At 47.4% G+C, this 144,179-nt stretch overlaps 1 protein-coding gene across 2 annotated transcripts; it reads left to right on the plus strand.

Moving 5' to 3' along the window:
* The first annotated feature begins 1,520 nt into the window (after nt 1-1,520).
* LOC126548054 (uncharacterized protein CG3556) lies at nt 1,521-111,422 on the plus strand. Of its 2 annotated transcripts, none has more exons than XM_050196134.3 (8): nt 1,521-1,783; nt 33,739-33,976; nt 42,481-42,725; nt 44,284-44,453; nt 64,411-64,627; nt 102,713-102,860; nt 103,721-103,860; nt 111,316-111,422. In XM_050196134.3, the coding sequence occupies exons 1-8, from the start codon at nt 1,675-1,677 to the stop codon at nt 111,381-111,383; spliced, it is 1,335 nt and encodes a 444-aa protein (XP_050052091.1). In that variant the 5' UTR covers nt 1,521-1,674; the 3' UTR covers nt 111,384-111,422. The 2 variants fall into 2 exon arrangements, with proteins under 2 accessions (XP_050052091.1, XP_050052093.1); XM_050196136.3 differs by having other exon boundaries at nt 1,682-1,783; nt 33,759-33,976.
* Nucleotides 111,423-144,179: the final 32,757 nt, after the last annotated feature.

The raw sequence follows: 144,179 nt of genomic DNA on the forward strand, positions 1-144,179 counted from the left end.
GGTACATGTCTACATTTCTTCTGGAGAATCAGTTAAAGTAGCTGTGAAATCTTTGTAGATATTTTCCAACATCTTTACGTAAGCCTCCTGTACGCCTTGATTACTTAATGCCTCTATAACTGGTATCTCTACTGAACCAAATGCTTTCGTAATCTATGAAAGCCATATAGAGAGGCTGATTGTACTCTGCAGATTTCTCGATTACCTGATTGATGACATGGACGTGGTCCATTGTAGAGTATTCCTTCCTAAAGCCTTGACTGAAGTCAAGTGTTGCTCTTATTCTATTGGAAATTATCTTGGTGAATACTTTATACAGTACTGGAAGTAAGCTAATGGGTATATAATTTTTCTATGCTTTAACGTCTCCCTTTTTGTGGATTGGTATAATGTTGGCATCCTTCATGAGGGAGGTAGTGGCCGAATACTGCACCAAGGAGGCCAATTCTGGTTCTGGTGAGAGAGTGTCTTTTGTTGAAGCTTAGTGGGCCTTCATAATCTTCATAATTTGGTTGTACCTGCATTACTATAGCCCCACTGACCCTCAGCATGTTTTGCCGGTGGCAGGCGCCGCTCCAAGCCTGAAGTTGTAGCGTATTGGAGGAGAAATCGAGCTTACCAATGTCAGATTACAAAAAAAAAAAAAACGAGTATTTGAACTACTGACAATGGCAACCGAGCAACCCAGATAGTCCGGTCAGATAATTCTGTAGGCGGCGTCCAGCCCAGAGGATCTCACATGCCTAAAGACTCCCTTGATTTATACGCGATAGACCATAGCAAAATGAACTCGCCTGCCTTTGCTTCCCTCTCTGTCTTTCCGTAGACATGAAGCGTTTTATTTAGTATTTGGCGTGCCATACAAAACAGCCATGTTACACGCATTTTTTTTTGTATTTTCATCGCATAATGTAATCCACCAGACAAGAGAACCAACTTGTTCCCTTGCATAAGAGGTTGGGACATGTGATAATCGCGCACGTGTGTGGTCTCTGCATGTGTGTGTATGCACGCGTGTATGTAGCCAGTGTGTGTATGGGGAGTGTGTGTGTGTGTATGCGTACGTTAGTCTGCGTGTGCGTACGTGTGCATGTGTGCGCGTGTGAATGTGTGTGTGCGTGTGTGTGTCTGTGTGTGTGTGTGTGTGTGTGTCTGCGCATGTGTGCGTGTGCGTGTGTGTGTCTGTGTGTGTGTGTGTGTGTGTGTGTGTGTGTGTGTGTGTGTGTGTGTGTGTGTGTGTGTGTGTGTGTGTGTGTGTGTGTGTGTGTGTGTGTGTGTGTGCGCGCTTGTGTGTGTGTGTTCGCGTGCGCGTGTGTGTGTGTGCGTGTGTGTGTGGTGCTTGGGGCCAACGACATCTCGCGTTTAAACGAGTTTCCTGACGCCGGGCGACGACACCCTGCCGTTGGCACATCTACGCAGAATCGCGCCTCCGAAGGGGATGGCAAAACAAGGCGTAATAACAACAGCAAAAAAAAAGAAGAGGGGGACCGATGCAGGGAGACACTCCAAGCAGTGGGAGCATCTCCTATCGCGCGGGCGACGGGTTCCGCTTCTCAGTTCGCAGCAGCGATCTGATAAGAGGACGACTCTCGCTGGCCCTCGAAGCGCCGTTCACTTGACAGCAGAGGAACTGGCTCAATCCGCGGGGCTCCACTGCGCGCACAGAGAGACATCATGAAAGGAAGCCGCCACGATCCCGCTGGTGCCCCGGCGCCCCAGCGATCCCTACTGTTGGCCCTCCTCTGCATTGTTCCGCCGCTGGCCGTGAATGGCTTTCAGCTCGGTGAGTGGCGTCGTCGTGACATTCGTGATTTCTTCTCTCGTGCGCGCTGCTTGCCGGAACCCCGATTTCCGTACGAAGCGCGCTTTTCGCTTTCCCCTGGCTCAAACAGGATTAGGTTTTGGCTCGATGGGCTCCCAACCTAACGCAGTATTTTCTTTTTCTTTTTTTGCCTCCGGCCGCACGAGAGCGAGAACGGCGCTTAAACGAGGGCGCCTCGCGGTCTGACGCGCCACTCGAGCGCCAATTACCGCCGCGGACGGCGGCGACAGCGCTTGGGGCGCTGTTGCTCGGCGCGGCGCCAAATGCGTCGGACGCACGAGGAGGCGCTTGCCGGCGCATTACGGCCCCGAAAGACGGCTGGAATTGGTTGGGAGGCGATGTCGAGTTCGTAGCTCTTCCGCGGGGTGGTAACACCTCTTGCTTTTTTATTTCAATATTCGCGCCTGATATTGTTCCTCGACAATCCCTAGTTTCAACTATGCCGCAAGAAAATCCGAGCGGGAAAAAGAACGGACCGCAAAATAACCGAGGTTCACCCAACGTGAACAGTTTATACAGTTTCAGCCTGTTTAAGACTACGACCAATAGCTCTAGACAAGGAACGCTGCAGTCTTGAACTGTATTGGTTCTCAATTTTCTGGGGTATACACATATAAAGTTTCTTCATTCGGAGGAAATTATATACAACGCTGCATTTTGCTTCGTCAACGACAACAGAAAGAGGATGTTTCCCGGGGCGTATGTATAATGTAATGATCCCTTCCGCTCGATTATCTACCTTTCTTGTCATCTGCCACTCACGGCCGGCTGATCATGGTGATAACGAAGGCGTAAGATGAGCGCTGGCTGGTCCCCTGACGAAGCTAGCACAGAAAAGAATTACAATATAATCGCTCGGTTCTCCGCGCGTCCTGCTGCCGTAGTCATAAAAATGCTCTTACGTTAGAAGCGTTCATAGGAGAAGCTGCCAGCCAATCGCAATGTTGAACGTAATATTAGTCAAGACAGCCTGTCAATGGCAAACAGCTTATGCCTATACTTCCGAAGGGCTTTGGGAATTTTACCACTAATGACTATAGGGGCTAAATCCACAAATGTTTTCGTTCGTAAGTGCTCTTTGCCATTGGCCGGTCGCCTCTCCTATAATAGCATGTCCAGCGTCAGTATTGGCGGGAATGATCTCTAGCGAAGAACTCGCGTGTAAGAGCTTTTTGCGAATATAGGCCCACCTTAGCTAATGTATCAAACGTGCCGAAGCACTCTTGGAGTCCGCGACCACACGCACAGTGCCACTATTGTTTATGTTCTGCTTAAAAATAATGTTCTGCTTGGACGACGACGAGGTGTCTTCTTGGTGGAACGTTTCTTTCTGTGTTCTCTGGTTTCTGGCGAAATCTTCGGAATTTCCGGGTGCCTCGGCTCCCGGTTTTGTGGCCATGGATGCGGAGCCTTCCTGAGGCCCTCCTGGCCAGAGGTCATCAAGGCCGTCCTTCACGAGGAAGAGGAAGCGTGCTCAGTGACACCGATGACACTGAGCTGTACTCCATGTCGAATGAAGACTCATCGGATGATAGCTTCATCACTGTCCGCAGAAAGAGGGCCAAAAGGAGGACTATCAACGCGAATACGCCAACGCAAGCGAGCACGGCGACTCTGAAGTCAAGGTCTGAACGCTGGCCTCACGTCATCGTGTTCGTACCCGAGGAACCATCAAGCAACCTCCACTGCTGACCAGGCAAGAACTATCTGTGTTCTTGGAAGGGGTCGCGCCGAATGAAATTAAGGACGTTCCGATAAATACATGAAAAAATGTCCTCGCAATCAATGTTTCCAACGGGAGTGCGCTCGGAAAACTCAAGCAAACCTCGGAGTTAAAGCGCATCAAAGTGCTTTCCTATATCCCGATGGATGATGCATCCACAGCAGGGGTCATTTGTGACATCGATGTCGCCATTCCCAACGCGGACTTCATCATCATCATAAAAACTTTATTGTAAGACTGAGGAGTTTGGGGCACGCAGGCTCCCGGGCCCCCGCACGACCCCACTGCACTCAAGCGTTTATGTTGCTTCGCTCCATAACGCCGGCAGCCCGATCAGTAGCCATGGTCTGCACGACCGGGTCTCCAGAGCGCAGCAGGGTCTCCCAGTCCTCCCAGGTCTTCAGGTGCTCGAGGCCCCGCGGGGGAGGATCCGCCGGGCAATGTGAAAGGAGGTGGAGAGCAGAAGCGCGAGGTTCGGGACAGAGATTACAGGCTGATGTGAGGAAAAGTGGGTGATAGTGAGAAAGAGTCAGAGGAGATGGGAGAGTGTGAGTTTGTAATCGGCGCCAAAGGGTTGCTCGTCGATTGCTAAGGGATTTGTGCGGTGCGGGGTACAGCTGACGCGCCGCCTTGGAGGCATTCGTCAGCTCGTTGAAAGTGTGCGCGCGCTCCTTCGTGAATCCCGGATCGGAGGCCGCAAGAGCCCGGTTTAAAGAACCTCGGGCTAAGAGGTTGGCGGCCTCGTTTCCAGGATTCCCGCAGTGCGCGGGCACCCAAATCAGCTCCACATGACGGGGCGGGGGTGCAACGGGCGAGTCCAGTATGCAAAAAGCAGGGACGTGGACTCGGCCTCGTGCGAAATTTAGGATTGCAGTTTTGGAGTCTGATAAAACATACCGTGCTTCTGTGTTGATGATAGCTAGGGCAATGGCGGCTTCCTCTGCAGCTTCGGGAGAGGTGTCTGGGGGGAGTGTGTGCGTTCCAATCGGAGAGAGAGTGTGATCCACCACGACAGCGACCGCTTCATCACCCTTGCAGGCTGCGTCTACCCATACGGCGTCCGGTTCCGAGCCGTAGTAACGGTGCAGCGCTGTAGCTCGAGCTCTGCGGCGCTTATCGTGGTGGTCGGGGTGCATGTTACGGGGGAGTGGCTTAATGAGCAGTTCGCGGTGTAAGGGTTTTGATATGGGGCGTAATGTCGGATCGTTGGCTGGTATCCGGATTCCAAGGGAGTGCAGTATGTACCGGCCAGTGTTGGTTTGTGTGAGACGAAGGTATTGTGCTTGGCGGTGCGCGTCTACAAGTTCCCCGATTGTGTTGTGGAGGCCTAATTGTAAGAGTCGGTCGGTAGGTGTATTTATGGGAAGGTGGAGGGCGACTTTGTATGCTCGGCGAATAAGGGCGTCTATGGCGTCAGTTTCACGGCGAGAGAGCTTGAGATAGGGGGTGGAGTAGAGTACACGGCTGATTACAAAGGCGTGAACAAGTCGGCATAGATCACGCTCCCTCATGCCTCTGTGGTGGCCCGAGTTGCCTATCCTCGTCAAACCAGCAAGTGAGGGTGTTGTCATCATGTGTGTGAGCCGCCTTGCAACTTCGCGCTGTGTTAAACGGATTTTCAAGGGAGACTGCCTACCATTTCACTTCAAAGTCGGTCACTTCTGACACCCTGTTCGGCCCTTCGTACAAAACCCTCTTCAATGCCATCAGTGCTTTAGGCTTGGACATGTCAAGGGGGTCTGTCCAAACTCTTTACTGTATCCCCGGTGTGCTGAGCCTCACGCGGAGGACACGTGCCGGGCTAATGTCCTAAAGTGCGACAACTGTAATGGTTGCCATGCTGGCTCGTCTAGGGACTGCCCTCGCATCAAGAAAGAGGTCGCTGTTCTCAAGCAAATGGTTCGGGACAATTCGACACACAGGGAGGCAGCTGAAACGATCCGGCGTCGGCGTCGGCGTCACGAAACCTCCTCAAGAAAGGCAGCGACACGAAAGGAGAGGGGCCCTTCCATTGTAGCACCCACATTCTCCAATCAGGCCAAAAATGGGCTGAACAGCACAAGAAAGTCAGCCGAAAGGAATCTTTCTCAGGAAGAATGGCCTGCGCTTCCGAGCCAGCAACTTCCCACAGAACCACAGATCGTCAAGCCCGCTCGGGAGCCTACTCCTGCCGCTGATGACACGCCCAAAGCAGATCGTCAAGTCATTTCAGTGCTGCGTCCCCTCATAGATGCCATTCGAGTGATTCTGTCGAACCTTGGAACCACGTCTGCTCGAAGTGCACTGAAAGTACTGGACGCCTTAAGCCCAATGCTTGAGTCTTTCGAATAGAGACATGGCCAACCATCGCCCATCCTTTCGAGAGGAAGTCAAGGCAGCGACAATCGTCCAGTGGAACGCAAGAGGACTAAAGTCACATCTTTCAGACTTTCGTCAGTATGTATATACTAATTTGTTCCCAATAATTGTCATATGTGAGCCTAACATGTCAAAACCAGTCAGATAATCGGGATACGAAGCGGTTATAGCCGCAACAACTGAGGCATGCAGCGAAGTCATCGTTTTTATTCGTCGAGAACTGACTTTGTTCGCCAGCCGATTCCGCCTCATGATAACAATCAACATGTCTGCCTAACAATTAAAAAGGACAAACTCATGTTTACACTTGTAGGCGTTTATATATCGCCTTCAAGTAATTTTGATCCCAAACGATTAACGAACATCTTGTCGGTGTGCCCTGATCCATATGTAATCATCTGAGATTTTAATGCGCACCATATGGTATGGGGAAGCACAAGGACAAATACACGAGGGCAAAGAATTGCAAACTTCGCCTGCAACCATGGCCTTTCACTCCTGAATGACGGCAGCCCAACGCTTATACGGGGCGTGAATTATGTCAGCTCTCTTGACCTAGCTTTCATCTCCAGCTCTTTCACAAGATGCGTTAAATGGTTTTCGGATATCGAGACACACGGGGATGATCATATTCTCACATACCTTGTCATCAAAGGGATATCCAGGTCCTTCTCACGGAACACCATTCAATTAATTGACTGGACTAATTTTACTTCCACCATGGAAGATACTTGTCAAGAGGGCTTGTCCTTTGGATTAGAGCGAACAATCAAGTCTGCAATGCGAGACGCCACGCGGACGGTCACGGTTTCGTTGAGGCACACGGAATTCGATATAGAGTTGGAGCGACTTCGTGCACTCAGTCGTCGTGCGGAGCGGCGTTACCGGCGTACAAAATCCATCGAAGACCTTAGGAAAGCCAGATGACTACAAAAGAAAATTCAACGTCGCAAAGATAGATTGACATCTCGACGTTGGACAACGTTTTGCCAGTCACTAGACCCCCGAAAGCCACTTTCCCACATCTGGAGAACCATGCGTGGTCTACGTGCCCTCCCTCAACAACGTTTCCCCTTCAAAGCGCTGGCGCTCTTCCAGGGGCGACCAGAGGCTGATGTTTCAGAAGACATTTCTGCAAGGATCGCTGGCCAAGCAACCGGTCCAGGCTTTCCAAACCCCAGTCACATCCCTGTTTCACGTGACTGCCGCATGGTTATTCTTTCACAATGGAGGAACTAGAAGTGGCTCTTGCTCTATGCAGGCGTTCTTCATCCGCGAGACCAGATGGAATATCCTACCGTGCCTTGAACAACCTGAGTGATGGCGCAGGGAGAGAACTGTTAAATCTACACAACGTATCTTGGCAAGATGGCATGGTACCCGAAGAATGAAAGGCAAGCCGCTTGGTCCCTCTCCTGAAGCAAGGCAAGTCCCCATTTGAACTCACCTCATACCGCCCAATAGCGTTGCCCAGCTGTGTGGTAAAGATAATGGAAAACATGATCCTTGCCCGGTTGGAGTGGTACCTGGAACACTACAACATGTTACCAAAGTGCATGGCTGGTTTTCGTCCAGATCGCTCATCAGTAGACATTGTTGTTGATCTCGCTACGTATGTCCAGCATCAAAAGTCACGCAAAAGATTATTTGCAGCTTTGTTCTTGGATGTCAAGGGAGCATACGATAACGTATCTCACGAGGCTATCCTCGATGCTCTTGAGATGGTTGACCTAGGTGGTCGAGTTTTCCAATGGATTTCTCATTACCTTTTTTTGAGATCTTTGTTTGTGTGTACCGGCGATGGAAAACTGCACGACACTACATTTACCGAGGTGTTCCTCAAGGCGGTACACTAAGCCCTGCCTTATTTAACCTCACACTCATTGGTCTCGTTAATCGTCTGTCAGAAGCGATCAAGAAATGAATGTACGCAGACGACATATGTATATTGACTTCAGGTGTGACACGTCCTCAGATACGTGCAAGACTTCAAAAAGCTGCTACTCTGACAGCTATATACCGCTACAACCAAGGTCTTGAAATCTGGTCACACAAATATGCACTGATGGCATTCACTCGCAAACCAATGACACCCTACGCCATGTCAATAAATGGCCAGATAATTTCTTATGAGAAGAGTCACAGATTTCTCGGCATAATGATTGATAGAGATCTCTCATGGAGCCCGTACGTGACCTACTTGAAACAGCGTCTGACAGCAATCTCCGAGCTCTTCAAGTTTCTGGTCGGAAACACTTGGGGAATATCAGCGCATGCAATGCTGGAATTGTACAGGGCTCTTTTTCTGGGGTTCTTGAGATACGGTTTGCCCGTACTGACCAACACTTGCCAGACAAATCTTCGTGCTCTACAGGCTATACAAGCTCGGGCTCTCAGGATTTGTCTTGGTTTGCCAAAATGCACATCGACAGTAGCGACTTTTGCTATCGCCCGGGACCAACCCATACAAACAAACATTGCGGTGGAAGTGTTGAGAGTGCACATTAGGCACGTTGCCCGGGCCCGTTCTCACCATCTGACAACACTACCGTCAGAAAGGCCGCAGGCATCATTTTGTACTACGATATCAGATTATTACACCTGCCTTCCATCAGGCTTCACCCCCGCACTAAGCCTTCGATTCCTCCATGGTGTTTCGCTCGACCTGTAGTGCACCTCACCGTACCAGGAATCAGGAAAAAATCTTAGCTGTCATCACATCCTCTTAAAAAACTAACTCTGCTCCTTTTGCACGAGAGGTACGCCGACCACGTACGTATTTATACCGATGAATCGGCAACTCTCCAGTGTTCCTCTGGAGCCATGGTTTTCCCAGCGAAGGCCACCACCATCAGTTTCAAAACATGTCACCCAACGACACCGATGGCTGCGGAACTTGCAGCTCTTCGCGCTGCACTTCGTCTAGTCAGCCAGGAGCAATCTCGAAGATGGTCAGTATTCAGTGAATCGAAGTCAGCACTGTAGTCTTTGCTATCAGCCCAGCGGCGTGGACCACACGAACAACTGGTATTCGAGATTAGAGAATTAATCCATACCTTGACTGAAAAAGGACACCAGGTGACGTTTCAGTGGCTTCCAAGTCACCGCGGCTTCATAGGGAACGAACACGCCGATAACGCTGCTTGGTCTGCTCTTCAAGGCGACGAAGAGAAGCCGATACCATTATCAAGGACCGATGCCGCTAGAAAACTTCGAATGCTCAACCGTCATATCACGTTCTCCTTGTGGAACGCAGGAAGTTTTCACAACAACCGGCTGCACAACCTAGACTCCTCTCTACGTCTTTGCATTCCAGCTAGAACCTGCCGCAGCGAAGCTACCCTGCTTTGTCGAATATGGCTTGGTGTGGCGTTCACCAAGTCTTTCGCTTTCCGAATCGGATGGGCCGACGACGCCTCGTGTGATGACTGTGGTAACGAGGAGACTCTTCAGCACCTTCTCTGTGACTGTCCTTGCTTTAATTTACAGAGACGATCGCTCGCAACCGCGATAGCGCGTTTTGACCAAAGACCTCTAACAGAGGAAGTTATCTTAAAATGCCGTCATCACAAGCCATCGCAGCAGAGGGCGACGAGGGCACTGTTGCAGTTTTTAAGGGCAACAGAATTGGACAAGCGGCTGTAGCCTGAACAGATATTTATAGTGCTGCAAGTGTTACTGTGCTGTGCGGTGACAGTGACCGATTGCGATTGTGTGTCTTTGCTCATTTCTTTCTTTATCTCTACTTTGTTATCACTTTACCTCCCCCTCCCCTCTTTCCCCAGCGTTGGGTAGCAAACCGGATCATCCCCTCTGGTTAACCTCCCTGAATGAAATTGATGTAATTACTGTGTTTATTGAACGAATTACTTTGGCTTTTCTTCCAGGGGATGTATGTCTGGGAACGTAATTGAACGGCAGTGGTATAATACAAGTGAATTTTGTAGGCTTCGATGAAATGCAGTGAAAAAATATCAGTGTTTATATATATATATATATATATATATATATATATATATATATATATATATATATATATATATATATATATATATATATATATATATATATATATATGCATGCGCGGTAATCTGGTGGTGATGTATTTGACTACGCAGTAAAGAGGTGAACTCATGAGCACTGTTACTGGGTCAAAACGACGTGTTATTATATTATAAGCCTATTTGCTGGGGCCTGGATTGCCTGCAGCGTCAGCAGTGCAGCCATATTTTCTTTCTCTATGGTGCAGCGGCAGTTTTCTTTCTCTTCGCCCAATGGCCAGCGGGAAGCCGAACACATAGGCGGCGGCCTGGCGATGGCATGATAACGACGACGACTTGACGTTGATGACGACAGCTCTCGCCATCGCCACCGTTAAAATTTCTCCTTCCTCTTCTTGTCATGTACATTTCCAGTTATATTAATTTACTTTCAAGCGCAACAAGGACGAGGCTGATGGGCAAAGGAAGCTGCGTAATCTGTCCATGCGCAAGAATGGTCTCGGCTTCCGGGTGCACGACCCGTCATGCAGCTTCATACGTAGCACGCTCCTCCTTTTGGTGAATGCAAATTGCAAATTCGCAAATTGTGTCAAATTTAAGGGTTTTAATATATGCTATGTGTGTATTTCTAATGTGCTTACATACAACGTTATCAATGAGGACATGTTTGCAAGCACTGGACTCATTTATTCTGTTGCTAGCAACCTTTGAATAGAAGAATGTCTCACTAGCAACCATGTTTTCACGAGGAAGGTCGAGAAGCAGCAATTTATCAGCGGAAATCCCGAGGACTCAGATCACGCAGTGCCTACTTACGCCTTTTCTACCCCGCCAATAGGCGTCCGATCGCCATCTGCGAGCGGATAACTTGGACCTAAATCGGGCTAAGAGGCTACGAGACATTTTGTCTCATCAACCAATGCTACGAACCTAAAAATTCTCGTGTTTCTTCACGGTAAACTCATTTGCGTTCTTTAGCCGATGCTACCTCGTGACGAGAATTACTGCATCTGCCTTACGGTTAAAAAAAAAAAACTAGCAGAATACTGAATCTCTGATTGGCTTAACTCAATTACAGCGAACAGTAGGTATTAGGTTCCAAGTTCTCAGTGCGTTTAGACTTCCACTTGATCTTGAGAACACACTATTGCAGGCGGCCCGGTGCTGTCTTCTAATCACACGCGATGACACACATCCCACACGGTTTGACCGGCTCACCCGCCGCTGCCCACCTTGAGTACTGCTCTACCATCACTGTACCCCCCTACCACCTACCGCGCCTCCAACACCACCACGATATTTGTATAGGCTATCCCTTCATTTTCGGAATCAATATTGATATACGTTGTAATTCTTCCCTTGAGCCGAGCAAGATCAATCGCTTCATTCCGACCACACTATTCGCTTCACATTGCGCAAATCGGACCCGCCGTGGTTGCTTAGTAGTTATGGCGTTGGGCTGCTAAACACGAGGTGGCAGGATCGAATTCCGGCCATGGCGCCCGCATTTCGATGGGGGCGCAAAGACCCGTGTACTTAAGTTTAGGTGCACGTTAACGAACCCCCCCCCCCCCCCCCCCCCGTGGTCCAACATTTCCGAGTCCCACACTACAGCGTGCCTCATAGTCAAATCGTGGTTTTGGCTAGTAAAACATCTTGTTCTTTATTTTTTTTTATTTTTGCACAGATGTGCACAAAAGAATTTAAACGCTATTATTTTGCTAATTCTGGGCGTTTTCTGACGTGGAGGATGATATCAAAACGTGAATATAGATCTTTTTATTTATACTCATCTCTGGTCTTACACTTACCGTGCCGAACTCTTTTTTTTTTTTTTTTTTTTCAGCGGCGTAGCAAGGGCGTATCCGCACAGTCGGAACACGGACCCGTTCAGGTGCATTCCTATAGCTTATAACGACTGATCGTAGTAGAAGGCGGACGTGAACGAAACGCTAAGCTTGAAGCAGAATAAATGCTGCACTGATTCCTTACACTAACGGCGATTTCTTTTCTTTTCTTAGAACGCTTCCAAAATCTTACAAGCGGCCGGACGGACGGACACGTCCAGCTCATTCTCTAGCTCATAACTAGCGTTCGTAGTAAATGAAGAGGCTTATCATGACTGTTGTTGCTTCCTAGATATCTCCATCAAGTCTATGGTACCTCAATAAATTATGAGCCACACTTTTATCATCATCTTTCCCGTGTGTTGTAATCTTGGATTTCAACACATGCCATGCATTCTGTGAAAATTCGAAGATAAACGTAAAGGCAGACGCTTGTTACGATTTGTCTCCAATAATTGACTGCTTTTTGTTGTTGTTGTTAGTGTTGTTTAAAAGACGGCAGTCTTACGTATTTGCAAGATTCAAGCTGCATCAACTGCATTGTCTTTCGTCCGACGCAATCTCGCCACGCGTGTTTAAATGGTTCAATGATAGTGAAACACACGGGAGGGACCCACACATATCGAGGTCAGATGACTGGCTACCAATCACGCGGTACAAGTCGGTGCTTGTTAGCGGCCTGGTGGAAACTCCTGGAATGTTGTGTTCCATCGTTCGGAGTCACCACTATGGCGGAGCAGGAAAACGATGCTGCGATGTTGAAATGCAAGAACCAACTACATTATTTTTCCAACACCCCAGCGCTCGCGCCTTCGCGGGCTTCATCGTCGTCGGTGCATCGGCACATCGGCGCTGCGACAAAACAATATAAAGAACAGTGCACGAACCTCACATACGCTCAAACATGTTCTTTGAAATTCATAGAATTCTCGCTTTGAGAAATTTCTTGACGTTCTGAATGAAGGTACCCCCGCGCGGAACTCGATGGTCGACAAAACAAATGTCAGACGAATACAAAAGGTAATCCAGGGCGTTCAGATAAGCTCAAGTAAAAGTGCTGAATTGTCTTGTGTGAGTGAGCCACCAGACTCACAGAAAGTAATCACAGACTCGCAGAAATGCCACAAAGGCTCGAAGCCTTTGTTGCAGTGATCTCCTTTGCACCTATTTTTTTCCGTCCAATAACTCAAGGCGGCATGGGCTTTGTGTAGGCGTATGCCCTACTTTACTCAGAAGATAACATGAACTACCCTACGCCTCCACCATATATGTTTTTTTTTTCAGCTGTGTTAGAGGTGGCTCTCCTGACACGGCAGACCACACGATGATGACTACGAAGGTTCTTTTTTCTCTAGGGCGTTGGAACTTACTGCGTACCATAGGTATTCCTTTAAATATGCCTTAGACAGCCTTGCCTTCGTAGGTAACGTAGCCCGTACACTTTTTGCGAAAACTGTACAGCATCCGCAATTTCTTTCTGTCGCCATCGCCACCCACTATACTTCTCTTTCTTTCCCTCTTTCCCTTTCCTCAGCGCAGAGTAGCTGACTAGAGGAGTACACCTCAGGCCTACCTTTCGGCATTTGGCATCATTACCACTTTGTTTTTATTGGTGTGATGTAATACGAGAGGTTAGCGCTTCTAGATAGCACTGGCTACTCCTCATCGCTTCACAAAGAAAAATATTGACTCAAGATTTGCAACGAAGTGCAGCACATAAAGATCGTGCGTAATAGATCCTACAAAATTTTCTGTTCATGTACATCATCTACAGGACTTGCATACAAAGCCTTGCGTGATCTTGGTGAACGGGAGAAACGCCTCGTACTTCATATCTGCAATACTTCGTGGCGAGTTGGCCTAGCTAGAAGTCTGGTCGCCTAATTCTACTTCTCAAGCCCGGCAATTCCACTCGTAGCATTCATTATACCGGCCAATCCAAATGTCTAGCTGTGTGAGGAAAGTGATGGAGAGGATGATCCTTGCACGCCTGGCTTGTTGGCTTCTCATGATATGATTGCACATCTGTAGTGGCACATGGAGTACCACAATATCTACCAAGGCGCCGTCACAGGCTTCGAGCGTGGTCGCTCACCGATGAGAATGTCGTAAATCTGGCAACGTATACATCCAGTACCAGAAGAGCTGTAACTGTCTCTTGTTACGACTCGCCCCCAGGTCGACAGCCTTGGGGTGCGTGATAAATATTCTGTGTGCACTGGCAGTACAACGTGATGAGATTTATCAACGCAATTGAAGCAAGCCTACGTACAATCAGGCTCTTCGATTTCGGCTGGGCTTTCGTCGAAGTGCGTCAACAGCGCCTGTTATTGAAATCACTCGAGACCACCTCAACATGACCTGTTGACGCACCAAGGCTACACAGAAGACACCTTGCCCGCACTGTTTGCCACCATTTAGCCTCTTTATCTGCAGAGAGGCCACGCACCTCATTTTGCAGAACGGTATCAGCTCACTGTGAATAGTTACCATTCTGTTTCACATCCACAGGGAGACCTCTGACTCCCTTTTGATTCCTCATGTAGCGGCTCGAGCATCACAGTATACGAGATTTCCAGAAAATTGTAACACGTTTGTGATCGCCGGCGCTCAAGTTCTTTATTTTACTCCTCTTACATGGTATGTACAGCGCCTACACGCACACATGTACCGTGTGTCCCAGCTAACGCTAGTCAAGACGTTCAACACCAACAACAAAAAAACACACACTATCCAAGGTACAATCATAAGATCGTTGATGATGGTTTATAATAGGTCTGGCAAATGAACACCATAAAGCATAAAATTGTATCTTGCATGATGCTTTTTAACAGTTTTTTTTTCTTTTAACACCTTGGCTAACGTTAGCTGGGAAACCCTATAGTATATACCGACGGCTCACTCACACCGAACAATTCTATCAGGAAAAGCCACCACCGTCCAATTCGAAACAGCTCACATGACAACATACAAAGCGGCAGAACTTGAAAACTTTGGTTTCGAATTTTGTTTTAATAACGATTAACAGCCACTCCAACGGCCAATTTTCTACGACTCGAAGGCGGCACCACAGTGTTTACTGTTAACTTTGCGGCGTGGGTCCCCATAGACAGTCCATGTTTGACATTACAGAGGCTACACATTGCCTGGCTTAGGAGGGACTCTGGAATGGCTACCAAATCATCAGGGTAGTATCGGTGATGAAAGTGCCGATGAAGAGAAAGAGAGAGAGAGAGAGACAAAAGGGGAGGAAAGGCAGGGACAAATAACTTACGCAATTTTAACGTCTTTCCGTAATCGCTGGAAATATCTCCATGCTTGGACCTGTGTCCGTACTTCTTTATTTCGTTATGCTAGGCTTTTGAATAACTTTGCAATGCTTACAAACATTTCGTGAAAACAACTTTTTTTATGTATAATGGCAAAGCCTTTAGCGCCATTCAAAAAGACAGGGACGTGAGAGAGACACAGGACTGAGCTAAGCACATTGAAAAGCGCCCGCTGTACTAGAAATGAAGTTCAACAAGGCTGATTCTTGGGCTAGTTGGTACGGTTTACTCATAATGGCAAATACAGGGACGTGACAGAAACAGAGCGCTGTCCTGTGTCTTTGTCACGTCCCTGTTTCTTTATTTGCGCTAAAGGCTTTGCCATTATGAGTAAACCGTACCAACTAGCCCAAGAATCAGCCTTGTTGAACTTTTTTTGTTTTTGTTTTCTTTCGGGCCTTCAACAACTTGGGAAATTTTATATAACTACCGATATATGAGGATATTATATGACACAACCGTTCACTAAGTCGTTACACTAAAACATGCGCCATTGTTCCCGAAAAATGTTTTATGCGACTTACTGTCAATTGCGATTGATTTCACGTCACCACAACAATTACTGACACTTGCAACTTAAGAGCTCCTATTAACTATCTTCAAGCTTATCTCTCGTCGAAATTCTTCATCGTAGATATTTAACATGCTTATAAAATTTTTAGCGTGTCCTAATGAATTCAAAATTTTATCTTAGTGGAATACTTACGCGAAAAGTGTCAGCCTTGCACACTTAGGGATTCATTATGAGAGTTGCGCCTACCAACGATTACTTAGTAAAAGATTAGGCAGTGGCAGCGAAAAGCATGCAGTGAAGTCATGACAGCTTTTCGCTTAACGAAGGACAGGACTATCTGTGAGAGAGCCCAAAGAACGAAGAACGCAGCGAGTTTAACCGGAACAAGAAATCCGGTTTGCTACCCTTCACTGGATGACGGGGGAGAAAAAAGTAGAAAGGTAAGAAGAAACTAGATACAGAGAGACAGGGAGCACAGACCTACGACTACAACCGGTCACCATCTGCGCAGACTTTACACAGCACAGCAGCGCTTCTAGCAAGCCACTGCAGAAGAGGGTGACAGAGGCACTGCGAGTTATTAAGGACAACCGACCTGTACAAACGACTGCAACCTGAACTAGTGTTCAGGAATATGTGAAAAAACCAACTGCTATGCTTTTGGGTGGCAAAGGTATTGCAGTTCGTAAATGCGTGGCAAGGAGATTAAAGCAAGCTTTTACCACGCCAACGCTCGCTGCAGGAACGGGCGCCTAGGAGCTACGCTCTAAAAAACGCTAATCCACCACATGGCGTCGGAAGGCACGGGGCCTGTGACACGCTGCCTTGCATATGAGCTCTGACGCATTCGCCATGAGTGCTGCCCCAAGCTATAAAATGGAGCTGAAACTTGGGGTAAGCGTTTTACTTTAACGTGGCCCTACCACCCGAACTCCAGCACAAAAGAAAGAACAATTTTAACGGGACAGAGAGAGAGAGAGAGAGAGATAAAAGCAAATGAAAGCCAGGGAGGTTAACTACAGGATAACTGCGGTTGCGTAACCTGTAATGAGAAACCGGGAAAGAGAAAAAGGCAAAAGGTAACATACCAAATGAGCTCGCCAAAACGACAGAGATAAATATACTGGGGCAGAAATGCAAAATTGCGCTGCAAGACACGCGGAAAAACTTGTTGAATGAGAAACAGAAGAACATACCGATTTTCTATCGAGTATCCAATTTCGACCACTGGGCCAACTGGACTGCATGCGAGGGCACAACAACTTATGTCGACAGACAAACGTGCAGTTTCTTTCCACTGCTCCTGCTGTCCTTGCAGCGCGGATATTTACCTAAATGGCTGCTCTCGCGCGAAACTCGCCGCACAACAGGAACAGGGAATTTTTGAAGAACTTTATTATAGCTCCGGGCCAAACAGCCGCTGCGTCAGCAGTCTTTCAGATGGACTATGGCTACGCAACAAAAAAATTAATTTAATTAAGCTTTCATTTCGCTCAGAGTGACCCGGTGCCAAATAGATGGCAAAGCGGTATATAGGCCGGAGGGGTTCTCCATGCGTTCGGCGGTTTAGTGTCTTTCACGTGTACCTAATTCTGCGCGGCTGTTCCTTTCCATTTAGTTTCGTGCGTTTTCCTCGGATCCTTATATTTGATTTCTTCGAATAAAAACAATTGATATAGAAGCGCTTTAGTATGCCCATGTCCTTTTTTGCCTCTGCGACGCTGCAAACCCGCAATGTATATTTCAACTATAGCACACGTTCCATTCGTGTTCAAGTAAATCCGTCTCCTAGTCCCTCTTTGCACGACCCATTTGCTCTGTGAGCAGTTTCCCCAAACCTGGCGACCAAGCGTGTCATGCGTGACGCGTCGGCGCGCTCATGGCTGCAGAGCGACTGGGGCACCGCCTCTTCCAGTCGCATCTGTATAGGGGAACTGTTTCCCTGAAAAGGGGAGGGAAGGCGCACCGTGCTTTTCTTTTCTTTGGCTGTCTTATTTCCCTTCTTTTTTGTGGAATGCGAAATCTTTCCTATGATTTTTTTTTTTACTGTCACTATAGGATGTCCGAATATTCTTGAAGAACAGCCTTCGAATATCGAATCGAATACCGAATATTTTCTCATTTCTAAGGAGAGTGATGTATAAAGTTTACGCGGTGTCCATGGGACAAAAAAGGGCTCATTTACATTATTTATTTGCGTGGGATGCAGTTCACATCCGGATGTCCAATCAAGTGCGGAGATCGTAAAGGATCAACAACGCAATTAGGTTATCTGATGCACCCTGAAGATTAATGAAACAAGATTGTCAAGCATTGTACAGTGATTGACGGGAACTAATCGTACTAACGTCGGCTGCTGCATGCGTTTGCTTATATGAACTGGCAGCTTTCTGCAACGTCCGCGGCTGTCCTGCCAGAACAATAATTCGAAACAATCCCTGCTTGCCTATGTATTTCTCTTACGACTCAACACTAAGTGTTGTTAACCCAAGTATGCTAACATTTTTAAGAATCCTACTAATAGACTAAAGTAAACTTCATTCAAACTGTAACAGGTACACTTTACGATGAAAGCAAAGTGCCTGACGGGGCCCGTCCCCTTGCAAGCAGTCATGACTATGACCGCCAGCAGCAACGCCACTTCCCAAGAAAGCGGACATAATGTAACAAGATTTTGAACACGTTAGGAAGACGCAGATTCAATGACAACATCTTATAGCACTCACGCTCGATACATATACTATTTTCTGTTAAGCAGCAACCCATCCGTAACACTGTCTTTGTAAAATTTAAAACAAGTGCTCTCATAAATAAGATTTTCTATGTGTCTGTTAATGTTAATAAAATGGATCACCTGAAATTAAATCGTTCGGGCACCATATTTTGTTCTTCACTGTGGTGCTCTAGGAGATTCATGCCTCACTTAATAGTTTATTTGTGGATGTGATTTCACGTTTGAAATAATTTTGCTTTTGTTATTAGCTGCTTCATACGATTCTATTGCATACCGGTAGGGTATGAATTCCTTCATATTCATTATACTGAAACCTCTAGCCGAACTTTTGAAATTCAGTATGCAGACGGCAGCTCTTACACTCTTAAAAAGTTTTCACTCTTTGGGGCCTATCCTGCCCCACAACAATAATCGTCTTCTAGCTTGCATTTCCTTGGTTGACAAATCTGCGCTAGCTAATTTCCTGTCGAGAATGCTATGTTACGTTGTCAACGCACATGCCGTTCGGGACCTGAAAATAACGGTCGCATGGTAAAAAATAAAAGGAAACGCAAGCAAGGCAATTATTGTTGTGGGACAAGATACACCCCAAAGGGTGCAAGCTTTTTGAAGAGTGTAGAGCTGTCATCAACCGCTCAAAGAGCTGTGCGTAAGAAGCAGCTCTTAGAGGATACGACATATTTCATTGATTGCCTGGACTTTGTGCAATCGTTGGTAAGCATCTTCCGGGTGACGTGGCCGGTTTCGATGAGAAAGCCTTAAGTGGCTCATACTTCCGAACTGCCGAAAATCCGAAATAGGTGACCTCAGGCCTCTCGCATTCCATTAGAATATGGAGATGCTTCTGACATCATCCCGGAACGATTGCTCTTGTTGTCGATGAGCCATGGCTATGCTGTAGAAGTTCGCAAAGACTGGACTTCTGAAGGCTTGCTAGAACCGGGTTGATGGCATCCAGCACTTGCAACGCACTTCGAGCTCTTGGTGTCTGTAGCTTGTCCAGAAGAACACGAATAGCACTCACCAGAGAGCCGATCACGACAATTTGGCGATCTTGGTCCGTCAATTTATCAGGAGCAGACGAAGTGTCCCTTGCTATAGAAGTATGATTTCGCTCAGTAAGGGCATGTAGCCTCAAAAGTGCAGACCAAGCGTCAGCTGCCGTGCTGTTCGATGTACCCTTGTCCTTTGAGCTGACTGTGTTTTGCCTGGGCGGAAGGGTGGGCGGTAATGTACGTGGCTCGCGTTGTGCAGAGGCTTTGGAGGTTCTTGATCGACGTCAGCGACGTGATCATCGTCGCTTAATAGATGTTGCTGCTTCTCGGTGAGGCGAGTGGTCTCTAACCATTTTCTTCAATATTGCCATTACCATTCGAATCAAAGGGCATTCCTTCGAGGATGCATCGTGAGGGCCGCTGCAATTTGTGCACTTCAGCACACTGGCCTCGCACGTGTTGGTGGTGTAGGGCCCCGTGCATCGAGAACAGACGGTCGTGTTATTGCACACACTACTCACATGGTCAAACTTTATGCACTTCCAGCACTGCAGCAGTTTTGGTATAAAGAGGCGAACTGCGTGTCGGAAGTGGTCCACTTTTACATGTGATAGGAGGGATTCGCCCTTAAATATGAGCTTAGAACACCGTGACGTGCCGAGGCGAAACATTTTTGTGACGACGGTGTTTTCAGTAGCTGGCTTGATTAATACCGACAGATCGGAATCGACAGTTGTCTCGTCAACATTGTAAATTACGCCAGTGCTGACTTGTTTACCCAGCGGAATATGAGGGCGGACTTTCATCTCGTCAAGTTCCGTGACTTTACGCAAAGAATCCAACGCAGCCGCGTGTTCTACGTCAATCGCTAGGATGTTCTTACGGGTTTTCACTCTGAGGTCTTTGATTTCATTCAGAACCAGCGCCTCTAGATGGGAATACACGGCTTGCCTGTTGAGGCGTCTCAGGTTGCCAGTGGTGAACTCCGCACCATCTCGAAGGTGTCGTCACAAGATTCTTCACTGCTGACATAGTATTGGATGGTATCGTCGCTGTCAGTGTCTCTCTCCGTGCCGTTAGGCTTCCTGGAGGCAGCCGCCGCTGGCACTGCCGAGGCTGGTGGACGTGCCTGAGACTCCATGTCCATCGCAGTTAAGGAGGAAACAGCAGTTCACTTGCAAAGTCTAAGAAATTCGCAAATTGAGTAGAGCTGGAAGACTCGGCGTTCTGTTGTTGTTGTTGTTGTTGTCCTCACATATCCACACTGGGGGATTGGCCAAGAATCGGGTGGTTTAATAAGGTGCATAAAAATAATAATGATAACAAGAGAGTTAACAATTTGAGCGTGTGAGTTTAAAAGTAACTGTTTTGTGTTTGGAGAAAAAAAGGAAATAATCAGATGAAAACCGGGTATAAAATAATAATAATAATAATTAATAATAGATAAGAAATAACAGAAAGCTATGGTTGGGAGGGAGAACGATCAATCTAACATGGAAATCGATTGGTTTGGAAATTTTGGATCGCCAAGCAAACATTTCTGTGGCTGAACCCAACAATGGAGGCTCCAAAAGGTAGGATCACAGGCACTGATAAAGTTAGACCAATAGAGCGAAGCGGGATTTTGAGTAGTCGTTTTCTTATAATAGAAAAACGTCTGCAAGACAACAAGAAATGGTCGATTGTCTCCGCTTCGCCACAGAATGAGCATAATGGTGAGGGGACCAGACCAGACCTATGGAGGTAGAAGTTCAATGCAGGTATACGGCAGCGCAGCTTCGTGATGGACACTTCAATGTTCCGTGTTCAGCAAAAATCTCTGTTCCAAGGGTGTAGGAGATGTCCGTAATCCACAGAGTTAGTAATTGTGGAGCCTGATACTGACTGTATAATGATACTCCTGCGAAATCTAGCAGCAGTAACATAAGCAGTCAAAGGGCAGCAAGGGAGAATCGGGCCACTTATCGATGCCTTGGCTAGAGAGTCTGCAATTTCACTATTGATTAGTCCTTTATGGCCAGGCACCCAAATCAAACGCACGCTTCTCAAGTAACCATGTACCAATGATTGAAATGTCCTCATCACGCGAGAATCACTAGACGCAGTAAGGGATGAGCACAATGATAACGAATCAGCGACTATCACGGCTGACGTAATTGATGGTCCTAATTTGCGTAATGCCAGCACCACGGCCATGAATTCGGCTAAAAAGATCGGTATGAAATCTGGCAGCCGAAGAGAAAATGTCCAATCGAGAGTCGGGGAAAATATTCCTACACCTGACTTTTTTTCACATTGTGAAGCATCTGTAGCAATTACAACGTTTGTTTGAAGGTTTTTCAGGTGATCTTGTAATATACCGTCTAGAATATGGTGTGGAAGTAATTTTGCATTATTATGAAAGATGTCATCGAATTGAATATGCGTGGCAACAGCTCTGTCGGGAATAGGAAGTACATCGCATATGCGCACGCCCAAAGAGTCAAGTAATTTTTGAACGAATATAATTTCCGGATTATGTAGTCGCGGCCAGATGACACCGAAAAAAACAATGCAGGTTGTGAAATAAAGATTATTTGGGGATGACGCAGTGGTGATTCATAAATCCTTAAGAACGTCTGCACCGTCAAAAGTCGGAACCTGCACGAAAGTGGCGGAACACGGGATTTTAGATAAAGAGTAGAATTTGCAACAAATTTAGGAAGACCTAAACACAGATGTAATGCTTCTCTTTCTAAGAGGATTAGAGGAGGGGACATGTAGGCTGGAGCTCCAGAGAAGAGCACGCAACCAAATTCTAATACAGGGCGAACGTACATACGATATATCATTAGGAGTGTATCTCTTCTCAATCCTATTCGACGACTGCTCAGACTACGCAATATGCCAATTGCACGGGTACCTTTCCCAGTCACATGATCTATGTGTGAGCGCCAGTTGAGAGAGGCGTTATAAATAATTCCGAGGTATTTAACAGATTCGACCTGTGGTATGTCTTGAAAGTGGTAAGACAATGAAATGTGCACTATGTCACGTATCGGAAAAACGAGAACAGCACATTTGCTAGCATTGAGTGTGAAGTAACTAGCATCTAACCACCTCTCCACATCATAAAGGTAAGTTTGCAGTCGTTGGTATAGCGTGTGGATATCGTTTGCAGATGCAAAAAACGCAATGTCGTCTGCATAAACATAAGTAGTTATTTCTTGATGACAAGGTAGTGTGCTCATGAGAATATTAAGAAGCACCGGGGAAAGAACTGAGCCTTGCGGTACGCCTCTCGTTTGTTTGTGTTTAGAAGAAGAAACGCCGCTTTCGTAGCAATAGAATTCTCTTTCACCTAAGAATGATTGAATCCACGCTACTATATACCCAGGAACGCCACAGGAAGTTAACCGATTGATCAATACAGTGTGCTCCACAGTGTCGTATGCTTTAGCGATATCGAACGTCACTAAGGCAGCGTATTGCTTATGACGTCGAGCGAGTTGTATTCGGCTTTCTAAGTCGACGTGGGCATGCCAGATGGAGCAGCCGGCCCTGAAACCAATCTGACAGGGACTAAGAATGGAATTATCATTAATAAATTTCATGATGCGACGCTGAAGAAGCCTCTCAATGAATTTTACTACGTTTGATGTAAGCGCAATGGGCCTAATGTTCTCCAATACATACCTTCCTTCTTGTTTCTTAAGCATCAATATTAGTTTGGCGAGCTTCCAGTGCAACGGAATCCAAGCATATTTAATTGAATAATTCACCAGGTCTAAAAGAACGTTAGGCGATTCCTGTAACAATATTTTTAACATTGCATTTGTGACGCCATCAGGGCCAGGGGCTGAATTCGGTACACATAGTGCAGTCTCATTTAGTTCAGCTAAGGAAATTGGAGTAAAGCCATCCCAAGGATCTAATGTAGAATGAATAGCCGGAAGCCTGGCCGTAAATCGTTTTTCTAAGCCTTCGGCAATCTCCTCTAGGGAGGCGCTCAGTTCCTGCGGGGTCAAAACAATTGAATCTAATGTTAAGGGTGTTGGTAGCACCTTCCTAGCACGAAGGAATGAAAATAAAGCACGCTTATTTTTTGAATGAGATAGATAATCGTAATTTCTAATATAGTATTCCTCTTTGGCTCGATTAACAGTACGCTTAGATACACCAGCATGAAACTGATAATTTTTCCAATTTGTCGGGCACTGATTATGCAGAAGCATTTTCCAAGCGGCCTTTCTTTTTCGATAGTCCCGCGTACATTCATTATTCCACCAACGACAAGCGATGCCTTTAGCCGAAGGGATGACAAATTCAGCTTGCTTCCGGGAATCCTCTAGAATTGAGCAAATGGTTGAAGCGATTTCCTTATCATTGGCATCGGCAAGTTTCGAAACGGCAGAACGCAAGAAAGTCTTAAATTTCGTATGGTCCATAAATGTGCATGCCTGGTATTCTAAAGATGTTATTTGACAACTGATATCAAATGACACAGGAAGATGATCACTGTTGGTTGTTGAGTCAACCGCTACCCACGACAAAACCTTGATGCCAGTGCTACAAAATGTCAAATCTAACACTGAACGGAAGGGTCCTCTAGCAAACGTTACTTGTCCTGTGTTCTGACATAAAAGGTCACTATTAATAGTCCACTCTCAAAGTCGCTTACCACACAAATCTGTTTTTAGCCCCCACGACACGTGATACGAATTAAAATCCCCTACAAACAAAATTTCTTTTCTACAAGCAGCCACAGCCCTATCAAGTTGACGTGTACTTTGCACACCGCTGGGGGAATAAGCATTTATAATTGAAAATAGATGGTATCCTGGGAGACATAAATCTATAGCCTAAATTTCACAGTCGCAGTCCATGATTTGAAAAATTTTTTCCTCGTGACCAATTTTACTGGAAACAAGTATCATTAATCCTCCACCTCGCGAGTCTCTATCTAATCGGAAGGACCGAAAACCTTTTAAATGAAAATTTTTCTCTGGTGAAAGCCACGTTTCTTGAAGAAGTAAGATATCTGGATTGAATTGAATAGATAGGCAAGATAAATCTGTTGAAGCTGAAAATATAGAACGACAGTTCCACTGCTGCACTTTCAACTGTCCCATGGTGTTGAACACACAGCAGCGGCAACTGCCGCCTTTAGAATACTTTCTGTAAGCACAGGAGTTGGTTGATTCTTTTTTGATTTTGGTTTCATAGTGTTTGAAATTGGGGACCCCATACGTTTGGGAGCTCGAGTGTCAAGTTCCATGTCTGTGACACTAACAGTGTCTGAAAAAGAGGGCTCATCCTCGCGTGTTTGGACTAGCGAAGTAGTGTCTGTGGAATGTTCTGCAACTGTGGAAGGCGTCTCTACCTCGTTGCTAGGCATTCGAGGTGTGGCGTTAGATACTGGGCACTGCATTGGTGTGTAAGTGGGCTGCATTATTTGCATCATGTGACTGGAAATGATTTGCGCTAAGCAATCAGAGAGACTGGATATCAGTTTATCCATAGCTTTAGCCATTGCTTTTTCCACAGCAGAGTCAATTGCTTCTGAGAGGTTAAGATCCATGCTTGGAGTGTTGCGCGCTGTAACACCAGAGTATCTGAAGCCACTGTCTTTGATAACTGAAATTGCATCTCTTCGGGAGCAGCGACGGCGGTCGATTATTGCAAGAATTTGTATTTCTTGAGCGCGAGCTGAGCAGTTCGAATAGTCTGCTGGGTGTTCTCCCCCACAGAGGCAGCACTTTTGAGATTGAGTAGAGCATTCACTTGAAGAATGACCATCCCCACAGGTGCGGCAACGCAAGCTAGACTTACATCCTCCTGCGCTGTGCCCGAATCTCCAACAATTCTTACACTGGATTGGACGTGACGCAAGCGGCACTACACGGAACACAAGAGGCCACACCTTTATTTCAGATGGACATGATGTGCCCACAAACGTTGCAATAACAGATTCTGTCGGAACCCTCTCGTTATTTGTCAGTCGATTGCAACGGTAGATAGCAATGACGCCTGCTGCGGATAGCTTGTCCAGGGTTTCAGTAGGACTTAATCGGGAGTCTACGCCCCGTACAAGACCCTTGGTGCACGCAAGGTGAGGCGGAATGAAAGCACTCACCGGGGTGGAAGCGAATGAAGTGCTTTTCAAGAGGTCTTCTACACAGGTCTGGTCGGGTGAACGACACACTATACCTCCCCGTCCGAACGCTCGCACATCAGTGATGGTCTGGAAGTGGTTGGACGTGGCCTTAAGTGCCTTCTGGACAGCCTGTGGATTCGTGATCCTGATGGAACCTCCATCGGTAGGCACAAGCGCCACAGGAATGGTGCTGACGCCACTGCGAAAAAATAAATCTCTGGGAAATTCATTAGGTGGCAGGGATGCTGACTAGGCGGATCGCGCCTGGCCAGGAGAACTGGTCGACATCAGCTCAAGACGGCTGACGCAAAGAATGCCAATCAACCAGGAACTAAAATACGGTTATTGAGACACCTTAAACCACCCGATACTTAGCGAAAACACCACTACAGGTCAACGAAACGGTCGCTCTGTCGAGGCCAGCAGGAACCAGGGACAACAACAGGACGTTAGGGTCTACGTCCTTTTCGTCGTCGTCGCCAAATCAGGCGTTCTGCCCGAAAGACACTTCGTCTTCTCCTGATAGATGGAATAGAACACTGTGGTATAAAACCTGTTTATAACCTTTATACCACAGTATAATATTTGAGGAGTTGGTTAATTAATTCAGACTTATTATGTACTTAGGCGGAATGCAAGAAATAATCTTAGTATCTCCAAGAAACGGCAAAATACATTACCTTCGTTAGGTCCAGCTACGTGACGCTTGCGCGTTTTCAAATCTTGGTGCATGATAGTTGAGACAGCCTCTACATATTTTTTTTCTTATCTGCTGTCGACCCTCATATAGTTAAATCGGACGCCTCGATTCTGTGTCTTCTTCTTCACATATATACATATTATATATACTTCATATATACATATTATAGGTGTGTGTGTGTGTGTGTGTGTGTGTGTGTGTGTGTGTGTGTGTGACATATATATCTGGCAGGACGAGGTATCCGGGTCCTGTATAATATTGTCGCGAAGAGAGTATACCACGGGCACCTCTTATTTCTTTCCACGAATATTGTGGGCTCCTCGATGAGGGGCAGCCTTTGTGCAGAAATAACAGCGACGGCACCTCGGGAATGTGCTCTCGCCCGGCCGACGCCGCCGCACCTGAGACGTGACTACGTGCACGTGTCACGCCCTCTTCCCACGCTCGGTTGTATCAGGCGTCAAAAATTGATTAGTTATGGCCGAATTGATTTTGTATGCGGAGTGTTTACGCGACCATTTTTTGCCTCTTAAACTCTGGCTCTTATTGGATGCTGTTGGCCTGCCTGATTGGTCGAAATAACCCATTGGTGGAGAAGCCTGCGCCTTCCGCCTGTCCGCGGTTCTTTCCCAACAAGAATCTCCATCTCTCCCTTGAATGCTGCAGAAACTAATTTACGGAATGGTTTGAATAGTTTTGAAGAGAGCAAAGAGACAGCAGCTCACGGCGCCACTTCACCAAGGGAGACCAGGCCATTCAGGCAGGCCATCGACGACGGTTATGTCATCGTTTTTTATATAAATATGTGTACAGTGTAAACTTAAAGTAAATGCCAAATTAATAAACCTAGTTGTTGGAATGCTACTTCTCGTCGTCGTATCTGCGGATCCGGACTTGCCCCTGCCGGAGCTCATCCCCCTTCATCTTCGTCTCCCTGGTGAGCTGATGCGTTTGATCCCTAACAGCTGCGTCCCTTCGCTACAAAGTAGTGGAGGTGCGTGGTAGTGAAGACCCCGCTCTGCAATCATAAGCCGTGATAACAAATGTCCAGGAAACTCCCTATAATAACTCTACTATAGTACCGAACCCCCTTCAGTTTTCGCCACCATGTCTACCCCTTTTATCGCACCGCCAATCTTCAGAGGCGCGCCAGAAAAATATATCTCCGAATGGCTTCTTTGCTACGAACATGTAGCGTCACTCAGGAAGTGAAGTCAAGCCACAAACGTTAAATTTTTGTATTTGGCATTGGATGGGAACGCAAAAAAGTGGCACATCACTCAAATTTTAACGGGGACCCCTAATTCATGGGAAGAGTGGGCAACGTTACTAAAAACGTCTTTCACCAGTCGCCACTCAATCGAAATCGCATATTTGCGGCTGCAAAACCGGACCCAGCTACAATCAGAGTCCCTCGAACAATATTACTATGATGTTGTGCAGCTCTGCACCAAAATTAATCCGTCTATGACTGTAGAGGAGTGGTTGCGGCACCTCATGCGCGGCTTGAGCCCGGACGTGCTGGAGCAAATCCTTATTGCAAACCCGGACAGCTGCTCTGCCTTCCTCCAAATTTTACAGCGCATTGATGTGACAGCTTTTTTGATGGTGAACGCGTCCCAGCCACTACATATCGGCACCCATTTCTCTGCCAGCCAGCAGTCGTGGTACCCATAAGCGTCGGCACCTCCCGCCGGAGTGACACCGGCTGTAGCAACAATGCAGCCGCCTCCGACATGTGTCGCTACCTGCGCTGCGGCAGAGCATCATTGCCCGCGAGGTTCCACTGACCGCGATAGGGACTTCAGGGCGATCGCAGACTCTATAGCCGCATTATCTGACCGCCTGGAGGCTATTGAAGAAGATGCACGTCGTCCTCCAGTGCCTTGGCCAGCGAGAAATACCCGTGATGATGTCGGGCGACCACGCTGCCAGCTATGCGACCGCATCGGCCACATCGCGCCCCAGTGCCGGCAACAGTTGCAAGAAAACGGACCCCAATAGAAGGAGCAGCGCGACGCTCTGGATGAGCAGCTTGGATGACCAGGCGTAGGAGACCCGTCCGGCCGATTATTTCGCAGTTTGCCGAAAAGTCAGCCCCTCGCATCGCCTGTCCGAGCTAAGTGGACTGACGCAGTGCTATGGCAGCGCTCCCACTTTGAGCAGAGAATCTCCGGCAGACTTTCCCGACTTCCGCATGATTCCGCACCAGCAAGCGAAGAAAATCCATTACCGTTGCTCGTGCTGAATCACGTGGACATTGGGGAAAAGCAGAGGGAGGATCCGTGGATGAAAGAAGTAGATAGATAGATCATGGGGTCTTACTTGCCAAAACCACTTTCTGATTATGAGGCACGCCGTAGTGGAGGACTCCGGAAATTTCGACCACCTGGGGTTCTTTAACCTGCACCTAAATCTAAGTACACGGATGTTTTCGCATTTCGCCCCCATCGAAATGCGGCCGCTGTTGCCGGGATTCAATCCCGCGACCTCGTGCTCAGCAGCCCAACACCATAGCCACTGAGCAACCACGGCGGGTAATGAAAGAAGTGATATAGCACCTAGAGCAGCCGAGCGCGCCCATTGTCAGGAAAACGAAAAGAACGGCGCGGAGCTTTCGGTTGATCGGCGGTGTGCTGTACAGAAGAGCGAACAGCTTTCATTGAGGTCGAATGACACTCGTTTTCCCAGGGTGTTTGAGGTCGGAGGTGTTACAGCACTTTCATGTTGATAGTTCGGCGGGACACCTCGACATCAGGCGCACCTGGGGGAAAGTTCGCCGCCGTTATTTCTAGCCGAAGATGTTCTCTCATGTCAGCAAATACGTCCTCTCCAGCTCTGACTGCCAGAAACAACCGCTCACCCCCAGAAAGCCAGCCAGTGCCGCCGCCGAGAGCACCTCGTCCTTCAGAATGGAATTCTTTGCTATAATATATCGCAAATTCAAAACACATAAACAGCTGCGCTCAAGATTCGAACAAGGGAGCATCGTAATGGTCGGTTAAATTTTTTCCTGGTTAACCTCCGTGGTTTTCCTGTGTGTCTACCTTTCTCTTTCTCATCGGCTGTCAACCCATTGCTTATCCTAATCTACCGTCAACTACTGGAGATTACAGCGTCCTAGGCGATCACCGAGGTCCACTGGCGTCTTGTGAAACTGAACGGAATCGCTTTCCCTTCAGCACCCTTATCTTGCGAAAGAAGCACTTTGCAGAAATACAGCCTGAAGGTGAAGGGTGAGCGCTATCGCTGGATGGCCTCGAGTGCCGCCAAAGCGGTTGCGTCTTGACAACTACCACAAGATATATAGCGAAGACCCACTGGTCGTTCTCACGGATTAAGTGTAGATAAGGCCTCCTTGTTGCGTTCCTCTTCAATAAATTGTTTTCGTCGTGGAATTCATTTGCCCTTTTGCATACCAGATCGAGATACACAATAAAATTTAAATGAATACTGCATTAAATATTATTACTCAATAATTGTAATCAGAAAACGTTATCATTACAGAAAACCATCACCAAGCGATCCCTACGAGCGTGGTTCAGTGTGATTCATGCGAATGTTCTATTTAGCGACCCACATTCAATGATTTTGTTGACTATAACTTTCTCTATAACTTCAGATCCTGCTTTTCCTCATCTGGCGTTGAGGAGCGACGCGACGCCTTTGTGCAGGTGTTCGCCTATTCTGCACTGCCTGTTTCTCTCCCTTTACATCCGCGATGTGGCGATTGACGGGCTGTCACTCGCTTCTCGCCCCATTCCGGAAGGGCCAGTGAGCGACGGGACACAATTTTTCAATGGCGTCCGGGACACTGCAATATCAGAGGGAATGACCACTCCGATGAACCCGCCGATCTGCACATGAGAGTGGTCAATGTGGTTTGATTCCGCTTTCGCGAACTGTTGCTGCGGCTGGGCTGTGATCAACGTCCCGTGAATGTAACTTGCCCTTGTAGGAGTCGAACGTTTTTATTTATTCATGTATTTCTTCACAGGTCTCTTGTTGAGACATTACATGAGGGAGTGGGGAGTTAGTGACAAAGAAAGATGCTATAAATTACAAAGGGATATTTTCGATGAGTCGCTTGAATGCAAGTGGGTCGATGATAGTGGCGAATTCGGTGGGCAGGCCATTCCAGTCTCGTGTTGTGTGCAGAAAAAATGATTGCTGAAAAGTCACGGTATGGCCTTGTGTTAGAGTGAGTGGTGCGGGCAATGCGATGTGCTTTTTTTATGTACGGGTTGTCAAAATGGAAAGAATGGAAAAATTTATGAAAAAGGTTAATACGTGCTATTCTACGGCGTGAGGGTAGAGAGAGTAAGTTTATTTGGGCTTTTAGTGCTGAGATGCTTGAATTGTACGAGTAAGTTGACAGAATAAATCGTGTCGCGCGGTTCTGAACCGACTCGAGGGCATTAATAAGGTTATTGTGGTGGGGGTCAAAAATAGCATCGGCATACTCCAGCTTGGGCCGCACCAAGGTTTGAAACGCAAGTTGTTTAATAGGGGCAGGAGTGAGGAAAAGGTTACGGCGTAGATAACCTAAAGTGCGATTAGCAGAATTTATTACGCGGTTAACATGACAGGTCCAAGTTAAGTCACGCGAGATATACACACCACGATATTTGAATGAATCAGTTGCTGCAATCTACATGTTATTGATGCTATAATTAGGCATATCGTAATTACGACGGCGATGAATAGACATTAACACGGTTTTAGCTACATTTAAAGACGTGAGCCAAATGTTACACCAGTTTTGTATGCGCGATAGGTCATTTTGTAACGCCAAATGGTCGGTGGGGTTAGTAGCTGCTCGGTAAACCACACAATCATCTGCGATGAGTTGGATATGAGAAGAAATATTACAAGGCAGGTCATTGACGTATATTAAGAAAAGTAGGGGACCAAGTACGCTACCTTGAGGTACGCCTGAAAGCACGGGTGTCAAGGATAAAGAGTGAGTTAGCGTATACGAACTGCTGACGGTTAATTAAAAAACCCTCGAATCCAGCTTCGAACACAAGGATGAATGTTAAGACGGGATAACTTTATTAACAGACGACCATGAGGGACCTTATCGAACGCTTTTTCAAAATCTAAAGATGTTGCGTCAGTCGGGATGTTACGAGCTAGGTTTAAATGTAAGTCGTGCAAGAAAAGAGCAAGCTGGGTGTCATCATTTGTCGATTATGTTTGTCGTCCCTGTAACCACAGCCATATCCACCGACTGGGTTAGCACGACTCGAACAGACCATGTTGTACCAATTGCGGCTCGGCATCGCATTTACTAACTCCTATGCATTCGTCTTTAGAATGGCCGACAGTCAAACGCGCAACACATGCAGCTGTGACGAGACACTCACACACACTGCTAGCGCTATAGTGCCGAGAGGCAAGCGAAGTGCACAGTGTCGGGCCGACTTTGCAATCATTCACTATAAGAACAAAAGGTTCTAAGCCAGTGTCCCCAAAAAGGCCCGCGCAGTAAACTTTATTCATGCTGTTGAAGGTTGGAGCGCCTCCGAGTGTTCTGAGCTGGAGCGCGGCGCTTTAAATGAAGCAGGTGCATGTGTTCCGAGCGCTCGATTTCGACCAGCCCAATGTGAACAGCACCGCGAGAGCGCTCTAGAGCGACTAGTGCGATGCACCATTACTGGCATGTAGCGCGGGGAACCATAATCTATCTATCTATCTATCTATCTATCTATCTATCTATCTATCTATCTATCTATCTATCTATCTATCTATCTATCTATCTATCTATCTATCTATCTATCTATCTATCTATCTATCTGTCTATCTGTCTGTCTGTCTGTCTGTCTGTCTGTCTGTCTGTCTATCTATCTATCTATCTATCTATCTATCTATCTATCTATCTATCTATCTATCTATAGAGAGAGGCTGATTGCAAAATTGGAATAGAAAAGTTTGGAATAGCTTTACGTTATAGCGCCCTTGTTTAGAGCCTAAACTTAAGATATGCGCCTTTCAAATCAGCTTATTTGAGTTGTCAAAATTTTAGTAACGACAAAACTAGGCGTCATAAATAAATTTTGGGTTTAATTCACGGGCCATACCCACAATCTAGTTAAGAGGCACGCCGTAATACGGGACTCCAGATTAATCTACGCACACCTGGGAGTCTTTAACGTTCAACGAATGCATGGCACACGGGCGTTTTTCCATTCCGCCCTCAGCCGAACGCGGCCGCTGTGGCATCGAACCTGCGACCTCGGGTTCAGCAGGTTAACGCCGTAACCACTCAGCTACATCATCATCATTATCATCATCATCATCATCATCAGCCTGGTTACGCCCACTGGAGGGCAAAGTCCTCTCAGCTACGCTGGGGGGTAAAAGCGCCGCGGATATGTAAGGTGAATCGCATGCAGAGAGAACTATTGAATTCCGGCTTAAGACATAACCATGCGCCGCGCGCAGCCTCACCTCGGACGTCGCGCTGTTTGCCGTCATACTTCGCCTTCCCAAGGGCCAGCCAGCTCATCTAAGTCCCGCAGTGGTCAAGCGGGAAGTTGCGAACGGAAGGTACATGAAGTATACAATTAGGTGCACGTGCTCACAAGCCGGACATTCCTTGTGGAAGGCTGTCAGTATAGAATTCATTCAGCAGCCTGTACAACATGCGAGACTAATACTCGGCTATTTTGGCACTATCGCTTTGGGAACACAATGACCATTACATGTGCATGCTGTATGAACGGAAGCCTTGTAGAGAAAGAGCACAGCATGCTGTGTGGACATTCTCACTGACGATGTAGGCTTATACAAACCCTTTACTTTTGTTTAATTCTTGTTTAAGCATTATTCTATAGAGGTGCAAAGACACTGAAACAAGTCCATCCTATTGGTGTGCCACTGCAACAAACGCCTGACAAGAAAAAATCATTTTGCATTCCCTCCATCTTTAATAGACACGAGAATCAAAGGAACACTGTAAAAAATATTACAGTAAATGACGAGAAGCATCTTGGCAGCTCTATTTCCAAGCATTTGACGGTAAAAATGACGGCAGGCCGTCATTTTGCTAGGCTTATCCCCAGGACGTACTGCACACGGAAGCCAATCAAACTGCGTTATTATCGCAAGCAATTTTCTTTTTTTTTTATGTGGTAATTGCGCTTCTCTCCTTCCCTCCTTGTTCACGGAGGAGATGCAAACGTCTTGCCGAAATGACGCCGGTGGCTTGGCAAAAATTATAAAAGCATGACGGTTAAAATAACGGCTGGGTTTTACAGTGTAGGGGGAAACGAGCACGCTCTTTGTGCGCAGGAAAATACGTGGAACGTCCGTCATACAAAGTTTCTTATTAGTTATTCAAACGAACACTCACGAATGGCTAGCCATTTCGTGCACAGCAATTTAATTCCAGCAGGAGCTCTTTGCATCGGCGACCGTGGCGCGCAGATATGTTCCGGACATTATAGTTTCGCGTTCACCTTTCACGCTCCTGTCACCGCGCGGCACTACGTGCTTGGAATTCGCTGTCTTCGCCGCGCTGTCGCATTGCTCTCCGGAGAAGTGACGCGGGTGCGTCCCTTTCGCGGCTCTTTAGACGGGCCGCCGGACTCGCAGGGGCTGCTGGCCACCGAGGAGGAGGCCCTAGGACGTGCGCGATCCTGGCTCAAGACGCACCCGTGCCACCAGTACAAGGTCCCGGCGGGCCCCGGCGAGGCGCATCAGCGGACGCTGGCGTTGGCGCTGGTCGATCCGGCTTTCTTCGACCGCTGCTCGGTGGAGGCCCTGCTGCACGTGCGCGAGCTGCAGCACCAGCTGCTCGTCCAGCTGCCCACGTACGCTATGGGCTGCACAGTCGGCCGACTCCGAACGCCTGCCTGCGCCGGCCGCCAAAAGGCGCACTGGGCAGAGTGAATAATAGCCGGAATTTGTCAGGAGGCAGCCAATAAGCAACGACGCCTCGATAACTCTGGCTCTCTCTTCGCCTAGCTATTTGCGATGTCGGTTTGCTCGTGCAACTAGGCATCTCGGCGCTCATTCTGTTTTTCTTCGACAGTGTAGGAGAGCAGCTGTTGCCATGTTGCTGTTGTCGTTATTGTTGTGCTAGTAGCCACGTGCAACAGCCCGTCTTTCTTTTCTTTTTTGTGCGACGCACTAGTCCCGCAGTGATGGAAAATAATACCACGTGTTTTCATATAACAATGATGCGGGGAAAAATGGAGTGTTTCCTTCGTGGCAAGGACGTCTAGGCAAATTGAATCTGGTGCAGTAACAGTTCGTCCTCAGCCAAACGACATCCTTGGACATTTATTTCTGTACGTGAAAGGGGGATGTGCCTCGAGTAAAGATCTCCACGCAATTATCCGCCGATATATATATATATGCATATACAGTTGTGGCTGAGGAAATCACGTTGGCCCTGGTAGGAAAATGAAGGAAAATAGTGTGCGACGTCCGTTGGATTTGCCCAGAATATTTTACTGACGTTTCGGCTGGTGAATCAGCCGTTGTCAAAGTATATCACGTTTGACCTGCAGCTTCCTTCTCTGTTTCTTACGGGCACTCACTCAGAAACGCATACATTTGCCACACCGCAAAAACTTGATCTGCAGTAACCTTGAGACCGGCTTGTCCACTACTTGGGATTGATGCACTGTATTCACAAAACGAAGTGCCTAAAGCTACGTCGGACGTACGTGCGAACAATCCAGTTTGTTGCCTTAAAGGTACATTGTACTGGCCGATCCATACAGGGGTAAGGAGGACGCTCTTGCACAACCTTATTCCGCAAAGATTCGCACCACTTTCAGAATGCAGTGGTTCGAGTACGCTCAAAGCTGCTTATGATACACGCATACCTTCCCGTCATCGTAAGTGCCAGCTTGGAACCTGCACGAACAAGATGGAGGAGTACGTGCCGTAGCGCATTTCGTTGACAATCAGGGCTGGTTATTCTAACGAAGGAGGCGTTTACAAGCGACTCCATGCGTTAAATACGTCATACGACCAGAGGTTAGAGTAGCATGCACGTATAGCTAGCGCACAAGTATCGACCTTCGAAACGCCGAAATCAACAAAAATAATGCGGCAAAGACCTCAGCAGCTTTTAGGCAGTGGTTAATGACAACCAGAAAAATGTGTTCGCCAGCTTTATCGGTGGCCTTAGCGGTAACGTCTGTGCCTGCCATGCTGCGGTCCAGGGTTTGATTTCTCTTCGGATCTTAAGTATTTCCTCAGTTGTCTTGTTTTTTTCTTTTCTTTATCTCAGTCTCAAAACACACTCGCCCTTAGATCTGACAACGCCAACTGATAGCAAGCAACGCGTCCTCACGGCCGCTCGACAGCCAGGCGTAATGCACCGTCGGGTCATACGTATGTGCAAATACGTTTATTCCGGTAAGAACGGGGCAAGAAACTTGCTCAAATACGTGGCCCGATGGTCCAATGCGTGTGTCAGTGCGGCAGCACGGATGACAGCCTGCTTCCTGTCGTCTTGCCTTGCCAGAATTAAGTGGCGAAAACGCTTTCGCCACATCAAGCTTACTCTCGTAGCCAAAAATAGAAACAAAAGAACAAGACAACTAGTAGTAATCTGGTATCCAATCCAGGTACCCAGCATTGCAGCCAGAGACTTTGCCGTAATTCTAACAAAGCGGCCAACTTGCGACAGTTTCTGCACTTGTAATAATAACTACTGACTGCAAACTGTTCACCTTTCTGACGCGTGATCTTTGTTGATTTAGGAGTTTCTAAAGACCAATTTTTGTGCGCTTTACTCAAGTTCTAGTCTAACCTTCAACATAACGCACTGAACATATAAACAGCCACTGCATGTTTCGTTAGAAACGCGAACCCTCAGCCGTGTTGGCACTGATTACCAGGGAAGTGAGCAGCTACTGCACGTGTATTGTCGATCACATTTGCGCAGAGCCCCATCCATGCAGCGTTCGCTACTCTATGTAGACGAAGCTAGCAGCATCAAAGTGGCAGTGTGTGCATTCTACTGACAATGCCGAACACGCTTTTAAACGAAAGCAGAACCACACTATAAAGTATATTTCCTTAGAAGAAGCAGAAATTTTCTGGCAGCTGCCTCGCCAGAAAACTTTTGTAAAGCTTCGTTTTCTATATTTCATTTGTTTCTCTTATTTAAAAAGTTTTTTTTTAATTTTACTTCAACATAATTTTTCGTTTGTTTGTTCGAAAGCAGTTGGCTCGTTTGTATTACAGGAAAAGTTGTTCTTTCTGTTTCAAATTTTTCTGGTATTTTACTTTTCTTTCTGTTCCACGGTACTTGATGTGTAACGACAATGTTCTGTCGCCATGAATAGTGCGCAAACAAGGAATGTCGCTGAAGCCAACGTTTTGGCAAGGGCATTTCTTTTCGTGAGGACGAAGAGAACTTCCCTTGTCGAAACATCTGCGCCCAACATTCCATGCTCGACTACTGTTTATTACTTCTAGCCTCCATCTTCCTGTAAACTTCTGTCCTGTTTGAATTTTCTATCGCGCATCACAGAAACATTGCAAAATAACAAACATCATGCAAATATGCAGTTTGTTTCAAAACTAAAATTAGGTCTTTATGGTAAAAGCTGATTATATTTAACTGTAGCGCAAAAAGACAATTCGCATGTAGCGAAGATTAGTTTTGAACAGCCGAACTTAACAAACCACTAAACTTAAAAAACGTAGCACTCGTGTGCATCTTCGTTCTTTTTGCTTTACTCAGTTTTATTGCGCTGCTGGCCAATGTGTTCAGCGCTTTTTCTCTGATTGGCTGTGAGAAAGAATTTGTAATTTAGGGTATTGTAGAAGAAAACGAATTTTTGTTTCATTTTACATCAGAAGATCCTTCGAAAGATAAATATGAAAACAGGAATACCAATAGAACCGCTTATGTGCAGTAGGTTCAAAATACAAGCAACACCAGTTTTCCTCCAGTTGTTATAACAGCGTAAAGGTCAATTTCCAATAAGTTTCCGCTTGCCATGGATTGCAAGTATAGGTAAAAAAAGGAAGGAGAAGAAAAAGTACATGCACTTTCAAAGCAAGGAAAGCGAAGTAAATAAATGCGTACGCTTTTCTATTTAATAAGCCCTGATAGCCAGTTTACTAAACTCTCCCGACCTTGTCAATCAATCATTTTTGAATCAGGGACCACGTGCATTCGTGCACAATTTTGAGACACGATAGCGTCAAGCTGGGTGTGCAGCGTGTAGTAGGCTTCATGCTAGGCGTGAAGAGCGTGTCATGTCACAGTGCCCAGATGTTGTAGAGGGCAGGTTGAAAAGTTGTTTCTATTTTCAAAATGCAAATACAATCGAATGCTTTTTTGATCCATAAGTAATCTGCTTTTAAAAGTCAGATATCGGTCACGTCTGTCATCGCTGACTGGTGAAATACCAAAACTCTTCTCACCTAAAAATGTTTTTTTTTCTAATTTCTTTTTAAGGCTTGTTTCTTCTTTTTATAAACCAAGGCATCGGATATTTCATGCAGCCACGCGTGACAGAGAGTAGGTGGCAACTATAACACTGAGGTAAATGGTGCAACAAAGAAGGGCCAGGGTACAGTTGGTTTCACAGAGAAAATAGAATAGTTCTGTTGGAAGGCTGGGCTCGGTCGTCCGGGTCACCAATTTGTAGGAGGCGGCGCGAAGAGGTCGCCGCCGTGGCCACGGTTTATTTAGGCCGGCCAGCCACGGTGCAGCGGGATCACGGCAGTGGCCGACAGCGCGGCCGCTCAGGTCGAGCGCGCTATAGCGTGTTCTGTTCTCGCGCTACCTGCGCGTGAGCCCTCGTCATCTACGCCGGCTTTGGAGGCGATAGTCGCGCCACTACAGTTCTTTATTGTAAAGCGAGAAAAACTGATGAATGTATAAGCCACATGAAAACAATAGAGAAACAGCGATCTGCTTACTGCTCTACAGAGAACCAGCTTACATATCAAGTCATAATTATGCCGAAAAATTACTCAAAGTTGCTTCGGCATTACGTTGCGCGCGTAAAGGACGCTCGCGTTAAAGCTCAATCTTGCATACACCTGATTATGGATACAACTCTTGGTGCAAGGTCATGTTGCTTGCTTGAGGGCAGGACCTTGGTACCTCGTCAGTGTGTCACGCTGAAACTGACCCGGAAAACAACAGTGCGTGGTGCTTTATTATACATATGGCAGCAGCAAGATTGTACAGAGCTCAGTGCGACGCTCTTTTAAATTTTTTGTTGTTGTTAAAATTTATTAAAAAAGCCATGCAGTGCGCGTGTATCTGAGTACGGTGTGTGAAGTCACTTACAAATAATTTTTATTGTACCAGCCAGACGACTACTGATTTTGAGGTAATTGCAGAATATTAGAAGGTGGTTAGTTAGTCAGTGCACCGTATACACTTTAAAACAAACAGCACTCGCCATGGGACAAAAAGTACACAGACCCACACACACAACACAGAGACTACTCCGTGTTGGTGGTCGCTGTTGGCTTCAAAAAATGTATAAATACAGAACATTGCACTGACAAGCAAGCTTCAGTTTATTTTTGTCAGTATGCATTAAGCTAGATGAGGTGTGAACCTGAGGTTAATGGAGGCGTCTGTCGTTTTCTTTTTTAAGCATACATAATGTTAAGCATACATAAAAGACACATTAAGAATAGTTCTTGCTTCATTTTAAAGGAGCCAACAATCAATCAAGACAAAGAAAGCTAAAAATCCCATGTGTGGGGCTTCACCCATACAGCTGCAGGATTATAACTACCACTCTCCCATTATTTTTGTTCTTTTGTTGCTTTGGTTTTTGCGCATATCACCTATTCATGACAAATTAACAAACCGTTTGTGCAACTCTGGTTCAAAACCTTTTGAAGCACGCAGTCAGCTAGAATGTGATACTAAGAACGAATATCCACATCCTCTCAGGACATACTTTGTTATAACTCTTCTAAAAATCTTACTATTCACTCTAGGACACATTTTGATATATTGGAATCGAAGTCGATTAGCGGACAAGGAATGCGTGTTTAGTGAAAATAGTTATTCAATGACTGGATTCATGTACTTTCATTTGAATCAAATTGTGCTTTTTCACGTGCCCTGATTTTAGTGTAGTTATGTGGCCCCAATTTGTGTTGCTGTGTTTCTGAGTTGACTTCCAGTTTTAGTGTGGCATTAGTGTACTTATGCGACTGGACTTTGCCTTATTGCGATTAGCAGTCTGCTTTTCATTATTATGCATTGTGTTTAATTCTTTTTTCTTTTCATAGCTCTATGGGAAAAAGAGAAGCCGGTGATAATTAAAAGCGACATCTCTTAAGTGCCATATAACAATAATAAATAATCGTAAATCTAACACTACTTTCGAGGTAAAGATGATCATCGACCATTAAAATCATCATCATTATTAACATATTTATGTCTACAGCATAACGAAGGACGTAATCGCACATTACCCTTGTTTTGCGCAACTTGACACCCATTCTATCCCTTTCGAGACCTTTGAGATATCCGGCCTTAAAGGATGCACTTCATAGGCGTTCCACCTTACAGCTTACCGAATACCTACGCGAACAGTTTCAGGATGAGTTTACCACCGCAAAAATGGGTCTCCAATTTCTGATTACACGTCTATATGTTTCTGATGATGCATAAAAGTTTCATCATAAACTTAACAGCTAATTACTTTTAACATCATGGTGGCAGCAGTCACTCAGTATAGAATGCACATCACGATTTTTGCAGACAAACCTGTGCATATATTCAGCTTACATGCGTGATGTATTAACACTAAAGACTGTTACACCAATTTTACAGCAGCCACTCAGTAGACACTACGCACAGGAATTTCTGTCAATAAATATACAAGAGTTTTCTATTGCGTTCACTGATTAATAGACACATCATAGATATATGATCTCACCCATACACACACTTTCCTAATTTATATATATATATATATATATATATATATATATATATATATATATATATATATATATATATATATATATATATATATATATATATATATATATATAAAGCTCTCGTGTGTCGTATTTTCTACGTCTCGTATATTGTAACGTTGAACATCAGAAACAAAAAAATAGGAATTTATACTTAACTAGCAGTTATTTGCAGCCTTTACTATACACAACACTTACACGACCCTTTGAATGCACTATATGCATCTCATAGAAATCGCACTTCGGCTATTACAGCGAAGCTGTTAAGGGCTACTTCCCCCCCTATCGTGTCCGCGAGCAGAAAAAAAATCCTGAAGATAGTGCAATGCCGGACCGACCCGCGGCGGAGGTGACGCAGGCGTTAAGCCCTCCCCGTACCTGGGCCGATCCCAAAGATAGTGCAATGCCCGGCCGACCCGCGACGGAAGTAAAGCAGGTATTAAACACTCTCCATACGTGAACAGATCCGAAAGAAAGTGCAATGCCGGGCCGACCCGCGACGGAGGCGCAGCTCTGCCATTGAGGGGCCCACATACACAACTTCGCTGGTCATACTTCTTCACACAGTGGAAGGGAAATGAGTTTTCTTCTTTTCCAACAATACTGACACGTGTATTTGTTTATCTTTTTCAGGTGGCCGCTTTTAACTGTCTAACAAACGTTATCGCTAAGCGCGGGACGCGCCCGCAAGTATCGGAAGTTTCTCGAATGTTTTCGATGGTTCTGTTGTCCCCGAAGCTTGCGTAATATGACTGCATGTGCGATGCGAATTGTGTAGAACTTTCTGGAAGACATGCGGGTACCAGCAATTACTATGGAACCTTCGATGACTCGTGTATAAAAGCTCGACCGGCAGATCAGATTTCGACGATCGCCGACCGTGTTCGCCGCTATCGCTGTGCTTTGAGTGTAACTTGCTTTTGTGGGCATAAGCTCACCCAATAAAAAGTTAGTTTTGACATTCACAGTTTTGCCGCTGTATTACTCACCATCGCTACTACGTGACAATATCAAGCAAAATGTCTCAAGGTAGAAGATAGTCCCGATACTGTAAAGTGGTGGACACATTACGGTAACTGCAGGGTATTAGTTGCGTGAAACAATGACACATGCTGACTTTTCTACTTTCTTCTACTAAATATGTTACTGTGGTCTATTTTAGGCAAGTTTTTTCTATATATTTCTCATTTTTGTGGTCTGTCATTTATACATTTAGTTATTCTTCGTTATAGTCAGGAAGTGAGACTAGCAGACGACAGGCAAACGATTCTTTGTGGCCACGGGCATGATGGCAGCATATCATTGCGGCATGGGTATTAGCATCCTTCACTGTGCTGTTAAAAATCGCAGAAAGTACACCAAGGCACGCAGTCTAGTGTTCCCACTATTTTCAAAATGAAACGACGTAGTCATCTGCCAGGAAAATTATTTTCCCACCGTTAACGCACTAAAACACTCGAACCTTGGCAAACGAAGCAACGAAATCAATGGTGGGTGCCATGTGCCTTTATATCCGGCGGGTTCACATGTCAGCATATCACTCGAAACAAATAAAATCTCACGCGCGTTTACGGTCCGCTCTATTCAGACGTATTGCACACATCCGCTGAGCGGTAACGTTAGTGAGCCTGTGCACAACGCTAAACCGTGCCTGTACTAGAATTGTTTGTAAGAAAGCATTATAGCCAATCCTGGTGCTGGTCCTATTCTTACCGCAGGCGACAGGTCAATTGCAAAGAACGCTTACGAACGAAATGCTTTATCAATTCAGCCCCCGATTGAACGGAGCGTGAGGGTGCGTCCAGTCGGCTTTTTTGTTGAAATGTGGACAAGCTGACAGCGCGTCGCTCTCTTCTCAGAGAGACGCGCTTATCAAGAAATCGAAATCTATGTATTTCTAGGAAGTGCCTCAGCGCGTGAAATCTAAGCAGCGTGGATAGTAACTGACGCTCAGCAAAAACTGACCAATAACACGTCCAACAACAGGATAGGCTAAAATTTGCTTTTACAAGCGATTCTAGCGTAAGAGCTTTTCGTGAATCCCAAAACGCTTATGCGCACTGCGAAGTGCCGTCTGCGACTGGCAGCCTTCCCGCAGTGCTCACGGACTAATTCTTCTCACCACCTTTTTATCACTTAGTGCCCTTGAAAAATAGATGTCCTCACGCTTCCTTGTGGGGCGTTCGAGTGATAGCCCGCGCCATTAGCGAGAACCTTCATTCTATCGAACACTCATGGTGACAGACAGAAAAGTTTCAGTGATAAACTCGAAGGTTATTCATTGCTTGGCAGCCCCGTTTCAATACTCAGCGCCTCAACGTCACTATAAGGGCCGATGGTGATGCCTCGCTGAACAAATATTCTTGCGTCCCGCCGACAGGACTGCCGAGAAGGGACAGCTGGCGCTGCACGTTCTGGCGCTATCCGCATCCTGCCAGCCTATACGAGACCCGAGAGGCCGCAATCTTGCTGCGCTACTGCGGAAGAAATCGTCCGACCCTGTTCCGCGCAACCGCTTCTCAGAGGCCCTGCAGCTGCTGGCTCTCTGCTCGCTCGGGGACCGCGGCCGCAAGCTCACCGACATGGTCATGGCGAACGTCCAAGAGCTGGCAGCCGAAAGCCCAGGTGACGATACGCTCGTGGCTCACGCGCATCCATCAGAGTGGCTGGCCATTTGAGCAGCGTACTTTTAGGGCCCAGCTGCTGTCTCCTGCGTGGTTCGTGACGGCAGGTCGGAAGGATGAGATAAGAGAGCGTCAGTTTTAGGTTTGCAAAGGCGCCGACACTGCGCCGCGGTCACCGTCACCGTTTCCCAGATTTGGTTCTCAGCCCTTTGGAAAACCGCGGAACAAGAAATATATGAAAGGGATGTTTGTTTTTAATACATCGTGATGTTAATTTTTTCGAGACGACACACGCGCTACTAGATCCGTAATGGTGATTCCATTATAGCGTAAGCTAAGCTAATGAGGAACCAGAAAGACACACAACTGAGGAAATCACTCGTTCTCTACAGCATGGAAACTTGTACGCTTTATAACCCACATTATATATATATGGATGATCCACAATGTGGCTCAGCCTCTAGGGCGTTCTTCGGGGCGCGTCTTCTGAAGCAGTTCGCATGCTACATCGATTTGCAAGAACACGCGCGGGCCAATTGTCGTAGCGAACGTATAATTAGAAAAATGTATGACCCAATGGCGAATAATTTTCAAGAATGAAATCTTGTTCTAAATTCGGGCCCTGGTTGTATGGTCAGGGCATTGATTTCCGAACGTAGTGACCGAAATACCCACGGGTCCGAAACGTGAGGAAAAGTGTATGCTGACACTTCGGTTGCTGCTGCCGTTTAAGAGCCAGAACTGAGATGTATTCATCGGGATTATTTCTGTTATTGCATCTTTATTAACTAACATGCAGTTATTGAAGCGAAGCTGCCCAATTTTTCGAATAATCTTGTGCAACCAAGCGTGAATGATCACTAAGACGTCGCTGAGAAAATGCGTGCCCTTAATTCAGTCATAACCCTACTGCTGAAACTCGCGTGTTGTTGCAAAGAATCATGCCGTGTGCTCTTGCAAAGCAAACAAAAATGGCAATGAATCACCCGCTAAAACCTGGAAATGTCATCAAGTAGCGCCGACCAACCTTTCTGGTAATACGTGCTTAACATCAAATTCCGAGTTCTGAGTTATTTATTACTCATCAGTCATACGGACACACTATGCACAACCTGTGCGGCCCCGTAGCCAAAGGATAGCGCAGGGGCCATTTGAAAAAGGTACAGAGGACAAACTGTCCTATAAATATTTTGTTTCAAAATACAGCAAAGACAGAAACGGCAATCAAATGCGAGGAGGTACAAAAACATGCCGCGGGGCGTCAAGAGCAAAGAAAACAAATTACGACATAGACTCAGACGTGTGAATGAGGTTCTTCAAACATAAAAGTGAATAGAATAATAGCAAGATGCAGCACTTCTTAATAAGGTGTCTGTGAGGTCAAAAATATTTACGCGGTGTTAATACAGGAAAAATTTCAGTCGTCTCAAACCAACCGCGATATATACGGTACAGAATGCACAAGCGCACTTTTGAGCGCACCGATCCAGTGCTCTATATACGTGTGCTAGACAAGTGTGCGGACGACGCATATACATTGAGTAAAATGTGGATTGCAGCTGCTGTCATGGACTCCCTTGCTATCAACGTGTTGGCCATGGCCTGTTTGACCGATAACGAACTTGGAGGTGGGTCGGCAGCTGTCCACGATGCACTCAGACCTCTAGCCCAGCTGCAGCAACCAGACGGCAGCTTCGGGAACGTCCACACCACGGGCCTTGTGACGCAGGTGACAGATCTGAAATTCTCCGATAAAGTGTGTGAATGTCAAATAGCAAGCAAGCGCTTCTAACGCAGGTTCATAATGAATGCACGTGTGAAGCCGATCGGCTCCTGTTCTTATTGGCTGATAATGCCTCACGCATTATTCGTTGTACTGGTAGTGCGCGTGCATGTATGGGTGCGTGGTTTTGATTCCAACTTAATAGTTTTTGTATTTAGCAGCGTTGCCAAATGACATAAATGTGACTGAAGAGTTGAAGCTACTATCACAGCACCAATTGTGTCCTGCCTGTGATGCGCAGCCTGCAGAATTCATCAGCAAGATTCGTGATTTTTCTTTCTTCCAATCTTTCTTTCTTTCTTATTTTACTTACAAGTGTGCAAGTCTTATGTACACACTCATAAAGAAAACATGGCCAAACAAGTGCCGCCAAGTCGTCAGCGCTCACTTACGTATTTATTTTCGTAAACAAATAGGAACGCAGGCTACATGTAATTCAGCGCCTTTACTGAGAAGCTTTCGGTTGCTCAACACCGTGCCGAAGCATGAGAAAAGCGTGGTGCGGCCATCGGGCGATGAAAGACCACGGCCACACTGCTGTGGACATACTGAAGCCGCTATACCACTTGCAGCCGATCGGAAATACAAGTAAATAGTTTATATTCGCAGGCAGGCCTCCTGCGAATACATTCGGGGCCACCAGTGCGCCGCGTGTGCCCGATTGTGTGGTCGTTGTGCAAGCGAACATCGTACACATCAAGCACAGTACAGTACATGGGTGTTGCGGAATCGCATATTGTTTGTTGCGACACGCGCAGCTGCACACGATGCTTACGCCGGCAATGCGAGAACGTGGGCGTCGTATGCGCGCGACACCCTCTCCGTATATTGCTTCGTCAGACAATAAAGGCAACCACGCTGCCGCACGCACAGCATCCCCGTCCTGAGACTCGCAGCCCGTTTTATTTTCTTCATTCTCTCCACGATACAGAAGCAATTTGTGTTATGCCTTTCCCGGAACAAATCATTTGGCGAGACACGGTATTCTCTGACTCTTCGACGAACACGTTATTTCAAGCGCTTTGAAAGAAGGAAATGTAGAGCGCGTAAATAAAGTTTTGAGATAAAAGAAAGCGCCCTTCCGTAAAGAATGTGTAAAGGAGAGAGAGAGAGCAATATATCTTTATTTTCTGAATCGCTAATCCGAGTCAGGACCCGGTTCACCCTAGGTGGGAGGATTCCTTATTCCAGGAGCCCTATGGCTTGGGCTGTCACATTTTGCACGTGCCGCTACCACCACCTTGCAACACTACCTTCAGACAGGCACCAAGCATCATTCTCTAAAACTATCGTCAAGCACAACGACAAACTTCCCTCGGGCTTCACCGCTCCATCTAAACCAGCGATACCCCCTTGGTGTCTTGTCAGCCCCACAGTCCATCTCAGCATACCAGGAATCGGAAAAAAGTCTGAGCTGTCGTCGCCTGTGCTGAAACAACTGTCTCTGCTTCTTCTGCACGAGAGGTACGCGGACAGTGCACATATTTATACTGATTGTTCCACAAACATTCAGTGTTCGTCCGGTGCTGTGGTCGTCCCAGCAAGAGCTATTACCATCAGCTTTAGGACTGACCACCCAACGACATCGACATCTGCGGAACTAGCTGCTCTTCGCGCTGCACTTTGTTTCCTCAATCGAGAACCACCTCGACAATGGTCAATCTTCAGTGACTCAAAGGCAGCCCTACAATCTGTGCTATCAGCTCTGCGTCGCGGGCCATTCGAACAGCTCGTGTTCGATATTAGATGCCTACTCCATACATCTCATGAGAAAGGACATCACGTGACATTTCAGTGGCTGCCAAGTCCCTGCGGCGTCATAGGAAATGAAGACGCCGATAAAGCCGCTCGGGCAGCTCTTGAAGACACACAGGAAGAGGCGATACCACTTTCACGGTCCGACGCAGCCAGCAGACTTCGAGTGCTTGCACGGGAGATCACGCTCTCTCTATGGTGCACACCAAGCGTTCAGACCAACCGGAGCAATCGTCAATACGACCTGCCCTCTCTGATGCATCTTTGTATGCCATCTGGACTCCGCCGAAGTGAGGCCACCCTGCTTTATCGCTTATGGCTAGGGGTGGCCTTCATGAAATCTTACTCATTTCGCACTGGAATGGCCGACAACGCTCTCTGCAATGCCTGTCTTTGCGAGGAGACGCTGGAACACATTCTGTGCTACTATCCTGAATATAATGTTCCAAGACAGTCCCTGGCGTCCGTTCTAGCGCACCTTGACAATAGACCATTCTCAGTTGCAACTATTTTCGCATATCACCGACAGAAGACATCGCAGCTGAAGGCGACGAAGGGACTTCTTCGGTTTATGAAGGAGACGAACTTGGACAAGCGGCTGTGACAGTGATGTCACTTACCGCGAAAGAGTGACAGACTGTAACTAACGATGTGTGTGCCGTGTTATGTGCTCCCTCTATCTCTTCTCCCAATCTTTCATCCGCCCATCCCGCTCCCATGTGTAGGGTAGCAAACCGGTTAAGCTAAACTGGTTAGCCTCCCTGCCTTTCCTTCTCCACTTTTTCCTTCCTTCCTTGGCCCGGGCGACGAGACTGTGTTGGTCTTCCAGGTCGCCTGAGGAAAACTGGTGGTGGTGCTATAGATCTGCGGTGAGTCGGGGTGCTCTTCTTGTGCTTCTATAAGGCGTCCTTGTTTGGAGTCGCCTTGTGGATCTTGTGAGGTGGGGTATGTGGATATGTCATGCAATGGGCAATCTCGGAAACCATGTATTGCAGGGTGTCTGGGATGTCGCAGTGAGTGCATGTGTACGCGTAGTACGTAGGATAGAGTCTGTGCATGCTTATTCTAGGTACATGGCCGTTTGTAAGCGGCGGAGGACGACTTTTTCCTCTTTACTCAGATTCTTGTGTGGTGAAGAGTTCGTTGTTCTGCTGAGTCGGTGGGGTCGCAGAAGCTCGGAGTACTTTAGGGCGATGTCATCAACTTGGGTGGCCAGCCTGTTGTGTGATGGCAGGAATGCCCGGCTGGTATGTTTGCGGGCAGCGGCGTGTGCCGCCTCATTTCCTATCATGGCCTTATGGCCTGGAATCCAGTTGACGTCGGTGTCGTGGAGCGGGGCGCGTGCGATGTAATTTCGAAGCATCTTTAGTGCGGCTTCTGATATGCGTCCTTTTTGATAGTTGTGAGCTGCTGATTGGGAATCTGTTAGGATTACTGCTACTTCAGGGCAAGTTGTTACTGCCAGAGGGATTGCCGTTTCCTCTGCAGTCTTGGCGGCTTTTGCTCGATGACAGCTGCGAGTTCTTTGCCTTAGTGATCCATGATGCTTGGGCAAAGGCGTTTCGTTTCATATACCGGCTAGTATCGGTGTGCCTCGTATCAGGGTTTCTCCCGCATTTCTTGTTGAGTGTGCGGATTCTGTTTGTCGACGCTCCTTAAGATAAGCTAGATGCATATTGCGCGGTATACTTGCAACACTGATACAGTCCCGGAGTGCGGGTGGGATTCTTGCTTTCTGGTCTGTGTCGGCAATGAATCTTTCACTGTAATTGAGATAGTGCAAAAGTGGACGTCCGGTGGGTGTGAACTTGAGCCGCCTTAGTCGGCTGATTTTATGAGCCTCGGCAAATTCTTCCCATGTATTGTGGACGCCGAGCTTGAGGAATTTCTCCATTGATGCCATGGGTGGGAGGGTCAAGCCGACTTTGACTGCCTTTCGAATGATAACATTGGGTTTCTTGATTTCAGCCGGCTTGAGTGTGAAGCCGGGAGTTCCGTATGTGATACGGTTAGTTAGGAGGGCTTGAATTATTCTTAGTGTATCTTGCTCCTTAAGTCCACTTCTTTGGTTTGTGATCCTTTTGACGAGGTGCGTTACTAGTGAAAGTGTGCTCTGGAGACGCGGAAGAGTGGCCGCCTCAAATCCGTCCTTGTGGATGTGAAGTCCGAGTACGCGAAGAGAGTCGACTGTTGGGATCTTGGTTCCGTTGAGCGAGACGCTAGGATCGGGTTCGATATACTTGTGTTGTTTTCCGCATGTCCGTGCTCTCAAGACGAGAACCTCATACTTTTCAGGTGCGCATTGGAAACCGAAGACTGGGAGGCATCTTTCGATTGTACCGATGGCTTCTTGTAGATTGCGTTCTTCTTGTCCAGTAGTAGGTGTTTTGGTCCAGAGCCTAATGTCATCGGAGTAAAGAGTAGGACATAGGTTTGGGAAAGCGTTGAGTTGTTTTGATAGCTTGATTATTGCGATAGTGAAACGGAAGTGTGAAATAACTGTGAGATAATCGCTGTGGAGGTTGCCGACGCCTACTGTAGCTGTTCGGCGCGTCTGCTGATGTAGTCATACATCCGGGCTCAGAAGCCTGTAACTTCGGGGTTGCGGAGGATGGCTTCGTGACTCACGTTGTTGAATGCGCCCTTTACATCGAATGCCAGGATTGATTATTTGCACCTGTGATCAAGGTAGTCCAGCAGGAGCAGGAGGACGTCCTGCGTGAACAGATGCTGTCGCAGTCCGAACATGTGCGGAATGTGTGCGTTGTCCTCGAGGTATGGTGTGAACCAGTCGTGCATCATGTGCTCGAGAAGTTTGCCCACGCAGGATGTGAGGGCGATGGGAAGGAGGTTGTCGATGCGAAGAAGTTTGTTGGGTTTGGGGATCATGGGGACCTCCGAACGCTTCCAGGCTGCTTGAAGGTCCCCTTTTCCCCAGCAGTCGTTGTAGTACTGGAGCAGTTCAGTGATGGCCGATTGCGGGAGGTTGCGTAGGACCTTATTAGTGATTATGTTCTTGTCGGGGCTGGTGTTTCTAGTGAGTTTGGCTAAGGCTGCTTGGAGCTCTGTTGGCGTGAAGGGTGGTCAAGGTCTGGATTTGGTGTGCCTTCGTATGCCTTTCCGCTCGCCGACTAGTGGGCTTGTCAGTGCTAATTTTCTGCCAAGTTCACGAAGGAAATCATGCTCCGATCCACCATTGTTGTGGATTAGTCTGCGCAGATCTTGCTTCTGTCGCGTTTTGGTTCGATTGGTAGCTAAGAGAGTGCGTAGGAGCTGCCAGGTTTTTTTGGCGCTGAGTGTTTCTTGTATGCTATTACAAAAGGTGTGCTAATCTTGTCTGCGAAGTTGCTCCGCGTAATCTTAGGCCTGCATGGTGAGAAAGGCGATTCGTTGCTTAAGTTTCCTATTGAGTTTTTGTCTCTTCCACCTCTTCAGGAGGCTTCTTTTGGCCTCCCAAACATGAAGCACATGCGGGTTGACTGCGGAGGTGTATGTGCTTAGTTGCATGCTCTTGGTGTGGTGTTCTGCGGTAATGAGAAGGCCCTTGAGCCAATGCTCGATGTCGTCGATTTGTTGTGTTCCCGCGGAGATTGTCTCTGAAGGACTTGCAGTCTGTTAGTCGCGTAACTCCAGTCTTGGTCGGTTTTCGGCTGTGGGCGATGTCAAGTTGCAGAATGTGGTGGTCGCTTCCGAGCGGCCCAGGGGATGTTCGCTGTGAAGGTTAGGTCCGGGTTTATATCCCTGGAGACACTGTTTCCGACTCTCGTGGCCTGTAGCGGGTCGTTCCAGAGGGTAAGCCTGTGTTGTTGATCAGTGTCGTGTACTCGGGCTCCCTTCTTGGTGGTGTTTGGATAAGCCCATGCTGTATGTGGGGCGTGTAAATCTCCCATGATGACAACTTGATGGCCTTTCATGCGTTTCCTGAGTTCACGGATAAAGTGGTCGAGTTCCGGAAGTTGGTCCCGAGGAGGGCTGTATATGCTGGCGAGAAAAAGGCTTTGCTGCGTTTTGCTGTCTGAAGTAGTCTGTCTATGAGGATTTGTTGATTTTGGAGTTTGCTCTCGAGTACTCTTGCAGCTACCGCTTCTGCCGATTGGACGCTGCAGGCATTGCCGGAGCTGCCGGCCACTTCGGCATAATTCACGCGTTTTCGGGAACGCGACCGCGATTTGGATCGTGATCTTGACGTGGGTCTGCTACTTCTTGTGGTGCTACTGGTGATGTTACTTGAGTTGATAGCGTGTCCATTGGCAGCGCCTAGTTCAGGGAACTCGTCGCGGTTGGAGTTCCATCGACTGCCTCATTCTTGGATCCTATTTTGCAATTGCTGTCTTACTTGGTAGGGTAGTGGGTTACTTGAGCTTTTTTTACATTCTTTCTGAGCCGTTTCGTTTCTTTCTTCGCAAATTTGCACGTGGATTGGCAGTCATGGTTTGGGGATTGGTTTCTTTTGATACGTTTGCAACAGAAATTTGGGGTTGGTTTAGAGCAAACGTTTTCACGTTGTCCGAGGTTGCCACAGGTTCGGCAATACTGAACTGACTTACGGTAAGGTTTCCATCGGTAGTCGCCGCTCTGATAAATGATGCTGTAGGGGACGTGTGGGCCTTCAAAATAGATGACCGCCGCCGTGGACTGTCCGAGAAGGCGGGCGTTGGGGACTGTATAGCGCGCTGGCGCTAGGATTCCATCCATTAGCTCCGCACTGCAGGTCCCAGGCATGATGCAGAGGATAACACCTTTGCTAACATCTTCAGGTAGACGCAAGTTGGCGTTTACGTTGTAAATGTGCCTCCAAGCTGTATGTTGGTGATCTTGGCTAAGTATTCAGCGTAGTTCTTGTTGGCTGTACTTGCATTACTGAGGTTTTCTTCTTTTTTGCATTTGTACTCGCACGTTATTGAGGGATTCTTTTTGTAGTATACCACTGGATCTTCCGACTGCGTGAGTGACTGCGACGAGTGACCATTTTGCGCTGACTTCTGCTGACTCAGTATGCATTGCGCTTGTTTCTTGTCGTTCCCTTGACGTCGCGCACGTCGCAGTGTTTCTTACTCATCTTAAGGTGTACCTGTCAGCTGCAGCGCCAGCGAGCGCCGAGCCTCCTCTCCGGCTCACAGTGCACGGGCGATGCCTGTTGCACATGCGGGCCTGTTGCGCATGCGTGCCTGTTGCACGAGCGGCAGTGAGCGCTGTCGGCCTCCTCTCCCTCCTCACCGTGTGCCTGTTGCACGTGCGACGGCGGTTCTCCCTGGCGGGCCGGTGTGGTCTTGCGCAGTGTTACACTCAGCAGGCGCGGGGTGGTGGATGAAAATGAAGCTCGAAATCTTGACGAAAAACGCACTCACCTTTAAAGGGAAGCTGAAACACTTTTCGAAAAAAATGAGTTCTCTGCGGCATTCTACAGTTGTGAGTCCCCTGAACACGAATATCTGGTTCAAAAAGGCGGAAACAAACGCAGGCGGCTGTTTTTTCAAGAAAACGCGCACCAGCGCCTCAGGGCAACGCGCTAACGCCGCTGTTGCCCGTGATTGGCCGGGGCCGCTGTGACGTCATTCGCGGCAGTCGCCGGTCGGCGCCGCCATTTCAGAGCATAGCACGCTGTTCTGTTCTGGCTTCATAGCTGAGTTGTAAGCATTATGGAACGTTCTCGCTGTCTCGGACAGCTTGTATTTTCGCTGTACATGTTCGAACCGACAGCCGATACAGAAAACTATGGCGGCAACGGCGGCAACGACGACGTTGAGTGTGCCAACAGCGAGAGCGATGTGTGCACCTTCTCGCGCGTTGGAAATCTTAGCTGGTACGTATGTTTTTTGTTTTTTTTCATGTAGCTGCACGTTCCAATGACGGGAGGAAAAATGCGCTAAAGTGTCACTGGGAACCTGCTGCTGGAAGAATGCCGAAGCACTAACTTCTCATTAGATTGTAAACACGGGTGCAACTCCGCGATGTCAAGCACCTTGCCGCTGCTTGTCTAAAGTACCGTGGTTTTTTTTTAGTGTTGATACACGATCGCGAACATAAGTGCCGCTTTTCAAAGCGCGCACATCCAGTGCTGCGAGGTACAGTCATGGAAGTTGCTTATCATACACATCCAGAGATGGCCAGAGGTATTATATGTGCAATATTCATACTATGGTTCGACGACTTTGCGATTGTGGCTCGATCAAGAATCGGTATGCGTGCTCCATGCTACTGTTGACATAAACATATTAGGCAGTTTTAGCACCGTCGTGTGGTAAACACGATAAGTGCAACCGTACGTCGAATGTCACTAGGCAAGCCTATACTCCATTTCATACCTCAGGTGCAACGCTGTGGAAGCTACGCATGAAGTCCGGTCACCAAAATTTATTACTGCGCGCGTTTCCGTCTATGCTTCGCAGCGTGCCAGCGGCGTTTGCTCGCGCGAGTATGCACGTGAAGCTGCCGCGACGGGCTGCAATTAAAAAATGCCGAAAAGAAAATTGATTTAAAAGAACGTGTTAGCAGCCGTATAAGTGCACGGATTGTTTCTATGGGTAAATTCTTTTTTTTTCATTCAGAACTGAGCTTATATATGGAAAATTTTCTCAAAAATCGGGTCATGAAACACCGAACTTTTTCGATGTGCGAACGCAGCCACTGCAAGAAGTATCTTAAGCCTCCACAGCGTTGCACCACCTGATGTATAAAACGGAGTATAGCAACGCTAGCAACAACGCGTTTACGCATTTGTCGTAAGGCTATCCGGCTATCGCGGAAATGGTCCGAGCACAGCACAATTCGTCGGCACGAACTTATCTCTCCTCACCGCACGGACCCACTGCGCTGCAAGCATCTTGTCCTCCGGGAACCTGTGAAACACCCCATCGTCTCGCCCGCCTGTGTTCGCGCAGCCGAATGCTGCACAGAACGAGGGCATGTTGGACGCCCTTGGCTGTAGGCACTCACGCAGCACAGAAGGAAAGAACAGTTTATGAAAATCGCAAAAAAAAAACGTGAGCGGTGGCGGCGGCAGATCTCTCGTAGCGTCGTTCAGTAAAGCGCAGGACGGAAAGAGGCATGCCAGCACATGCCAGCACGCCGGTCCGGCAGCTCGGTCCCCGCGAATGACGTCACTCTCGCCGGTTCTCTCATCTGGCAACCACCTCACCCGGCGCTCCGGGAAGCGATGGGGGCGTGTCGGCGTTGGTGATTTAGAAAGCGATTTCCGCCCCTTATATTAACAGAACGAAGAAAAAAATTTCGGAACCGTAAATTATTAGGTCTGTTCTTCCCAATCCCAGCAATTCATGGAAATTGAAAACCGTTTCAGCTTCCCTTTAAAGTAGGTGGTACCCGCTGGTTCCTTGTAGCTTGCTGATTCTGCCGGTGCAAAATGAAATGGGTTAGTGGCTTTTTCCGTCGAAATGAGTGCAAGACGCAGGAGCCCATGTGAGGCACGTCAGTTCTCCATGGCCTCTTAGCGGAGAATCATGTAGACGAGATAAAAACAAAACAAAAAACACGTAACTTTGGGCAACTCTTGTTCTACAGAAAATGGCCGGTATTCTACTAAACACGCCTTTTTTTCGGAGCCAGATTTGGAGCTTTTATGGCCCGTCACGCGACAGTGCTTTACCGCCGCCTCTCGCGTTACTCAATTTGTACGAGAGCGCGCTGGGAGACTTGGCTGGAGTTCCAAGTTACAAGGCTTGTTCGCTAACGTAGTTTAGAAGCGAACGTCACTCTAGTGTCTAGCGTCTAGTGTCTTCTTAGCAGCAATGTAAATGTTTATACCAACCTTGCGGTCTGAAAATCCCCTATAGTACATGAATCACGCTGCAAGGCAAAAACAGAAAAATAAATTGTTTCTATGACTCGTGCAGCAGCACCTAAACAACACGAAAATGTGATAATAACTCCTGGAGGCAAATATAATTCCACAAAACAAAATGTACGCAAGCGAAACTCGAATTTTAATGCTTTCGATGGTGAGGTAGTTAGATAAGAAGCATTCCTTGGCTTGGGAGAAAAGGAAAAAAAAATGTAAATATAGGTCAGCGAATAATAATAAGTGAATTATTAGATTATGTTATTAGACTATGTTAGATAGAATTATTAGACTATGTTAGATAGAAAGAGAAGCGAATATCACATGTGTTGGAATTACAGCTAAATCTTACATATATAATGACATACATGTCCTTGTAGTATAAAGTTCGTGCTGTGTTGTCGTAACGTTTAAACGAATATGGCAATTGTGGCAATATGCCACAGGATATTGCAACTGCCATATACAATTTCCCTCGTCTTCGGGTTGTCGATGAATTGTCCCAGACGGCGTGATCTGCTAGCGTCCTGCTTAGCGCACATCGTAGAACGACCGGCCCGGAAAGGCGTTGGTCCCGGATTCGATCCCCGGACCAGGACGAATCTTTCTTCAACTACGACACTTTCTTTCTGAGATACCAGTATCCGTTTCCTTTGCAGCTTCGGATGCTCGTCTGTTTGACCTCCCTGCCTTTCCTCTCTTTGCTTTCTCTCTCTCTCTCTCTCTCTGATGCTACAGTCGGATGTATAGACAATTTTCGCTTTCACACCAACCCCCCTCCCCCCTTTATCCAATGCGTAAGCGAGTGCAGTTCTTTATGACGCTAATGTTTAGGTCTCGTTATTTCCAAAACATCGAAATGAAAATTGTGTTTAAGAATTATCTGTGCTTCATGTTAAATGGACGCTAAAGCCAAATACTAAGCTGATGCAGACCGTTAAAATACCGTTCCAGCAAGATCGCAGCGCTTGTTTACTTAGGTTTGGAGAAAATTGCTTCTGCAGCGTCCGAATACCTTTATGGCAATTCAAATCTGCCGCGATCCAACCGGGGAGTCATGGCGTTGCATACGCCATCACCACCCTTTTCTGCTGTCGGTGAGTAAAACTGCGCCCGACAGATGGCGGTGCTATTTTTTGCGCAAAATGCATACTCGTGGCCATCGAAAAACCAAGCCAGGACAGAGCGGTGGATTCACCGCTCCACTTACTTTTGGTCAAGTGGCGTGGACTGTTCGGGCATCCCGCGACATCACATGGACATGGAACTCTCTGCTACTTGCAGTTTGTGCGAGTTTCGCGAGCCAGCAAAACCAGCGCAGCACTACGCGATAGCGAAACCACTGAGACGCGAAAGCGCGGGCGGCGCAGAGTCGAGCGAGAACGAAACCTTTCGACCGCCCACGTCGTTGTAAAGGGAGTTTTTTTCTTTTTCGTCTAAACATCAAACAGAATTGAAAAAGTAGCGTTTTTTTTTTTTCATTTTATAATTCAATATAGTGATGTTTTTACAACGAGTGGTTGAGAACTAGTGACATAATTTAAATGAGGAGTGCTTTCGTCATCGGACAAGTACTTGAATGTGCCCAGGGAGTATCTAATCGTGCCTTGCATTTACCTCAATTTCTCGATTACTAAGGCTGCGTTCGCGATAATATTGACTCTTTAGAGATTCTCGAGCACTGACACTTTAGGTTGACTTAATATTTGCCTTTAGCGTCTGTTTAGGCGAAGTTATCACGTTAATAATTTCGTGAAATAAAATGGCGGCTCTATTCCGAATGAACTTCATCCTGTGTTTCAAGAGAAACAATAAGAAGATGGGAGGGTAGGGAGGTTAAACAAAAAAAATCCGTTTCTCTATCTGATACAAAGGAATCAGAAAGAGGAAATAAGACAAAAAACTAGGTGATTCCTTGAACAAATATGCATTGTTAAGAATGGCCATACGGGGTGGCAACGTGCCAGCTTTCAGCCCGCTGCACGTGTTCCAAGCCCACCAGTCGGTGCGCCCTTCCGAGAGCTGCGAACGGCCGGCAGCCACGAGGCGCATGATCAACTCCGGAAATTGGTACTTGGCCGCACCACCCGGGACAAAGCAGTTCTACGAGGCCCTCTGACGTCGGCACTGAAAGCTGGGCAGTACCGAGAACTGCGGATGACCGGCAGCCACGTGGCGCGCGGTCAGCTCAGGCATGTGGCACTCCGCCGCGCCACACCAGACGGAGCAGTTCTACGAAGCCCTCGGTCGTCGACTCCGGAGCCTTTGTGTGTATGGTTTCGCACCTGTGTGTTTGCGTGTGTTTGGGCGATAAACGATAGTGCGGGGCGGCGACGAGTTTACAATGCTTGGACGAACCTTCCCGACCATTCCTGCTCCGACCCACCTCATCCTCCAAGCCAGCACACCTCACCCTCCATTCCTGCTCCGTCCTCGTCCGAACGATGACGTCGAACTATGACGTCAAGCGGAGAGCTTATAAGCAGCGTTTGCCGGCTGCTAGGGAGTGCTCGTGTCGTGATCGTTGTCGGGAGCTGAGTGCTCCTTGTCATACTAGAAATGTACTAGTGAGCTGTGTGCTCGTAAACTGTTTTCTGTATGTTAGTTTTGCGGGCTCCATATGGGAGTCGCGCTAGTCTGCCAATGTATTTTGCTTAAACTGTTAATATGTAAATAAATCCTGTTCACCGAGTTCCTGTCTACGACCTTCATCTCCTTCAAATGGTGGCAGCGGCGAGATAGTCCGACGACTCCTACATCTGGTCGACAGCGGTAGGACCGTCCGACGAATCTTATAGCATACAAGAAAAATGTGACGTAGTTCAACGAGACAATACAGGCCAATCAATCACAAAAAAATTAATAGCATCTTGTGCGGGGTCAGTGTTACGGTTCTTGCAAGCAAAAGCCAATCGTGTGAACGTGCTGAAGTAATTAGATCGCTTATTAAAAAAAAAAATACAGCAGAACTCATCTCATGGTGACTGTCGACGGTGAGGCTATTAGCATTGGAGCCCGTAGCGACACAGCGTATTTTTGAAGACGTGTTTATTTACCATGTGTAGTGGTAAGTCTGAGATTTTCCTTGCTTCGGTTATGTGCGACGTACTCCAATATCGTCCCACTATGCTATGACACTCGCTTGCCAATATTTCCCGCAAGCATGGCATCATGACGACGACTGTAGACGCCGACGCACCGACGACGACGGAACACCGAAGAAGTAATGACGCCGATTGAACTACAAAAGGCGGTATAACAAAGATATCATGACGACAGTAAGGTGTCGATTCTTGAGTGATGGCGATGGCGTGAGGACGATATGACAACGGATGCATAACAGCGACTGTCTCAAGACGGCGCAATGACGACGTTGGCATGACAATGGCGCAGTATACCCACGATTGAATGACGATTGAATGGCGTCGATGGATCGACGAAGGCGGTAGGACGATGACTGCCTGACGATAACGCGATGACGTCGCTGAAATGATGACGTGGTAAAACTACAGCGTGATGACGTCGGCAAGACGACAATCGTATGACGAGACTGCATGACGACGGTGACTAACAACGACGGCAAGACGAGAGCCGGATGTCGAAGTTAGAATGACGAAAGTGGAACGACGGCATCGCGATGATTGCATGACAACGGATGCATGACGATGGCTACATGACGACGACGCACTGAGGACGATGACATGACAGTGGTATGAGAACAATGAGATGGCGACGAGTGTACGACGGAAATGGCGCCACGACAGCTGTATCATGATGACTAAGCTGCAATGACGACGATACAACGACCACGATGCGTAGGCCCCCGGAACACAGCGAGCACCGCTTCTGTTCTCCTTCCTTCCTCGCGTTGCTTGTTCATGACACACACAGCAGTCCCATCGGATGAGAACAAGTGCGCTTACACACAATCACTATGACCACTGCAATTCATTACTTCTGAACTTCTGTGCGGCTCTCCACAGCGATAACAACTTATGGTCCGTTTATTTTTCAACTTTCTTTGCGATGTGAATGTCTTCTGCGCCCATCATGCTCTGTGGCTGCATTAGCATGCAGGAATCATTTTTGGCAGTCTCCAGTATTTGCTTGGCCGCTGAATTACATGCCAGTGCGGTCACTTCGAACAGGCAGCGCTGCATCGCCCAGTCGTTAATGCCGCACACGAGTCTGTCGCGAACCATGTTAGGTAAAAAGTTTCCGCACTCACCGTCTGAAAAAAAGCTTTTTCAAGGCAGCCACGTAGTCACTGGCGGCTTTTCTCACTTGGTGCGAGTAGCTGTTGAAGTTGTAGCGAGAGACGACCACTGGTGACTTGGGAACGAAGTGGCTGGACAGCACGCTGGAGATGTCGTCGATGGACACCTGGTCAGGTGTCTTGGGTGTCAGCAGGCTGTGATGGAGGGGGTAGGTGTTGACTCCGCAGCAGGGTAGAAAGATGGACCTTTCCCTAAGGAACGCTGTTGGTATTGAAGAAGAGCTTCACTTGCGTTAAATACTCAGTCCAAGCTGCTCCTTCGCCGTGAAACGGTTCCAACGCTCTGTATAGGTCGGCATAATAGCGCAAACGTTACTTATGCCGAATGTTTTGGCCTCGTCGCCAAAATCTGTTACGAGTCACCGTGAGATGTGCTCGAGGGAAACGCGCACTTACGTGCCTCTACGGGAAAGTCGGCAGGAGTCCGGAAATGAATAGACCGGACTCTTTGCGTTCACGTTTCAGACTGCTCGCTTCAAGTGGGGAGCGTTTATTGTTCGTATTTTCGTTCCCCTTCCCGGCATGACCCCCTGAACACAGCGAGCGCCGCTTCTGTTCCCCTTCCTCCCTCGCACTGCTTGTCCATGACGCACTCGGCAGTCATGGGATACGAACAGTTGCGCTCACAGGCACACCCAATCATTAGCACCATTGTAATACTGTACGTTCCTTCGGTGATTCTCGATCAGTTATGTGAGGCAGAGGCTCATTCGTTCAGACTGCAGAGGTTTGCCTCCTGGCACGCCTAAAATGATACTCCTAATCGATAATAAACGAAACGATCCGCCTTGGCAACACCACAGACACGGAGCATGACCCAACGCGTCAGAATGCACGACATGCAACGCTATAAGTAAAGTATTTCGTTGAGACCATTGCCTAGCACGACGGTTAAACGCGGCCTCGTAGCGCCAGTCACAAAGACGGCACCAGTCTGCGTCCCATATACGTCCGGTAGCACAGCATGAAATCGCACGCGCTTCAATGACGATCAACCAACAAGCCCACATCGTCACCCTGCATGGTTGCGCAAGCCGTGAGCACGTATCACTCGGTGAGGCACTCCGGCGTCAAGGTGTTCAACCATTTAGTGTCGAACAGGTGACGTTACCTGGACATGGAGAAGGGAAGTGGCACGGCTCTTAATTTATTAAGTGATGTAGACTTCGCTTTTGAGTGGCAGCGCTTCGACGGCTCTTTTTAGGACGTTATGCAGAGTGCGGGCGGGCCAACGCGGCATCGTGCATAGAATGGCTGACAAGCTGGCGGCTTGCGACCTGTTCTGCTCTGTGCGCTTGTCTTGTTTGCTGCGCTTTGAAATGCTGACGCATTGAACGGCGTTCCCTTATATATCAATTTTATTAAACAATCCTGCAAGGAGGCGCTCAGGCGGAACAATTGCCGGCAAGAGTTGCAAGGCCAAGGACGAGGGGCCAAATTCGCAAAGCTTTTCGTTCCTAAGACCTCTGTAAGCATTAGCGTCCGCCTTCGCTATTTGTATGTACAATCTCACAATATGCTGGTACTTGCTCTTACAAACAGCTTTAGCGTGTGAACGTTTTTCTGAATAGGGACCCATAGGCTTCATAGGTATTATGGACGCTGCCTATAGCCTACTTTATTCCGAGAACGACACGAGTGTGCAAGACTTTATGCGCTACTGAATTGTTGTTTCACGCAGTAATTCATCCGCTATTGAACTACACTCCTGTGATTTTGTCGTGCAAAGGTTTCACATCATCCTATATCCTTCAGACTCGAAAGCATGCTTCCTGTTGGACAAGATGAAGGTAGCGTCTCGAGCTACAATACAGGCTCACAGGTTGATTAAGATAACCGAGTGTAACTTACGACGCTCTGCAGGAATGCGCCTGTTTGTCCAGGGATGGCTGCCACTGAGCCCTGGTCACGCCGCCGAGGCAGCTTTAACGAATAAAATCGAAGGACAAGTGGGAAATTCACAAGTGTTCAACTCTTGCTTACTTATCAAACCTATAAGCTGAAGTGTGCTTTTGCTTTCCTTCTTTCGCAACCCTGCAATGCACAACGCACCATTTTTGCTGTTGGCAGTTTGATCCCCTGAAATTTTTATTTAGACCTTAGAAACAACTTCTAGTATATAGCAGCGTTTATGATACGTCGGAGCCAGTTTTCAATTGTGTATAGTTCAGGAAACCATTTACTAATTAAATAATTACTCGTGTAATTAAATTTTCACTCAAATAACATTGCTTTTTTTTTCTACAAATGTACTGACTATGGCCACAACTGAATGTGAACAAGTTATTCAAATTTTCGATCAGTGGAACTATGTTAGGCATTACGGGTTAACTGCAACATCTCAATCCACGGTGCCATCGTCCAATCGTTGATAAAGTGCCGATGTCACCACTGTCATACATTTCAATCGTCATGCCTTCTATTCTGAAGCACTCTAATGAAGTCGCAGTTTCGCGCGAAAAGCGAAGCATAGTTTGCGATAGCGAGTTATTGCACACCTATACGAAGTAAGGCTAGTAGTTTTATCGGCCGTGTAAGCTTTTAAGCATACACATACAAACTAAATTAACAAGGATGGTGTCACATGCGCTCAAGCAAACATGAATACACTTCACCCGCTGCGGTGGCCTAGCGGCTATGGTGTTGCACTGCTAAGTACGAGGTCGCGGGATCAAACCACGGCCGCGGCGGCCGCATTTCGATGGGGGCAAAATACAAAAACGCCTGTTTCCTGCGAATTGGGGCACGTTAGAGATGTGCTGGAGGTCAACATTAACCCGGAGTCCGCCACTATGGCGTGCCTCATAATCAAATCGTGGTTTTTTGGCACGTAAAACCTTAGAATTCATACAACACGTCTCACTCGATGACCGCGGAATCTGGCTGTCAAAACGCAGGAGTGAGGAAGCGTGGCAGCACTACCGAGCGAATTTACTTTCGCGCTGCCTTTCGCATCAACACGAACTAAGCAGCGAAAACCCAGCGCACGGCGGACTCCGTCCCCCTCGCACATGGCCTTCAATATACAGCCGCCCAGAATAAAGCCCCCTTTCTCCGTCTCTACCCTTCCCCCGGAGCCTTGCGCGCGACGGAAGACGGCGCGCTTCCTCACCGCTTTCCTCCCTTGCCTGCGCAAAGATCGAGCCGCGATCGCCGGCTCACCCTCTCACGCTTTCACTCGCACATTCAGCATACGGCGCGCTGCGACGATATTATGGCCCTTGGATTTTATAGAGAACCTCATGGCGACGCCGACGGCAGAAATGCGCCTGGAGTGTCCATTTATAATGATGGATAAACACCCGCAGCGCGCGCGGATAGCTTGATTTCCAGAATTGTTTTATTTGTAGTCATATTTATTAGAGTTCCACTGTTCAGAATAACATATCGCTTCTGAATTTTGTATTTCACAAAAATGTTGCGGGATGAATATAATTTGACCCTTGGATATTAAAGAAGTTATGATAGTGCCTGTTCAGTCAGTCAGTCAGTCAGTCAGTCAGTCAGTCAGTCAGTCAGTCAGTCAGTCAGTCAGTCAGTCAGTCAGTCAGTCAGTCAGTCAGTCACGAAATCAATAAATTAATCACTTTTATCTCCTTTCTGAGTAAAAGCAGGGCCAGGATAGTGAGCGAAAGAACAGTTTCATGGAAGTCCTGCATCTTTCTTCTTTTTTTTTTTTTTTTTTTTTACAACGAACAGCTTGCGCTTGCAAACGGGACACTGCCCGTATTCACAAAACGATTTCATGATAGAACTGTTTCTAAGAGCTGGTGTCACCCAGTTAGGATGTTGGTCATTTATTAGCAAAAGCTGCGAACCAGAGACACGAAGGTCTTAGGAAGGAAAACTTTTGTGAATTTGGCCCCAGAATTTTACCGGAATAAGAGCATGGTGGCTCAGCTCTACTTAAAGTAAATGATACGCATATCCAGCCAGTTAGAAAACTTGTCAATGTAAGTACATCAGAACACAGTTTGCCTATGGGACACGATGCATTTGTTGACGGATAAGGCATTGAAAAGATAATAAGCAGCAAATACAACAGCTTTAACGAATGAAGCTGTTGAAAAGCGTAACCTAAGGCTTCGCAGAATCTAGCTGGACAGAGCGATGAAAACTATGGGGCATGTGGCAGCAGCTTGATTTTGCGGGCATATCACGCCGCATACTTTTTCGCCAGGAAACGTAACATCACGCGATGGATATGAACATACGAACATAATGAAAAGCTATTTTTACTTCAACACCTTTCATTTACTTTCATTGGTTTGACGACGGTTATTCAGTTTAACGAGCTCTGTTTACGAGCACGAAGAGTAAACACTGTGTACCATTCCAAAGGCACAGCAACTGCTTTGTATGGTTTTCTATAGACCGTTTTTTCGTAGGCGCCGCCATATTGTGAACGCAGTGGCGCCGCCTATGAGCAGCGCCATACTGGCTTGGGTGAAAGCGGTCTTTTGCCTGGCAGGTATACGCTCGGCGGTAGGTTCTGGCGTTTGTTTTCGCGGTCGTGCGGTCTGTTTAGTATGACGTGCGTCTTCTACGTGGTAAACGGTTCTGTGAGGCGTGCTGGAGTGGTTTAAGGCGTCATGGCCGGAATTTCTGCTGGCGTTGAGGTGGACGGAACTCGCAGCGCGATGGGGGTGTGCTCGCATATTTGAGCCTACAATCAGCCTCGGAGATCAATTGTGTATTTCTAAATGTTCCAATCACTAATGTGACCTTATTGCAGTATTATCCTCTATTTCTAAGCTGCGGTTTAGGAGCCGTAAAACATACGCGACGATCGTAACAGCATGGGTACTGTTCTGCTACGATAGGAGCTGTGCTGTTTGACAAGCGTTCAAACTGTTCACTGCAGGTTACATTGCGTGACTACTTGGTTGGATGGATGAGGTTTCCACCCATTAATAAAATAGTTTTGGCTAGTAATAGCAGCATACCTTACAGTCTGAATTAAGCTTGTCCAGCAAAGCGACCGTTTACGAACTGCGCGAGCGTCCTAAGCAGTAGTAGGTGCTGGATTACAGATATCTTTGTTCTGTATAGCGCATGGTCCAAGCATACGGCATCAGTGGTTATATATTTACAAACGTTGTGCGGCGTTAGCCCGTTTTCTCTGGCTTTTTAGAGAAAGAGGATGATAACCGAATCTTTTTTTTTCGGTTGTGTTCGTTCAGTTCTCTACGACGCACTCACACGTATTACGGAAATTTTGCGCTCAAAAATAGCAATCGCATTCTTTTTATGCGAACCCTCTCATATATTATGGCTGTATACAGGCCAAAAAGGCAATGCCGAAGCACAGAGCTTATATGTGTGTCATGCTGGCTCAGCAACCGCAGTGGTCGCTGTGTTGAGCAGCGCCATGGCCCTCATGCAGCAAGGCTAGCGTAGACATATGGTAATTTCAAGCATACTAGACTTGAAATGCGTGAGAACGATGCCAGTGTATCAAAAATATTTGATAGCGCCTGCCGCTCAGATGTTTCGTGGTTGCCTTAGGTTGGCCGTGCACGAGCATGCGCTCTTATGTTTTATGTTTTACTGCCTACGCCAATCCATCAGACAGTGAGCTGATTTACCATTTAATGTTGGTAATACAGAGACGCCGGTTTTCTTTCTTGAATTAAAATCGATATAAGCAAAATAGTAAACAACACATACACGCACCGCGACTGATAATGCTCGTACACCGCGGCTGATTATGCGTGTCACATTTTTGCGTCCCCAAGAAATATTTCTGCCTACAGTAGTTACCAAAGCACCGAAAGGCTTCCCTGACGACCTTGTATCAACGAACATGGCGTAAATTTCACAAAGTAGGATCTAAAACATCTCGAAATCGTTCCGCAGCACGCGACAGCAATACTTTCAAGCAGCGCCGCGCCGGATCGCCCAAGCCAGAGAGGAGGAAAGGCTCTCCGCGTGCCCTTTCCTCCTCGCCCGATGAAACGGTCTATAGGGAAGCGCCATTGTAGCATGCCCGCGATTGCGATTGAATTGACAAACGCATAGGCGGCTAGCCACTGCAGCGACATCGATTTCTAGCTACGGTTACGTCCTCGCAGGCACTGGTTGCCGTCGACCCAGAAACCACGCATCTGTCCTGGCGCCGACAGGATGCACTGAACTTCCTCCGGCGTGCGCAGCACAGGGACGGTCACTTCGGCGGCCTTCTGGCCACCACCCAGGTGGCGCCACTGCTGGCCGGAAGGACGCTCGCCGACCTCGCCTCGCACGCCCGGCGCTTCTGTTCCCCGGCGGACAATGGCTCGGCATCGGCGCGTAAGAAACCAATACCGAAAAGGAAGCGGCAGAACCGCTCTTCACAGACGCTACTGACCACTGTGAAAGCGCGATCCGGTTTCAGCCGGTCAGGAGCCGCGTTCTAAACGTTATCTGAGTTTTATAGAGAAGCTATCAACTTGAAAGTTCCTGGGTAATTGTAATCCACTTCGAATACACCAAATAGGCTGGACAGTACCACAGGCAGTATTTCGTAGAAGTTCTTGTTTTCGCTTGTATTCCTTCCTTTTCATACATCCGGTTGGTTGGACGATCCTAACGAAATGGTGGCACCGGCAAAGAAAGACGAAAAGAGTAGATTCGGAAAATAAGCACTACGATATCTAGCCCCATTGCGAGATTTAGAGCGGGAGAAGAAAGCGGAGAGGAGGATGGAGTGAGGTGTCTTCAGCGCCCGCGTAGCCTGGGCCAGTATTGACAAAACAGTCCGTACCCAAGAGCATTTCAACTGCCGACAGCCAATCGAGATAGCGGTTATGATTAGTGAACGTGGCCGGGCAATGACAGGGATTTGGTAGCAACAAAAAAAACTGTAAATTGCTTTCTTTTTATGCGATTAGCATTCTTAGCCTAACTCAGCCTGTGCCGGGAGGATTTCAATCCACGTCCCACGGGTTCCTCAAGCACAGCAGCGCGATGCTCTAGCGCTATGCCACGAATACCCGAGAGCAGCAAGGGGCTAATTGTCAGTGTTAGCACACACACATCGGTGCAATGTTTAAGGAGCGGCAATCTGAGAATCTTAGATCTTACAGCGGATCTTACAACGCGAATGTTTTAACAGGGGCGGAACACTCCACAATTCACTTGCTATATTTTGCACAATAAAGTATTTCTCTCTCTTACTCGATGCGAAGTGGGCGTCCCCGAGTGGTCATGACCATGTGGCGAGAAAGTTGCGTTAGCGCAGGCGGCACAGTGCCGGTATAATCGTTACACAGAGACAACAGCGAATGTTTAGGTTGCGCGAAAACTCAAGTAGTATACTTAAAATGTTCATCGGCTGTTCACCGTTGTTATGACAATTGCTAGCTCTAAGCAAGTGGACAGATCACAACTATCCGTGAGCACGTTAATACAATAAGCCTTCATCATTTCCATTACTTTAGGGAAAAGAAAAATTTGGAGGACACTTAAGCTTCGCCTTTAAGAGTGGAACGTGATGGCATTCAGAGATCCCTGAATGCTTCTCACGCTTCCCGGCGACTGCAGCGTATGTATCCCTGATGTTTACCGGGAAAAGCTCGCGGCGAAGGCTATTCACGAAGACGGGCTTTCTGGTAGAAACGCGGCCTCTTGCTTGGGCCGCGATGCGACGGAGGTGAGCGTAATCTGGAAGCATTTCAAGGAAACGGGAGCGCCGCTCCGTAGCCTCCGAGATATTCACGCGCCGGCGAGCGCAAATGGCAGACGCCGTGGCTGATCTATGAATGGTAGAAACGCTGAAAGAAGGGTTTGTTTGAGTTTTCGCGTAAGAGAATTATGTTTTCTCGTACATTCAAATTACCATCCGACGCTATCATATCTGCAGTTTGTATGTAAGTCGTACTTTACGATCTTTCTACCTATTTTAGCTTGAGAAATTCAATTAGTTCAGTAACTTCATTGCGCCACATGGAGGGCTTGGGCATGGATGGATCGAAAATCTTTTTGTCGGCACGACGTCCGACGCTGGTCGCCGGACCCCGACGTCAGCACCGGATTTTCTGCTACACGGGACCCTTAACGCTGTCGCGTTAAACCTTGTAGAACGTCGTTCTGTAAACCTCTTGCTTGCATCGCGCACAGAAGCCTAGCCAGAGGCAACGTACGTGCCCGAACTGCACTGAACTGAAGCTGCATACTACAATATGGCAATGGTTTCTGGTGTTCACCAGTACCACCGTTACTGTGTCAACAATAAACGCGACTCACGCCTCACTGAGTGCGATAAAATGGGGCCTCTTTGCAGAGTATATCGCCTTGAGAAATGCCCTGGATGTTGTTTTCCACCAACGTTCGGCTGCAGCACCCATATCGAATAAGGCAGTCAGCTTTTTTCTTGAGATTTAGTGAAGGAGCTGTTGTGAATCTATCACAGCGGTGTTCAACGCGGAGGTACCTTTCTTTTGAGCTCCCGGAGTCGAATGAAATGCGATCATATCCGCAATAATGGACGCTAAGTATCTTGCAGGTCTTTCGTCGTTCGCCTGTACGAAATACTCTTGCCGTTAGCCCGTAGGTCGGTGCTTGAAGTACTCTTGAAGCACTCGCGCCGTTGGCCTGTACGTCAGCCAGACTGTCAATAGCTCGGCCTTTTCCAGGCACGCAGGCTAAAACATTTTTTAGCCTGCGTAATGTTCGCTGCAGGCAAATGTGCGGTGGGAATTCTCACTGCAGTAGCTGGAGCGTTGATATGCAGTCCGATAATATCACGACCCTGGCAAGATTTCTGTGTCCAGGAGAAATGCTCAATGTGGGTCTAGTATTGTAGCCATGACAGTTATTCACGCTTACCTCTCTTCCTTTCTTTTATTGTTTCTCTCTCTTTACTACTACTACTGTTCCAACTTCTGAGTGACGAGCACTGTCATCCGTGCCTCGCATAGTGTGTTTCACAGGCACTTGGGACACTTGAAACAGTCATGCGGAGCGGGTTTTTTTCCTAACCCGCTGAACCACCTTGACGATCTACATATGCAACTTCCGCCTTTTTTAAATCAGAGTACAGGTTAAAGAATGTGTCTAAGATTGTATAAACAGAAAGTGTGTGCAGTTATTCTCTGTTTTTATTAAGCTTTCTCGTAGCGAAAAATTCGAGATGATGTGCCTTGAAACTTTGATCGGGATACGCTCTCCCGTAAAAGTATAAAAGCCACGGTCCTCAACGCTGGAGTGTACCACTTTCATTACGTTGACTGTGTGCTCGCCGGCGCTGGAAGTGTCGTGAAGTTGGTCTCTAATAATGCTGCAAACAGAAACTGGCGGCGGTAGCCTCGCGTACATGCGATGGTACGCCACTGCGACTAGAACGGTGGTCTTTGCATTTGGGCCGTAAAAAAATTTAATTCTGGGAGTTTACGTGCGAGTACCATTATATGATAAGGAGGCACGCCGCAGTGGCGGGCTCCGGAATAATTTCGAACACCTGAGGCTCTTTAACGTGCATCCAGTGCACAAGAAAGGGGCGTTTTCGCATTTTGTCCCCATCGAAATGCGGCACCGGCGCCCGGAATCTGATCAGGTGCCTTGGATAGCAGCGCAACGCCAAAGCCACAACGCTCCTACGGCTCGTCATTTTGGTGATAGAGTGTACTCCGAGATATTAAAAAACATTCGGCTATAGTATCTGTTAAAGCGTTTCTTCTGAAATGCATGTGAGTTTGGAAAAACGGCAGTTAAATATGTCGTTTACCCATTTACATAATTAGAAAGCAATTACATGGATAGCTCTGATATCTCGCATAATACCAGCAAGCATAAGCAGCACAGATGTTCAATTAATGAACTTGATCACTTGAGCGTTCGCTCCATACCAGTGTCCTGTCATACATTCTAAAAAAAAGTTTACACCGGTGGAATTGTATTTTGTTCCCAAACAATAATCGTCATCTGTCTTGCCCGCATTTCCCTTCTTTAACACTTCGGGCCCGACACTTCCTAGTCACGAACGACTTGCGCGTTATCAGCTTGACACAGCCTTCTCGACAGGAAAGGAGCGAGCGCCGAGTTTTCAAGAGAGGAAACGCAAGCAAGGCAGATGAAGATTATTTTTGGGGACAATATAAGCCACAAAGGGTGTAAACATTTTTAGAGTGTATCAGACAGCTAGACAAGAAAAATACAAAAGTGAGCTCACGGCCATGATTCATATGCAGGCTCTACTACTGGTGGCACCAAATTGTAGATATCCGTAATGGGACCTCAGAAGCTGTAAAATTCTGCTGTCGAGTACAAAGTCGCCAGCGGGACTGCTGGTAGCGACGACCTCATTCCTACAGGGTCGAAATGAAAGGGAGTAAAGCGGCTGCGTACATGAAGTTCAGGGTCCTGTAGGTGTATAAAAAACTGTAAGTGACAAAATTAATTCGAAGGCCTTCATTTCAGCGTCTCCTTTAACCATTTGTAGCTTTCAGGCTTCAATACCAATACTAGTTTTGATCAATCATTCACCTTGCTTGAAACTCCATCGACGTGACAAGAGAATTAACCTTAGAACTCCGAAGTCGCTTTTCGAATAGACAACTCATGCTGGACATTAGGCGGTCGCTACCACTTTGTTTTCTTGTTGTACGCTAAATTTAGGTCAATGGGAAACTAGGCTACATTAGGGCCGGCTCGTACAAGGCAGACTTAAGATATTTAGGCTATTCCTTTCGCCATATGACACGCGCACGCACACTACAGACACGAAAATATGCTCCATATACGAGAATGCGGAAATGTAAACAAAACAAAAACTAAAGCTAACCGCTTTCCAGCCTGTTAGCAACTTGACCCCCTCTCACAGTCCAGTGCGACCCATTTCCAGGCCCATCTGAAACAACAGGCCAATATAGTTTGGCTCTGCCCGTATCGCGTAGAGCAGCGCCTGCCATGCATATGTTGAAGAAAATGCTCATGCGCTTCGAAGTTAGCTGCCAGGACCCACATCTGCTGAGACATCGAAAATAACCTATCCTTCTCGTATTCATCAGCTTGGTTTTATTGTTGCATTTCTGTGCCACCATTTTGAACACCGGATCCGCAGCCAGCTTGGGGCAGAGAAGACATTCGTCAAAATTTACGGTTGTTTGGCAGGGTGTAAACACTGGCCGCAACCGGCGGCATACAAAAAGTTCCATGATGAAAAACAAAAAACAAAAATAAAACTGAAAATCACCCTCGGAGGCTATGCAGCCAAGAGTAAGCAAAAAACAGGGGCCTTCCAGTTCTCCGGATTGTGAGTAGAATATACGGTTTTTCTTTTATCGCTTTAACTTGAGGAGTGGCTATTTTGAGACTGGCAACGTCGCTAGCCCCGAGCGCCGTTATGGGCAAGCTTTTACGGCTGCAAGACACCGAAGTCTCGGAGGCCATCGGACGTGGTCGCCGCCACCGCTCGAAGCTGTTTGGGATGCAGCGAGCGGTTTGGATCAACCCGCGTAGCTCAATGACGGTGGCACCTTCGAGAGGTCGCCTGCGAAAAGGTCGTTGCACGAGTGGCGAGGAGAGATTGGAGGACCTTCTTGAAAGGTCGGGATCGCTAAGATCCTATATAATGTAAACGACATCAAAATGCAGCGTTTCTTGTGCACTTTCTTTGCACGAAGTGAGAAATCCTGCTGCGCTCATGAATGACGCCTTTGTTCAAGGGAGTTGAAGCTTACAGACCCTAACAAAAAATTTCTGGTAGTCGCATCGCCCGACGCCGAGTCGAATGGTCCATTCGAAGCTAGAAAGGGGGTGGGAAATTGTGAGCAGGCAAACCGTTTCTACTCTAGTCTTGCGTTGTTCACGTTGAACTTTTGTCCTTCCGGATCAATCGAAGGAGCAGAACCGTCCTTGTGGGTGGGTGACCTGTGAAACCGCACATGTGTGCTAGCAATAAAAAGGGTGCCGATCTGCTCTGTAAAACACATTCACCGGACATCTTCAAGGGCTTTTTGATGCTAAGCACGCGTGTCTGCTACCTATTTACGACAATGTTCATTACTGCGAACGAGGAAACGGGCCTATCTTGTTCATTCGTTCATTCATTCGTTCGTCAGCCTTTTGTTCGCACGGCGCGTAAAAGAAAGAATTTAACCAAGCAGAGACTGAACCAGATGACGGTATAAGCGCACTGACGATGGTGGCGAGACAACGATGGTGATGCCCAGATGACACTTCGTTGACTAATAACTAAGGCAGCGATTCGGTAGTATTGACAGCTTGTCAGGGCCACGTAGGAGGAGCCTGAAAACGTATCAACGAGTAGAGAGCTCATAACTATGGTTCACAATCATTGAGTAAAGCAATAAAGGAGTCACTGAGCTCCGGGCATTTTTCTTTATGCTCCATTGTGCTTTTTTCTAATTAGCGCCAGCCACCTTTGTGAAACACCGCTTTACGTCTCGAGCATGTTGCGTCATTTCACATAGGCCGCCCCTATTTTAATATATTTGATTGTAAAGGCTGCGCTGATCTTTACAGGTGCCTGGCGATAACGTCGGATGTGGTCCGTAAATGATTGTTTGCTGGATAACCTTAACTCCTAACGACTGCAGTGCACCAACATGACCTGCCCCGCTTGCGATATATTTGGCACCTCACAATATTTTCCGTAGTGTCAAAGCGGGTGCCAGTGCTGGTGGATTACATGGTCTGACGACAATAAAAACTGTCGTCAGTAGGATATTCGGGGCCGTATTTTGTAAGAATTCTTTTCCTGCCATCCTTTCTTTATCTCGTTTTCTTTTTTTCTTCTTTTTACAGCGATAGCTGATATGGGCTCAGCCCCCTGATTATTTTGATGGCCACTGCTGTCAGTCGCTAAACATTTCTGGGGTCTTACGTGCCAAAACCGTTGGCCGGGGGGATAAGGGTGGAGGAGAGGGGTAAGGCCAGCGTGGTCCCACGTTGTTTTATGCCGGGTATCAGGGGTACACAGACATTTCGGGGAGATGGAGGGGGCACGTGCTCGGTGTCCAACTCCTCCTTCCCCCCCTTTTCTTTTTCCTACGCTCCGGACCAGTTCCAAATGTAGGTCCCAACTACAGTGCCACCCCAGCCTGCAGCCTGTTTAGCCCACCTTCCTTCGCCCTAGTAAAGTGACGAGAGAGGAAGCAGGCACGCGCTGGGATAAGAGTACGTGTGTCCGGCCAGAGGGAATTTCGGCGGTCGTAAAGACGGGTGAGGGGCTGAGGCTTTAGAGGTGTGGAGGGAGAACCTGGATCTAGGGGGTTGTGTGCGTGCTCGTCCGCAGCAATGTTGCTGCGCATAATGGCCTTGAACTGAATGTACGTTGACACAGATGGTCTTGCGATTACGTGCGTACATCACCTCGTAGACTTACATTGTGAAATTTCTTTAACTCTTAAGTGAACATTAGGCAATCTAGATTTTTTCCAACGTAATCCGGCGGAATTGCGGCCACGGCTTCGTTAGCGGGACACGGCTTTGGTGGGAACCAGAATTACAAGGGACAGAAAGAATGAAAAAAAAAGAACAATCATTAAAGACATGTAGCTTCGATTGCGTTTTCCTGGCAGTTGACCGAAGGCTTCACCTCCAAGAAAACACACCTAATGGAACTTTTAACATGCAAAAATTATTTCTCATTGACTGGCCTCCTTTGCTAATGATGTGTTCACCGTCGCAATTGGTTGACGATTCTTCTTACTACTATACCGTACACGAAATTTATAATGTATACAGTCACTGATACCGAAATGAAAGCCAAATCCTGGACGACGTAGTACCAGGGTCTTTCAATACTTTTCTTCTGGTCAGGAAACTTTTTCGAAAGAATTTTCGTATAGGGAGAGAAGGCGCCACGAGAGGCGCTGACGTAACTGGGCTGGATTTAGGCACCTCTGGCGTCCTTGAAGCCCTTAGGTTCAACGAGAGTAGGGGGAAAGTAAACATCTCCGCAGTAGATATTACTAAGAGGCGAGATTGGAATATTGGTGGAAGAAAAGTAGGGAGACGGCAATCAACGAAGGCGTGCAAAAACAAAATTCCCAATAGGGGTTCAGAAAGTTTGGTCATGGGAATTCTTCGTGGTGTTTTTTTCCCCTTCTTCTTTTTCTTTAATAAAGGTAGGACATTAGGCAATATAATGACAAGAGCTTGGTGGTGCAACCACCAAGATCTCCAAAGGGGGCGCTCATAGCATTCATCCATCCATTGTGCCAGTAAATGGTTATCGAAAGGGGATGCCAATAAATCCTCATCATCTTTTTCATCGTCATGGTATAGGCTGTCGGTTTTAGCTGTCGGATTAAGGTCCGCTGGCCTCCTTGGAGCACGTGGGTGCAGGGATAACAGGGGGAAAGTAAACATGTCTGCAGTAGAGCTTAGTAAAAGGAGAGTGAAGGTTTGGGGGCAGAAAAGTGGGAAGACCACCAAATACGGAGGCGTACAAAAACAAAGTTCCCAACAGTTGTCCAGAAAGTTTGATGCTAGGAATTATTTGTCTGTTAAAAATTATAGTTGAGAGATTAGCCAAAATAAGTAAAAGAGATTTGTGGCGCAACCCGCCGCCCTGTTTAAGGGGACGTTCATAGCATTCATCCATCCACGGTGCGATTAATACGACCAAATCCATTACGGGCATAGGTAGCGGTACAGGGTAGGTAGAGAAGTTTTGAGGAAACGAAAAAAGATTAAGAAGATGTATACAAAAATACTAGAATGAAAAGCATAGCGAGATATTGTAGTGCCAAGGCACAATTTCAAAGAAGAGGCTCAGACACACGTTGCAGCAACTTTGTAATTGCGCCTTCATGCCAGAATATGTCCTTAAGCAAACACCAACTAGCCCAAACATTGCGTCTGCTGAATGAAAAGAATGTATAACATTCTTGATTAACTTAAGCAAGCTAGGTGACTATTTGTCATCTCCCCCTTTCAAAGCAGATGCCAATAAATCATCGTCATCATCATGATCGGGGAGGCGCGATTAAGAAAATTTGCTCAGTGGGAAAAGTTTCTCATACATTCCTTTCAGCATGTTTGCCAAATGAACATGCAACAGGAACTTTAGGCTAAATAATTTGTATAACGCAATAGCGATAAAGGCCCCCGTTTTGCAGACAATCTGGCGGCGGTGTCCGGCGTACCGCGTCCAGTGTCGACCATCGTTTCAAAAATAATAATTCCGAACCACGCATGCCCAACCACGCAAGCCCTCCGTGTAGCGCGAAGAAGTTGCTGAACTGATTGAATTTCTGAAAGTAAAATGCGTCAGAAAAACCATAAAGTATGTATGACTTACACACAACGTGCAGACATGATAGCGTCTGATAGTAACTCGAATATACGAGAAAACGTAATTCTGTTACGCGGAAACTCAAACACAAACCCCTTTTAACGCAATACCGTTTTCCTGCTACCGTTTGAGGTATGTCTTAGTAGGAGCGGCGCGGCCCCTTCGGTTCCTTGCACACCATCAAAAAAAGAAACACAAAGCTTTCATGCATAGCGTTCGCTGCCAGTGTTTCCCGGTAAATATTACGGCTACATAAGCTGCAGTTGACGGGAAGCGAGAGAAGCACTCAGAGATCTTTGAATGCTATCGCGTTCCACTCTTAAAGGCGAAGCTTTAGCATCCTCCAAATTTTTCTGCATAAATTATACACCACTGAAATGTAACGGACGTGACCCGCCAAGTCGCGTTAATCGCACAAAATGTTCCGATCAGCCCTGTCGCGGGTTAGCGGTCCACTGCGTCATTCCACCTAATTGTCCGTTTCTTACGGAATGTCACCGACCTCCCGTATATGCGAAAGCCAAGTACTTCTGCACAAGCCGGAGCGGCACATAAAGAGCGCGTGCCCGTTCTATGAAGTATATGCACGGCTTGCATATGAAAATTCTTTCTTTCAGTCGGAAGAATTAGTTGTGCACATTCATTCATAGATAACGTTGAACGTCCTGAAAGAGGACTACGAGAGACCACCTTCAGTTAGGCTGTCGGAGCCCGTTAATCAGCAGAACGGCGTAGCCACTGAACCACTACGGCTGAGAAAGAACGGCGTAGCAGTAAACCAGATGAAGCTGGTGATTCGAAGGAAATAAACCCGCTTATCAGCAGAACGGAGTAGCAACTGGGCCAATGTGGCGGATAACGAAAGTTGTAGCATTAAACCAGCCGAAACTGACGGTTAAAAGGAATTAACCCCGCTTATCAGCAGAATGGTGTAGCCACTGAGCCACTGCGGCGGATAAAGAACGGTGTAACAGTAAACCAGACGAAGCTGATGGCTAGAAGGAAATAAACCTGCCTATCAGCAGAACGGCATAGCCACTGAGCCAATATGGCGGATAACGAAAGTTGTAGCAGTAAACCAAACGAAACTGACGGTTAAAAGGAAATAAACGCGGTTATCAGCAGAACAGTGTAGCCACTAAGCCATTAACGCGGATAAAAATGGCGTAGCAGTAAACCAGATGAAGGTGGTGGTTCCAAGGAAATAAACCCGCTTATCAGTATAATTACGTAGCCACTGAGCCACTGCGGCGGATAAAGAACGGTGTAACAGTAAACCAGACGAAGCTGATGGCTAGAAGGAAATAAACCTGCCTATCAGCAGAACGGCATAGCCACTGAGCCAATATGGCGGATAACGAAAGTTGTAGCAGTAAACCAAACGAAACTGACGGTTAGAAGGAAATAAACGCGGTTATCAGCAGAGCAGTGTAGCCACTAAGCCATTAACGCGGATAAAAATGGCGTAGCAGTAAACCAGATGAAGGTGGTGGTTCCAAGGAAATAAACCCGCTTATCAGTATAATGACGTAGCCACTGAGCCACTGCGGCGGATAAAGAACGGTGTAACAGTAAACCAGACGAAGCTGATGGCTAGAAGGAAATAAACCTGCCTATCAGCAGAACGGCATAGCCACTGAGCCAATATGGCGGATAACGAAAGTTGTAGCAGTAAACCAAACGAAACTGACGGTTAGAAGGAAATAAACGCGGTTATCAGCAGAACAGTGTAGCCACTAAGCCATTAACGCGGATAAAAATGGCGTAGCAGTAAACCAGATGAAGGTGGTGGTTCCAAGGAAATAAACCCGCTTATCAGTATAATGACGTAGCCACTGAGCCACTGCGGCGGATAAAGCACGGTGTAACAGTAAACCAGATGATGCTAATGGCTAGAAGGAAATAAACCCGCCTATCAGCAGAACGGCATAACCACTGAGCCAATATGACGGATAACGAAAGTTGTAGCAGTAAACCAGACGAAACTGACGGTTAGAAGGAAATAAACGCGGTTATCAACAGAACAGTGTAGCCACTAAGCCATTAACGCGGATAAAAATGGCGTAGCAGTAAACCAGATGAAGGTGGTGGTTCCAAGGAAATAAACCCGCTTATCAGTATAATGACGTAGCCACTGAGCCACTGCGGCGGATAAAGCACGGTGTAACAGTAAACCAGATGATGCTAATGGCTAGAAGGAAATAAACCCGCCTATCAGCAGAACGGCATAACCACTGAGCCAATATGACGGATAACGAAAGTTGTAGCAGTAAACCAGACGAAACTGACGGTTAGAAGGAAATAAACCCGGTTATCAGCAGAACGGTGTAGCCACTGAGCCATTACCGCGGATAAAAAATGGCGTAGCAGTAAACCAGATGAAGGTGGTGGTTCCAAGGAAATAAACCCGCTTATCAGTATAATGACGTAGCCACTGAGCCACTGCGGCGAATAAAGAACGGTGTAACAGTAAACCACACGAAGCTGATGGCTATAGAAGGAAATAAACCCGCCTATCAGCAGAACGGCATAGCCACTGAGCCAATATGGCGGATAACGAAATTTGTAGCAGAAACCAGACGAAACTGACGGTTAGAAGCAAATAAATCCACTTATCAGCAGAATGGCGTAGCCTCTGAGCCACTATGGCGAATAAAGAACGTTGGAGCTGTAAACCAGACGAAGCTGACTGTTACAACCTTAGCTGAACCTTAGCTGAAAAATGAACCTTAGCTGATTCATTTTCTTTAGTTGGAAACTCAGGCGTGGTATGAAAAAAATATTTTAAAACCTCTTGGGCTAAGAATTAGGATCTGTGCTCTTGTAGAACAGTCTGTTTGCTTAACGGAAGCGCAGCGGTTGCCATCACCAAGCTCTTATTAGACGACAAATGCGAACAGTTATCCTGTCAATGGACGATGCCATATCACCAAACGAGGATGTTCTTTCTGCTAAGACTTTAGCTCAAACCCTATGGGCATTCAGTAATCCTCAGAATGGCGTCTGCTTTAAGTTTTGATAACTCACATTGCAACGACACATTTCCGTTTACTGTGCACACATCCGGGGCGCTATAACGTAAAGCTGTTCCAAGCTTCTCTATTCTAATTCTGCAATCAGCCCTCCAAAATTGGCCAAAAACTTTTCGGGCCACCCCCACTTCGCCTGTCTCTCACGCAACGTCACGAAAACCGCGATATGATGTGGTGTATGCACACTGATTACGCATCATTAGATCAAACGAAATAAGAATAACTATTTCTCATACGACGTCTTTTTCGCTATATTACTCTGCCATTGATCAAACGTTTTCGGGCTGCACCCACTTTGTCTCTCTATCACGCGACGTCGCAAAACCACAAAAACTTATAGCGTCGAAGTGACGTGTACGCGTTAAAGACGCATTAATATGCCCAACAAATCTGACTTTTTTTTATGAATAGCTGGAGGCTGCCCCATTCCGAAAGGAATAGAAGATGGCTGCCCACCGACTGCTCTGGCACTAGCTACTGGGAATGGCCGCAGAGCACGGATTTATTTTCGTATAATAAGCATTTCTCCGTGGCACTATAACGCTATCGAGCCGTTTCAGCACATATGCGACATCACTCTGCCAACTATTCTTTGCTAAGGATCCGTTCTGGCGTTGTTGAACGCCGTCGCTATTTTCGACCAGTCACCGCAAGATAAGTAAATAAAAGTGGACCCATCGCAGACGCCGGCATCACCCTCTTCATCCGGTTATCTACTTTCACTGTGCTGGCTCGGCCTCATCGAATCCCTCTCCGCCTGAGCGTGCTCCTCGCCTCTTGCCAGCCAGTTCGATAAGGAAATTTGCTCAATGTAGGCAATGTTATTCGCTCTGAAAACAAAAAGATGAACGATCTCCTGTAAACGAGGAGCGCGTTTGATTGGGCTTTTCAAAAAACGCTGCGGGTTACGGCCCGGTGCTTGCGTAGGTGGCTACGTGAATTTGACGTCAGGAGATTGTAATAAAAACAGATTCGAATAGTTTTACGTTATAGGGCCCCTGCACGAATGACTTGTTCAGCATCAAAATATTTTTCACTTATACTAACGCGTTTCTAGTCTCTCGCCGTGGAACGGCTCCCTTACACATTTGTCTCGTAAGTTTGCGACGGTAAGCAGTCAAAACATCGGTACTTTTTCGTAGCCAACGGGGCGAATCGGCGCCATCGCTTTTGGCGCCGCCGTCAGCTTCGTCCTGCTGTCACGATGTCGACGTGCATGTGCGACCCAAGCGTGGAGAGTTAAAATGTCCCCAGAGACGCGTGAGCCGCGCCGTGCGTTTGGCTACGAAAACGAGGAAGCCAATTGGACTCATGCACCAGGCTTCACTCAATCGACTCTGCAGCGGAGCCAGGGCAGCATTCCGCCTCCCAATGCCGGCACGGGCATGGGGAGCACAAACACTAGCGTTCCTGCTGAGCAGCTGCGTGCATATACCACACCGTACGTGGTGCATGAGGTGGTGCGAGCGGAATGGACAGTAACACCTTAATCTACAAACTCTAGCCGTTTTCCTCCGGTATAACTTTGTGCACCATTGCAGTGAGACAGGCAAGTGTACTCATCACGCCCGCGTTGTGAGATGCCGAATAGCAGCTTGGTATTTTCTGCACAGGCCCCTTCGCCTCACATGCTGCGTCTCTCGAACATGTCGCTCCCGCGTATTCTTCCAACACTGTGTGGGCAGCTTCTGCCTATCGCGAAATGTTGCTGTCGTTTTCACTGCTTCGCCGTTCGGGCGAAACAGCACATTTTTGTTTTATCACGATATCAGTTATATGGACACTCCGAGATAATTTTTCTCTCTGCGTTGTCTTGAGCTTCCGTATAGGTTTAGGTATATGTATGCTGTATCCCAGGCCATGCTATATGACGTGTGCTTTATGCGGGTTATATTGCCACACCATTGTATCCCTGAAATTGCTCATACCAGGTGTTCAATTCTTGACAAAATTATTCCTAGGAGTTTGAGAATGGCAGCCCACAAACAAATGCCATTAAACAAAACACCGACAGCGCATGCCGTTTATCTTAAATGTCCTCAGGTTTTTGTAAAAGTGCGAAACAGTAACAGAGATGAAACCAGCAAATGATGTACATTTATTGACGCAGCTGTGCACAACCTCGGGGATCGGCCCACGAAAGAGGTTTGAGTCATACCCGATACCGAAAAATGGCGGTGAAGTCGCTGAAAAGCACCTTGGCTTTAATAAATAAACATAAATGAAATTGTTTGATGGCAGGTGGACCCCTAGCACAACAGCTCATTTTTACTTAGTCAGCTTGCATTTACTTCAGTTCATTCTGCCACAACAGCTACGAGTCTTACACTTCGTGTAATACTCTAGGATGTTACTGTCGCATTTATTGCTTCACCCTTATGGCGAAACTGCGATTCTTTTTAGCCACCGAAGATTTTTTTTCAACTCCTGCAGCTATGAAAGAAATGCCCATGGAGCTATTGCGTTCTCTAGGTTCGGCAAGTAGGTCGTTGCCAAGGCTGACATAAGCGAATCGTATCATTCTCTGTGGAGCACGTCCACAAGATGTAGACGTGCTCGGCAAGGCGCGCTGCAGTGACCATAAGATGGTAAGAACTCGAATTAGCCTGGACTTGAGGAGGGAACGGAAGAAACTGGTACATAAGAAGCCGATCAATTAGTTAGTGGTAAGAGGAAAAAAAGAAGAATTCCGGATGAAGTTGCAGAACAGGTATTTGGCTTTAACTCGGGAAGAGGACCTTAGTGTTGAAACAATGAACGGCAATGTTATGGGCATCATTAAGGAGTGTGCAATAGAAGTCGGTGGTAACTCCGTTAGACAGGATACCAGTAAACTATCGCAGGAGACGAAAGATCTGATTAAGAAACGCCAATGTATGAAAACCTCTAACCCTGCAGCTAGAATAGAACTGGCAGAACTTTCGAAGTTAATCAACAAGCGTAAGACACCTGACATAAGGAACTATAATATGGGTAGAATTGAACATGCCCTCAGGAACGGAGTAAGCCTAAAAGCAGCGAAGAAGAAACTAGTAATTGGCAAGAATCAGACGTATGCGTTAAGAGACAAAGCCGGCCGGCAATATCATTACTAACATGGATGGGATAGTTCAAGCGGCTGAGGAGTTCTATAGAGATTTATACAGTACCAGTGGGACCCACGACGCTAATGGAAGAGAGAATGACCTAGAGGAATTCGAAATCCCACGGGTAACACCGGAAGAAGTAAAGAAAGCCTTGGGAGCTATGCAAAGGGGGAAGGCAGCTGGGGAGGATCTGGTAACAGCAGATTTGTTGAAGGATGGTGGGCAGATTGTTGTAGAAAGACTGGCCACCCTGTATACGCAATGCCTCATGACCTCTAGCGTACCGGAATCTTGGAAGAACGCTAACATAATCCTAATCCATAAGAAAGGGGACGCCAAAGACATCAAAAATTATAGACAGATCCGCTTACTGTCCGTTGCCGACAAAGTATTTACTAAGGTAATCGCAAATACAATCAGGAACACCTTAGACTTCTGTCAACCAAAGGACCAGGCAGGATTCCGTAAAGGCAACTCAACAATAGACCATATTCACACTATCAATCAGGTTATAGAGAAAAGTGCGGAATATAACCAAGCCTTATATATAGCTTTCATTGATTACGAGAAAGCGTTTGATTCAGTCGAAACCTCAGCAGTCATGGAGGCATTACGGAATCAGGGTGTAGACGAGCCGTATGTAAAAATACTGAAAGATATCTATAGCGGCTCCACAGCCACCGTAGTCCTCCATAAAGAAAGCAACAAAATCCCAATAAAGAAAGGCGTCAGGCAGAGAGATACGATCTCTCCGATGCTATTCACAGCGTGTTTACAGGAGGTAGTCAGAGACCTGGATTGGAAAGAATTGGGGATAAGAGTTAATGAAGAATGCCTTAGTAACTTTAGATTCGCTGATGATATTGCCTTGCTTAGTAACTCAGGGGACCAATTGCAAGGCATGCTCACTGACCTGGAGAGGCAAACCAGAAGGGTTGGTCTAAAAATTAATCTGCAGAAAACTAAAGTAATGTTTAACAGTCTCCGAAGAGAACAGCAGTTTACGATAGGTAGCGAGGCACTGGAAGTGGTAAGGGAATACATCTACTTAGGGCAGGTAGTGACCGCGTATCCGGATCATGAGACTGAAATAATCAGAAGAATAAGAATGGGCTGGGGTGCGTTTGGCAAGCATTCTCAGATCATGAACAGCAGGTTGCCATTATCCCTCAAGAGAAAAGTGTATAACAGCTGTGTCTCACCAGTACTCACGTACGGGGCAGAAACCTGGAGGCTTACGAAAAGGGCTCTACTTAAATTGAGGACGACGCAACGAGCTATGGAAAGAAGAATATTGGGTGTAACGTCAAGGGATAAGAAAAGAGCAGATTGGGTGAGGGAACAAAGGCGAGGTAATGGCATCTTAGTTGAAATCATGAAAAAGTAATGGGCATGGGCAGGACATGTAATGAGGAGGGAAGATAACCGATGGTCATTAAGGGATACGGACTGGATTCCATGGGAAGGGAAGCGTAGCAGGGGGCGGCAGAAAGTTAGGTGGGCGGATGAGATTAAGAAGTTTGCAGGGGCAACATGGCCACAATTAGTACATGACAGGAATAGTTGGAGAAGTATGGGAGAGGCCTTTGCCCTGCAGTGGGCTTAACCAGGCTGATGATGATGATGATCATTCTCTACCAGGCGCATCCTTCTCTCATGAGCAGTCATCTACACGAGCTTTAGATTTTAATTCCCTTTCACTCTGGAAAGCGGAATGCGAGATCATCCGACGACTGCGCTTTTGAATCCATTATACTCAGTTCCATACATAGCAGTCAGCGCTGTGGAGGCTAGAGAGACTTCTGGAGTGGCTTCGTTCGCACTTGAATGTAGTTCGATGTATACTTTTTTTACCGCAGTTGGGCGCAACTGTTGTATATATAGGCTCAGTACTGAATGAGACAAGTTTTAATGCTCAGAAACAAACACTGTGGTATACGGCTTCTAATGCATTGTTTTAGATCATTTTTATTTTTGTTCTTTTAGGCTTTTGTAAATGCAACCCGTCGCGAGCACACTCACGTGCATGCTCGCGCGAGCGATCGCTGTTGGCGCACAGCGAAGCATGAACGGAACTCGTAGAGTGATAACTTCTCTTGGTCGAACTATTTGCGTAGCTTCCACAGTATTGACTGCTATGTACGGAACGGGGTATAGGTGCTCCTCATCCGAACTAGTTTTTCACGGACAACGAACCTAAAGAAGGAGAGTGCAAGCATCAGCTCTATATTTAGAATAGCACGACATATTCAACACAGGCTACAGATGGCTTAAAGCTTATGCGGCTTAAAGCGGTTTACAGCTTGCGGAGGCTTGAACGGCTTTCCGTCATTCCTTCACTTTTGCGTTAGGTATCTGCTTTTTCCCTGCTTTTTTTAAATCGTGTTATAGGCGGTATTCTACCTAAAGGACAATCGCTTTCGGCAGACCTCCTGCCACGATTTTTTTCTGCTCAGTCGCGGCCGCCTTGCACTCTACATCAGGCACTGTAGATAACCCTTTCCTCTATTTGCTTCTGTTCTGTGTCGGTTCTTCGTTAATATGCTTGGCTACTTGTTCGCCTAACGAAAAAAAATGCTGCTGCATCAGTTAGTTCCTCCACACCGAACTTTGCCCGGGCTAGCCTCGGCAACAGACGCGCGAAGCAGGGTTCATGTCGATTGTTCAAACTGCGAGGGCCGTCTTCTGTGGAGGGTCATTAAGCAGCCACGTAATCCACTGCCCGAGGGCAACCCCGTGCTTCTCGCGAGGCCCACGCGTATATACGAAATCTCAGCTACCCATGCACCACTCATGTGGGTGCCATAATCATATACACCCCTTTGCGTTTCCCAGTCCACACGAAGCTCACCGTAAATCGCCTGAATTCAAGAGCTTTTGTTTTCTTGACATGATTAATCGACATCGCTGCCTCCTTTGTATCACTCGCTTCTTGCAAAGGCGCACAAATTACATTCCTCAAAGTACAATGCTGCCCTGCTGAATAAAAGCAAGGGATAGGGAGGGCTGGAGGAGGGGGTGCATTTCAGAGGCTCAAAATTGGGGCAAATCAGTACTGTCACAACAAGAAGGGCTCGGTAGGATAAAACTTATTAACAGTATTCTGCCACCATACAATGTATATTCGTGAGCCTTCCACAAGGATGAAAGCAGGAAAGTAAAGCATGAAAGAAAGAAAGAAAGAAAGAAAGAAAGAAAGAAAGAAAGAAAGTATACAACAAGCGCAGCGTACATCAGGCGCCGAGAACGTCTCAAGGGCCAAACTGTATAATCAAAGGATGGGAAGCCACAATGGGGGCGCCGAAAATCTCTACGCTGAATAATCCACAGCTTTGGCCGAAGGCGTGTTTAAGGCACCCGTTAAATAGTGGGATCGGGCTGTCGAATAGTAGAAGGTAACGGGGAATAATTCTTCATTTTTGGAAATTAGGAACAGAAAGCGGTCTCGTAATTGATCACTATAGTAAACCTAACCTAAAGACTACGTTCCTATTAGCGTGCACACACTATAGTCGCTTTGTTGGTAAACATCAAATGTCAAACACGTGTTATGGACTCTATAGAAGGTCCATTAGGGTTTGCAAATATAACACATTTAGGGCAGTTCGCAAAAACTACTGGTAAGAGAAAAATGTTGCGTTTAATGTCTCAACGCAAACTAGTAAGAAAGTTAATGGGATGTTTACCTGGCCGAGTGTGAATTGGGAATTCATAGAACTTTCAGCGCAGTATTTACACACGCGGATGGGACACGGCTAGAACGTAGATGGACAAGACAGACGAAGTGAGGAACAATTTAAATGCGAATTTCTGTTGTGTGATCTGTTGGTCAGATCCGACTTGACGCTTTTTCTGTTTTGTTTCGAAGCATGGCTATACGTGGCATCCAGGAACTGTCAAGTAGGGTTTCGTAATAATATCGAACAAACTTTGTGTTTAAAAAATTCCACTTTTAGCAATTACAAGCAGAATGTCACAGCAATGCAGCGACTAGTTGGGTGATAGCGAGCGTTTATACGCGTGGTCAGTGACGTCATTTTGATGAAGTGGTGAAGTTCGGCAGCGGATATCCGGGCGTATCTGAGCTGACAGAAAAGTGTGTCCCAAGTACTCAGTAAGCGGCGTTGCGCTTGTGTTAGCGAAAACTATTGCCGGGTGAATTCTATCAGGTTATTCGGCGGTCAGATAATAGGTGGCCTATTTGCCAGAGTTTTCGAACAGCAGGTCTCGAGAACTTCACATACTATTGCAGAAGAAGAACTCCTTAGCATTTGGTTTGCCATTACGTATGCATGCCATGCAAATGTGTAGGCTTTTAGGTCTACGGTGGAAGTTGCTAGCATGGTCAAGCAATAAACGCTATTAATTTCGTTAAACCAGTTTCTGAAGTGGGCGGCGTACGAGAGAACTTCTAGATTTGAAGCGATAAGGTGCCGTAAACTGTGCTTATCCGTTAAGTCATAAACTTATGCTTCGAAAATATTCCGCAATTTGGTCTGAAAAAGTGTGAAAATCTTTGGAGTGCAATGAAAAGCGATATATCAGTGTTAGCGGCATCAAATTGAGCTTTCTCATAATTACGCTGCACTTCTTGGTTGCTTCTCTAAAGAGGTAGAGCAATAGTAAAAAATGAAATAGAAAAGATCAACAAATCGTGGTCGTCGATGCCACGCAAATGTATACGGTGGCAGCTATAGAGGGTCGCGGGGGTCAAGACTAAGTCAACTTCATTACCAACAATAAACAATACTACGACAGGTTGTTGTACTAATTCCACCAGTGGCACTATTGGCCCGGGATGGACTCCCTTGATTAAGGGAGATAAGTCAGAGCAGAAGTTCTACAGAAAGGGTTTCCTGTGAAAAAAAAAAAAAAAACGCTACGGTGAGGCCTTGCACGATACGTTCGGAGATGCAAGCTGTTTCATAGCAGCACATCCTGCGAATAAAACTACAAAGATGCCGTATAATTAAATCATCGCAAAGTTTTTTTAGGCAATGTGGATGGCAAAGAAGGGAACTATACCACGTGTCTATAATTGCTTCCGTAAGACAGAGTGGCAGTAGTGCCATTCGGACGACTAAAAATTGAACAAGTTAGTGGGGATTCGTGTTAGAGAAAGGTAGGCGCGCAAACACGGAAACAAGAACGAACAGGACAAGCCAGACACCGACTATCAGTCTGAAAGGTCGCACAGTGGCGGAAAAGAAGACGCAAAACTGAACTGCGCATGCCCGAGGGAAGGCGGCTCCAGCCCGTCTTTCATGGACACGTGCGGGCACTCGCGAAAGATAAGTGCTTATGGATGACAGCTTTCTTTGTGCAAGATAATCCGGAGCTGGCTTACGCACGTGCTGTCGCTATTAATGATATGCCACGCTTCAACCATTAGGTGCACTTCATTCCCATGTCTGAACAGAACTACACTGTCTGCAAACTGACGCAATCGCGACGATCTAATGAAAAGTCAGACAGTGCTCTAGTGGTCAGCGAACGTTTACGCTCAATTAATGTCTGGCTGATGGAACGCCTTGTCTGCCCCACTTGAATGCGACCGAAGCTCAAAGCAACTTTATAAACAACGCCCGTACGGCATTCTGCGAACTTGTTGGTATTAGCAGCCACAGCATTTAGAGATTGTTTCTAACAATTCTTTTATTAAACTGGGGTTTTACGAGCCACAACCACGATATGATTATAAGGCACGCCGAGATTCTTATTAAGCCCAGCGCGCCAGCAATATAATGTCTTTTGAAATTAGAAGCATGTGAACTATCTGTGATGCTCACTTCGGTAGCATCTGTACGCAGCTAAGTGATAAGCGTTTTAAAATACCTCATGATCATGCCCATGCAGGAAATTTATTTCTATAAGGGAAATTATTTGGCCTATGCATATATTAGACATGTACAGTTTCTTCTCATGGAGCCTCTTAGTATTATTAAAGAAAGCGCACATTTAAGATGGAGAAGATTGTGAGCTCGGGCGAGAACGCCTCTATATTTCCTACGTTCAACCATGCGGAAGCAGTATGATTACCTTGTGTGGCCTCCACGTCCACACAACCACCGCCTACGCTGGTGGCGGGATAAGCTACGCTTCTTTCTAGTTTTCATCTGAGACAGCTGCGACATTTTTGCTCTCAGCCTGTTCCAATTGCCTCTGGCTTTACCTGAAGGGCCAGCCGCATAGCAGTTAAATTATGGGGTTTTACGTGCCAAAACCACTTTCTGATTATGAGGCACGCCGTAGTGGAGGACTCCGGAAATTTCGACCACCTGGGGTTCTTTAACGTGCACCTAAATCTAAGTACGCGGGTGTTTTCGCATTTCGCCCCCATCGAAATGCGGCCGCCGTGGCCGGGATTCGACCCCGCGACCTCGTGCTCAGCAGCCTAACACCATAGCCACTGAGCAACCACGGCGGGTCCGAATAGCAGTTAAACATTCAGATACTAATACAGCTTTGAAAGTGGGATAGCCAGAGGTTTGCTCAGCCGCTGTGTTCATGTTGTGTACTCATTGTCGCCAGTGCTCGACGCGCAGTGCCGAAGTAAGCAACACACGGTTACGCAACGCAGTGCTATACGAGCAGTGTGAAAGACATTTCTGTTTCGATGGGGTTTTTTTTTTTCGTTTTCTTTTTTGAGATGGGTTCGCGAAATGCGCCTGTGCCGACTTAGCTTACGTAATTTTACGCGCGTGCCACAAATATAGCGCTGTACTTACTTGTACAGCACTTGTACTACTGATACCGGCACTCGTATTAACACCATAGCAAGAATTTGCTGCCTGCTCAGATAGTATCAGTATACTCCAAGCACTAATAATCAATCAATAAATAAAGAAAATGGGCAAAGGGGACACGCTGTAACACTGCTTTTTGTTTTAAATTCCCGTTCATTTTGAGGTCTCCGAAATCATCTGACAGGCGCTAGACCCGGTTGATACCACTCAAATTATGTTCTTCGAAGCTGTTTACAAGCATTAAGGAAACATATTTTTAACATATAGTGAACAAGCTAACTTTACTGTTCAGCCGTAATTTTCTGCGTCTTTTTGAGGTCCGTGCCGCAATGTGTATGGCCTTGCCCATCATGGTGCCACACAGCGGTATTCATCCGACGAGACAAATGTTTGTAGGACACGACCCATCAGCTACGAACACCGGAAACCATGAACAGCGATAAAGTGGAAGCATGAAACGGGCAATAAAAGAAAGAAATACTGACCACGCGTCTGTGGCTTTGGAGAATCGCTAATGAAAAAACCAGCGAAGCCGCCCTAGTTTCTCGCCTAATATGATCGAGACGAGGTGACGCACTGAGCCCACTGGGCGATTCCCGCGACACGCGCTGCTCACATAATCACTCCTCCGCAACCACCACTGATTAACGTGGTTAAGTAAATATTCTTTTGTTGTTTTTAAAAAAAACCAACTTGCAGTGATTATATCAGCTCGCAGAGGGATTCAACTACAACTGTGCGAATTTTCAGCTGGCAATCTGCCTATATCCTTGATTACCGTGAATGTGCAAAAAAACATGGCACCCCTTCGCAAGCATTCTTGCATGTTCGGAAGTGTTTAATTCTTTGTTGTACCTTCGCGAGTGGCCTGCATACTGTGTAATTGGCTTTCATTATTCAGTCCCTCACGCAGCTTCCTGCAGAGTTTATCTTAATATGACGGTAAGTTTTTATTGTCCATTATTTCAGTATTTCCATTATCTGTGAGGTGCGCTCCAATTAGTGCGAGGGGGATAATTTGCTGTGTCGCACAGCTTTGCACCTTCTCCAACATGTTTTGCAAAAACGTGTTTGAGGAACGAAGTTATCAATTGCATTTTTTGATGACAGAGCATCGACAGGGCACAAAGAAACGTTCTATCGTATCGGTATCGTATCACACCTGTGTCAATAGAGAGAGAGAGAGAGAGAGAGAGTTAAAGGATGCAAAGAAAGGCAGGGGGGTTAACCAGAGGTAGTTCCGGTTGGCTAACAAGAGGAGGATAACAGGAGGATAACAAGAGAAAGAAAGCGGAAGGGACAGAGAGAGACGATCATAAACAAACGCGTACACTACTCTTAAACAAAATTACACCCTTTGGGTCGTATCTTGCCACACAACAATAATCTTCATCTGCCTTGTCCGCATTTCTTGTCTTTAACTCTGCGAGCCCGATACTTCCAAGCCACTAACGGCACGTTATCAGCATGACAGAACATTTTCGACAGGAAAGTAGCGAGCGCAGCGTTTTCCTGAAAAGAAACGCAAGCAAGACAGACGACGAATATTGTTGTGTGGCAGAGATACACTCCAAAGGGTGTACATTGGTTTATGAGTATACAGAGCGGTAGGTGGCTGCCTTGTAAACGTCTATCGTGAAAGCCCGCAGACCGCAGAAATCTTAGTCGCACGAATAAGCTGTCGATAGAAATTCAGTGTTGAAATACAAGAGCAGCCTCGTCATGGAGATAATCCATCGTTCGTGTTTAGCAAAATTCTCCATGCGACGGATGCACAACGCGTCCGTAATCCACAGAATTAGTTAAGTCAAGAGTGAGACAACGGTTGCGAGATGACACGCGTGCGAAACCGAGCAGTGGTGACGCAGGCGGACAAGGGAAAATATGGAAGACTCTGGCTGCCTGTAGAAGCCTTAGCAAAAATATTCGCCTGCATTGAGACATGTGTCTTGTCGTTTTACGTGCCAGAACTACGATCTGATTATGAGGCATGTCTTTATGGCCAGGTACGGGCGCTCCTCAAGTATAGCCAGCGATCAATGAATAAAATGTCTCATAAAATAGGAGTCGCAACAAGCAGTCAGTGATAGTGATGAGCGCAGAGACAGCTGTTTAACCTGCATGCATTTCTTATAATATTCTTTATTATATTATCATCCCCTTTACTGTTATTATGCGGCCAGCTGTAGCTTCCATAACTTCGTATTTATTTATTTATTCATTGCGAGGCTGCTGTGGTGAAAGACACCAACAAAGCAACACAAACACTCCGAGCTGTGGGCGACGCGGAACACAAAAGCGAAGGAATAGGGCTGCACAGCAGAGTGACATTGATACGACGCGTCGCCCTCGCGCCAGCGCATTGTCGCGGAGTCCACACTGCCGGGAAAGGCGCAGAGGGAATGAACCCTTCGAAGCTAACATTTCTCTCTAAGTTAACACTGTGAGCTGATGCATAGCATTTTGAGCAAATTCCTAAAGTAAGAGGCTTACGAAGCAGTGCCTCATCCCGCCGACAACAAAAAACGAGCAAGAGAGAAAACATTTCTTTTCAATATCGCTTTTCACAGGGCACACTTTGAGGGCCTTATCTAGTCCGCCCCTTTTTAGCATGTCAGTTGCAACTCTCTTGGGCTCAACTCACGGCTACAGCGGCTTCTGGCAACTTTGATGCGTACCACCGCCACGTCCATTGTCCCTGCTCCGAGCATGGTGCTACGCTACCGTAGCTTCGAACAGCACTTGCATAGCCGCTTTCTCAACGCATGGAGCTTATAACCCGCACGTGTTGTTATCGCACGCAGTTGCGCTGGGAAGCTTCCACTGCACAATAAATAAATCTTGCTAGGGAAGCACTGGTTATGAGTAGTGCCTAGTGCACACGGTTTCACTCGCGCGATAACAGCAGCGATAGTGCGGGACCAAAAAACTTCCGGTCACGGGCCTTATCACTCTACTATGCCGGAACACAAAGCGCCTTTTTAAGTTGTATTACTGTGCGGAAAATCTATTTTGAAGCTTCCAGATAAAAGACATGCGCATTACGCTTCGAGTCGAATACATAAAATTTTCGTGTAACCTACGGCAACATTCACTTGTAAAATTGTCGTTATGTACAGAGGCAAGGTGTTGAAAATCTGCGGGCTTAGATTTTAACGCACTCCTGCTACTCCATATCGCAGCCAATGCCTTTCTTGCTCGCTAAATTCAGCGGACTACATCAATGAGCAAAACCGGAAGCCGTCCAGGGCCCGTGTTTGTACACAGTGAAAGCCTCTTTGCGAAAGTAAACCGCCGAGAAGGCTCCCGCTTTGCACGCGGCGGCACCGGCGCACCTCAAGTGGTGGAACACTTAGTTCTGGCATTTCAGAGTTGCAGTGGGTTCGCGTTTCCCAAGTTCTCAGTAAACAAGTCCTAATACCATCGTTTGTTCCGCAATTCCAGCGTGCTCCTTTGCGTGCGCGAGAGTGATATAGCTGTACAGTAACTTCTAATTGTAATTTCGTTCAACTTTAACGCCGCCATCGGGTCGCTTCCTTGATTATAGGAAGTTGGACGTATTCAGTGTTTCGAACCGACAGTGAGGCCCAGAGAAACACGCTGTGCAGTGCTTATCAGTTATGAAGAACCACTTTGCCGACGCCCTCTTCATTTCTACTCTGTACTTTCTGTGGCTGCGGCAAATGGGTTTTGTTGCCACAAGGAACCACATAAGGTTAACTGGCACAATCGTGACGCAGATTCTCACCAGTTATTTACAAAATATACCTTGTTCTCAAGTGTTTCTGTCCCCGAATTAGACGCGACATTTTTTTTTTCCGGGAACTGTGATATAAGAGTACCTGCGCTTAGAATAACTGCGCAAATAATTGACAAAGGTAGTGAAATCGACAGTGCTAGGGTCAGAAATTAAACTTCCTGTGGTTTAGCATGGCTGGCCGGAGTTTTGTAGGATAGGCTCAGTAATGGTGTAACAGAAACTGTCGCTCAACAAGAACAACAAAAAAAAAAAAAAAAAAAAACAGAAAAAGAAATTAAGCGACCGATGGTGGGACTCGAACCAGGGCTTCTCAGCAGAACATCATGGTCTCCCTATATGCGACAGGCTCAAGCATGGCGCTACAGAATAGCTGCCTTACCACCCATTCCTTCGTGAAAGCTAGCGCTTTGAAGAGGCTTCGCACATGTCTCGCGTCACATAGCAACAACTTCGTTTATGACATTGTGCAGGCAACGCCCGTTTCCCCCGTCCCTCCTTCTATATGGCAGCGGAATCGACCTAGGTCGGCGGTACGACAAATGCAAACAGCAAATCTAGCTCACTGCCACGTCTTCACTGAGCTGTGATGTTCAGCCGTGGGACAGCCAAACGAAGGGATGCCGCTTTTATATGTACAAGAGGTAAACACAGAGACAAGCACAATATGTTACAAAACGGTGTAAGCTTCACTCAGTCTGACAATCATCTTCGATGGTTTTTGAACATTTTTCTTCGTTTTGATATTAATCTTCAAACCTACCAGTTACGTTTGGTGGTTCAGGCCCTTGACCATTTGTTAGAAGTCACTCAGAGCTTTGCTCAAACGGACATCGCCATATGCAGACCACAAGTTCCTCATCACATGCGGTGGTTGTGGTGCTTATGGCGGTGGTGATGGTAAGTTTTAACAATAGGCAGGTTTAGCCTGGCGATCGAGGCCGGCAATCGCTCCACTCGAGCGTCTCTTATAGAATCACTGCGGTATTTCACCACATGTCCAACCGAACAGTATCTCATAAGAATGCGATAAGGAGACGTGGAGTTCCTTTGTGGGCTATAACTGGACTTTCGGGCAACGCAAGGTGCTCCAGGCAGGTATGTGAAAGCTCCTTTTGTTGCAGATTTTCCAGGAGACCATACCTTTCATCTTGAAATTTCGGGCACAACTACTGAAAGTGTTCAATGTCTCCTGTCTCGTCGCATAGTGTACAGTTCGGGGAATCGATACGCTACGTCTTAAATAACCTTGTTGGTGTACTAACAGATCCTGTCCTTATTCGACATATAAGTAAGGCTTCCTCTCGACGAAATATGCTGGTTACGCATGACATATGTGGTGGAACCCAAAGTGACCGAAAGTGATTTCGAATGTCAGATTTTTTAACTTGATTACTCTTTGGGCCCTTGACTTTGGGAGGATGATGGAGTGCTGCGCATGGAAAAGCATCAGCTATTTCATTTCCAGCAATGTCAATGTGAGAGGGAATCCTCTGAAACATTACTGTGAAGCATTTGTATTAAATGATCTCCGAATGAAATCAATAAATTCACTATATCAGCTTCGTGTTTCGATAACCACTCCACTCCCTTGTAAATCACATATGAAACATATAACATTTAAAGCTAAGCGTACCCTAGGGTACCTGAGAGAGGCATTTTATCTAGCACCGCCATCACTTCAAAAGCAACTATGCATGCTCGACCTCGAGAACATGCCTCATCAAAATAAGCCTCTCCTCAGACTTTCGTAACCGAAGCACATGAAGCACTGCGCAGTCGTTCCCTGCGACTCATCTTAGTTGACTACAACCGCAAAGCAAGCGTCACACATACAGGGTGTTTCAGTGAACAGCTTAAAAAAATTGTTTTATTGCCTGTGGCAGACAGCACAATTCTTGTCAATAAGCTGGTCTACTCGAAGAGGCGGACATGCACAAACATTTGAAATGCATAATCGACTCATTATCGAAAATTCACCAGTTAAGTTTTAAACTAATTACCTTATGACATATATTGCGAGTTACAAATTCTAGTGAGTGAGGCTGCAAGGTATATCAACTTGAAAAGAATTGTGTGGATGACACCATTAACTAGATATGCAACGTCAAACTTGCGGTAAAAATGCACTGTCATTCCACTAACTTTCTTACCAAAACGTCGTTTTGTGCGTTGGAACACAAAAGTAACTGGAACGCCAATGAATTTCTCCGCAAAGTTCGGGAATGACTATCTCGAAACTTCTGTCATCCTGAGAATTCGTTCCAAGTGGATCCGCCTTGCAAACTCCCTGGCTAGAATTTGTTAATTGCAATATGTGCCATAAGGCTTTCAGAATAACGAAAACTCTGTCAAAGCCACTTACACAATGCTAGCACTTGACAAAGAAGCTTTCATTTATTCTGTGAGCCAAGCTGATTCGTCTTCTCTAGCAGATATGAAAGACCAACAAATAGCCTTCTCTTTATATCTGTACTAAAATCGTATTTTGACTGCCCCACCCGCAAAATCTAATGCAAAAAGAAGTTTGCGTCCCTACACAATCCTTGGCTGTCAGATAAGCTTCTAGCCCTGATGCGCAAAAGCGGCACCCTGTATAAGAAAACGAAACTACGGCCATTTAACGACAATTTGACTAGAAGATACAAAAAATTTGCCAACTTTCTTGCTATCGAACTAAAAAAAAAACCTAAAAAGCTTCACTACGAGAAAAAATTATTAGAATGCGGAAAATACATTAGCAAGAAATGGAAGATAGTAAATAATTTCTAAATAGGCGAAAGAATCGCGATATTTTAAAGGAAACTATTTATAGCGACAGAGCGTACGCCACCTCTCAAAATATTGCTGACACTTTTGCAGAATGTTCTTTAGTAGCGATTCGCATATACCCACGCAATATAGCCATTTATAGCAATGCCTACCTCACTCATTCTTTTTCTTTCCAACACACCACAGGAAATCGAAAACATAAATTAAAAAGCAACCAGTCCAGGTCTTGACAATATGCATTTGAATCACATCAAGCTAATTTCACACCTTATCTCAGATGTTCTCGCAATTGTTATTAACCTCCCAAATGACTCACTCAATTACCCTATGGCCCTCAGTCCCCAGCAGCTGCGGAACATCTGACCAAGGCGGCGGTCAGACCTGTAACGCAGCAGAGGGTGCTAAGGATCTCTGGGTCCGGACAGGCCGCCAATGGAAATTAACCCTTGCAACGTTTAACACCCAAACCCACTCGAGTGAGGCTAGCTTAGCATGACTCTTCGAGGAACTGTCAGACATTGTTTCGGCTATCATCGGCGTAAGTGATATTAGAAGAACTGGTGAGGCTTATACAGTGCTGACTAACCGCCATGTCCTCTGCTATAGAGTTCTCCCAGATAAGAAACAATATGGGGTAGGATTCCTAATCCATAAGGGTATAGCGGGCAACATTTACGAATACTACAGCATTAATGAGACGGTAGTTTAATAAGAAGCAAACTTAATAAGCAAACTTAATAAGAGGTGTAGATTAAAGGCAGTACAAGCCTACGGTCCAACATCCAGTCACGATGATGAGAAAGTAGATTAATTTTGTGAAGATGTTGAATTAGTGATGAAAAAAAGTGCAAACACAGTATACTGTAGTAATGGGCGACTTCAATGCAAAAGCGGGGGAAAAGCAGGCTGGTGAACAAGCAATTGGCAACTACGGCGTCAATTATAGGAACGCTAGAGGAGATATACTGGTAGAATTCGCAGAACGCAATGAGCTTCGAATAATGAACACATTTTTCAGGAAGCGTAGCAACAGAAAGGGGACCTGGAAAAGTCCTAATAGTGAAACAAGACATGAAATTGACTTCATACTTTCTGCTGATCCCAGCATAGTGCAGGGTGTAGAAGTCATAGGTAGGGTGAAGTGCCGTGATCATAGGTTAGACAGGGCTAGGATTCACCTCAATTTGAAGAGAGAAATAGCAAAATTGGTCAAGAAGAAACAGGTCAACCTAGGGGCAGTAAGGCTAAAAGAAGACAAATTCAGGCTGGTATTTGCAAACAAATATGCAGCCTTAGAACATAGAGAAGATGATGACTTAGAGCTAATGAATGAAACCGTAACAAGGCTGGCTTAAGAGGCAACAATTGAAGTGGGAGGCACGGCACCAAGGCAACCAGTAGGCAAGCTTTCCCAAGTAACAAAGGACCTAATAAAGAAACGACAAAGGATGAAAGTGTCCAACTCAAGCGATAAGACAGAATTCGCAGAACTGTTAAAACTGATCAACAAGGCGAAAATAAGTGTTATTCGAAACTATAACGTGAGAAAGACTGAAGAAGCCGTAAAAAATGGACGCAGCCTGAAATCAGTCAGAGAGAAACTTGGCATAGGACAAACGAAGATGTATTCACTGAAAGATAAGCGGGGTAATATCATCAGCAATCTCGAAGATATGGTAAACGCAGCGTAAGAATTGTATACTGACCTGTGCAGTACCCAGAGAAGTCAGGATACCTCAATTATAAACAGTAAAGAACAGGATACAGAAACTTCTCCTATAAAAAGCAATGAGGTCAGAAGGGCCTTGCAAGACATGAAATGAGGAAGAGCGGCAGGAGAAGATGGAATAACAGTCGATTTAATCAAAGATGGAGGAGACACAATGCTTGAAAAACTGGCGGCGCTTTATACGAAGTGTCTATCGACTGTAAGGGTCCCAGAAAGCTACAAGAATGTAAGCGTTATACTAATCCACAAAAAAGTAGACGTTAAAGAATGGGAAAATTATACGCCCATTAGCTTACTCCTAGAATTATATAAAATATTATTACGGTGAAGGAAAGGAAGAAGTTGGATTGGACTAGAAGAAGACGAAGTCTGGCAGTTGTCTGAACGCCATTAACCTCAGTTGTAAATATACATTATTTTACACTCGTGGGCCTGCTTTCTTCCTGCAACATTTTGGTGGAAGGTGCGGGCTACAATCACGGAACTTCGCAGCGGACGTCATCTACCTGCCGCCACAATGGCAAATCAACCGACACAAGCGACAACGCCTCAGCATCCCGTGCCAACGGTCATCCTCACTCATCCGTGGGACCCAGGAACATTTTGTGGCACGGAGAACGCCGACGTCGAGGACTGGCTTACGCTGTACGAACGAGTGTGCGACAACAACAGGTGGGATCCAACAATGATGCTAGCAAACGTAATATTTTATCTAAGAGGAACTGCGAGGCAATGGTACGACACACACGAAGCTGAGCTAACGAGCTGGGATGTCTGCAAAGAAAAAATGCGAGACCTGTTTGGCAGACCTGTCGGTCGTGAGCTGGCAGCAAAAAAGAACTTCCATGTCGCGCTCAAACGTCCACAGAATCCTATGTCGTCTACATACAGAATGTGCTGGACCTCTGTCGCAAGGCTGATAACAACATGACGGAGGCAGACAAGATTGGTCACATACTGAAAGGTATTGCAGACGATGCCTTCAATCTCCTGATGTGTAATGATTGTGCCACTGTGGATGCAATTATAAAGGAGTGCCGGCGCTTCGAACAAGCGAAGGGCCGCCGCGTCGCTCAAACTTTCCACCGATTGCCCAATACCGCCGTGACTTTTTGCGAAGACCCGCCGCGCTTAGTTCAGCCCACAGGACCGGGAGATATCACGCCCATCGTTCGCCGTGAGCTTGAGGCCATGGCTCCGGCTCCAGTTCGTTCTGACTGTCGGGAAAGCGTGCCCGCTATCTCCCTTATACAAGCGGTCGTTCGGGAGGAAAGAGCAAGTTTGGGCATTCCATTTCTCTGCTCGGTCTGCCATACAAACACCTACCAGATTTCTCCGGTCACTCGCTCCCAGACGCAAAGCTTTCCGCCACTCCGTCGCAACCCAGCTGACTGGCGCACAGCGTATGATAAACCCATCTGCTTTAATTCTTCCCGTATTGGACACATCGCCCGTCATTGCCGCAACCACTGGTCGTCGCCTCCTCGGTGGTCGTCTCCGAGTCACTACCGCCAAGTACCGGACAATCGTACTTTCTCGCCCTATACGCTGACTAGGAACATCAACGCCGACAGTGCTCCACCAAGATCCAGCCACTCCCCGTCTCCGCAAGGTCGTAGGTCCCGTTAGCCCCTCGTTCACCGCTCTTCGTCCCCTTCTGCAACCGGTCGCTTCGCTTCGGGAAACTAGGCGGTGCAGCTCCCAGAGGTGAAGCTGCCACTCTGACCCGGCCCTCAAATCCTCGGTTGACCCTGCCTACATGTGGAAACCTACTGGACATTGAAGTTGATGGCGTTCCTGTTAGATCTCTCGTTGATACAGGAGCGCAGGTTTCAGTTATGAGCACTGCTCTCCGCCGAAGGCTCAAAAAGGTTCTGACACCCGCCATACCGGGCACTGTGCGAGTCGCCGATGGGAGTACTTCACCTGTCCTTGGAATGTGCACAGCACGTGAGACCATTAGGGGCCACTATACCGTTGCTCTATTTATCGTCCTTGAACACTGTCCGCACGACCTAATTCTTGGCCTCGACTTCCTTTCGAAACACTCTGCCCAAATTGACTGCTCCGCAGGTGTTGTACAGTTGGTTCTGCCGCTTCCTGCCGACGCAACAACTTGTGCTTCCCACCGCTTATGTTCTGCTTCGGACGCTTATGTTCACTTACTGACGTGGTTTTGTCGCGCAATATTGCCCTGCCGAGCACCTTAATCCGGATCCGCTAAAACTGCACTCGCGTATCCATCCTCAATTTTGGATTTTCGTCGCATGTGCTGCCACACAGTATCGCCATAGCACATGTCACTCCTTTGGAAGAATTTGAGATTTTTTCTTTGACCTCTCAGTCCTTCCTCAGTACCAACGGAACTTTGTCACCCACTCCTCCGTACTTGACGCCTGCGGACGATGTTTCTAAGATGATCACCCCTGACCTTCCTTCCGAGCAAACAGCAGCTCTTCGTCACCTCCTGTCATTTTATTGGGACATCTTTGATTTGGACGACCGCCCACTTGGCCAGACATCTGTTGTCACGCATCGCATCAACACCGGTGACGCCAGCCCCATTCACAGGCGGCCATATCCTGTCTCCGCGACTGAAAGGGCCATCATACACAAAGAGGTAGACAGGATCATGGACAAGGACATCATTGAACCTTCCAGTAGCCCGTGGGCATCACCGGTTGTCTTAGTAAAGAAAAAAGACAACTCGTGGCGCTTCTGCGTGTACTACCGTCACCTCAACAGGATAACAAACAAGGATGTTTATCCCCTGCCTCACATTGATGACGTTCTTGACTGCCTTCACCGATCCCAATACTTTTCATCAATTGACCTCCGCTCCGGCTATTGGCAGACTAGCGTCGATGAGATGGACCGCGAGAAAACCGCCTTCGTCACACCAGACGGTCTGTACCAATTTAAAGTCATGCCCTTTGGATTATGCAATGCGCCAGTTACATTCGAGCGCATGATGGACTCTCTCTTCCGCGGCTTGAAGTGGTCTACATGCCTCTGTTACCTCGACGATGTGATTGGGTTTTCGCCGAATTTTGAGAGCCAGCTGCGGCGCCTCACAACCATACTCTCCGTGTTTCGCAGGGCTGGCCTTCAGCTAAACTCCTCCAAGTGCCACTTCGGTCGCCGTGAAATTAACATGCTCGGCCATCTCGTAAACGCCGCCGGAATCCAACCTGATCCACAGAAAGTTCACGCCGTGCGAAATTTTCCTGTACCTTGTTCAACAAGCGATGTCCGTAGTTTTCTTGGCTTATGCTCCTATTTCTGGCGATTTGTGAAAAATTTTGCTTACATCGCTCACCCTCTCACTGACCTTAAGAAAGACATCTCTTTCTCTTGGGGACCACTGCACGAGAAAGCCTTCTCTGCCCTGATTGAGCGGCTTATACAACTTCCCCAATTCTGTCACTCTTTGACCCTTCTGCGCCCACTGAAGTACGAACTGACGCGAGTGGTAATGGCATCGGCGCTGTCCTCGCTCAGCGTCAACAGGGCCAAGACCGTGTCATCGCTTACGCTAGCCGCCTTCTTTCCACGCCCGAGCGAAATTACTCCATTACTGAGAGAGAATGTCTCGCGCTCGTGTGGGCGGTCGCGAAATTTCGGGCGTACCTTTTCGGTCGAAGCTTCTGCGTCGTAACCGATCATCACGCCCTCTGCTGGCTCTCCTCTTTGAAGGACCCAACTGGACGATTTGCACGTTGGGCATTGCGTCTACAAGAATACACATATTCTATTATGTAAAAGTCAGGGTGCCTGCATAAAGACGCTGACTGCCTGTCCCGCAATCTCGTGGATCAACCGGACGATACCGATGCAGACTCAGACATCGGTGTTCTATCCCTCTCCGGCTTCCTCGATATTGGCGACGAGCAGCGCAAAGATCCTGTTCTTCGAACGCTTATGGAACGCCTAAGCTCCTGGCCCAATGACCCGTCCCTCCGGATGTTCGCCTTGCGCGATGGAACTTTATACCGTTGTAGCGTTCGTCCTGACGGCCCGGAGCTCCTCCTGGTCGTTCCCAAGCACCTTCGACTCGCCGTGCTCCAGCAACTTCACGACGCTCCTACTGCTGGACATCTGGGCATTACTCGTACATACGACCGCCTGCGGCGCCGCTTCTTCTGGCCCGGAATTTATCGCTCTGTGCGCCGTTATGTCGCTTCTTGCGACCTGTGTCAGCGCCGGAAGACGCCTGCTACGCCTCCCGCTGGTTTGCTGCAACCAATTGATATCCCTACAGACCCCTTCTTCCGTGTGGGCCTAGACCTCTTTGGCCCTTTTCCAATTTCCATCAAAGGAAACAAATCGATTGCTGTAGCAACCGATTATGCCACGAGATACGCCATCGCACGAGCGCTACCAACCAGCTGCGCTACAGATGTCGCCGACTTCTTACTATACGACGTCATCCTGCACCACGGCACTCCTCGCCAGTTGCTGACGGATCGCGGCCGCTACTTTCTATCGAAGGTCGTCGATGATCTGCTCCGCTACTGTTCTACAGAACACCAGACTGCTACCGCGTACCACCCTCAAACGAACGGCCTCACCGAGCGACTCAACCGCAGGCTAACTGAAATGCTGGCCATGTACGTTTCCGACGATCACCGCGACTGGGACGTCGCTTTACCACACATCACTTTCGCATACAACTCGTCCCGTCACGACACTTCCGGATTTTCACCATTTTACCTGTTGTATGGCCGCGACCCCACCTTGCCCTTCGACACGTTGCTTCCTTCCGCAGTACAATCACCTAGCACTAGTTACGCTCGCGATGCTATTGACTTAGCCGCCCAGGCCCGAGAAGTCGCCCGTCATCGCCTCAGTCTCGCATGCTTCTTAAAAGCGACGCTACGACCTTCGGCAGCGAGACTCCCATTTTTCACCTGGTTCGCTTGTCCTTCTCTGAACGCCTTCACGTCGCGTCGGCTTGTCGGAAAAACTACTTTCCCGTTATTCTGGTCCGTACCAGATCTTACGCCAACAGTCCGACGTGACATACGAGATCGCCCCAGTCGGTCAGCCTTCAGTGCCTCTCAACGTCACCAACGATGCTGTTCACGTCGCCAGGCTGAAGCCCTATGTCCCCCCATTAAGTGAGGCTCTATAACTTGCACCGGGACGGAGCTACTCCGCCGGGAGGGTGATGTTACGGTGCAGGAAAGGAAGAAGTTGGATTGGACTAGAAAAAGACGAAGTCTGGCAGTTGTCTGAACGCCATTAACCTCAGTTGTAGATACACAACCTTTTACACTCGTGGGCCTGCTTTTTTCCGGCAACAATATTTACCAAAATAATCTCCAGTAGAATAAGGCCAACACTGTTCTTTAGTCGACCAAGGGAACAGGCTGGCTTCAGGAAGGGATACTCTACAAGGGATCACATCCATCTCATTAATCAGGTTATCGAGAAATCCGCAGAGTACAATAATCCCCTCTATATGGCTTTTATATAGATTACGAAAAGGCATTTGATTCAGTAGAGATATCAGCAGTCGTAGAGGCATTACGTAATGAAGGAGTACAGAACGCTTACGTAAATGCCTTGGAAAATATCTTAAGAGGTTCTACAGCTACCTTAATTCTATAAAGAAAGGTGTCATACAGGGAGACAAAATCTTTCCAATGCTATTCACTGCATGCTTAGAAGAAGTATTCAAGCTATTAAACTGGGAAGGCTTAGGGGTAAGGATCGACGGCGAATGTCTCAGCAACCTTCGGTTTGCCGATCACATTGTTCTATTCAGTAACAATGCAGACGTGTTACAACAAATGATTGAGGACCTTAACAGACAGAGTGTAAGAGTGGGGTTTAAGATTAATATGCAGAAGACAGATAACGAATAGCCGGGCAAAGGAACAAGAGTTCTGGATCGCCAGTCAGCTTCTAGAGTTTGTGAAGAAGTATGTTTACCTAGATCAATTAATCACAGGGAACCCTGATCATGAGAAGGAAATTGATAGAAGAATAAAAATGGATTGGATCGCATACGACAGATATTGACTGGAAGCAATGACCGGAAGCTTTGCATTATCATTGAGTTGAGTTGAACTCCATTATCATTGAAAAGAAACGTGTAAAATCAGTGCCTTTTACTAGTGCTGACATATGGGGCAGAGACTTGGAAACTGACAAAGAAGCTTGAGAACAAGTTAAGGACCGCGCAAAGAGCGATGTAACGAAGATTGCTAGGCATAACGTTAAGAGAAAGAAAGAGAGCGGTTTGGATCAGAGAGCAAACGGGTATAGATGATATTCTAAGTGACAACAAGAGAAAAAAATGGAGCGGGGTAGGTCATGTAATACGCCGGTTAGATGACCGCTACACGATTAGGGTTACAGAATGGGTACCAAAAGAAGGGAAACGCAGTCGAGGACGGCAGAGGACTAGGTGGAGCCATGAAATTAGGAAATTCGCGAGCGCTAGTTGGAATCGGTTGGTGCAGGACAGAGGTAATTGGAGATCGCAGGGAGAGGCCTTCGTCCTGCAGTGGACATAAAACAGGATGATGATGGCGGTGATGGTGATGCTGATGGTGCTGCTGCCGATGATGATGATGATGATGATGATAATAATGGTGATGATGATGCTGATGATTACGATGTTTAAGACTGGAACCTTCCCACCAGAACTTCAACAAAGTAGAATTACTCCAGTATTTAAAAAGGGTGACCATGCCTTGATTACTAATTATAGGCCAATATGCATTCTACCCTTCTTCAGCAAAGTTATTGAACGGCTGGTAGGAAAAGCGCCTAACTAATTACCTATCTGAATTTAGTATTCTTTCACTATTCCAATTCGGCTTCGTTAAGGGCTATTCAACCGAACTTGCTCTCATCGCCCTAACTGAAGAATTAATGATAGCAATCGATAAGGGCATGTACCCTGGATCAGTGTTCGTGGATCTAACTAAAGCCTTTGATAAAGTTAACCACCGCATTTTATTCTTTAAACTTGAATCTTTCGGAATAAGAGGTCCTGCTTTAACTTTAATACAATATTACTTAAAAATTAGAACACAAGGAGATGGAATTAATGGTGTTCTTTCTAAATCAAGGATAACAAACATTGGCGTAGCAGAGGGACGCATAATTGGCTCACTCTTGTTTTTAATATATGTTAACGACATGCCTAATTGCCTGGTTTCTTCTAACTACTTTCTTTATGCAGATGACACAACTATCTTTAACTCTGAGATTTCTGTAAGGAACCTAGTTTCGAAACTTAATACTGACTTAAACAACGTGGTTAGTTCCGCACCTAGAGCATAGTACATTGAGCAATCTATCTCTTTTACTCTGCCGGTGTTATTAAATGAGCTAAACCAAGAAATGTTTCACCCTTTTGAGCATTCAAATATTAATATTACACAATTCTTTTCTGAACAAGTTTTTATGATGATACCGTGTGCATTTTATAATTATATTGCTCCTTTCCTTCCCGCATCGTATAGTTATATTATTCTGTACTGCAGGGAATAACGCTGTTGCTTACCTAGTGTCTTCTATTCTCTTTTCGCTCGAACGTTTGTTTCTATGAAAAACTGTTTTCTTTTGGTTTGCTGCACTGCGAAGTTGAAAAACGGGGTAGGGCCTCTGTCAAGCTTGCGAGCTTTTAGCCCTGTCTCCTTCTGTATTTCAGAGAAAATAAAAGATTGATTGATTGATTGATTGATTGATTGATTGATTGATTGATTGATTGATTGATTGATTGATTGATTGATTGATTGATTGATTGATATCCCGGTTATTGCTAAACAAGTTACAAATGCAGTAAAACATACCTAAATATATGGAGCGCAAAAATGAAAATAAAATCTAGCCGTGTAATAAACTTTATTTTAGTAATGTTCGATCCGTTTGTGGCGCAACTGGGATTGTCTCCTAATATAACCTTTGATCGGCTACATTGGAACTTTGCAAAAAAATTGTTCCGCCGATTTCCACGGGATCATGGCTCTCACTTTGCTTCATCTTGTGCAGTGTTAGAACCAAAAGAAATCACCGTATGGTACTCACTGTGGGTCGGCGACGACGCCACAAACCGGTCGAGTACCACAGTGTGGGTACGCCAGAACGCCACGCTGTTCGACGTCATGAAGGCTGCCGCAGGAAAAGACATCCGATTCAGGTACGTCCCAACGAAAAATAACCGAACGAACCGCATGCCCAGAGGCACCGGTGGTCGTAATGTACGCAAGCGTGCGTCCCCAAAAGCTTCCATCCGCAACAGTGATTCAAATTTCTATAGGTTCGACCACCACATGACACACACCTCGGGGAACATTGCGGCTGGTACATGCGTTAAACGGAAATGCAACCTCTCGTCTGAAAAGGCTGCGTCATAGACTTGAGACAACGGAAGAAGCCGTTTGTCGTTGACGCAGAGCCTGCTGATGTGAAGTTACGCATGACCCATCGTGAAGATTGCACGGAGCTGTCTTTCAGTTTGTGTTTTTTATGTGTTCAAATGAGAATTGCAGTAACATTATCGCACATTCTTTGCCATCTGTCTCTCAAAGATATCATGGGAAAGGTCGATCCAAAGCTGCCCTTGCTCAGCACCCATTCGTTTGTAATGTACGTCGGAATCAATAATGCGCTTCCGAGGACTCACTGCTCTTTAGATATCGGGCATCCAATTCGATGCATCAATATTGATTAGGAAAGCTCCAACGTCTGAAAATCAGATTGTAGCGACCCGCAGTTTCAAATCCCCTAGCAGATGGCTAGAGAGGCCTCTGTTTGCGATGCAAATTAATGAAATGAATTCGCAATCGTAAATCGGACTTGAAAGAGGCGCATTTTAATTTGAAGTCTATAATTAAGTGCTTCCTGAGCCCTGTCGTCCTTAATGCGCTCGGAGAACAAAAGAGTGGAGCGTTCTAATGGCATACCGTATCCTGGTCCCCTTTCGGGGCAATCAGCGCCCGCGTGGGCGTCGCTGATCTCGCAACCGACATGTCCTGCTTTTTTTTTTTTTTTTTTTAGATTCGAATATGACACTGCCAGCAGCCTCGGTCCATACGTGCTCTCCTTGGCCGGAGTACCGCGCGACGTGGAGACGGGCCACTTTTGGCTGGCGCACACTATGAACTTCGACACGGGGCTCGTAACGCCGTTGTCAGTCGGTAAGTGCTGAGACGGCTACACAAAATGACGCCGCGGTATGCGACTGCCATCGGCATTGGCCGCTTTATATGAATGCGCTGCACAAACAGGAAACGTAAATCATGAAACCCTACGCTGGCATTGCGAGCAAGCGCTGAGGTCTCATAAAATTGGAATTATTATTCTTATTATTCTTATGCAGCGAAAAATGTACCAGCTGGCCTGATTTACAATGTTGTGGATAACTACTCGGCATTGAGAAACCGCAAGGGGGATCGAATTTATAGAGCTTGTACTCAAGAAATGCCCTCCTTTGAGTCCAAAGCGGTCCCGTGTATAGAGTTCGGAATAAGTATCAATGATTGCGACTACGTTGTAGGTTCAGGCCGCGGGCCTACGGTAATGGACTCGACGAACGTTCTGCTATTCGGCCACAAGTAACATATCTTAACGAAGACGATTGGACAAGCAGGTGCATGTTCGAAGGCTGAGAGAAAATTAAGCTCAATAATAGACAACGCCCGAGGAGAGACAGACAGGACAGTCATGTTTGTCGGTCTCTTCTCACTCGTTACCTCTTACTGCGCTTAGTTTTGTCTCAGTCTACGATATAAACCACGCCTGATTGATTTCAAGCGACGTCATTTTCGCGGATACCAAAGGCAGACTCATAATACAGGGTGTCTTCTTTTTTATAACATTACACATTTTTCTAAAAAAAAAAGAACAATAACCATGAGATACCTGTCGTCTTCGCATACGAGTTGTAGGACGAAGCGGAAACACTTTGCCGCTGCTTAAGTTACTCTGAAAATACTAATTAACAAGAACTTGTTGATTAAATTTTTATTATTAACTTTAGGGCAGTTGCTTATGTGGAAAACTTGTAGGGCGTCACAATTTATGGCATACCCATTTTATGTAAATTCAAAAAATCGCAAATTCAAATTAGTGTTTTCAAAGTAGCTTAAGCAGCTCTAGAGTATTTCCGCCTCGGCGTAGAGTTCGTATGCAAAGACGATATGTGTCTCACGGTCGCGGCTTTTTATAGAAATTTGTATTGTCTAAAAATAAAAGACCCCGTGTTTGCTTGTGATGTATCTGGTAGGTTGGAGGTAGGTTGGAGGTAATAACGAGTGAATGCAACAACCAGTCTTTGCCTGTGCCGTAAGCTTTCGTGTCATCGCTAATCTTTTGTGGCATCGGTAAGAATATTGGCGTTGTGCCCGTCTTCTAGAAAACGTTCTGTTCAATAATGCTCGGGATCGGCCAAGGATTGACCAAGGTTTGGCCAAGGGATTGGCCAGACACCTTCAAGCAGCTAGGTGAAATGGTGGCAAGAGTATTTTCATGGACATGCCCAAGTAGTGAAAAAGACAGCAACAGAATGGTTCTTTCGATCTCTGGGAGCCTTTAAAGCACAAGCAGTGCCAAGCAATTCGTCTCCGGAAAGCTGATATTTCTTTCGCACACATCGTAGAAAAAAAAGAAAGAGAAAAAGAAAATGGGGGCAGGAGAGTCGATAAAACAGCTGCCTCGAATCATAAGGCGGAGACACATGAAGCCGTTAAAGTATGCCCGCAACGACCGCTGGCACCTTAAAACGATGTCCACTCTGATCAGGGAAGAGAAACAGAACGCTCGGTTCGGTAAGAACAGGGAATGGTGAGGGCTAAAACGAGGGAAGAACGGGGGCAAGACGGCCGGGAAGGTGTATAGGTGAGCGTAAGAGGACCTTAAATCGAACTTTCGATCGAGACCATTCCACCAGAAACACTGCTCTGATTGCCGTGTGCCACCTTGAACGCGTTCGCTTCTTTGCTTTTGCCCGTTCATCGATTCCTATTGTTTCTCATAACAGTCGTGCCGGAGAGAAACAACGATCAGGCGCGGGACACAGCGGCAGACAACCCCTCCCGCCTTTCCCCACCAACTAGCTCGCGCCTCGTTCAGAAATCGGAAGAACTGCAGGGATCAGAAAACGAGGAAAAAAGAAAATAAACAAGGGGAGCCGAAAGGGGAAGGCGCCGACGGCCGAGGAACGAAGAGGAAGCTGGTCGCGACGCTGAGGCTGCAGCAGCGAGGCGGCCAAGAGGAGCACGATCGAGTCCTTTCACCATTCAAGGCCGCCGCCGTCTAGTGTAAGGCGCTTCGGAAACGCCGGAATAGAGCAGGAAAACGGCCCATCTCACGTTTATCGCCGCGGCCGAAGAGGCGTCCTGCTCTTCGGAGCGCGTGCGCCACGTACGCGAGTGCGACGACGCTCGCAGTCCGATTGAGGGTAGAGGGAAGGAGGTCAGCGCCGTCGCGTGGCCCTGACAAGAGCAACGTGGTGAAGGGAACGTGCGAGTGGTGCGGCAAAGTTTGGTCCACGAAGGGCCAATCGATCCATGCAAAGGCTTACTTTCTTCGGCGGTGCGCGATGGATACATAAGCCATAAAGGACGGGCGCGCATTTTGCCTGGCGGACATAGATGCAGAAGGGGGGCGACGAACTGCGGCAGATGTACGCACGACGGCACCGCGCAGGAAAAGGAAATGTGCGATCCTTAACGGAAAGAATTGGAGAAGGAGAGTGCGAGGGACCAAGAAGAGAAAAAAGAGCGGTCCGCTGCTGTCGCGGCGGTGGGGAATGGATCCGATCGATATGTCTGAAAAACCGCTCGGTCGCCGCTCCATGAATTCGTCGGAAGCCGAGTACACGCGGTTCGGCTGTGGGTGTCCCAGGGCACGGCCGCAACCCCGTCGACAACGGCCACGAGAGCCTTATTGCGGAGTCCCGCCGTTTCCAGCCCCTGGTGCTACTCGCGCGACAGTAAACGACTGCCCCATGAACTGCTTTACTGGCGCTCGGCGACGACAAACGTGGCGGCGGCGTGGCATTCCGCGCGACGCCGTCGAGCGGTAAGATTACCCCGCTTGATCGTTGCCGGAGAATCGCGCGCCCTTTGCGTCGTATTCTTTACGGCGCCGTGCGCGCGACGCTCGTGATGCAGCAGCGCGCTTCGTGCGAGATGCTTCGTTCCGCCCCCGCGGAGAAGAAGACGCGGAAGGAGCGGGCAATCGAACATTTCCGTCGGGAGCGCATCATCGTGGCCTCTATTCGTCTCGTCACCGGTTCGTTTGCGCTGAAATAACACGCGTAAGTGCAGTGCCCGCTCCGGCTCGTTGACAGTTTTTTGTGAACTTTTACTTTTGTTACGCGCGCTTATGTGCAAGCCGAAAAAGCGAGTGTGGTATTAGATCTTGCCGTTGGTGTGGGAGTTGGCCGACGTTGAGGAGGATTGTGAGAACTGAAGGTTTATTTACATTATTTACAGTAATAACACAAAGTAATGAACAGTCATAAAGTCATCGACGGCCGGCAGCAAATCGGGCGCTGCGGCCCGTGGCAAGAAGAATGAGAAGACTCTTCTCCCTGTCTTGCTTTTAACTCCTTAGGTCTCTCGGGGTCACGTCATTTTCGGCCAATCGTCGAGCCAGCTCAGGTGTCGTCATTTTCCTCTAATGGTTGGCGTTCGTGCCAGTGCCGTCACATTCGGCCAATGGGCACGCTCCAAGAGCTCCATTGTCCGAGGGTTGACTTGCCTCCGGCGTCGCCTTCTCGCCTGGAAGCGCTCAGCTGCAGGAGACGGGTTGTTCTCGAACGACCTTCCAGAGCCGCAAAACAGCTTTGCTCGGGACCAAGTTCAACTACCTGGAACCGTGCAAGCCTCCCGTTGCACTTTCGGGAAGAGTCAAGCAGGGGGGAGACAATAGCTCGACGTGCGGCGCATGAGGTGGGGGTCGCCAACCTGTCTGACGGGTCCGGTAACGTGGTAGACGCGCCCCGGCTGCGTGTTTCTATTAGCTCCCAAGCCCAGCGCTCGATCACTGCGCCGCCATGCGCCGCCCGCACGTACCACATTTCTAGGTACTTTTTCGCCGAAGCGCCATGGCACGCGCCCTAGATCCTTCTATGTATTTGGTCTTGCGTCTCTGGCTGTGCCAGGGCGCGCGGTGTGTTCGGGCCAGCCCGCAATCGTAGAGTTTAGGCGGTGTAGGTAAATTTTAATTCTGAATGCTTAAGCATTGTATGCTTACCCAAAGAGAAAACCGTCGCTTCGTCCGTCCCGTAATAAGACGACCGCTTTCGAGATAGCGCCCGCAGTAGCGAACGAATTTGCCTTTGCGCTGCCTTCCGCTTCAACGGCAACAAAGCGGCGAAAACACAGTGCTGGCGGTGCTCTCAGTTAACGCCTCATTCCGCAACTTTCGGAGACCCTTTTGAAGTTAAGCGGGCGCGCGTCTCTTCAAGACAATGTAAGCGGCAAGAACACAGCGCGCGAGGCTATGAGCTTTTGGCACTGTTTTATGGGCATCGCAGATCGCTTTCAAGCTGCGGCCCACGCGGCATTGCCATAAGAAGCCGCCACCTGAGTACGTTCATGGTTCAATAATACATAATTTTAGTGCGTCCAGTAATTCCGGCAAGCGCAGGCGCTTTGTCGGGGGAACGGGGGCGTAAAAGTGAGCGGCCAGATTGGTGGCGCCAGCTATTGGCGCAAAGCTCAACCACACAAACACGGAGCCAATTGTTATATTCTGCTTAGCTGCTGGTGTAAATTTTGGACAGCGGCGTAATCGTGTGGACAATTCCGCCACTGCCGAAAATTGGCACCAGCAGCGAAGCAGAATATAGTAGCTTACTGCAAGTTTAGGTCTGTGTTTGTCTGGTTGAGTTCTACGCCACCAAGGCGACTGCACCGCTCCGGCTGCTCACGTTGCCCCCGCCCATCCAGCAACCACTCCAAACCACCCCCGTTTGCCGGAATAGCGGACACGCTAAAAGTCTCCAATGGTTTCACGCGGATGAATAAGGCGCTGAAGAGCGATAACGGCTTTTATAACGATCGGAACCATCATCAGCGCACCTCGGGCCTCCACCTGCAGTACTTTGCTTGCGTCATCAATGCTCCTTACGCCGCCGCCGGCACCTGTTCGTGTCGCCACTGAGCTGTCGTTAGTAATGGCCTAATCAAGTTACATAACATTGGTAATGACACCGCGCTGTGCGGAGATGAGCTAGTGGCATAATGCTTACGCTGCTTATAAATACGCATAGTCTAACTCCCAGAGGAGTTTCTGCGTGATTTCTTTTTCTTGTAGCTGGACGTGTAATATGCACCGTGTATGGCGCCAGCGCCTAGCTATTGTTTCTGCTGGAAGAGATATAGTGATGTCAAAAAGGAAAGGAAGCTTGAGCGCAGCGATGACGTGGTTTCGAGAGACCCTCCATGCCCCACGATTATCCCAGCTTTTGTAGATCGAAGCGCCTCGCACACCACGACCAACTTCTTATCATATCCCTTTATCCCCTTATCCAAACCGAAAAATGTCCTCCAGTGTTGCGTCAGCTTCCGCAAGCAACTCTTATTTCGAAACAGCCTAGGCGGCTTGTTTTGAAAAACCTATTTTCTTTTAGGGACAGCTGGGTTACAGTGAACTAGTATTCTAGTACACTGTAGCTTGGAGAGCAGATTTAAAGCCCCTCCATCCACGTTTCCGCCGACCAGGCGCGTGGATGGAGGGGCTTTAAGTAGATTGCGCGCCCAGGCATAACATCTCCCTAGTCCCACCAAGTACCTACAAGGATCTAGGGTGCTCGCCGCGACGCTTCGGGGAAAAAGTACCTAGAAACGCGGTATACGCGAGCGGCGCATGGTGGCACAGCGGTCGAGCGCTGGGCTTGGGCGTAAATAGAAACACGCGCCCCGGCGCACCACAATTGGAATGCGACGGCGATTGGATGTGGTCGGGGAACTTGAGTGACGCCAGGAAAAGGGTCCGTATCCAACAGCAGCATGAAGGCTAAACCCCATGAGAGTGATTTTGTCGGTGACAGCGACGAGCGACGGCTTCGAGCGACGGATCGGGCTGTCGCTTGAACACATCGCTCGGTCTTGTAGCTCGGTTTTGCAAATCTAGAATTCTTCACTCGTCGCCCAGAAGTGCTAGGAGCGACTGGATGTATGTTACTCAAATAGTACTGATTGTTGCACGGAACGAGGAAACTGCTGAGTTTTTATACCTGCAAGAATAAGAACCTACTGCAGGAACTTCGGAAATATTTTATGCTGCTCTTTACAGTAAAATACATCAACTTAAATTAATAACACACGAGTCACACTAGATCCGACGCGTAGTTGCTGCCCTCATGCGCGCAACACAGGGGAGACGTCGCTCGAAATCGTCGCTCGCATGGGGTACGACTTGTAGACAACGAGCGAACGCGACAGCCATCTCCATCGCCTGTCGCTGTCGCGCGCAAGATCGCTTCCATGGGGTTTATATTTGAAACGGCAAGGTTGTTTGTGTATGTCGTCTTCACGTGTTGAAATCGCTCTGAAAAGCGTTCAGAAGTTCGTTGGAGAAACGAAAATCACTGCGAGAGCTTTCACCTTTGTTATGTTTGTGCCTTGGGATTTGCCTGACGGGAGGCCAGTGCTGTGGTTTGTCGACCGTGGAGGCAGCATTCATCCCCACATGGTGCCCGCTTCGGGCACATGACGACTAAATGCACGGCTTGGGTGTCCACGAGGCTGCACGGCGTCAACGACGGAAGCGGCCGCCGGCTCATGGACTGCTATTCGGCCCCTCCTCGTGCGGGCAGCAATGCACCCCCCCCCCCCCCCTCCTTTGTGCGGCGGCGCCCAGGGGCAACCCTTTTACCGACCACCCAAGGGCTATGTTTCGGCACCTTGCCTTGCAGATTGTTCCCCTTGTCCTATGCCGGGCCATTGAACTTGCCCGGCGCACCATACCGACCGACCGCCAGATTGGCCTGACGGCGCAGCGCGGTGCCCGGAAGCGCCGGCCACTGAAAGCGGCGTTGGGACCACGGAGGCTGCCCGGACCCTCTCTCGCTCGAAATTGTTCGTCCTTAGGGACTGTCTGGGGAATCTGGGGACGGGGAGGTAGGTGTTATTTAAGCAGCTTGCAGCTGCTGTGTTGGTCTCTCCTCATAACCACGCCAACGTGTACACATTGTATAAAGAATTCTTCGCCGAGAAAGCTCTCCTCGTCTCTGACTCTGCGTGAAGCGGGGTCAAGACCTCCTGCCGGCCACGCATACCTCGGCACACGCAACACCTTGCAGAAACCATTTCCGGCTGTTTTGCTCGCTGAACCATATGGTAATTACGAAAAATGGCTTTATCATTTTGCGGGAATATTAGTACCTTTCAGAGTTTTCAGAAGCCCTTAATCATTGGCATCCCGTGCTTACAAAGAAAGCACAGCTGCTACGAAACACCCGCCTCAACCCCCCCCCCCCCCCCCGCTCCCCTACTTCCTGCTTTTCCCGCCCATAACCCTTAGGGTACGCTATTATAGTAGGCTTCCAATGCATTTAATTGTTTGTGGAGCGCAACTTATAATTCGTGCATGGGTTCAAGCTGACAGTTCTTTCTGTTTCTTTTTTTTTTTTCTTGCAGGAATTGGAATGCACCTGGTAAAAGACTCCGATCACGTGATTATGTGGTACAAACATGTAGTTTACTGAACACGTATTCTAATAAAATTCAATTGTCAGTTCCAGTCATCGTGTGATTGAGCTGTATTTATCGTGGCATACGCCACGGGAAGTGAACTTCCGAGCTTACTTATGATCTAAATGGGTGTGAGTTTGTGACATGCGGTGTTCAGTGCTATCGAATAATTTTGTCACACTGCTCCGACGCGGTAACTATGCTTTTAAGATATAGTTCAGCAAATAAAAAAAGTTCGACAAACGAGGCCGTGTGTTTCGGGCCTCCGTTCAGAAATAGGGCTTAGTGGGGACTAATGCATAATAAGGAGTTCCCTCACATTCATCCATATATCACTACAGATCAGGACCCATATCCACAAAACTTCTAGAGCACTTCCTTACTAAGTCATGGCACGGGTGTCCGCCACTTAGGACAAAGAGCCTTGTGATAGCCAGACAATCACTGGGGCGACGACCATTCGTGGACGGCACTTAAGGGAGAGAAGTGTTTTGTAAATACGAACCCATATCCGCAGCACGTACTTAAATATGTTGTTCATGGTCCACTCGAGGTTGGGTATAATGGGAAAAGACCGAGAGAGAGACTTGGATAAATGAACGACAGGAAGGTTAACCAGGGGTGCTAAGGCAGGATGCCCCGATTTTCTCGTCCTCCTGAGATTGCTCGATGGACAGTCAGTCAACGAAGCGCGGAGCGCGCTAAAGCAGCAGAGAATAAAATGTAGAGATAAAGACACGTATGTCCACACGAGCGGAACCCTGCGCACGCCGCCGCTTTTTTTTCAAACCCAGAAGACTGGGCAATGTTACGCGCCATCGGCGCTTACTATTGCGATAGCAACCATACGGACCCTTCAGGCGCATTTTTGCTGCCACCGTCGCCATGATGTACCGCATTAAGTCCAAGGGCGATAACACCGTCGCCGTGCGCCACATGCTGTAGGTGCGAGTGAAAGCGCGCGAGGGGAGCCGACAATCGTGGCTAAATCTGTCGTGCGCAAATCAGGAAAGCGGGGAGGAAACGCGCTGTAGCAGCACACCACACTCCACAGCCACATTAGTGTCAAAACATATGGCTGTTATCGAACACACCCTCGAAACGTCACTCATACCGCACATACTTCTCGAATTGGTCCTGCGCTCTCGCTCCCATAGCAGTCTGCGCTTAATATTTACAGCGCATCTAATACGAGGAAGCATGGGTTTGGACATGTTTTTGCCAATCTACGCAAAGAGGCTAAACGGATGGTCATTGTAGGCGACTTCAATGCCCCACACCCGGCCTGGGGTTACCAAACGGAAACACCCAAAGGACGCCGGCTTGCTCAGGTTCTTGTGCTCCATCACGTGACTCTGCTGACGGAACCAGATCAACCAACACGATTAGGCAACAGCGTAAGCAGACGCATGTGCCCTGACCTCACAATGGCCAGAGGGGTAGGTCAACACACTTGGAGCAATCTCGTGGAGAACCTGGGCAGCGACCATTATATTCTAGCCACTGAACTGCAGGTACAATCAGCACGCACTCCTGAACGTGTTATTAAAGAAATTGGGATTCATTTAGGCGTAACTGGTCCTCCTTAGCTCCTCAGGACACCCCCTCCTTTCAGGAGTGGACCAAACAACTTCAAACTGATGTATACGTAAGCAACGAACACGGCGCCGTCACTACCAGGCCCTGTTTTTCTCGGTAACCGAGGGGCCTCGAACACATTGAGGAGACAATCCCGCAAGCGGCGGGCTGCAGGCCTGCAGCCTCGCCGCCACCCCCGGTTCGACCCCCCCTCGCTGGCCGCAGGCATCTCCCTCCGCCTCGAGTCCCGCGTTTTATGACCCTGGAGGTGTACAGTAGCCTGTGTCGGGAGAGTAAAGTTGCGTTTCAAAGAGAAAGGTTGTGTGTCTGTTTGCTCCCCCAAGTTCGCGAGGCGCTCTTTTTGCGTGGGAGCCGCTCGGGGCGAGTGTACGCGTGTGCCTTACTTTGTGTCGTGTTCTCTGGCCCACAGTGGCATATTCGCGGGCCGCTGTCGGCCAGAGCTGGTGTTTTAGCCAAGTGCGCGGTTAGCTAGCTGAGTCCGCGGTAGAGAACTTACTATTTTTGTTTACAAAGTGGGATATTCCCAACAAGCCCGTCAAGATGAGCCAGGACGGCGAACATCCGTACAACACACGTCTTGCTGCACAGTCATGCGCTGCTGAAGAGGCGACGAGCGCCACCGAGCTCCAACGAGACAGCAGGCAACGCAATGATCGTGGCGCAACAGACCAGCTCCAAGAAAAAGTCGCCCAGCTTTCGCGACTGCAGGAGGAGATTCGGGAGCTCAGCGGCTCTACCTCTGCTTCCTCAACACCGTCGTTCCAGTCGGATTCAGGGCCGAGCAACGCCATCTTGGGACAGCTCACCGAGGCCTTCTCTGCAATGGCCCGCATGATGGAGAGGATGAATGCGCCCTCGATAGCGACAACTGTTCATGTGAGTACGGACCCCTCTATTGCAATCCCAAGCTTTAACGGAGACAGCGCCCAAATCAGTGCCGAAGATTGGCTGGAAACATTTTCGCGCGTTGCGGACTTAGCCAACTGGTCTGAACAACAATGCCTAACTGCAATTCACCTCAAGGTGCAGGGCCCCGAGAAGGATTGGCTAATCTCGTCAGCAACAAGGCATCAGTCATGGCAAAAGTTCCTAACTGCATTTAAATCAGCCTTCGTGACTGAAGAAAGCTTCCCGGATTTATGGAGAATCGCCGAACGAGTTCAGAGTCGTGACGAGGAGGTGGCGAAGTACGTTCGAGAAAAGGAACGAATGTGCGCCAGGGTCAAGCTAAGTCTGCCGGACACAATTACCGAGATTGTCAGATGCCTCTTGTCGACTGAAATGAGTTTCGCGCTGCGGGACAGAAGCTACAGAAGTGTGGACGAGTTGCTTCGACCCATCAAAGCCTATCAAAATATTACAGAAAGACGCGAAAAACAATTCCCATCGGCACAAAGATTCGGCAGGCGAAGCCGACTGAGCAGTGGCCACCAGCCATTTCTTTCGTCAATACAAGTAGACGATGCTGTACGCAGCAGTACCGTGCGAGAAGGAGTGCAACACGCGGACGGAGTACGTTGTTACAACTGCCAAAAAACGGGCCACCTGTCGCGTGAGTGTTCTGAGCCACGGCGCCCACTTCACTGTACGAAGTGTAATTGCGATGGGCACAGTGCGAAATTTTGTCCGAATCAGGGCCGCTCAGAGAATGTGACCAATATTGTACGCACCACGCCTTCGAAAAGGGTGTACAAAAGCGTTTGCATTGACGGCGAATGGATGGTGCCTCTTCTCGATACGGGTGCCGATGTGAGCTTGATCAAGCTGACACGTGCCGTGCAGCTGAACAGGGAGCTTACGGCACCTCCCGGAGCGGCCATACGCGGAGTGGGTGGACAACAGTCATCCCTCGGCGAACTAGACTTGAAGGTGCGCGTCGATGATGTTGATCTTCCCGCCGTCCACTTTTACATAGTCAGCGACGACGCCTTTGTTGGACCGGACGTCATCATTGGTACGGACGTGATTGACTTCCCCGATTTGCTTCTAGTCCGTAGTGGTGGGTGTGCCCATTTTTTAAACCAGAGGGAAGCACAAGAGCTGACAGGTCTTGTTGCAGCATTGGAAAGACCGAGAGAGGTCGTCAAGTGTCACGAAAGCATTGAGGCTGCCCCTCGGACGATTCTGTCTGTGTCGGGAACGCCTTCTCTTGATGAGCCTGATGTTTTCAGTGACCTGGTTGCGAACTACAGCGACGTCAAGTTACACATGAAGAAAGGTCAAATACTCAAGTGTCCACCCGCTCCTTGCAACATGCCAGAGCAAGTTTTACTGACCGCCAATGAGGAGGCCCATGCGCTGCAATTAATAAGCCGAGGTGATATTATTGTTGGCTCGATCGTCTATGGGGAGAAGAAAACACAGCCCTGCGTGTTGCTTAACAAGCCTTATAATTGCTGCGCAGTGCAAATCGAAGAACTGGCGTGCACCGGCATCGCTGAAATGAAAATCGTGGAGCTCCCTGGAAGCAAGCCGGTTTTCCAGCCACCATGCCGCAGCTCTTACTATGAAAGGCGGGTACTGAAGGACATTACCGATAAGCTGAAATCATGTGGTTTAATCGGTGACAGTACTGCCCAGTACAGCAGCCCTGTTCTTCACGCGCAGAAGAAAGGATTGCGCATACAAGAGGGTGATCGACTACAGCCGTCTCCGTGGCCACAAACAGTTAAGGACACAGGACAGCCCCCGAAGACGCAACCTAAACACAGAGGCCCGTACATTGTTACAGAGGTGCTGCCTGCAGACACATATCGCATCTCGAACCTCGGGGCGAGTGTACGCGTGTGCCTTACTTTGTGTCGTGTTCGCTGGCCCACAGTGGCATATTCGCGGGCCGCTGTCGGCCAGAGCTAGTGTTTTAGCCAAGTGCGCGGTTAGCTAGCTGAGTCCGCGGTAGAGAACTTACTATTTTTGTTTATATGTATATATATATATATATATATATATATATATATATATATATATATATATATATATATATATATATATATATATATATATATATATATATATATATATATGCTAAGGAGGGGCACGCACTGCATGGCAGGCTGTCAACATAAATCTACACATTTTATCACTCCCACAGCTAACATAGGTTTGTTGACGCTATTTGACAAGAATCTCAATAACTTTTGTGTAATAATGTCTTTTGCATTTCATTGTCTAGTCCTATTACACGTTTGATTGTCTTGAGTACACATCTTTGTAGATGTATTTGCGAAATAAGGTTCCTTAAGTTGGTTTTATACTGACTAGGCACGTGCTCTACCATCCGAGTGTTCGCACAATATTTCCTTTGTGGGCTCATGATCGTCTTCCCAGAACATAGGTAGAAAAATTTTTGTCGAGACCAGTTTTCAGGAAAGGCTTCTTTTAAACCGTACATATTAGAGAAGTTACAGGCCACTAGGCATGTTTTCTGCAAGAAATTGTACTTAGCATTATCTGTAACATTGTTAAAAAATCAAAAAGAAGTATTTTTTTAATAGGCACGCGAGCACAAACATCAAACAATTATATAGCAAGCCTTTCTATTAACTTCGAGGAATGAAATGGGCTAGTTCAGCCGCTCCAGAAGTGGGAATGGTCCAATTCTCACCATTCCTAGGAGTCAAAAGGAGTACAATTACGAAGGATTCCCACTCTACGGAAAGGAGTGCGAATGGAATGGAAGGCCCCACTCCTGGCGCAACTCTGGGGCCAACTGGCGCAAACATCTACCCTTCTGTTAAGAAAGAAAGGTTAGGAGAAGGAGAGAAAGCACAGTGTTGACATTCACTGGAATAGCCGACCTATTGGAATTCTGAGCGAGCTGTCACAGACCGTCGCTCAGTCCCGTTGGCTTCAGGCATTGCAACAGCGCTCTTGTGGTCTTCTGTAGCTATGAAATGCCAGAGCAAGGTCCCAATATCTTGTCCAGCGAGAAAGGTCTTCCACATAGCTGGTTTAAAGTGGTACTGATGGCAAGCCGTTCATCTTCAAAGAAAGGGAAGTAGCCCCATAAGGTGTTTTACGGTTTCTTCGTAAACACAGGAATTGCAATCGGCGCTGTTTCTCATTCCTATCAATAACTAATAAGCGGTGCAGAATGCAACGCGCTGGTGCAAGAGTCAAAGTAATCTTTTTTTCACATCAGTGAAGACGACATAACAGGCGCATTTGAATAGAAGGGTCGAGTGATTGCAACCGATAGTGAGTAAAGTCATCATCATCAGCCTATATTATATCCACTGCAGGACGTAGGCCTCTCCCTGCGATCTCCAATGACCCCTCTCTTGCGCCAACCGATTCCAAGTAGCGCCAGCAAATTATCTAACTTCATCACCCCACCTAGTCTTTTTCTGTCCGCGACTGCCTTTCCCTTCTCTTGGTACCCATTCTGTAACCCTAATGGTCCAACGGTTATCTAGTCTGCGCATTACATGACCTGCCCAGCTCCATTTTTTTCTCCTAATGTCAATTCGAATATCGGCTATAGCCGTTTGCTCTCTGATCCAAACCACTCTCTTTTTGTCTCTTAACGTTATGCCTAGAATTCTTCGTTCCATCGCTCTTTGCGCGGTCCTTAACTTGTCCTCCAGCTTCTTTGTCAGTCGCCAAGTTTCATTCGCATTTATAAGCACCGGTAAAATGCACTTACTTGCATCGGTAAAATGCACTTATTATACACCTTCCTTTTCAATGATAATGGTAAGCTTCCAGTTAGGAGCTGACAATGTCTGCCGTATGCGCTCCAACCCATTTTTATTTTTCTGTGAATTTCCTTCTCATGATCAGGGTTCCCTGTGAGTAATTGATCTAGGCAAACGTACTCCTTCACAGACTCTAGAAGCTGAATCGCGATCTTCAACTCTTGTACCCTTGCCAGGCTATTAAGCATTATCTTTGTTTTCAGCATATTCATCTTCAACCCACTCTTACACTTTCTCTGGTAAGGTCCTCAATCATTTGTTGCAATTTGTCCTCAGTGTTGCTGAACAGGACATTGTCATCTGCAAACCGAAGGTTGCTGAGATATTCGCCGTTGATCCTCACTCCTAATTTTCCCAGTTTGATATCCTGAATATTTCTTCCAAGCATGCAGTGAATAGCATTGGAGAGATTGTGTCTCCTTGCCTTACCCCTTTGTTTACAGGTATCTTTCTACTTTTCTTCTGGAGAATCAATTAAGGTAGCTGTGTAATCTATGTAGATATTTCCAAGATATTCACGTTTGCCTCTTGTACGCCTTGATTACGTAATGCCTCTGACTGCTGATATCTGTACTCAATGAAATGCCTTTTCATAATCTATAGAAAGCCATAAAGAGAGGTTGATTGTACTCTGCAGATTTCTTGATTACCGGACTGAGGAGATGGATGTGATCTGTTGTAGAGTACCCCTTCCTGAAGGCAGCCTGTTCCCTGGGTTGACTGAAGTCGTACTGCCCTTATTCTATAGTAAATTATCTGGATGAATATTTTATACAATACTGAAAGCAAGCTTACTGGCCTATAATTTTTCAATTCTTTAACATCTCCCTTGTTTTGGATTAGTATAATGTTGGCATTCTTCCAGTTCCCTGGAACCCTTGAAGTCGTGAGACCCTTCGTGTAAAGACACGGAGGCTTTTCAAGCATTATATCTCCTCTATCTTTGATTAAATCGACTGTTATTTCATCTTCTCCGGCCGCTTTTCCCCGGTTCATGTCTTGCAAAGCCCTTTTAACTTCATAGCTGGTTACAGAAGGAGCCTTTGTATATGTCATGGACCGTAAAATGATATACTAGCTTGCTTATTTTCTGCACTGCGTCAGTTCTCCATAATGATATAGAAACAAAATGTGTTCCTTCATGTGCTTTTGGAGCAGCTTCATCGGCGAGATCATTGCTGGAGATGCCGCAGTGACACGGGAGCCATAGAAACACGCTTTCGAGCCCTTTAGCGCGATCACATGACGTTGCTTTTACTGAATCTCTCAGACAAGTTGTACACATAACTCAAGAGCAATAGCTGAAAAATTATACAGTAAGGCTGCCTCAAACTCGAAGAATATTGCCTACCGATTAGCCAGTGTTGAATATTAATTACTGGAGCTTCGGACGCCTGGAAGAGATAACCAGTGCAGCGGTGGAGTCTGAGTGGATACACCATAGCCGTATGTGCGAACTTAAAGTAGGAAGCGTGCAAGCAAGCCAGAGTTACTTGTTCCAAGGCAAAACTAGGCTTGTCAGCGTTATTTTCTTTTTTCCGTATCCCTGGGTCAAAGCGGCGCACTTAGGTTGTTGTAGGCACCATGAAACTAAGAACAAACGCACCGAGGGTATGAAGCCGGATAGCAGAGATTCACGGTCAGTGTTCACGACGGTGGAGAATAGCGTCTGTGGTGTTCGTTGTGGCAGAAAAGCGAGATGGTTTGACTGCATCTGTAAAACGCGTCGAATATGCGACGTCAGCGTGTCAGTGGCAACGTACTATCGCGCTCAGTATAAGCTACGCTAAAGCGCGTGATATTTTTCATTTTAACGGCGAAGCTGTTCTTGCTCGGCGTAAAATGGACCACGTGTAACAAAACTCCACCGACGCCCACCGAAGGAGACACTGCGTGCAGCCGGTTTTGCCACCGCGCCGACACCTGCGCATGCGCCGAGATAACGCTTAGGAATGCGCATGCGCTTGACCTTGAAACGGATATGAAAGCGTGTGCTCGATGGCGCTCTGACAGTTAACAAGGTTCCCAGATTGGGCTATTAATAGCCGAATTGGGCTACTTTTTATGCTGGTTGGCGTCGAAAATTCCTAGTTGGCTGCATGACTATATTTGGGCTATTTTCGTCTTGAGGACTTCCAAGTCCTGAGGACACGTCGAGACTGACAAAATTTGGGAACGCTGGTTATGAAAACCCAAAGCTCATTGCTGCTACAGAGATATGTAGGCAATCTTGAAGGTTGTGTTTGTTAGCAATGTCGGCGCTGGGAGGATGGCGTTAAGTCATGGCTGCCATGTTTATACGTCAATCCAGCGCTAAGCTGTCTTCTTTTTGTTTTGGTTTCGGCGCCATCTGCTGCCCGTTCACGCGTCGTTCAGTAAGAAAAAGAGTGGCGCTGACAGCTGTCGTGTACGTGTTTCGTGCCAGCTGCTGCACAGCAAACTATTATGTCAACTTACACAACAGCTCCTCAAATATTCGCACGCACGTCGTGGCGAGTCATTTACGCCCGTGGTCCTTCAATGTTTATCGAGGGTTCCTCGAAGCCTATTGCTTAGTTTTCCCACAAATCATCGCGTTATTTATTTACCCAGTAACATTGCGAAAAAATCTGCAAGACGCTTTAAACGAGAAACGCGACGGTTGGAGTCTTTACGTACAATCACGTGCAATATGACCTGTCACACGGGTGCCCGGTGTTGAAGGGGCCCCAAGATTGTGCGGCTGCGCAGACACAGGTGAAAGTTCCAGACCTAAACGCAGCTTCAATTAGTGGTATTTATTAAACCGCTATTTCGCATGTCAGAGCCGCCGCGCAGCCCTGAGGCCTCTTCGACCACGAACAGGGGTGTTGCAAGTCATATTGCACGTGACTGTACATGCCCAGCGAAGCGCACTATAGTCTCGAGTGTCGATCAAAACAAAATATTCTGCTCTGGTATCACCAAGCATCACCAATCATCACAGGAATGCAAAAAACAGTGCCGGGAATCCAACGTCTGAGCTTGATTTGTCTCTAATTGCGAAGCCTCTTTCGAACGCACCCGTCAAACGCGCGTTCAGCCAGATTTCATTAAAAAAGAATGATTTTAGAATCCACATGTCGAGTTTGACACTGCGAGCTCTCCTTCACGTGAAGTTAGGTCTGGCAGAGAGTGGGGACTGCTGCAGATATGTTGAGCCAGATGAACAGTTTCTCTCGTGTTTGAAATCTGCCGTTCAATATGGTGGAAGTGGCAGTAGAAGTTAATTCAAATGGGGCTAGATTGTATATTTAATCAATTTGCGTAAATCCGCAATGTGAGCAGTATCAACTGCAGGGCTCTACGCAATGTCTTTTTTCCCGTTATTTGTTTTAGTCAAACCGCAGAGTATTGCGTGATAGTTGCGATTGTTTCGTGGTACTTCTTGAACGGTGCGTGCTATTGCAATGATGAGCTCTGTAAATATATGAAAAACGATATTCGTCTACAGAGAAGAAGGCCGTCAGGATGATAACTCGTCGGTTTCGACACTGTATTCCTGCGACAATTTTTTTCGTTTAAACTTTGTGCGTACGAGTAATTGCGATTATGGCTTACTTTTTATATGCACATACTTTATCATTATTGTTTTTCCTCTTTGTAAGTTTTACTGGTCATTACATTGTACTTTGCTCACGCGTATTTGCAGCTGTGATGAGAAAAAAAAAACAGCGTTGGATATACATAATAGGTGCTTGTGGCACTGTTACGTCCATATTTCATTATTTATTGCACCCATCACAATACTGGTTATGAAAAGAGTTCTTGCCAGTCTGTAAAGGTATAATAGTGTTTTACTGACTTCCTATTCTAATATATTATTACGATATGATCGGTAAATACCCGAGAGACGAGCCGCCGTGAGAACGACGACGAAGTGGGTCTGTGCCCTTGGCGCGAGTGAATGTCGGCCTGGCGCTCTGGCTCCAGTCTCGTGTAAATAGTCGGTAAATAGCCTCTTTTGTCTGTGTATTTCTACACGTAACATTCTGGTGGCGGTCAGCGATCCCCGTCCTCGCCACGGAACTCCGGAGTGGTCGGTACGTCGAACTTGTCACCATGCCTCCCGGTGACGAGCCCGCCTCTGCAAGGGCTTCGGCTGGTCCGACTGCTCCCGTCGTCACGGTTGCCCAACATCGCGACCCTGGTGTGTTCTCTGGCCTGGAGGGACAGGACTTCACGAATGGCTCAAGCTATATCAACATGCCAGCGCTAATAACAGGTGGGACCCAACAATTATGCTCGCCAATGTCATCTTTTATCTTGGCGGCACGCCACGCGTGTGGTACCAGACGCATGACGAAGAAATCAGCAGTTGGGACTCTTTCAAGGAAAAACTACGAGAACTGTTCGGCGACCCCATTGGCCGCAAGGTTGCCGCGAGGAAGGCTCTTGCGTCTCGCGTTCAGACATCTACAGAGCCGTACGTTTCCTACATCTTCGACGTCTTGGCTCTATGCCGCAAAGCTGACGATGCTATGTCTGAATCAGATAAAGTGTCACATGTCCTAAAAGGCATCGCCGACGACGCTTTCAATTTACTTGTTTTCGGCAATGTCTCGACAATCGACGACATCCTTAAAGAATGCCGTCGCCTTGAACAAGCCAAGAGCCGTCGTATCACACACCACATCACGCGGCTACCCAACACCGCTGCTACGTCGACATGTGAGGGTCGATCGCGTCAGGCCACCACCTGTGACGACGTCACCCGTATTGTTCGCCGCGAGCTTGAAGCCACCTGTTCGCCAGCTTTCTCCACGGCACCTCTCGATCCGCCAGCAACCACGATTGCCATGATTCAGGCCGTAGTCCGACAAGAATTTGAGAACATGGGTCTGAACTCCGTGTGTTCAACATCTCAACCCAGCGTTCCCCAGTTCTCCACCGGCCCTCCTCGTCCCCGAGAGTCATTTTCCGCCACATCTCGCCGCAACCCGTCCGATTGGCGTACCCCTGATGACAGACCAATCTGCTTTCACTGCTGTCGTATCGGCCACGTCGCTCGTCACTGCCGCAACCGATGGCCTCCGCCTCCTCGGACATACGCCGCCACTTACTCCCGCACCTTTGGACCTTCTGTTCCCTATGCCACCCCCCATGAACCCACTGCCGCTGATGCTCCTCTTCCGAACCTTCGCTACAGCCGCTCGCCCTCACCTCGACGCCGTCAGTCCCGTTCGCCCCAACCCCGCCGCTTTTCTCTTCGCCGCCTATCACCTCCCGGGCCCAGCCGGAAAACTAGGCACTGCAGCTTCTGGAGGTGAAGCTGCGTTGTCGACACTGCCCTCAAATCCTCTGCTCACGTTAAACACGAACCAAAACCTTCTTGACGTTGACGGTGATGGATATCCTGTCACGGCACTCATCGACACAGGGGCACATCTTTCTATTATGAGTGCTGCCTTCCGACGACGACTGAACAAGCTCCTCACCCCAGCGTCGGCACGCGTCGTCCGCGTTGCGGATGGCGGTACTGTGCCTATCATCGGCATGTGTACGGCACGTGTTAGCATCGCCGGCCGCCACACTCCTGTCCTCTTCACCGTGATTGCTCATTGCCCCCACGACCTCATTCTCGGCCTCGATTTTCTCTCCGCGCATTCTGCTCTTATTGACTGCTCTGCCAGTACCCTTCGCCTTGAGTTACCGATTCTCGCAGAACCTTCTGACGCACCCCAGTGCCGCCTACGTCCCACTGGCTTTATTTGCCTGCCGCCAAAATCAATAGGCTATATTGAACTCTTGTCTTCCCCACCAGTCCTTGATGGCGAGTACCTCGTCACTCCTCTGCGCGACATTCCACTACAGTATGACGTTACCGTGCCTCACAGTATACTTACTATTACTGCGAACCGCACTTTCATGCCTATCTTTAACTTTGGATTGGCGAAGCAAATTCTACCACAAGGTATTTGCCTTCCCAATGTTGATTGTCTCGGCGACCATCACGTGGCAAATTTATCAACCGATCCTTCTTGCGAGCTTAGCAGACCTCTCGTGCCAGCTTCGGCCGCCGATCCCAAGATACAGAAAATGGTTGCGACGGACCTGTCTTCTGCGCAGGCTGAAGACCTTTATCGAGTATTATCGGTCTACAGAAATATTTTCGACTTCGACGATCGCCCTTTAGGCCAGACGCTCGCGGTCAAGCATCGGATTCTTACTGGCGATGCTACTCCTATTCATCGACGACCGTACCGAGTTTCTGCGTCGGAACGCCAAGTTATTCAAAGCGAAGTGAACAAAATGCTAGACAAAAACATCATTGAACCTTCTTCGAGTCCCTGGGCGTCACCTGTAGTGTTGGTTAAGAAGAAGGATGGGACGTGGCGCTTCTGTGTAGACTACCGTCATCTGAACAACATTACTAAGAAAGACGTCTACCCGCTCCCACGTATAGACGACGCCCTTGACTGCCTCCACGGTTCCCGCTAATTCTCTTCTATTGATCTTCGTTCTGGATACTGGCAGATTGCTGTTGACGATATGGACAGAGAAAAAACCGCATTCATCACACCTGATGGCCTATACCAATTTAAAGTAAGGCCGTTTGGATTATGCAACGCCCCTGCCACCTTTGAGTGTATGATGGACTCCTTGCTCCGAGGTTTCAAATGGTCCACATGTCTCTGCTACCTCGACGACGTCATCGTCTTCTCACCCACGTTCGACACTCACCTTGAGCGTCTCACAGCTATACTTGATGTATTTCGAAAGGCGAAGCTGCAACTTAACTCGTCCAAATGTCGTTTCGGCCGCCGCCAAATTACTGTTCTGGGCCACCTCGTTGACGCTTCCGGAGTACAGCCTGATCCTGACAAAACTCGCGCTGTACGAGACTTTCCGGTTCCGAAGACAGCCGCCGACGTTCGAAGTTTTGTAGGGCTATGCTCGTACTTTCGTCGTTTTATTCAAGATTTTGCGGCAATTGCTAGACCCCTCACTAATCTTTTGAAGAAAGGCGTACAATTCTCGTGGGGTACTGAAGAAGCCGCCGCCTTCTCTCGTCTCGTTACTCTTCTCTCCTCACCACCCATTCTCGCCCACTTCGACCCTGATGCCCCTACAGAATTGCGTACACATGCCAGCGGTCATGGCGTAGGTGCCGTCTTAGCCCAGCCTCAGCGTGGCCAGGATCGCGTTATTGCTTATGCGAGCCGCCTCCTCACACCACCGGAGCCCAACTATTCCATTACGGAACGAGAATGCCTTGCTGTACTGGGCGGTAGCGAAGTTCCGTCCTTACCTTTACGGTCGCCCTTTTTCCGTAGTCACTGACCATCATGCTCTCTGCTGGCTCTCATCGCTAAGAGATCCTACAGGCCGGCTTGGTCGATGGGCTTTGAGGCTACAAGAATTTTCATATTCCGTGGTGTACACGTCTGGCCGCCTGCACCAAGAGGCTGACAGCTTGTCGCGTTACCCTGTTGACGACCCCGACTCCTCCAATATTACCAGTGCTGCTTGCGTATTCTCTGTGTCGCAGCTGCTTCATTTCGCCGACGAGCAACGCCGTGACGCCTACATCAGAGCACTCATCGACCGTTTTGAACACTCTCCGGCCGACGCCACACTACGCCTCTTCGTCCTCCGCGACGGTACTCTGTACCGTCGTAACCTTCATCCGGACGGCTCTGAGTTCCTACTTGTCGTACCTAAACACCTCCGCTCAACCGTTTTAGAAGAGCTTCACGACGCACCAACGGCAGGACACCTCGGCGTATCTCGAACCTATGACCGTGTACGTCGCCGTTTTTTCTGGCCGGGCCTTGCCCGTTCCGTGCGACGTTATGTCGCCGCCTGTGAACTTTGCCAACGACGCAAGAAGCCTTCCCAGCTCCCCGCTGGTTACCTGCAGCCGCTCGACATCCCTGCCGAGCCCTTCCATCGTGTCGGCTTAGACCTTCTCGGCCCATTTCCGGAATCTACATCAGGAAACAAGTGGGTTGCAGTCGCGGCGGACTACGCGTCCCGCTATGCCGTAACCCGCGCTCTTCCGACCAGTTGCGCAACTGATGTTGCGGACTTCCTCCTGCATGATATCATTTTGATTCATGGTGCTCCGCGTCAATTGCTAACAGACCGTGGCCGTACGTTCTTAGCCAAAGTCATTGACGACATCATGCGTGCCTGCTCAATACAGCATAAGTTTACCACCTCCTACCACCCTCAAACGAACGGCCTCACTGAGCGTTTGAACCGCACCCTTACAGACATGCTATCCAAATACGTTTCAGACGACCACCGTGACTGGGACCAGGCTCTACCTTACATCACCTTTGCGTACAACTCTTCCCGCCTCGACACTGCTGGCTTTTCTCCTTTTTTACCTATTGTATGGCCGTGAACCGACGCTACCACTGGACACTGTGCTTCCGTCCACCACAGCATCAACTAGCGCTTATGCCCGTGATGCTATCGCCCATGCTGACCATGCTCGCCAACTTGCGCGCGCTCGTCTACAAGTCTCTCAAGACAAACAAAAGCATCGCTACGACCTCCGTCACCGTGATGTCACTTTTGTCTCCGGCACCCTCGTGTTGCTTTGGTCACCATCGCGTAAAGTTGGCCTTTGTGAAAAACTGCTTTCCTGCTACACGGGCCCATATCGCGTGCTTCGCCAAGTGACAGATGTCACCTACGAAATCGTTCTCGCCACGCCCACTATGTCCTCTGCTGTGACAACCAGTGACATTGTCCACGTCGCCCGACTCACGCCCTACAACTTTCCACGTGCCTTGGATATTTAACTGCACCGTGACGGCGCTTTTGCCGCCGGGGGGTAGTATTACGATATGATCGGTGAATACCCGAGAGACGAGCCGCCGTGAGAACGACGACGAAGTGGGTCTGTGCCCTTGGCGCGAGTGAATGTCGGCCTGGCGCTCTGGCTCCAGTCTCGTGTAAATAGTCTGTAAATAGCCTCTTTTGTCTGTGTCTTTCTACACGTAACAATATAATACTTGAATTAGTTAGACAAAGTGTACTTTGTACTTCATGACAGCAGTCTGCGACCCATATAAATCGACTGTCAGTGTTTCCTAGCTGAATTACATTTTTTTTTTCAAGTTTCACTGAAAGTAAGGTACACAGCTCAGTTTGGCAACACACGCATTCGTGCCTACATTCACAGAAACTTGCGTAGACGTTTTCATATTGCACAGATCTTGCCAGCGAATCCCTGTTTAAATATTGCGCCGTTAACTCTTCGATACTGATGCCACCTGGATGATTGTCAACGCCGTAACCCAGGTGGCAATTAAAACTCTACACTTTAATTGGCCTCCAGCCAAGAAGGTTACAGTTAAATTCAAATTGTCGCACACGACTACATCTACATCGGCAGAACTTGCAGCTCTCCATGCCGCTATGATGTACGTCACCGAAGAGCCAAAAGAGAAATGGGTCGTATTTTGTGACTCTAAGGCAGCCCTTCACAGCATCAAGTCTGTATTACGTCACAGAACTTACGAGCAGATGATATCTGACATCAGGGAAGTGCACCACCATGCTCTGGAAAGAGGGCACACCATTATATTTCAATGGATTTCTGCTCACTGGGGCATCGTCGGCAGCAACCTAGCTGACAAGGCTGCCCGGTCTGCCCACGAAGATACCCAGACGCGTTCAATACCTTTGGCGAGGTCGGGCGCTGCCAGGGAACTTCGCCTACATGCACGCAAAAAGTCGCAAGATCTCTGGAGTTCACGTGCCTTCAATTGCCGATTATATAAACTGGACCCCACGCTACGGCTACAACTGCCATCGAGCCTTTCCCGCGGCGAAGCAACCTTGCTGTACCACTTGTGGCTGGGAGTAGCGTTCACGAACTCATACTCCTATCGTTTGGGAATGTCCGAGAGCCCAATGTGCGATTCCTGTGGGTGCGAGGAGACCATCGAGCACCTATTGTGTACCTGCCCCCGCTACGATGTACAACGCCTCTCTCTGCGGGAAACATTACACCGACTGGACTTAACACCGTTCACCGAGTCAAAGATACTCGGACCGTGGCCAGACCCGTCACTGGCACGAAAGCCGAATCGTGAATTAGTGCAATACTTGAAGTGCACCGGCTTAAGAGACTGTTTATAGTGTCCCTGTGCATAGTGTCCCACCCACACGCACTCAGTGCTCACTCTCTCCATTTTTTCCTCGTTCTATTCCCCTTTCCCCCACCCCCAGTGTAGGGTAGCAAACCGGATGCTCTTCTGGTTGACCTCCCTGCCTTTCCTGTCCTTGCTTTCTCTCTCTCCATAATGGGCCAGCAAGTCGTTCTGTTTGTTCCCAATCAAAGGCGAATTGTAGTCGCAACTGCATGCTTCTTCACACGCGGAAAACGCGAGATGGTTTCAAATTTTCACCGGAGTCCAGTGTGCCTATAAGCGGAAGCATTTACTAACTCAGCGTCTAGCTGCTCTCGAGTAAATTGAAAAAGAAAGAGAGCAGGAGAAAACTAACATATTTGTTTTATGAATCAAGCTTAGGAAAGGCGTCCCTGTTTATATTCCTTGAGCTCGGGCCGCCTCTTGGGCACACGATCGGGAACAGCCGAATCTGATCCTAGACGTTGGAGCTGGCGATAGTGTGCTTGATTCTTATAGACAAATGCCTCGGGTACAGCGAGGCATGAACTAAAGTTAGCTCAGAACGTGGCTCAGTAAATACCAATAACGTCATGAGTAAATTGGAAAAAATCCTTCGGTTCCTTGTAACAATATGTGGCGTACTAATCTGCGTCTGAGTGGCAGTTCTCACTAGAGTTCTTTACGTAGACCTTGAGGCCAGTGTTGTGGTGGTTGCATGCGGCAGAAGTAATTTTGGAGCCAGAAGTAAGTGGTGAGATTTTGACACCATTTACACCATATACATCTAAGGCACCTCCAGAACATCATAACACGTTTAGGCTATGTTTTTGGCTACTTCTCGCTCATAAAAAATTTGGGTCTGACTATTTTGCGCTTACATTTTGAGATCACTTGGCTATTTTTTCTTAGGGCCATCTGGCAATCCTGTCAGTTAACCCCATGGGGCGACCTAAGAACGTTCGTACTGCCAAAGAAGAGGCTGCGCATCGCGAAGCTAGCCTTGCTGCGATGCGGGAGAAACAATGGCAGCGACTGGCTGATCCGACCTACTTGGCCAGAGAGGCCGAAGCCAAGAGGTGGTGACTACGCCAAGACCCAGAATACGCCAGTCGAGAGAGCGCCAGGATTGCTGCGAAGCATCGATGATCACGCCAAGACCCTGCAGCGCGGTAAGCCGAGTACGAGCGACGCCGAGCTCGCGCTTCTATCGGGTGTGCCAACGCTCGGTTTCAACGTGAGTTCCTCTCGTTGGAGTTTGTACATTCCTGCCGAGTGTGCGATCGACTGTGGTTTGACTCGAACCTATCAACGCTCAACATGGTTCGGTCTTTCGTGAAACGTGCACAAGGTATGTGTGTGCTGCGAGACATCTTCCTGGAGGCCAGTGACTACGACGAGATGCGGCTGTGTAGAACGTGTCGAGAAACGGTCTTACACGAGAAGGTGCCGCAGTTCAGCATGACTAACGGCTTCAAGTATCCACCCAAGCCAGCGGGACTACCGCGTTTGAGCGAGGTGGAGGAACGAATGGTATTCCGTCGAATACCATTCATGAACATTCGACGACTAACGCATGGCTATGGTCAATACGGCATTCACGTTGATGAGTCTACGTCGCTCAATAAACGGGCAAGCTCGCACTCGGTCGCGCGAGCTAGTCGATCATAGGGGCTAATAATTGGGAAAAACTACTTGAAGCCAAGTTTCATTCTAGCATGATCCAAGTTACAACCGTAGCAGCAGCCATGTTATAACCTAGCAGTAGCCGGAAAAGCCCCTAATCGACCAGCTTCGCTGTTTCAAACCTCGCGCGACCGAGTGTGAGCTTTTTCGTTCGCTTGCTTTATCAGCAGGAAAAAATAAACGGGCAAAACGTACCTGGCTATAAACTCGCCAGCCTTTCAATTTCCTTCAAAGTCTTCATTGGCAGCAAGATGACATGAGAAGGCAACGTTTCGACAAATAGATTTGTCTTTTTCAAGGCCACATATGCTCTACTTGGCAGAGTACATATAGGTAAGCTTCTTATAAAAGGGAGAGAGGACAAGGCGGGTGGGCGAGGCAACGACCAAGAATGTGTTAGCCGCAAAGGTGTCTGCAATTTAACGTTAAAATATCAGGCATTATGGTATTCAGTGAAAACAGTTAACATACATTGCGGATACAGGGCCAGGAAATACCTCTGATTGTAGCGTACTCGCCCACAGCGGGAGTGATAAGAAAACGTCTGCTCTCCGTGAGGTTTGGGACGAGACCGCTTTATTTCAAAAAAGAAAGAAAAGATAACATGCAGGGGGCGTGTTAATTACGTTCTCCCACGGCACGCGGGAGGCAACGTGCGGAGGCATGTTGGCAGCGTACGGCTGAGGGGGCGAAGCCGGCACACAAATATACACAAACACGCGAGCGAGGGGAGCAACAGGTATCGTGGGCTGGAAGTCAAGGTCCTGGATAAAAGAATAAGTACCTTGGTATATGGATACACAGGAAGGAAGGAAGGAAGGAAGGACGAAAAAAGTGGATAAGGAAAAGCATGGAGGTTAACCAGTTTAGCGCAACCGGTTTGCTACCCTACACATGGGAGGGAGATGGGGGATGAAAGATGGGGAAGGGAGAGAGAGAGAGAGAGCACACATAACACAGCGCACACATCGTCAGAGTCCATCACTCTTGCGTGGTACGTGACATCACTGCCACAGCCGCTTGTAGAATCCCGTCTCTTTCGAAAACCGAAGTAGTCCCATCGTCGCCTTCAGCTGCGATGTCTTCTGTCGGCGACATGTGAAAATCGTTTCAAGTGAGAATGGTGTATTGTCAAGGTGCGCTAGAACGGACGCCAGGGACTGTCGCTCAACATTATATTCAGAACGGCCACACAGAATGTGTTCTAGCGTCTCCTCGCAAAGACAGGCATTGGAGAGAGCGTTGTCAGCCATTGCAATGCGAAATGAGTAAGATTTCGTGAATGCCACCCCTAGCCATAAGCGATAAAGCAGGGTGGCCTCTCTTCGGCGAAGTCCAGTTGACATAGAGAAATGCATCAAAGAGGGCAGGTGGTATTGACGGTTGCTCTGGTTGGTCTGGCTGTTTGGTGTGCACCATAAAGAGAGCGTGATCTCCTGTGCAAGCACTCGAAGCCTGCTAGCTGCGTCGGATCGTGAAAGCGGTATGGCCTCTTCTTGTGCGTCTTCAAGAACTGCCCGAGCGGCATTATCGGCGTCTTCGTTTCCAGTGACGCCGCAGTGACTTGGCAGCCACTGAAACGTCACGTGGTGTCCTTTCTCCTGTGATGTATGGAGTAGGCATCTAATATCGAATACGAGCTGTTCGAATGGCCCGCGACGCAGAGCTGATAGTACAGATTGTAGGGCTGCCTTTGAGTCGCTGAAGATGGACCATTGTCGAGGTGGCTCCCGACTGACGAAACGGAGTGCAGCGCGAAGAGCAGCTAGTTCAGCAGATGTCGAGGTAGTCGGGTGGTCAGTCCTAAAGCTGATGGTAATAGCTTTTGCTGGGACAACCACAGCACCGGACGAACACTGGATGTTTGTGGAACCATCAGTATAAATGTGTTCACTGTCCGCGTACCTCTCGTGTAGAAGAAGCAGAGACAGTTGTTTGAGGACAGGCGACGACAGTTCTGACTTTTTTCCGATTCCTGGTACACTGAGATGTACTGTGGGGCTGAGAAGACACCAAGGGGGTATCGATGGTTTAGACGCAGCGGTGAAGCCAGAGGGAAGTTTGTCGTTGTACTTGTTGATAGTTTTAGAGAAGGATGATTGGTGCCTGTCTGAAGGTAGTGCTGCAAGGTGGTGATAGGGGGCACGTGCAAAATGTCTGATGTGCGTTCTCAGGGCTTCCACCGTAATGTGAGTTCGCATTGGATGGTCCCGAGCAATCGCAAGAGTCGCCTCTGTTGACGTACATCTGGGCAAACCAAGGCAGACTCTGAGTGCTTGAGCTTGTACTGCCTGCAGAACACGAATATTTGTCTTGCAGGTGTTGTTCAGTACAGGTAGACTGTATCTTAAGAAACCGAGAAAGAGAGCTCTGTAGAGTTTAAGCATTGCGTCTACTGACATCCCCCACGTCTTCCCTGTCAAGTATTTGAACAACTGGGAAGTAGCTGTCAGGCGCCGTTTCATGTAGGCCACGTGTGGGCTCCAACAGAGGTCTCGGTCAATAATGACGCCAAGGAATCTGTGGTTTCGGACATAGGAAATGGTCCGCCCATTGATTGAGATGACATAAGGCGTCATCGGTTTCCGAGTAAATGCTACTAGTGCGCATTTTTCTGGTGGAATGCTGAGACCCTGTTTACACAAGTAGTTCGCTGTCAAAGTTGCCGCTCTTTGAAGCCGCGCACGGATCTGAGGACGTGTAACTGCCGAAGTCCAGACACAGATGTCGTCTGCGTATATTGAAATATTGATGGTAGTTGGCAAGTATTCAGCAAGTCCAACAAGAGCGAGGTTGAATAGCGTCGGGCTGAGAGCGCCGCTTGAGGAACGCCCCTGCTGGTATAGCGTCGCGTAATTTGGCCATCGTCAGTTAACATAAAGAATGATCTTGCAGATAGGTAGCTTGCAATCCACAAAAAGACTGGACCACCTAGGCCAACCGTTGCAAGAGCGTCGAGAATGGCCTCATGTAATACGTTATCGTATGCGCTTTTCACATGTAAGAATAAAGCTGCAGATAAAGCGCTTACGGGACTTTTCGTGCTGGACATATGAAACCATATCAACTACATTGTCGATGGAAGAGCAGTCACATCGGAAAGCAGCCATGCAATTCGAATAAATCTTGTAGTGTTCAAGGTACCATTCCAGGCGGCCAAGGATCATTCGTTCTATTATCTTTCCTACACAGCTGGCCAGCGCTATTGGGCGGTAAGAGGTGAGCTCTACTGGGGATTTGCCCTGCTTCAAGAGCGACACCAGGCGGCCTACTTTCCATTCGTCAGGAACATTTAGCTCCTGCCATGAGGAGTTGTAAAGACTCAACAATTCTATACGTGCCGATTCTCCGAGGTAGCACAAGGCTCGGTATGATATACCATCTGGACCCGGAGATGAAGAGCGCCTGCAGAGAGCTAGTGCCACCTCGAACTCCTCCATTGTAAAAGGAAGGTTGATGCGGCAATCACGAGAATGGAGGATGTCGGCTCGGGCTGGAGGATCTGGACGAGTTGCTTAGTCTGCGATACGCGCACAACAGTCTTCTGCGACATCGATGTCTTGCCGCCCATGGAAGAGCGCAAGCGCCTTGAATGGAAAACGCTGTTCCGGAAGGCCACGCAGAGCTTGCACCGTTTTCCAAATGTGAGACAGTGGCTTGCGGGGGTCTAGTGTCTGGCAAAACGTTGTCCAACGTTCCGACGCCAACCTATCCATACGACGCTGAATCTTCTTTTGCATCCTCCTGGCTGCCCTAAGGTCATGGATTGATTTTGTACGCCGAGATAGACGTTCCGCCCGGTGACGAAGTGCTCGAAGTCGGTCTAACTCCATGTCGAAGTGGCTTCGTGTAGAAAAGATCGTCATCATGTGAGTGGCGTTTTGCATCGTATTTTTAATTGTTTGCTGTAACCCAGAGAGTAGGCCCTCGCTGCAGACATCTTCCATATCAGATATTAAGTTGGCTCATTGAATCGTCTGAATGGTATTCCGTGGACCAGATCTAGACGACAAGCCTTTGATGTTTAGATAGGTGGGAATGTGATCACTCCCATGTGTCTCAATATCTGGAAACCACTTCAAACATCTGGCGAGAGAGTTGGAGACGAAAGCAAGGTCGAGGCAGCTGCCGTATGTCACGCCTCGAAGAAAGGTGGGGCTACCGTCATTCAGGAGAGTAAGGCCATAGTTGTAGGCGATGTTTGGTAATCTTCGTTCTCTTGCATTTGTCCTTGTACTTCCCTATGCTGGATGGTGTGCATTGAAATCTCCTATGATGACCCATGGGGCAGGACAAACACTCAAGATATCCGCTAATCTTTTAGTATCAAAATTGCTGGAAGGCGATATATACACGCCTAAGAGAGTAAACGAGAGTTTGTTCTTTTTAACTGTGATGCATATATATTGATTGTCGTCTTGGGGCGGAATTGTTTGCAAAATATCGGTAAGTTCACGACGAGCAAAAATGACGATTTTGCTGCATGTACCATTTGTTGAAGAGATGATAACTTCGTACCCTGACAGTCTGATTGGTTCCGACAAGTTGGGCTCACAAATGACGATGAGTGGAAACACATTGGTGTACACAAACTGACGAAAATATGAAAGACGTGATTTTAGCCCTCTGACATTCCATTGGATCACGGACGCTGCCTTGACTTCTTTTCGGAAGGATGGGGTATGGGTAGCCATCTTTCTATTTGAGGGATTCAAGCACTGGGCTTAAGGCGTCCGGCACTTTAAGTGCGCTTCGAGCAGACGTTATCACCATGTCCACTAAAATCGCTCATATGGCTTCCATGAGGGAACGTAGCACAGAGATGACTTGACGATCTGTTTTAGGTGAATCATCCATGGCCGGAGAAGGCTCCGGTGGGGCCGCGACCTTCTGAGGTTCCTTAGCAAGAGAGCGCCTCGGTAGCGTAGGCCATTCCTCTAAAAAAAGAGTCTTAGCTGCTTCCTTCGTGGAAGTAGAAGGCCGCAGTGGAGTGGGTACTATCACTTCATGCATGTGCCTTCTTGGAAGAGGTACGATGGTGCCGACGTCGACGCCGACGCCGGACTACGGCTGCCTACCTGTGGGCCGAATTGTCTCTAGCCATTTGCTTGAGAACCGCACGCTCCCTCTTGATGCGGGGACAGTCTTTCGACGAGGCCGCGTGAGGGCCGCTACAGTTGGCGCACTTCAGAACCGTGGCACCGCAGGTCTCTTCTGCATGAGGTTCAGCGCAACGGGGACACAGTAGCGAGTTAGTACACACGCCCTTGACGTGTCCTAGCCTGAAACACTGATGGCATTGAAGCGGCTTGTGGATGAATGGTCGAACCGGATGTCGGAAATGTCCGACTTTAACGTGGGATGGTATACAATCCCCCTTGAAAATTTCTTTTACGCAGCGCATATTCGCAAGGCGGCGCACTTGCGTAATGATCGTGCCCTCGTTTGCTGGCTTGATGAGGCTAGGTAGGTCATGATTGGGAATGGCAATGTCAATGTCGAAAATTACACCGGCTATAGATGTATCGTCGATCGGGATAAAGGGGCGCACTTTGATTCCGCCTAGCTCCGTGATTTCTTGAAGTTTTCCAAGCGCACTTGCGTTGTACACGTCTATGGCGAGTATATTCTTGCCTGGATTAATTCTGACATCTTTAATTTGATCTGGCACCGCACATTCCAGAAAAATGGATTGGGCTTGCCTGTTCAGCAATCGTAGGTTGCTTGAGGGTTCTTCCGGCATAAAGATGATAGCGTGTGGCCAGGGCGCAGGTCTTGACTTCATAGTCGTTGTACTCGCAGCAGTTGACGGCACTGTGTTGAGGATCTTACTCTTCGACCTCTTACTCCGGGCGGGTATGAAGCCGTCGTCGAATGAGTTGCCTTCCGAGATAGAGTACAGCTCGGTGTCTTCGGTGTCGCTGGGGGAGCCAACTCGCTTCCTTGTGGTTGACGGCCGTGATGACTTCTGGCCAGACGGACCTCTGGCATGCTCCGCGTCCATGGCCGCAAGACGGGGAGGCGAGGCACCTCGAAAGGCGAAGATTTCACCAAAATTCACAGAGCACAGAAACAAGTGTTCTGCCAAGAAGACACTTCGATACACCGGTAAAAACAATAACAGAAAAGGCGAAAAGAAAAGGCCCATAATGAGACAGAAAGCGCTGTGAGGATACAATAGGTACGAGGTGCTCCTGGCTAAGGGGAAAGCTGTAACAGTTCCAGGACTTGCATTTTAAAACACGGGTGTTTGTTTAAACTCAAGGGTACAATCAGGATTTCACGACAACCAAAGGTCAGTGGGACTCCTAGTATTGGGCGCTCACGGGAAGACTGCAAATGAAGCTGTGCAGGGTGATATGGACTGGAAAAGTTTTGAAGTGAGGGAAGCTCAGAGGTAAATTGATTATGAATCAGGAGTGAGGAATATGGAAGAGAGTAAATGGGCTGGAAGGGTGTTCAGATATTTGTGCAGGAAAAACATTGATTCACAGTGGAGGAAAAGAACTAGGAAGCTTACCAGGAAGCAACAAGGCCACAAAGAACGTCAAGCGGAAAGTCAGAGAGACTGAGACAATCTCATGGGTGACGGCAATGGAAAAGAAACCTGCTATGAGCAACTACTTAAGAGGAAAAAAATGAAATGAGGAAAAAAACAATTTATGATAACTTAAAGGGAAGCTCATTACTTTTCGAAGCGAGATAAGGATACCTTGGAACGCGCACTTATAAAGCGAGATACAACAAGGAAGAAGCATGCGCTTGCTGCGGTAAAGCTAGGGAATCGATGGAGCATGCTTTATCAGAATGTGGCGATATCTGCCCAACGTTCAATTGAGGCACCTCTAACTTCTTTGAAGCCCTTGGGTTCAGCGAGAGCAAGGGGAACGTAAACATGTCCTCAACAGAGAGTAGTAAGAGGCGGCTGGAAGATTGGTGGAAGAAAAGTAGGGAAACGGCAAACAATGGAGGCGTACAAAAACAGTTCCCAATAGGCGTTCAGAAAGCTTGGGGATAAGAATTATCCCTTTTTCTTCTCTTCTTATTTTTTAACATAGGTAGGGCATTAGGCAATATAAGAACAAGAGCTTGATGCCGCAACAAACCGCCCCATTCCAAAGGGGACATTCATTGCATCCATCCATCCATCCATCCATCCATCCATCCATGTAGAATTGAAAAGACGGATGTGCTACTCAACGTCAGAGGAGGAAAGTATGGTGGCACCACTGTGTGTCAGCCGGTTCACTGTTCTCAGACGCTCGTTACTTGATAATATCGGGTGGTATTCTCATAGCATGCTTCGGAGGACGTTAGAATATTTTGTTATAAAGGCTGGTGCTCTCAGATTCAGGTGTAGGATGTTACTTAGCTAATTCTGACTATCTGTCTAATCTTGACGAGACGTCATAAGCCCGGTTGAGATGTATTTGTGGATAGTTTCTATTCCGCTAGCGTTACTTCGAGGTCATTTAGGGGGCGTATATAATCGTTGTCTTCGCTACAGATTATTCTTATTGGTTTCGCCTGTCTGACAAAAATTCCTCGCTTGCAGTGTGGCGGATGATGGCTGGTGTAGTCGAAATATTGCTGGCTATCCGTAGGCTTCCGGTTAATGTCGTTCTGAGTTTTACATTTTGTATGTAAACCATCGTGTCGAGAAAGTTAGTTTGACTAGGATAGTGGCAATGCACGCGAAGTGAAAACTAGCTTTACTTGCACTAGTTCCAATGTGGCTTATTGGCTTGAGTATTCCTGCTGTACGAAACAATATATCGGTGAAACGGGACAACCAATGAACGTTAGGTTAAACGGACATCGCGCGAACACACCTAAAGAGCTTCCCAGAACCGTCGCTGAGCATTTGAAACAACCAGGTCATAACTCTGACGAACTTATACTCTATATCCTACAGTTACAGTTCCTTCCTGCATGAGACAGAAAATACAGGGAATCAAACCTCATCCATAAGTTCAAGAGATCGCAACCAATATGCATAAGCGTTTCAAAAGGAGCGTTAGAATTTATCCACTATGCTAAATTTCAAACTATGTAGGCAATAGCACTTAGTTATTTTTCATTATGTTGCTTAATTTTTATGTAATTGGGTTGTAAATAATATTCCAACGTTACCACCTGCCTTTTCTTTTATTCTATCATTCATTCATTCATTTCTTTTGTTTATTTAATTATTTATTCACTTTTTTTTCACAAACGTGCCGTGCCACGTCAACCGGCTGACACACGGCCCTACCACACTTTCCTCCTCCGACGTTGAGTAGTACGTCCTTCTTATTAATTCTACACCCTCGCCGCTAACAAATCCTCGGTCTTTGCCTCGCCCACCGATCTGACCCCTTCCCCTCTTTAGCAGAACATTACCTATATATACTGTGCCGAGTAGAGCGTATGTCGCCTTGAAAAAGAGAAGTCCACTCATCGAAACGTTGGCTCCTGCTTTGATCTTGTTCTCGTTTTGCTCATCACCTTGAATTTCCATCTCCCGCATTCCCCTTGTTTTCATTCGCAGCACGGCATTCAGAGCAGTAATTAAAAAAATCACTAATTGCATTTAATTAATAAATTGAATGGCATCAAGAAACAGATTACTGGCGGCCACTGTACTCGACTGCTACCAACATGAGCTTCGTTATCTTCGTGTAGAATGGCCCATCTTTTAAAATATGTGACACATGATAGCTTAATACCCTATAGGAGTTTTAAGGAAGAGAAAAAAGATTAAGCAGATGTATACACAATGCTAGAATGAAAAACATGTAAAGCATACCTTATTAACTCAAGCAGGCTGGGTGAATGTTTGTCAGCGTCCCGTTTAGAACGGGATCCCAATTAATCGTCATCATAATCGTTCCCGCCTTCCTTGGTAGCATATTAGGCTTGCGGCTTTGCATTAATACATTCGTTTAGAGTTATGACGTTGAAAGCAGATAACTGCCTTCAAAAGTTTATAATATAAATAATAGAAGGAAGTCTACTATAGCACGCTAACTATAATCTCCAAGAAAGTGCACGCAACAGATTGAGAGAACGCGCCACATACCTAAGTTGAGTTAACTGGGGCTCCAACAGTTTAGCAGGATGCGTTGTTGGGCAAGTTGGTTCATTGTAATAGGAAACATTGGTTGCGCTTTCTAGACAATCACATGTAAGAAGACAGGACAGGCGCAAACTAACAACTGAGGTTTATTCCAGAAAGAACACTTATATATCAGACCATACCAGCGCAGGCGCATCAGGGTATCAGCAGCATAACAGAAGAACAACCCAAAATCAGAAAAAACCAAAGGCGTGGCTCACCTAAACATACTATCAAGAAAACGTGCCTCCCTATTGTAAAGTATGACTGATGTGTCACTGATGCATGCTTGTCCCTTCTTTTTTATATAATATGACTCAAGAAGTTCACGTGCTTTTTCATTACTGCACTTGCGAAGGATCTTAACTTGGTTGAGCAGAGGCCTGCATTTATGTTCTAAGCAGTGCATGGGTAAATGACGTTGCTCCCGGTTTATAATTGATCTTTCATGTTCTCGGATCCGCACGTTCAAACATCGGCCCGTCTGGCCTATGTAGGTTTTGCCGCATGTCAGGGGAATCTGATAAACAACGCCAACTTGGCAATCTAAATAGGGGTTCTTGTGTTTCACGCCGCAGCCACCTTGCTTCTTTCTTGCGTGAAGTCTCCCAATGCGGTCGCAAAGGCGACTCAGCTTGCAGGGAGCCGCGAAAACGAGTGAGACACCATGCTTGGTTGCCATCTTCTTCAGATTATGTGCAGTTCTGAGAACATATGGAATTACAACTGGCTTTGACGCTTTGTTGGCAACATCAGAGTTTACTTTTTGGGGCGCTTTTAGCCTCTTTTCGAGTGTTTCAACCACTGCCAGCACAACCACATCAGGGAAGCCAGCCTCTTTCAGCCTGGAAATTTGCATGTCGAAGCTAGCCTGCATGGCATGCGTACATGACTTCTTCAAAGATTGCTCAATAATCTGTTTAGCAATGGCCCTTTTGGTGATTTTAGAGTGAGCTGAATCATATGGTAATAATTGTTTTTGTGTGCGAGGGCAGAAACAGCTACAAACGGGCTCTTTTCCAAAGGTAAGTTTGAGGTCAAGGAACTGCAGAGTGTTATTGACAGGGAGCTCATGTGTAAAGGTTAGACCTAAGGCATTATTCTCAAAGAGATTTAAAATGTCTGCAATGACATCGTCATACATACAATCATTTCGTACTTTCAGCAGCACAAGAAAATCGTCAAAATACCTAAAAACGTGTGCTACTTTGTCTTTGTCAAAAACACCATACATGGTGCGGTCAATACTCGATAAAAAGATATTGCATAAAACTGGTGCTACGCACGACCCAATGCACACTGCCTGTCGCTGCAAAAAGGTTTGGTTGTCATAGGTGATAAAAGTGGCACTGAGATAGAACTCTAAAAGAGCCAGGAAACTGTCTACCGAAATGCCTGCTGAGTTTTGGAAACCAATGACATCGTTAGCTTCAATGCAGCTACGTACTGATTCAAAAAGTGGCTGGTGAGGTATGGAGTAGAATAAATCTTCTACATCAACTGAGAACCCAAATCCGATTGAGTCAACTGTCTGCAGAAGCGAAAAAACATCTTAATTCTTCGTGGCAAAAGGATCATCAATATGCAACATGTTCAAATGCTTCTGCAGAAAGATACTGATTTCGTATTGCCATGTGCCTTTTTCGCTAACAATGGCTCTGAAGGGTACATCAGCCTTGTGCGTTTTAGCGGAAAAAAACACAGACAGGCTATCGTTCTTGCTGTTGTTAACAACATGAGACAGTTTGGCTAGCTCTAGGTTATCGCATAAAGGTATTTCGGCTTGCTTTACGTGAGAACGCTTCACGGGTACCTCTTTAAAGTTCTTGAGCACAGCTGCAGTTGCTTTTTCGTTGAAAAGTCCGGAGGGCAGAACAACGAATCCACCTTCTTTGTCAGAGTCAATGAGCTGGAGGCCATTCCTTACGAAGAAGTCGTAAACAAAGCTTGTTGGGTCTTTCTTGTAAACAGTCTTGTTCACTGATTTTGCCAAGCTGCCGACGCCGTCCATTAGGCACCTTTCCTCGTCTTCCGGACCTGCTTTCCTTGATATTTGGCGATTCGTGGCTAGCCATTCATGGGGTTCCAATGCTGGTTCGAAGCAACATTTTGGGCCTTTCCGAAGTAGTGACGACACTTTGTCTGGGACCGCAGCTCCACCCAGACACACCAGGTTACCTCGCTGGAGTTTGCTCTTTTTTTCCAAGCGGGGAAGTACCAGGTTGAGCGTTTGCCTCCAGTAGAATTCCGTAGTCTGAGCCGTCTGTCACCTTATACCTTGCCATTTGATTGTAGCTAACCAATGAGGATCCCTGGAAAAGCACAGGGCTCGAAGCATATCCTGGTACAAGCGGACTTGACTCCATAGTTCCGATCGCATGATCTTGCAGATGCGTTTTGCATGTCCTACTGAAGGTTTTAGTTGTCCAAACAGGGCATTGACTTCATCCGGGATGTAGCCTTTCTTGAGGTATAGGCCCACAAGTCTTGCACGGCAGGAAGTGCTGATGATACCCGACATGACCGCTGATACTTGGCATGATGAAGGGAGAACACAAAAGGAAGAGCCCGATGTAGAAGAAATGAAGTTTAGCAGGATGCGTTGTTGGGCAAGTTGGTTCATTGTAATAGGAAACATTGGTTGCGCTTTCTAGACAATCACATGTAAGAAGACAGGACAGGCGCAAACTAACAACTGAGGTTTATTCCAGAAAAAACACTTATATATCAGACCATACCATCGCAGGCGCATCAGGGTATCAGCAGCATAACAGAAGAACCCAAAATCAGAAAAAACCAAAGGCGTGGCTCACCTAAACATACTATCAAGAAAACGTGCCTCCCTATTGTAAAGTATGACTGATGTGTCACTGATGCATGCTTGTCCCTTCTTTTTTACATAATATGACTCAAGAAGTTCACGTGCTTTTTCATTACTGCACTTGCGCAGGATCTTAACTTGGTTGAGCAGAGGCCTGCATTTATGTTCTAAGCAGTGCATGGGTAAATGACGTTGCTCCCGGTTTATAATTGATCTTTCATGTTCTCGGACCCGCACGTTCAAACATCGGCCCGTCTGGCCTATGTAGGTTTTGCCGCATGTCAGGGGAATCTGATAAACAACGCACACTTGGCAATCTAAATAGGGGTTCTCGTGTTTCACGCCGCAGCCACCTTGCTTCTTTCTTCTTTCGGCTCCCTGCAAGCTGAGTCGCCTTTGCGACCGCATTGGGAGACTTCACGCAAGAAAGAAGCAAGGTGGCTGTGGCGTGAAACAGAAGAACCCCTATTTAGATTGCCAAGTTGGCGTTGTTTATCAGATTCCCCTGACATGCGGCAAAACCTACATAGGCCAGACGGGCCGATGTTTGAACGTGCGGATTCGAGAACATGAAAGATCAATTATAAACCGGGAGCAACGTCATTTACCCATGCACTGCTTAGAACATAAATGCAGGCCTCTGCTCAAACAAGTTAACATCCTGCGCAAGTGCAGTAATGAAAAAGCACGTGAACTTCTTGAGTCATATTATATAAAAAGAAGGGACAAGCATGCATCAGTGACACATCAGTCATACTTTACAATAGGGAGGCACGTTTTCTTGATAGTATGTTTAGGTGGGCCACGCCTTTGGTTTTTTCTGATTTTGGGTTGTTCTGTTATGCTGCTGATACCCTGATGCGCCTGCGCTGGTATGGTCTGATATATAAGTGTTTTTTCTGGAATAAACCTCAGTTGTTAGTTTGCGCCTGTCCTGTTTTCTTACATGTGATTGTCTAGAAAGCGCAACCAATGTTTCCTATTACAACAGTTTAGATGAACTTAGTTATCATACTAGTATTGTTTAAGTGTAAATCCATCAGATCCGCCGCGGTGGCTTAGTGGCTACGGCGTTGCGCTACTAAGCACGAGGTCGCGGGATGAAATCCCGGCCGCGGCGGCTGCATCTCGATGGGGGCGAAATGGAAAAACCGTCTATGTCTCGTTCATTGGGGGCGCTTTAAAGATTCTCTGGTGGTCAAAATTATTCCGTGTTCCCCCACTACGGCGTGCCTCATAATCAAATCATGGTTTTGGCACTTAAAAATCCAAAATTCAATTAAATTTAAATCATTCAGTCGCCTAGTCCTAAATTCGAAAAACCTGACGGATATGAAGCTTCGGTTATTGGAAGCATCGTTCACGTATTCAACCCGCGTATTAATTGCTGCGCTCTTAATACGCGCACTTTGGCGCTCAATCCACCGCAACAACGTGAAAGATGGAAGGGTTAACTAGACCTCGGTGTTTTTCTTGGAAGCCAGTTTTGCCTGTGCCAGTTTCGGTAGAAGAAGTGAGGAAGACGTAAATTAAGGAACAAATGCTTTTTTAGGCCACTTATTCGGCATGCACTAGTTGGCCATCAAGCCTCTTGTGATCGTCCCCTTTTCTCCTTGCCTGTCCTTCGTGTTCTCTGGCGCCGTTTCCGAGTAATGACAAGGAAGAGGAAAAGAATGAAAGAAAGGTAGGGAGCTTAACCATACGCATGTCTGGTTTGCTACCCTGCACGGGGCGAAAGGGCCTAAGGGACGAAAATAAAGAATTGAGAGGGAGGGAACAAGGTATTCTCATTGTGAACAAGTGCGATTGTCCATCATTTCACGTCTGCAATCGCTCACTGAGTCCGGTCGATTTCATGAATCGTAGCAATGAGTTACCGCAAACCAACTTACGTTTTGACTATCGGGTATTTTATTTTTAGAAAGTTGGGGAATCGGCAATCCTTCTTGGTATAAGAAAATAATGCGAGAAACCTAGCGCAACCGAAGCAACGGGCAGCGGTAATTATGCGGCGTTCGGCCACATAACTGCGTGTCCGAAGGTATCTAGGAAGCGCATCTAGAAGGCAATGACACGGCGTGAAATATATATAAGCTCCGGAAATGCAATTTTGTGCTATGTCGATGCACTCGCGTCTAACGTATAAAGTTTTTTTTTTAGATTAGCTGTTTCCTTCCTGTTTAACAAGACCGAGGGCGTGAACATGCTATAATATCGCTCGCTGCACCATCCGTAAACTTTAACAAAATGGTAGGGTTCAACATCTGTTGTAGGTTAACTTCACGGCCGTGTACTTTGGCATGTAAAAGCCCTTTCCCGCGATTTCGCGTGAGTGGCACTGCGCGCGTCGACGCTTACGGACGGCAGCATTCCTGCTAGATATTATATTGCTGGTGCGTTGCACTAAACATCCTGTCTTATCTGCCATTTTCGTCAACGTCTCGGTGCCTGGGATAGACAGAATGCTCATATGTCACGCATCGGTGACTCTTAAATTGTTGGAATATTTTCGGCACTTAACCGGAAGAGCAACAGCGTATGCCCTCATGAGGAAGCCATGTGATAACAGATTACAAAAAAAGAGAGAGAAAGAGAAAGAAATTGTAGAGAACGCAATTCTTTCGCGAATGTTCATGCCCTTATGGCGTACTTTATCCATCCCTTTTCACAGAGCCCACAGCTCAGCGGTTTCGCCATTGTGCTGCTGACTACAATATGGAGGGTTTAATGCCAGACCGATCGCAGCCCGTTCGGGGCGCGTAGGCAAGAATGCCAGACTACTTTATTTTAGTTATTTTTTT

Source organism: Dermacentor andersoni, chromosome 1 (genome assembly GCF_023375885.2).
Source record: "Dermacentor andersoni chromosome 1, qqDerAnde1_hic_scaffold, whole genome shotgun sequence".
Classification (NCBI taxonomy): Eukaryota; Metazoa; Arthropoda; class Arachnida; order Ixodida; family Ixodidae; genus Dermacentor; species Dermacentor andersoni.

What these genes read in the sequence shown, in the direction of transcription:
- LOC126548054 (XM_050196134.3), top strand. Translation starts at nt 1,675, where the DNA reads ATGAAAGGAAGCCGCCACGATCCCGCTGGTGCCCCGGCGCCCCAGCGA. An exon ending in GCTGGCAGCCGAAAGCCCAG is followed by an intron (nt 42,726 to 44,283) that starts GTGACGATACGC and finishes TGTGGATTGCAG; the next exon opens with CTGCTGTCATGGACTCCCTT. An exon ending in CGTAACGCCGTTGTCAGTCG is followed by an intron (nt 103,861 to 111,315) that starts GTAAGTGCTGAG and finishes TTTTTCTTGCAG; the next exon opens with GAATTGGAATGCACCTGGTA.